Genomic DNA, 122721 nt, shown 5'->3' with positions numbered 1-122721 from the left:
TGTTGTTTTTTTTAAACAGCAGCGGTTTATCTCTTCATATCTGAACAAGCCTTTCCACCAATTCTCTTCATCACAATCTGTTTAGCCAAGAAGAAAGCAAAGAGCAGACAACAAAGGCATACGTTAAAAGAAAATTACAAATTCTTTTTATATAGATAAACTTTTATATATTCTTACATCTACATGTTTCAATCATGGTAAAATGTGCTATGCTCGTGTTAATAAAATAAAGTTTAGTTACCGGTACCGTGTCTATTGCATCATCTACCCAACACCATATCATCTACATTTATATTAACAAAGACAAACATGTCTAAACCCTGTATTTCTTCTTTATTCATTAAAAGAAAAAACACTCACTTAAAAGGCTTTTCTCTGCAGGCCAGCCTACCCTGTAACATTTCTCCAAATGGACATATGTCTTTATAGATATACACATTTAAACTCTAAACTATTTCTCTGACAATGTAATCCCTCTAAAACCCTGCAACAAGTCTTGCCCTGTCCATTTGTTGATAGCACTAACGTAGCGTAACGTAGTGTGGGTGCAACCACGGGGGCGGTGTGTGTGTGTGTGTGGGGGGGCACATGTATCACTGAGGGGCACCAGATTCACATTGTACTGAATGGGTGGGTGAAACATGAAAAATCAAGGCCATGAAGTGAGCCAAGATTCAATAGAAATGTTTTCTTTCATCTATTCATCTATTTATTTGTTGTTCTCTCCCATATTTCTTGTCAACCATTCAATTGTAGAGGGTATTTTCCACCTGTGCCCCATCCATCAGCTACGCCATTGTTTGTATAGTAAACAAAACCACAACGAAAAATGAACTATTGTATTTTAAAAGACAATAATTATGCCTTAACTACTTGGAATGATCTACCAATAGTAATAAAGTGCATATACTCAACCTCACGTGAACTGAACCTATATGTCACATATGCACAAGAAAAATTTTCAAGAGAATTGAACATATATTCAGTCCTGATCTATATTATTCATTATAGTACATACATCTTAATGGTGCATCAAAATCGCATCCATATTTGAAGAAAAAAATTATATGTACGTTATGTGCTTAACAATTCCGTATCATGACACACAAATGCCCGTAAGCGAGTATGCATTGGGACTTTGTTGCATACAGCTACTTTTTTCATCCCTACTCGTCATACTGTTACATGTAAACAAGCCTGGGAAACGCGGTCTCGCCTGCATTACGCAATTCGAAATGATGAAAAATTGAGGTAGGAACATTATTTATAGGCAGGGTGGCCCATTAGCAGGCCCCAAAAAATGAAATCCTCTGAATATAATCAGCATTTTGAAGTGAATATTAACTAAGAATCACCAGAAGAATTATTCACTGTTATTTGTACCACGATCAATAACTTGAATGAAATATGAACAAAGTAATAAAAAAAATTGATTTATTAATTCTCATATTAAGTTGTGAAAACATAATCCAATTCTACTGACCTAAAATGACCTTTGACCTTGTGACCTGAAATATGTGTCATATGACTTGTGATACTTGATAACCCTTGGGTACAAGTTTCATGGAATTTGAACAAACAATTTGAAAATATGCTAAAAATTCAAAATTTTGATGTTGATGCCACAACAAAGTCTAAAATTGTTGACGTTAAATGACCTTTGACCTTAACTTAGTAACCTGAAATTCTACTCACATGATTGGGAATACTTGATAACCCTATAGTTCAAGTTTCATTGACTAAGAACTTATACTTTCAAAATTATATCAAAAATTAAAAAACTTAACCTTAGGTTAAGTTATCGATGATGATGCCACAACATACATGTACAATGTAGTCCAAGTCTGTTGACCTGAAATGACCTTTGACCTTGACTTTGTGACCTGAAATTTTACTCACATAATTGGGGATACTTAATAATTCTATAGTTCAAGTTTCATTCACTAAGAACTTATACTTTCAAAATTATATCAAAAATTAAAAAACTTAACCTTAGGTTAAGTTTTTGATGTTGACGCCGTCGCCGCCGCCGGCGTCACCGGAAAAGCGGCGCCTATGTCTCGCTTTTTGCTACACAGGTGAGACAAAAATGAAATCCACCACAATGTCCTGCATTATATGTGAACAAACCATTATCAAAATTAACAAACATGATCTCAATCTCAAAACCAATGGGATTTGTATGAGGTAGCACTGCAATCAAAGCTTCAACACCAAATATTAATAAAAAAAATTAAACTACAATATTGTAAGCTATTTTATAAACCACTGATGCCACTAAATGATGTATTTGTACAGGGATATATCGAATCTGTCAAAAGACAAAATATGTTTGAAACTCCAAAAAGTAGACATAATTTTCTCATTTGTCACTATTAAAGCGCTTATACATGAATATTACATTATATATTAAAAATTACCCTTTGGCACCGTAAAATAATTCTGTAAATGCCATTAAAATATTTATACAAAGTGCATGTAGCTACTGTCTATACAAAATAACAGTCATATATTACATTACATTACTTGAAATAAAGCAATAATTAGCTTCGTATCAATCAAGGTTTTTTGTACCAATTTTGTCTACAAAAGTGTGAGGGAATTTTTTACTTCTTTGGTACATGCAAGGATTTTTGTTCAGGGGTGGAGCTTTAGCAGGTAGGACAAAATGAATAGGAAAAATGATATAAAATATTTGACATAGATGAACACCAAAAAATCAAAAGATATGTGATGTATACATTATTACAGATTAACATAAGTCAACATGCATTTGCAATTTAGCTACCCTTTAATATGAGTGTCTGATACAGACATATCAATGAAATATTACATACATGTACAATGTATGTATGAACTTGGCATTGTATGCTACTTTGTTCGCTGAGGATTTACCAACTTTGGGTACGCGCTGCGCTCAATTATCCTTCATCTCGTACGTCACAAGGAAAGCGGCACAAAGTGATGCTAGAAAAGACATGATGGCAGCAGACACGACGATGGTGACGTGGGACCCTGCGAGCTGGATCAAGGGACCCATCGCGGCCGACACCGTGATCTGAGAAATAAACACCTGGATGTCGACACAAGCCATGTCTGTACCAAGCCCTCGAGGGAGCCCTCCTTCTGGATGTTTGTACTGGAGGCAAAAGAAAAGCACACAATTGAATTTTAGTTCATTGCATTTTCAAGTTTCATGCTGCCGAATATTTTGACTCCTGATTAACACTACATTATATTTATGCAATTACAAGGAAGTCACATAAAAATGGCTGCCATTAAGAATTTTGCCACTGTTTCCGGTTTGATCGTACCAGGGGAGTGTTTCACAAAGACTAAAATCAACTTTAATTTGGACTAAACTATGACAGGCTGTTCATGCAACTCTTTGCTCTCACCATTATGATCTTTTGATAATATTTTTCCTTCAATAATAAATTGTAAATTCTGTAGATTTGTGACCATGATTTGTATGTCCCTTGAGAGACCAATGCCAGAAAATGGTGGGAGCAAACAGTGGTATGAACGGCCTGCCATAGTTAAGTCCAACTTAAGTCTTTATGAAACACCCCCAAGGATTTTCTATCTCAAATACGCTCTTGGATAAAAAAATGCTTACCTTTTCACATTTGTGGTAGATAGCCAGTACGTTGTAGGGTATCGTCATGACGACCACCGTGTCTATCCCGAGTCCGCAGCACAAGAAGAGGATGGCATAGGGATGGTTGGTGAGCATCGCCATGGCACCGCATGACACAGCAAAGAAGAAGTGACCAGCCACCAAGATGAACTTCTGACTGAAATGGCGTTGTATGACGGTCATGACCACTGGGGACAAAGAGAGAGATGGAAGGAAAGAAAAAGAAAGGGAAAGATGGATAAAAAGACTGTCAAACTCTGGTAAAGGTGAAAAATAATTTGTGTGCTTTGACATTCTTTGTATGGAAGACTATCATATATAGAGTAGAAATGTGTATAATATTAAACAAATAACATTTTTAGCTTTTAAAGTTAAGACCAAACTTTCGAGCCACATGTGCATGTATTCCTCTGTGCAGCCCTGTTTTACTGTATGTGATTTGCAGCAAGATTTGGCCCCATGATCTCTTTAAATTGTCATGATTTAAAAATCTATAAAATAACATTATCTACAATTGTTTCTTTCACATATTGCAAGCACATATGGCTAGAAGTCAACTGTATGAATAGATTTGAACTGTAGTTTGACCTTGGATTTTCAAAAATTTATTTTAGGCATTTCTTCTTCCCCCTCCCCCCCCCCCCCCCCCCCCCCCCCCCCCATGTCCCCCTTTGAAATGTGAGATCATTGCATATCACAACAAATGATGGAATAAATACAACAAATAACAGTCTGTCAAATCAAGACAAGACAACTAGAGTTGTTTTTCAAATTCTGTTTGAAGGGCCTCACCAACTTTTGTCTATTGACCAAAAGTGCCTTTTAATACATACATGTACATCTACATGTACATAATAGACATATTAGCTTATATTATACGGTATGTACTTACAATTACAAAAAGGGTTACTGGTGATATGACCTATAGGGAAGAGGGGTTGCCATTCATTGTCAGCTAAACAATGGTATTTATTTTGTATAATTCAACATGCACAAATACACAAAAAGAGAAAGAGGTGACCTTTTGGGGCAAAGTACATGTATGTTTTATTGTTATTACATGATATGAGTTTGACTGGTTTCTTTATCCCTTTTTCATAAGCTTTTTTTTTCAATTTGGGCATCTATGCATGACAGTATTCTTGTATATGTTCATCATAATGAATTTCAATGAAAATATTTGTGTGTGCGTGCAGCTAGGAGGCTATCCATGGTTTATCATGATAAATGTGGAAGTTACTTGCAAAACTTTTCCATTGTGTTCTCTTAACAGATCTCTTTGCAGTTTTCAAGAGATCTTTGGAGTTTGCTGAGTTGCCCTTTACTCCTGTTTTATAATTTGAAATAATAAATTTCTCCTGTTTTGAATGAAAAAAAAAATAGCTATTATTCTTTTTGTTTAATATATATTTGGGCCATCTTTTCTTGTAACCTAACAATTTCACTTCAAATTATAAACTGGAATTCAATCAAATTCTTCTTTTTTTAATGGCACATCAAAACCCTGATGATCTATCTATTGTGTTTGGAGGGGGGGACTAGGGTGTCACACAGATTTTGTTTTCCTTGACAGATTTGTTTTGTTTATTGGTACACCTAAAAACATGATCACCTACCTTTTTTTTGGCTGTCACATAACTTTCAAACTCTCCCCCTACCCCCCCCCCCCCCCCCACTAACAGAATATTCTTATTCTTCATGTACTCATATTCATGCCAAGTTGAAGCAAAGTTTAAATGCCGACGACCTGAACACTTGACATTTCATGAACTTTTTTTGTTAGACAGGAAGACTTAAACAAAATGCCCTACATTTACCAATGGTTTCAACTCTTTCATGAACCTTGTTTAAAGACAGATAAGGAAACAGACTTTGAGATCAAGTATATTTACCATTGAAATCTATTTGTTCTACTTACAGTAAAGGCTCTCACATAATTGCAGGACACAGTATATGAAACCAGAGCGATTTTTTTCTTTCCCTCTTTTTTAAATACTGTTTTCCTTTAAGTTGAAAAGCAAGTGGCATTGAAAACAAGTACATGTAACTGCACACATAAAGGGTCCTACATGGATGTATACTGAGTCTAAGCCTTATACAAAAATGTAAAGCGCAATAGCTACATGTAGGTTTACTACACCTGGCTGGTTTACTACATGTATGTAATATGTGGATGAGGTGTTTAAAATGTAGTTCAAGTAAAATGATATCACACTGAAAGTGTACCAATCACAAAAACATGTTTTGCTCTTGATGAAAGGGGTTTGATCTACAAAGCTGAATTCAAAATATGAGCTTCATTTCTACAAAGACAAATTGCAATTCAAATACATTCTATATAAAGTGAACAGTAACATGTCTTGTTGAGTAGACAAGCATGTGTACGAGTGCGAGAGGAACCCAAGTCTGATTTGACTTGTCTTGGATCCAGATAGCACTTTGTGTCTTGTGATCTAAATATGTAGATAAAATTAAAGGGTGGTAATTGCCTATTTCCGTAAATGACCTACAAGTAATCCTGCCTTTCCAGTTCTCATGATAAGTTGTTTATTTTCCTGCCCATGGGTCGTTCTGAAATAATAAAACCACTGCTTCTTCAGACTAAATTGAAAAGCAGACATATTTACATGACCGACTGTCAACATCTGACCTATTGTAAACTCTTAATGCCAGACAAACTTTTCTCGGGAATTTTACAGGAATAGTTGAAGTTTATGAATGCAATTTCGATCAATCAGATGGCTGGATTTCTTAAGTAAGGTATATAAATGCTTATAATAACCAAACATTTTGCAGACTATGGAAATTTTGTCCACTGTGCAGGTATACATGATGAATGAAAAACAATGAACAACGAGATCCCATGTTGTCATTTCTTGTGGACTTTCCATCAACGCAACTTCCTTAATTTCATTCAAAACAAGGATTGCTTGAAGAAAGAAAAGGATATTAATGATCACCAATAATCTCCTGCTAATCACCCATTAACCAATTTTCATTTTCTTCAAAGTAATGGCTTTACAAAGGCATTGTGAGGAAATGTGTAAGTGGTGCTATAGGGGTTGGAAAGCATCCTGTTATTAGTTAGGACACAATCGCAGCCATGTGGGAAAGGAATGCTATCGCTAAATAACTTCCTAAACAACTTCCTGCTTCTCCAACTAATTACACAACAGGTTTTCAAAATCAACCTGACTGTTTATGTTGATGCCTATCGTGCTATTATGGAAAGAAAAAAAACTGTTCAACATTTTGACTTGGTCTGTGTAAGCATTCTTAAGGCAAGCAGTTTTATCATTAAAACATATTTCTTGATATCACAAAATCGAATTCGTGATATCACAAATTCAATTCTTGATATCAAGAATTACCATTGCTTTACAGTTTACAACGTAAAATTATTTCTTGATAACAAGAATTGATTTCTTGATATCAAGAAATATGTCACAACTCGCCACAACTCGAGGCTCCAACTCGGCTAAGTGGGAGCCCTACTTTAGGATCAGGTTTACATACATGTACATGTACATGTAGATATCTTGTTTGGTGGAGGAAGGAAGCTAGATGATAGGTTACTGCAGGAAATTGACCGCAGAGCACCTGTTGCACATGTCATACAACCATGCTGACCCATATATCAATATATCCTTCATTTAGTTTGGAGCGATCAGGACTGTTGACTTGCCCCTGACATCTCGTTGCATGTCTGCAGAACACGTTATGGACTTACTGGCAAGCCAATGAACTCCTGAACTACATGTATGACACATCATCAAGCTGCTAACAACAATTGCTTCCAGATTGATAGCCTCAACAAATCAATTTCCTATTAAACCCAAACCCTGGCCAAAAACGTTGTACCTACATGTACCCTTAATCCTAGCCCTAACCATTACCTAAACACTCAATTAGAACCCTCATCCTACCTCTCTGACGAAATGAAGCCCAAGACAATTGACATCGCAACATATTTCTACTCGATACACTTCTTCCTGAAAGGTTTTACTCACAAATAAGCTCCAAATTTGGGGGAAAAAAGAGAAAAAATTCAATTCCTAATATTGAAGTTAATGTTTCTGCTGGATTCTTACATTTACACAACAATGTAGGGTCAAACGCTACATTGGTCAATCAGTAAGCTTCTTTCAGACAAAGCAAACTACCTCAGAAACACAAATTGATGCAGCAAAATAAACTGTGTCTTTTAGCACAGATAATGGTCCTTTGCTGCACGCAGATATATTTTTTAAATTCACTTGATATTTATTGACACAAAAATCTTAATCTTGCCGTGGGGTTTCTTCTTTTTTATTTGGTAGCAGTTCACTGCATAATGAGTGAAATCAGGGGGAAAAATACACAGGGACTCGGGGCGAATTAGCCCCTGAAATGCCCAAAAGAGCCCCCGAAAGTTAAAAAAAGAGCCCTCAAAATTCGCATAGAGTTCAATGCAAAACAAATTAAAGAGTGTTACTTTCATGCAAGCAAGCTTGAAAAGTAGCCCCTGAAATCTTGTTATTAATTTTTTCCCTGTGTGAAGTAGACACATGTCAATCCAATACTTACATCCCATTGCAAAGGAAGAGAAGGAGTAGACACAAAGTCCCCAACTGCCCATCTTGACTCCCTCTTCATACAGAAGATACGCTTCCGTGCCTGGCTCAGCTCCCGGGTCACCTGGTGAATTCAAAGGGTGTGGCACAGTGATAAATACATTACCGGTATGTTTTTATGTGCTTTGCAGATTTATCATTACCCTCTGCAACAGATCCAGGCCTGCCGGTACCCATGTATGCACATACTTCACTCACTGGGGAGCATTCAAGCTAGACACCATTTAATAGGCAATCACACCTCCATATTTCTTTCTTTTTTCTCATACATCTTTTTATTCATATTTTCCAAACCCCCAAAAGTTGCCTCTCAGATTTTTTTTCCTTTTCAATATTGAGCTTCATTTTCAAGTTCTTACCATGATACACAGCTTGGGCCACAAAGTCTGTGAAGAAACACAGCAGCGTGATGATGCCGGCCCATCCCAGGAAGTTGATCAAGCTCAGAAACCTCAGCTCCTTGGGCATGTAGATTGTTGAACGAAGCAACTGCAGTACAGACGGGGGCTGACCCTTATTATCATCATCATCATCACTCTCTCCAACCTCTTCGTCATCACCACAGTTGATCTCAACAGACGGGTTGGAGATGCAGATGGCTAGGGATTGGCTGCTGTTGTTGCACTGGTCCATGGTCGTGTTATGACTGAAAGAGCCTGCTGGCATTTTGGCTGTTGCATTCAAGAGGTCCTTCATATCATCATTGGGGTTGATCTTCAAAATGCAGTTGCTACTAGTTGTTGAGCCCGCTTCTGATTTCTTTGAAGATGCTTTGACTTTCTTTTTAGGAACAAAGAGTTTTCTATCACTATTGCCACCACTGCTTGCATTGTGTCCACTGGACAAACTGTCCTTCCCTTTGGAAATTCTTTGCTTCTTAAATTTCCCACAGGATCTTATATGTTTATGGGGTTGTTCCCCATTGCAATATAAATGACTGCCCTCATCAACATCATCACCTGACAAGGTAGTTCTTTCAACAGATTCTTGTGTCTTGTCCCCAGTTGGCTTTTTCCTGTAGAACCACTTGATGAAACCCCAAAGGCTACACATCTTCCTCTTTCCCACATTTTGGGACTTCCCGTCTGCATCAGCAGAAACCTTTCTGGCAGTTCTTTCATCCCCACTATTGCAGGGGACATACTTTGTGTCCGATGGACTCAAGGACGGGGGCCTCCTCAATGGTATCTCTGGTATGCTTGTTAGAGTGAGGATGAGGGGGATCAGAAAAACGATGACATTAAGAAGGAAGACAACGCGTAACTGACTCCCAAGGGCCTGTCCGAAGATTGTCTTTTCCCAGTTGATGGCGATACAGGTGTAACCAAGAGCCCCACCAATACCTGATAAAAAGGTATTGATATACATGCATTCAATTAGAAAGGTCAGGGTAAATAATACTTGATACTATCTCCAAGAGAATTTAAAAGAGCAAGTAGTGAAATCTAAGTTAATGAACAAATACAGAATGAACATTCACAAGATAAATTACACTTTTTTTCATATTTGTGTCATTATAGATGGCAAACAAAACTTTCAATGACACTTACTCCACAAATCATTTACTCATTTCTGTTCAAAGAAGATAACTTTATAAAGTAACTCTTGGAACGAACACCTTGGAAACCACAAAATGGAAAGAAGCTACATCAAAACTACATATATATGAGGCTAAACATGAACAGCTTTCACAAGGATATTTAACAAATGCAAAGTTTTAAAACTAATTAATCTACTTGCCTAAATCAATCAACCAGTCAATTGCCTGGGTCCAATATAAAGGGGAAAAAGCTTCTGTTTGGGGGATGGATTGGTGATGGGCGAATATAACACACAGTCCTTCATAAAAATGTTTGAAACAAATTAATACCTCCCAGAGTACTCCGCATGCTGAGAGCAAGCTTCAAGTCATCCAGGTTGCAAGTGTCCATTAGATAAGCCTTAAAGGGAGAGGTGCAGCTGTCAGCACCTAAGTCTGTCACCACCACTCCAAGCACCGTGATGGCTATACCCCACATCGTGGCTGTAGTTGCTGCAAGAATCAGAAGAGTAAGGCTTTGTTCTCAGATGGAATCAATGTAAATGCTCAGATTTAGTAAGACAGGACTTAGGCGCGACCTCACGTTCAAGTCGTGTCTAACTAAACAGTTGTTTAACTTTAGTCATGACTTAAGTTAGACAAGACTTCAGAATACGGGCCACAGACTTTGGATTCCATTCCCTTGTTCTATATTATATAATGAAAAGACCCAATATATGCAGGGGAATTTACTTGAAGGCCTGTGTGCATGCACTAATGTAGAGCATGGATGAATGAATTAGTCTGGAAGTATACTTTAGTATTTGGCAATGAGTGATTAAAACATGTGGATGATTTAGAGCTTACCATCATCTTTGCTGATCAGGACACCCAAGTCTGCACTGTTCAAGTACAGTGCTGTCCCTATCATGACAAAGATCCCCAGAATCAGGATGAAAGGTCTTCTCTGGCCCATCGGACTGCGACACCTGTCACTCGCCGACCCAATGAGAGGGGCCAGGATCAGGCCCAGGATGGGTGCAAGAAACCATGCAAGACCATAGAGATGATCAGGTAGGCCCAACTGAAGTAAGATGGGTGTCACCAGCGCACCTTCCGTTGCAAAGCAGAAGTCCAGGCCTAGCTGGACGGACGACTGCTGGAGGAGCTGGTACCACTTCCGCTTTGGATTTGCAGGCAACACGGATTCTTTCGGTGGTGTTCCGAGAGTACACGGTGGTCTTACCAGTTTGTGGCTGGCTAAACTCAACGTGCTACCTAGCCCTGCGTGGTTCCTTGGAATCTGAAGGAAGCGGTTATGCAACGGGAAGTGACTCCCTGCTGAAGGTAAGGCTCCTGTAGAGCTTGCCATGACAGGGCTTGTTCGCAGAAGACTTCCATCACAAAGGGACATTGTCTCGACCGACTCGTCGCATTCAGTACTCACAGAAACGAGAGGGAAGGATGACCTCCGTCTCATTGACCTTGTCAGCTGTGTCTCTGCAAAGACCTCTTCATCAGATTTAGTTCTTGAATTGTCTTTATCTGACTCTATGGATGCTATTTTAGACTCCATTGATGAACCGTCTATACTTTCTAATTCTTCCATTTTGATCTCCTTTACACCCTCAGGCTCAAGTCAATTAGATACTGCTTAGCTAGAAGAAAGAGAGAAAAACAGAACATTATTTTACCTTTCACAACACTGTACATTCATAAAAAATGGAATATTCATTGATCAAGTAATTCCTACAAAAATGAAATTAAACAATGAAAACCAATTTTTAAATAAATCCTATTTTTAAAATGAAAATTTTATGAAAATGAATATGTTTGAGTAAAATTAGCATTTGTATTACACTGGCATGCACTCCAATATATCCACTGCTAAATATAAGCAAATATTAATCGACGAGGGTAATGGTACAAACTTTCATCGCCGAGGTGATCTCGGGGCTACTATCATCCCGAGCCGCAAGGCGAGGGATGATGGTAGCCCCGAAGATCACCGAGGCGATGATAGTTTTAGCGTATAGGGCTGTTCTGTCTCTAAAGAGAGAGCCGACCTTACCCAAATCAGAGGCTAACGAACGAAAGAGACAGAAAAATTTGGTCTAGTATTTGTAGATGCATGTTTATATTCCAGATCTGTGACGTCAAGCGATAAGTGAAACTGAAACTGGGGAAGTCAAGGAGGAATAACACACCAGATCTATAGACCCGAGAATAAATCTGTAGATCCCTCTAGACCTAGTAATTTAGTCTTTCAATTCACCAACATTGTATCTGCCGTTGCCAGTAGACGTACATACATACATACATACATACAGAGCGAGTCTCAGCTCAACGCCTCAACCACTGACCTCTATACACCTAGCGAATGCTTGCCTCACCTTACCGTTCCTAGCCACTGCACTGTAGGCCTATTGTTCTGTCTAGCTATAGCCAGCACCAGACAACTTGTAAACAAAGAAGAAACCTACCATTTATATTGCTTTATTTACGGTTTAAAAATCTTTTCCAAGTGGAAACAACTTACCAAAAGGATCTCTAAACCTGTTAATGACCACCTATTAGCAAAGCATAGATTTGGAATGAAGAGAAAGTTATAAAAATGAGAATTACCTGATGTAAACAAGAAATAATTGCGTCGACCATCTTCAGACTTCACCGTTCAATCTGCGACCGAGGTCGCGACGGCTAAATAATAGAGCACGCACTGTTATGTTAATCGCGATCAGCTGATCAGAATTAGTCTCAGTCAAGGCATTTATCAAAGGACTCTTTTATGGATACAGTTTTCAGCCCATCATGTTTTAAAATGTTAATTTATGTGTATGTTGTATTGTATTACTATAATATCCTTATCTTTTACATTTTAAGATCAGGAAATCACCTCTACTTCAAAAGAGAAATTTAGGAACTATGTCAACCATTTACTTATGTATAATTTTTTATTGTTAGTGCTCATCTATTTATTTATTTACTTTATACATGTATACCAATGTCTACCGGTATCTATAGTATACGTCTATTCATGTATTTGTTTTATTTTTTATTTTTATTTTTACAATTTAAATTTTCAACTCTTCATGATTTGAGAACCCTGTAGTGGAGTTTCCAGAAATGTATTCTAAAAAGTAGGTGCAATCTTCGCTGTCGGTAGAGACAACTTTTTTCAAATTACTCTAGCAATGATATATAATCGATGACGAAAATGATCATTTCATATGAGAAGATAATTATTTAAAATCACATGTTTCTGTATGGCGGGAAGATCCCCTCCCCCTCCTCAAACACCGTATACCCTTAGCTTCTCATTACTGCGTGCAAATCTGCCAAGAATCCACACACCTATGTGCGGAAGAGCTCTCTTTTGACGTTCTTTACAAAGTGCCATAGGCTTGAGCCTAGCCTATACCCACTTTACAAAGGTTGCAACAAGGTTGCCGCAGCAGCATGAAGGTGGAGACAAGGACAGCCATTCAAAAGACAAGCTCGATAATATATTCAAATTTATGGATTGTTATTATTTTCATGAAATTTGACAGGAGCAATTTGTTAGGAGCAATGGCTATAGATGACTTCCCTCTTGATTAAATCTTGATTCACATTCAGAGTGATTCGTAAGAACTTTGGGTTGTACATGCAGTGGCGGATATTAGGTTTCTCATGCCGGGGGGGGGGGGGTGCACTCTGACAAGCAACCAACAGAGAGGGGGAGAGAGTAAAGTGAGTGAGAGAAAGAATGAGAGAGGGGAAGAGAGAGAGCGAGAGAGAAGCGGGAGGAGAGAGGAGTATATATATGAGAGGAATAGAAGAGATGAGAAGGGGTGAGTGGGAGGGACAGATCGAGGAAGGGCCAAGGCTGTTCTTGATTTGTCTTCTTCATAATTAAATATACATACTGTTCCGACCCTTGCTAGACTGGCAGTTGTTCCATTTTATTCAAACTAACTCTACACATTAATCACTTATGTTTTTGTTGTTAATTGACAATTGATTTGTTGATTTCTACATTATCTTTTTAAACATAAATTATATGCATGCATGTGCATAAATGTAACATTCACATTTTATTAATTAACATAATACATAAACCTGAGTTGTCTTATGTAAGAATATAAATTCCCACAGAACCCAACGAAACTTACACTGATTATACAAATAAATGACTGATGTATAGGCCTACTAAACAATTTTGGTAGAAAATTTATAGTGGCCGAGTAATGAGCATAGAAAAATAAGGAAATCCGGGTAAGTAGGCCCGCGACACCATTGTGCTCAGTTACACAGATCACTATGTGCAAATGGGAGTTGTGTTTTTGTTATCAAAGACGATTGATACCCGGAAAGTTTTTGTGCGTTTGTTTTTATTTCACTGGTTCTCTCAAAATACGATGCCCTGTTACCAGAGCTCATGAGCTTTAAAATACTATGTCAATTTTGCAGCCAACATCAAATTCTGTAGAACTTTGCAGGAATTGTTGAAATGTCATGTATGTTCAATCTGTGAAATTTAAACGTTAGCAGTGTCCTAATATAATATTCAAATTATGCAAGGAAATCCGTTTACTTGCGTAAACTTCACTGTCAGACACTATTGAGTGACTGACTGGCTTTTTTGCTTCTTTGGTAATAACATACATAAAATGAGCTGTAAAGGGTACATGAGCATTTGTTTGTTTCAGTTTCAAGTTTTATTTCTGCATTTTCCATAAACAATAAAAAAAAAAAATAACAATGAATACATTTTAGCAATATAATGATAAGTAATACAAGTAGTAATTCACAAATAAATAAATATAAATAATCAATAGTACAATTAATCGTATTTGAAAAGAAAGAAAAGGGGGAGAATGCAGAAGACCGATATCGTAAGCAGAGCTTGAAATGATACCGGCCTTACAAAAGGAGGAGAGGAGACAGGAAGAAAGAGCGGGTGAAGTGAGTGCTGTGCAAAGTGAAGAGTGCACTGCGCGAGCTCCTCAATCTATCAAATAATTTCCTTTTTATATACAAATAAACAATGAATATTTATATTAAAACAAAGTACATGTAGTATATTATGACCAGAATCTAATTTTCATACCTTAACAATAAATATTCTTTCATCTTCACTTTAAAGGAAACAAGTGTCTAACAATAACCCACTTCTTGTATATATGGCCAAAATTAAATCTTTGCGCAGCATAAAACGTACGACCATTCGGTACAATGGTCTGAAAATCATTACATACTGCATGGCTCTATAGCTCTTAAGTCGATTCGACAACTAATAGTCGGTATTTTCCATCTCAAAGACATTTTCAAGCCCCCTTTTTTAAAGAAAAGTTCTAAATTATTATTATCTTTCACATGCCGTTGGAATTTAATCTTTTCTTTTGTTGGGCCTGCAAATGGGACGTATACCTTGAAATGAAATTTTACTCAAAACGACAATGTAATATGAAGCTGCGATATTTTCACAATAATAATTGTACGTGTTTACCTTAATTTTCCCCAAAAAACGCATACAAATTCAATATGTAAATAATTATTTCCAAAACTAATTCCACCAATTACGACTCGTTCAAATATCACGAGGTACACTTCTTCAATGTAAATGAATGACAACAAATTAATCAGAATTAGAATCAGAATTAGAATTAGATTTAGAATTGTAATTTTTTTTAAAGCTTTTAGTGTTCTTTACGTGGGAGGGGGAGGGGGGAGGCGGGGCGACTTATAGATGAATCTGCTTCTCCTTGCCCCTACCCCCTTCACTACTTCACCCTACTTCATTGTAGTTCATCTTTAGTAATGTTCAAGTGTCCTCTGGTCTACACGACCGCTCACATTCATTGGTTGAGTTCAATAAACTGAATAGGTCTTTGCCATGGAACGTCTTTCAACTTCGGATGTAGACCGAACCCGGCAGTTGTCGGCCAGTAAGCACGCCCTCTCGTGTTCAATGTACGTGAAGCATGAACAAAATGGATTTGTGAAACACCACCGGGCACAGCGGATCAGGGACGAAACTGTGAATGACGACAGCACGTGATCATCGACGAGCGTTTTATCTGCTAAAAGTCTGAAGTTGGCAGATTGAGATTGTCCTAAATGAAAGAAATTCCTAAGCAATAATATTCATATTAAAAGAAAGATAAAGGAAAGAAAGAAAGGAAAGAAGGAAGAAAGAAAAAATAGAAAAGAAAGACAATTTTATAATCTACTGGAAATAATGTTTAACAAAAATACCCAAAAAACGTCCACAACAGGCAACTAATACATCGACAATAACTTTAATGGGGCGGGTGTCTAATATCCACCTGACCCACCTCAAACTCAATTCTTTTGTTCTGGTTCTGTCGACGCTTCGGTATAGCTAAATAATTTCTGACGGATTTTGGATATCGGACAAAATCAATTGCTGACAAGTAAGCTGTGTTTTTTTTGTTAGTGTTAAATTTTTGGTAAAACAAGCAAATAAAAATGCATATTAATTTTGATGGTTTCACCTAAGTTTGCCAACGAGATAAAAGAACAAAAGAATGGAGTTTCGCCCCTGTAGTGACACCCCCCCCCCCCCCCCCCCCCCCCCCGCGCTCTATGTTGACTTTTTGACACAGTAGACTAGTGTTTACCTCGATTACGATCAAAAGGGGTTGAAGTCGAAGATAGTGCCCGGGCTTTATGTGCGGCGGATGTTGCAGAAGTTGCCTCGGTTTTTGATACAGGGTTGGTCGTAGTTACCGGTTCTGAAAACACAAACATTTAAAATGTAGAAAATTGTGGTAATATTCCGAACTTTGAATTGATTTTTATTTTCCAAGAGAGGCTATAAAGGCACCTCTAAAACACTAAACAAGCTGCCCTACGGCGCCGCAAGCAGTCAGGAAAGAATTACAACCGTGATCGCACAGACTTTCAAGTAATCATTTTAAGAGCATTTCAATAGGCTAATGTGTTGCATGTAGAAATTTTGTTTTACTATAATATGTCATTGTCATGTTCACAATATTTCAAAAGGCATGAAGTTCGCTACTGCCTGTATTGACCGAGTGTGAACACTGCAAGAACGAAATGGCGGCGAAATGGTTGCGGGTGTTGTTAAAAGTGGTATTTCATTCTGCTATTAACCGTGCTTCGTCGGATAGTCATGTGTCAAACAACTAAACTCACCGCTCTCCTTTTCACAAATGTATCGGTTGCTAATAGAACAGTTCATGTTGATCCATTGGAACGTTTCTGCTGCTCTCATTAAGTAACAGATCCCCCCGTCATCAAAAGCAGAGGAACTCCTATCTCCTAAGTTTTCATAGGGCAGTCCTGAGCCATCTAGCCAGGCCAATCGGGTCAGACCTATCCAATAACTATCCATGTCGTTGTCGTCATCGCCATCGTTGCTGTCGTTTTCATCGTCGTAATCACTATTGTCGCTGCCACCACCACCACCGTCATCGCTATCGTCGCTGTCATCACTATCGTCGCTGTCGTCGCTGCCGCCACCACTATCGTCATCGCTGCCATTACTATCGTCACTGTCGTCGCTGCCACCACCACTATCGTCATCGCTTTCGTCGCTGCCACCACCACTATCGTCATCGCTATTGTCGCTGCCACCACCACTATCGTCATCGCTATCGTCGCTGCCACCACTACTATCGTCATCGCTATCGTCGCTGCCACCACCACTATCGTCGCTACCACCATCACTATCGTCATCGCTATCGTCGCTGTAATCGTTTTCGGCGCCGTCGTCTCTCGGCAGGTTGTCGGCTAAGAAGATTTGTTCTTGCTGAGATCCTATGTAGACCAGGTGCATTCCAAGATTTTCGCATGATGCTTTGGACGAGTAGAAGTCCCTCTTGCTGGTGGAGAAGTGATAGCAGGAGCCGCCGTGTTCAATGTAACCTGAATGATCACAAGCTGTAAGGGAAAGTAGACGAAGAAAACACGGTTTTGATAGGATTGATGGTGGGATGCGAGGAATGAGTGGGTGGAGCAGCTAGGTGGAGAAATAAAAAGGGAGAGAGATCCGCCCGCACACCGCATGTCATCTTTAGTTTATCTCTGTGATGGGCTTCATAGCCCCTCTGAAATGGAAAGGAGGAGGAGAAGAAGAAGAAGAAGAAGAAGAAGAAGAAGAAGATGATGATAGATAGATAGGACTTGATTACCGACCAATTACATCCCATAACGGCAACAATAACAACAACGAAAATAGCCAGGGTTAGCCATCCTTAGACCTCCCCTCCCTGTAATCAATTATTGGAATCAACAAAATTGATTACAATATTATTATTGGAAGAAAAACGGAGTAAAAGTGTAAGCTTCTTAGACATAAATTAGCTCGCCAACTCTATTAACAATTCTTCAAACCCACTTTGTGAAAGATAGTAGCAGGACCCATCGAACTCAATTTGATTGCTGTCACACGCTGCAAGACAGGGAGAAAATAAGAAAGAGAGAGAGAATTTTGGTCTAGTGGTCAGCTTTATAATTCGCATCTTTCGGATAGGTTGGAATTCGCTAGAGGTAGGGGCATCGAATAGTAGTAATACCTTAAGATTCTTTAATTGCCACCAATTGTAATAAAGAACATTTTAATGAATCGGACATTCTCTTCGGGAAATGAGAGAAAATTCAGGGTCAACATAAAACATAATACCGACAATATTAGTACTTAAAAAGGCCCTAATATACACAGTAGCAGCAGAACAAACACTAACAGTAACACTCTCGTCGTATGTGAAATCATCTTTACGAAGGGTCATTTAGGCAGTTGGAACAACACTCTCCCTGATCAGACACTGCCAGAAGCCAAGAGAGAGAGCACTGTTTTTTCCGAAGAGGAATTAGTTTTTCCGAATGTTCGTAATTCCCAAGTTTATGGTTCCGATACCTTACTTCACATTCAAGAGGGCTCATAATTCTGAAGTAAGTTGTTCCGAAAATAAAAATAAGGTACGAAATTAGAAAAGGAAATAGGGTTTATAATACCTAAGGTTCCAATCCCGAAAATGATAGGCCCTATAGAGTTCACGTTCACTACATCTTCGGAATTATGAACCTTCGGATTTAAGAATCTTCGGAAAAAGGAACCTTGCGGATTATAAACCTTCGGGAAAATGACAGTAAAGATTAACTTTTTATCGCGGGAAGGGTTGGATTCTTACCCCTGCAAAATTCCGGTCGGATAATCAGTAAGAAGTGATGACTGATCAGCACCAAGATAACCCAAAGAAAAGATGATTCCATCTGCCGATAAACAAAAGAATAACAACAAAGTAAGAGAGTACAAGCAACCGAAAAGAAAGAAAGAAAGAAACACGTTCAGAAACGGTAACGTTGTTGGAGATTTATTTTTTATTTTAAAAACGTAATTTTTTATTAAATAAGGTAACATATTATATTCCTTTTAGTGTACTAACCCTCTAACATGCAAACAATCCTGAAAAATTCTCAAACCACAAAGATATTTATGGTTTTCTTCGAAGGCGACACTGTGCAACACCCTCGAACAATAAATTCTCCCAATCAATTTTTGAAATGTCCCAACCGTTTTTCCATGAAAATAAGACATAAAAAACAGGCTTTTAAAAATCTTTCAACATTCAAATGTTAGGAATTGTATAGAGCTAATTCATTGCTATGTGACGATTTACATTCACCTGAAATTTAATTTAGTTATAATGATATAGTTAGAATAACTAAGGAATCGATCAGATCAGCTTTTTCCCAATTGTTATCATTAATAATAGTTTGTTTTCACTCAAACTTTCAGATTATGTTTAATTGTACATTTGCATTGATGTCACTACCTTAGCATCATTATCTCTCATCTGAACAATGTTATCAAATCTTTTCAAACGATTAAAGAATATTGTTGCTGATTCTTATTTTGTCTCCAATTACGGTCGAGTACAATGATCAATGTCAAATATGAGCTTTGCCAGCGTAGATTGAACTTTTCTATTTATTTATTTCAATGGTTAGAATTCAGGAAAGAGAAAACAGCCACCCCATAGGAACATTTTTTTTTTTATTCTAGGGGGATGGGGCTGATGCCTTGTTCATCTCTTCAGTTTCTAATAAATTAAACATTTATGACACATTTTTGGTGAACATTACAAACATTTCATATGCTGGCATATTATGTCTGAATGTGAGAATATCTCACTACCTAATATGAGATGGTGGTTGCCCAAATATCGCAACTTTGAAAGTACCTATGGGGGCCGTTGGAGGGGGGGGGCTGCAGCTCGCTAGCACTCGTATTCTTCAGAACCACCAATAAAAGTTCAAAGTTAATTAATTTCTGCAACCTGACCTAATAAAAGATTGTTTTCAGTCTGGGCGGAAAAATTTATAAATGCTATTTCTATATAATTATATATATAAACATATCAAGAGAATAAAACATACCTCTGCGATTTGCAGCCGTCACCGCATTATTAGAATAATAATTTTGCAGTCCCTCACCTGGTTGTTCTTCATCAGTTCAAATGAAATCTCAACCTCTCTTATCCCGAGTCTCATTCACTGTAACGTTGAACATTTTATTGGCTGTTTTGTAGACCAATGTCTGATCCAATGTCCTTTGATGCATGGGTTACAGAATCATTTGTTGAAACGATATATTTTAATTAAATCTATTACTTACGTCACTTCATACTAAAGTATTTTTAGCTGTCACATTTATAATGAATTATTATAATTGATGGGCATCTGATGAATCAGTTTGAAAGGATATTGTCTGCCGTGATCATTATACGCCGTCTGAATGATAAATTCAAGGTCATGTATAACAATGGAGCTAAAACGTCCAACATGATTGAGCTCATTGGGTTCATTCACACCACCTCAGTCTGACATCTCAGTGTTTTCATGGATATTATGGTGGAAGTCGCTAATACCTTAGTCACACCAACAAGACTATAATATTATTGTTGTACATTACAATTCGTAGTAGGCCTACATGCATATTATTCCAATATTGTTTGTTTGAATTTCCCAATTCTCATCCTCTTCCTCTAACTCTCTATATTTTAATAAGTATTTCATGTAGATTATTATGTATAACATGTCTTTTTTTAAATGGCAACCACAGCAAAAGCCCAGCTCTTGCATAAAGTTTCGCCTCCTTCCAACATTGTAAATGATTTCATCGTTATGTTCTTTTTGATCTCTTGTAAAGGAAATATTGATTGAATTTTGATTGAATTGAATTGAATTGGAATGGAGCTAGTTTGGCGGTGTGACAGAGGTACAATTTGCGTCGCTGTTTTGTAATATAAGGACCATGTGTAAATGACCCTCATGACTGTGAGGCGTATACTTCGAATCATCCTCATGCGATGGTTCAATTAATGTTTGAGGGATAGAAAGAGAGGGATAGAGAAACCTATTAGCCATCAATCATGGAAGAAAAGCCCCTTTTGAGCAGACAATCTAACAACGAAAGTGTTGATGTATAATGGTGGCATTATTTTTTCGGCAAACCTTATAGTTGAAATGAGACAATCTATTTATAATGGAATTCACTATGCTATTCTCCACTGACGTATCAAGGGGGTAGAGGGGTTGAGGGGTTGAGGGGTTGAGGGCCGAAATTGTGCCTCTTGTTGCCATGGTTGCACGCACCCAACCCAGTTTAGACACCATTTAATTCCGTCAAACCATGCAGCATGCCTCCTTTTCCAAATGCACATGAATAGGTATTTCTTGGTGATGTCCGTAACCCCACCCCCCCCCCCCCCCCCAAAAAAAAAAAAAAAAAAAAAAAATCCTCACTGCCCCTGCAGAGGATGGTCAGGAGAAAAAGGATGTTACGCAGGTGTTAGGAGTCGTGAAATTAAGACAAACATAGTAAAGTAAAATCTGATATTCTCTTTTCGAATAATTTGTTACAAGGTGCAACGTGACAGGGCATGCATATGGAAATGGGCGATCATGGTTGGGTGGTGAAGGGGGAGGGGGGGGGGGGGTATTCCATGTTAAGGAAATGTGGGTATTCGAAAAGAAGAATTTTGAAATTCAATCCCTTTATTGTGCCATTGTTTGGAATTATGCCCCTTAAAATAATTGAAATCAAGATAGGCCTCTGCTTCTGATCCAAGGATGATTTGATATACGGGTAATTTTCATTTCATAGTGAGTGATGGATGCCAGTGCGAATGTGGGTAGGGCAGTTTTAGAACAATTGGGGAGGGGGGCTTTAGGTCTTTGTGGGCTTTGGGTGGCCAATGTAATGGTCACCGGATTACCATGGAACGCTGTCTGATATAATGATGGCGTATTGATTCCATCCCTATTAAACTTCTCTCTCTCTCACCTCTCTCTCTCTCTTTCTCTCTCTCTCTCTCTCTCTTTCTCTCTCTCTCTCTCTCTCTCTCCCTCTCTCTCTCTCTCTCTCTCTCCCCCCTCTCTCTCTCTTTTCTCTCTTCTTTCTTTTCACTCATGGCGATAGGGGCATAATGGTAAAATTATACAACGCCCTGATAGCTAACTATGCTGTGGACAAATCAAGATTCGATCTGTCAAAAACCAAGCTCTTCCTGCCAGTGTCAACGTTCGAATGCCTCGATGTCATTCAAGTTCTCTAAATTTACATTAAATTCTATGTGACAGGTTTGTCGTCCATTGTTTATGAAGTCGAAAGAATCCCCACTAGCAATTCCTCACTGTTATTCCGATGCATTTTTTAAAAGTCAAAATAATCTCTTACAGGAAAAGTTGGTATAATATCATGAAAAGGCGATTTCCTAACAAATGCAACCGTATATACAGAGTTTAATAATAAAATTACAAATTTCCAAATACAATTATATATTATTTGTTTGTTTTTTGCAATTAAAGGGTGAAACTAGGCAGCAGGTGATCGTCTTTTGTTCAGTGAAACTGATAAGTAAATTAGCGTAAAATTGGGAGTAACGAGAACTTAATTTGACGAGTGAATGTCACAATCAATACTGCTTTCTTCACGGAGTGGCAAGATAAAGCCGGGCAAGTGAAACAAATGATACTCCCTTGCCAGTGGCGTAAGGAGCAAAAACGTTTGGGCCGGGGCTGACCAAAAAATCCGCATCACCCCCACTCTTACAGGCAGGTCCCGGTAAACGTTTTTCAAAGTGGGGTCTAGGGGCAAAGCCCAGGCGAGGGGTCAAGGGACGGAGCCCCCGAAGCTCAAGGGGTATGGGCATCAGTGGCGGATCCAGGAATTTCTTTCGGGGGGGGGCACAAAATGGCATGGGGTGAAATATATGTTAACCGATGAAGCAACAGAGCAAGGCTTTAGTGGCGAGGGAGCGGAGCGACCAAGCGGGGGTGGGTCTGGGATGGGGTTCTGACCTCCTCTCAGAGTAGGAAGCATTTGCAATTTTAGAACCACGTTAGGCGCATTTTCATGCACTCCCTGGAGTGATATGACGTACAATATTGCTTTCTCCTACCCCCTCCAAGAGTAGGGATCTTTTGCAACTTCAGAACCACATTTGGCGCATTAATGTCCACCGGCACCTCCTGGAAAAATGAGGCCTTCTGATTGGTTAGAAGTTAGAGAAAAGTGATCTGTCACGTCGTGAGACGTTGTATATGCTTCGTTGCTGCACAATGCACACAAAGACGGTGGTCTGGTACTTCACCATGCAGTAGTACTTGCAAAAATGATCTCGAGTGTATAAACTCTGTTGTTATCTGGGGCATCGCTAGACCTTTTTCAGTGGGGGGGGGGGGGGGGGGTGTAGAGGCCATCGATTACTGACAAAACTAGCCACCAATTACTGAAAATATATATTAATGCCAATGTCCCAATGTCTACAAATTCAACCCTTTAAACCCGGGGCCAGGAACTAAGTTATTTTTCAGCTTTCCCCCTCTTCATTAAATTATTAGAGAAAGAAGACGATTCATTGTACCGTTCTCGACTCTTAATCCTTGTCTATATTCAGTACCCTCCCCCCCCCCTCCTGCGCGAAGCGCGGAAGCTTTGACGTTTCAATAAATTATTACTCTTACTCCTTGTCTAAGTTCATTTTCACGTTTCATTACATTATTAGAGAAAGAAGACGAAGACGGCAACTCCTTGACGTTTCATTTGGTTAATACTCTTAATCCTTGTCTGAAATCATTTTCGCCCATCCCGCGTGTAGCGCAGAATCTACGGTTTTAATATATTACTACTTTAATCCTTGTCTGAATTCATTTTCGCCCATTCCGCGCGAAGCGCTGAAGCTTTCACGTTTTATTAAATTATTAGAGAAAGAAAACGATTCGTTGAATCGTGTCCTTGTCTGAATTCAGTTCCCCCCTCCCGCGTGAAGCACGGAACCTTCGACGTTTCATTAAAGTGTTACTCTTAATCCTTGTCTGAATTCATTTTCGCTTTGCCGTTTCATTAAAGTATTAGAGAAAGAAGACGATTCGTCGGATGAAGAAAATGATGATCTACATGTATATGCGTCCTTGATGTAGCATTCAACAGGGAAGGAACAAGATGGAGATAAGAGTGAAACATAGAAGACTTAAGGGGAAAGAGACGGATAAAGAGTATGTATAGGCCTATTTATGCCTCGTTTCACCTTGAAATGCTGATTTCTTTTTCCCGGTCTAAATGGTCTCAAGGGGCGCAGTAATATCCCTTCCCGGCTTTATAGTGAATCTGCCCCCTCATATTTTGACCATCTAGTACAGCGCTTTTCAACCGGGGTGCTGCGCGAGTATTTTAGTCATATTCAAAATATATTTTGGATAACGTCACATCTATGAAAACAAAGGTATTGTGATGATGAAGGGTTGTTTAAACATCAGGATACACAGTAGAAAAATTCTCTTTGATGGTCGTTTGAACAAAAACTATGAACAGCCAAGGAAAATTTTCCCTGGTCAACTATTCGGCACCATTAGATCAACCTACAACCGCGAAGAAATTGTTTGAAACAAGCAACTACTTTTAAAAATATGTAATTAAATGCCATTTTTTCGCATTTTCACTGTCTCATTTCAATTTTTTGCAAAATTTAAACAAGTGCATATCCGACATAATGTTCCCAATAAATATTATCAACTATCAGAATTAACTCTTCCAATGGGTCTATGTAAGATCTAAATTGGATGTAACTCGTGTAAGATTTTGGCAAATCAACAAATTTTGACTGTGCAACAAACATGAGGTGCAAAATGGGTCAAAAAATGTCCTCTCCGAAACCAGCGTTATAATTTAAGTAAGACTGCACTCAATGAATTATATTTTCTTCCTTGAAAAGAGTCACTAATATCCTACACAATTATGACATTAACTTTTCCCACACTTACTCATTTTTTGGTAAATGCGCGTTTCAAATTTGTTTGGCGGGGGTGTGTCAAAAAGTGTCCTCCGAGTCTCCGAAAAGTATTTATCAGCACTTCTTCAAGAAGAGCCACATTTTGAAACCAACTTATGTTATTAGTAGACCAATACTGTTTTATCATGTGCAATTATAGATAATGTTTCTTTATAGTTTAATATTCACACTGATTTTGTAGGTGTCAAACCAAAATGTCCTCTCCGATCAATAATCAGCAGAAGAATAAATGACTGTCACAACAGTTTACAAGTACATGGATTTACAAAAACTAGCCTGGTTTTAATTTATCATGAGGTGGGTATTACAATCTAACATCTTCCTGTTATTTAATGGTAGGTTTTTAAATTCCAGCTATTCACAACCTACATTCACCCCCTATCATTCCATCTTGAAGAATTAAAAACTGTCCATCCATTTGATTGCATTTATTGTGTGTGTTTATACCTTTCTACATCATCAGTATTGTTCAGGCGAGGATCCAGGATTTCTTAGGGGGGGGGGGGGCCAAAATTTGAAATTATGCGAGCCAAATATTGGTACGTAATGATGACCAGCAGTGGCGTTATGAGCAAAAACATTGGGGGGGGGGGGGTCAAACAAAAAATCTGCATTACCCAGCCCCAGGAAGCTCACGGGGATATGGGCATTTAATAACGGCCAGATGAGCATATTTTGATATCTTATTCATGACACTGGCAGGTGACTAATTGGCGTGGGGTCCAGGGGGCAGAGTCCCCGAATGCTCAGGGGTTTCAGGCGTTTACGTCAGATGAGCATAATTATGATACCTTTTTTGTGACACTGGCAGGACACTAATTGGTGTGAGGTCCAGGGGCGGAGCAGGGGCATTGCTAAAGGGGGGTGTGGGGTGCGACACCCCCCCCCCCACCTGTCAGGATACTTTCGGTAAAATTGCGCTGCCGTCGGGAAAAATGAGAAGAGGGGATGGAAAAACGAGAGGGAAAGGGAAAAACAGACAGGAAAGAAAGGGGGAAAAGGGAAAGAAATTAAATTACCCACAGATTAGCATCCAGAGGACTGCTTTAGGGCCCTAGATGGGGTCCAGGGGGCAGAGCCACCGGAAGTTCAGGGGTTTTAGGTATTCAATTATGGTCAGATGAGCATATTTTTATACCTATTTTGTCCCACTGCATGGCAGGTCACTAATTGGGTCTTGGGGGCGGAGCCCCCGAAGCCCAAGGGTTTAAGGCATTATATTATCGACAAATCAACATCCAGTCGTCCACTTTAGGGCCCTTAGTTGGGTCCAGGGCAGATCCCCCAGAAGCTCAGGGGTTTTAGGCGTTTAAATACGGTAAAGGTAGGGTGGGGTAGGCATAGGATGGTAGTAGAGGTAGGATAGAAGAAAGGGTAGGGTGGGGTAGGCATAGGATGGTAGTAGAGGTAGGATTGAAGAAATGGTAGGGTGGGGTATGCATAGGATGGTAGTAGAGGTAGGAAAGAAGAAAGGGTAGGGTGGGGGAGGCATAGGATGGTAGTAGAGGTAGGATAGAAGAAAGGGTAAGGTGGGGTAGGCATAGGATGGTAGTAGAGGTAGGATAGAAGAAAAGGTAGGGTGGGGTAGGCATAGGATGGTAGTAGAGGTAGGATAGAAGAAAGGGTAAGGTGGGGTAGGCATAGGATGGTAGTAGAGGTAGGATAGAAGAAAAGGTAGGGTGGGGTAGGCATAGGATGGTAGTAGAGGTAGGATAGAAGAAAGGGTAGGGTGGGGTAGGCATAGGATGGTAGTAGAGGTAGGATTGAAGAAAAGGTATGGTGGGGTAGGCATAGGATGGTAGTAGAGGTAGGATAGAAGAAAGGGTAGGGTGGGGTAGGCATAGGATGGTAGTAGAGGTAGGATAGAAGAAAGGGTAAGGTGGGGTAGGCATAGGATGGTAGTAGAGGTAGGATAGAAGAAAGGGTAAGGTGGGGTAGGCATAGGATGGTAGTAGAGGCAGGAAAGAAGAAAGGGTAGGGTGGGGTAGGCATAGGATGGTAGTAGAGGTAGGATAGAAGAAAGGGTAAGGTGGGGTAGGCATAGGATGGTAGTAGAGGTAGGATAGAAGAAAAGGTAGGGTGGGGTAGGCATAGGATGGTAGTAGAGGTAGGAAAGAAGAAAAGGTAGGGTGGGGTAGGCATAGGATGGTAGTAGAGGTAGGATAGAAGAAAAGGTAGGGTGGGGTAGGCATAGGATGGTAGTAGAGGTAGGATAGAAGAAACGGAAGGGTGGTGGTAGGTGTAGGATGGTAGTAGAGGTAGGATAGAAGAAAAGGTATGGTGGGGTAGGCATAGGATGGTAGTAGAGGTAGGATAGAAGAAAGGGTAGGGTGGGGTAGGCATAGGATGGTAGTAGAGGTAGGATAGAAGAAAAGGTAGGGTGGGGTAGGCATAGGATGGTAGTAGAGGTAGGATAGAAGAAAAGGTAGGGTGGGGTAGGCGTAGGATGGTAGTAGAGGTAGGATTGAAGAAAGGGTAGGGTGGGGTAGACATAGGATGGTAGTAGAGGTAGGATAGAAGAAAGGGTAAGGTGGGGTAGGCATAGGATGGTAGTAGAGGTAGGATAGAAGAAAGGGTAGGGTGGGGTAGGCATAGGATGGTAGTAGAGGTAGGATAGAAGAAAGGGTAAGGTGGGGTAGGCATAGGATGGTAGTAGAGGTAGGATAGAAGAAAAGGTAGGGTGGGGTAGGCATAGGATGGTAGTAGAGGTAGGATAGAAGAAAGGGTAGGGTGGGGTAGGCATAGGATGGTAGTAGAGGTAGGATTGAAGAAAAGGTATGGTGGGGTAGGCATAGGATGGTAGTAGAGGTAGGAAAGAAGAAAGGGTAGGGTGGGGTAGGCATAGGATGGTAGTAGAGGTAGGATAGAAGAAAGGGTAAGGTGGGGTAGGCATAGGATGGTAGTAGAGGTAGGATAGAAGAAAGGGTAAGGTGGGGTAGGCATAGGATGGTAGTAGAGGTAGGATAGAAGAAAAAGTAGGGTGGGGTAGGCATAGGATGGTAGTAGAGGTAGGATAGAAGAAAGGGTAGGGTGGGGTAGGCATAGGATGGTAGTAGAGGTAGGATAGAAGAAAGGGTAAGGTGGGGTAGGCATAGGATGGTAGTAGAGGTAGGAAAGAAGAAAGGGTAGGGTGGGGTAGGCATAGGATGGTAGTAGAGGTAGGATAGAAGAAAGGGTAAGGTGGGGTAGGCATAGGATGGTAGTAGAGGTAGGATAGAAGAAAAGGTAGGGTGGGGTAGGCGTAGGATGGTAGTAGAGGTAGGAAAGAAGAAAAGGTAGGGTGGGGTAGGCATAGGATGGTAGTAGAGGTAGGATAGAAGAAAAGGTAGGATGGGGTAGGCATAGGATGGTAGTAGAGGTAGGATAGAAGAAAGGTAAGGTGGGGTAGGCATAGGATGGTAGTAGAGGTAGGAAAGAAGAAAAGGTAGGGTGGGGTAGGCATAGGATGGTAGTAGAGGTAGGATAGAAGAAAAGGTAGGGTGGGGTAGGCATAGGATGGTAGTAGAGGTAGGATAGAAGAAAGGTAAGGTGGGGTAGGCATAGGATGGTAGTAGAGGTAGGAAAGAAGAAAAGGTAGGGTGGGGTAGGCATAGGATGGTAGTAGAGGTAGGATAGAAGAAAGGGTAAGGTGGGGTAGGCATAGGATGGTAGTAGAGGTAGGATAGAAGAAAGGTAAGGTGGGGTAGGCATAGGATGGTAGTAGAGGTAGGATAGAAGAAAAGGTAGGGTGGGGTAGGCATAGGATGGTAGTAGAGGTAGGATAGAAGAAAGGGTAAGGTGGGGTAGGCATAGGATGGTAGTAGAGGTAGGATAGAAGAAAAGGTATGGTGGGGTAGGCATAGGATGGTAGTAGAGGTAGGATAGAAGAAAAGGTAGGGTGGGGTAGGCATAGGATGGTAGTAGAGGTAGGATAGAAGAAAAGGTAGGGTGGGGTAGGCATAGGATGGTAGTAGAGGTAGGATAGAAGAAAAGGTAGGGTGGGGTAGGCATAGGATGGTAGTAGAGGTAGGATAGAAGAAACGGAAGGGTGGTGGTAGGTGTAGGATGGTAGTAGAGGTAGGATAGAAGAAAGGGTAGGGTGGGGTAGACATAGGATGGTAGTAGAGGTAGGATAGAAGAAAGGGTAAGGTGGGGTAGGCATAGGATGGTAGTAGAGGTAGGATAGAAGAAAGGGTAGGGTGGGGTAGGCATAGGATGGTAGTAGAGGTAGGATAGAAGAAAGGGTAGGGTGGGGTAGGCATAGGATGGTAGTAGAGGTAGGATAGAAGAAAGGGTAGGGTGGGGTAGGCATAGGATGGTAGTAGAGGTAGGATAGAAGAAAGGTATGGTGGGGTAGGCATAGGATGGTAGTAGAGGTAGGATAGAAGAAAAGGTATGGTGGGGTAGGCATAGGATGGTAGTAGAGGTAGGATAGAAGAAAAGGTAGGGTGGGGTAGGCATAGGATGGTAGTAGAGGTAGGATAGAAGAAACGGAAGGGTGGTGGTAGGTGTAGGATGGTAGTAGAGGTAGGATAGAAGAAAGGGTAGGGTGGGGTAGGCATAGGATGGTAGTAGAGGTAGGATAGAAGAAAAGGTAGGGTGGGGTAGGCATAGGATGGTAGTAGAGGTAGGATAGAAGAAACGGAAGGGTGGTGGTAGGTGTAGGATGGTAGTAGAGGTAGGATAGAAGAAAGGGTAGGGTGGGGTAGGCATAGGATGGTAGTAGAGGTAGGATAGAAAAAAGGTAGGGTGGGGTAGGCATAGGATGGTAGTAGAGGTAGGAAAGAAGAAAGGGTAGGGTGGGGTAGGCATAGGATGGTAGTAGAGGTAGGATAGAAGAAAGGGTAGGGTGGGGTAGGCATAGGATGGTAGTAGAGGTAGGATAGAAGAAAGGGTAAGGTGGGGTAGGCATAGGATGGTAGTAGAGGTAGGATAGAAGAAAAGGTAGGGTGGGGTAGGCATAGGATGGTAGTAGAGGTAGGATAGAAGAAAGGGTAGGGTGGGGTAGGCATAGGATGGTAGTAGAGGTAGCATTGAAGAAAAGGTATGGTGGGGTAAGCATAGGATGGTAGTAGAGGTAGGAAAGAAGAAAGGGTAGGGTGGGGTAGGCATAGGATGGTAGTAGAGGTAGGATAGAAGAAAAGGTAGGGTGGGGTAGGCATAGGATGGTAGTAGAGGTAGGATAGAAGAAAAGGTATGGTGGGGTAGGCATAGGATGGTTGTAGAGGTAGGATAGAAGAAAGGGTAAGGTGGGGTAGGCATAGGATGGTAGTAGAGGTAGGATAGAAGAAAGGGTAGGGTGGGGTAGGCATAGGATGGTAGTAGAGGTAGGATAGAAGAAAAGGTATGGTGGGGTAGGCATAGGATGGTAGTAGAGGTAGGAAAGAAGAAAGGGTAGGGTGGGGTAGGCATAGAATGGTAGTAGAGGTAGGATAGAAGAAAGGGAAGGGTGGGGTAGGCATAGGATGGTAGTAGAGGTAGGATAGAAGAAAAGGTAGGGTGGGGTAGGCATAGGATGGTAGTAGAGGTAGGATAGAAGAAAGGGTAAGGTGGGGTAGGCATAGGATGGTAGTAGAGGTAGGATAGAAGAAAGGTAAGGTGGGGTAGGCATAGGATGGTAGTAGAGGTAGGATAGAAGAAAAGGTAGGGTGGGGTAGGCATAGGATGGTAGTAGAGGTAGGAAAGAAGAAAGGGTAAGGTGGGGTAGGCATAGGATGGTAGTAGAGGTAGGATAGAAGAAAAGGTAGGGTGGGGTAGGCATAGGATGGTAGTAGAGGTAGGATAGAAGAAAAGGTAGGGTGGGGTAGGCATAGGATGGTAGTAGAGGTAGGATAGAAGAAAGGGTAGGGTGGGGTAGGCATAGGATGGTAGTAGAGGTAGGATAGAAGAAAGGGTAAGGTGGGGTAGGCATAGGATGGTAGTAGAGGTAGGATAGAAGAAAAGGTAGGGTGGGGTAGGCATAGGATGGTAGTAGAGGTAGGATAGAAGAAAGGGAAGGGTGGTGGTAGGTGTAGGATGGTAGTAGAGGTAGGATAGAAGAAAAGGTAGGGTGGGGTAGGCATAGGATGGTAGTAGAGGTAGGAAAGAAGAAAGGGTAGGGTGGGGTAGGCATAGGATGGTAGTAGAGGTAGGATAGAAGAAAGGGAAGGGTGGTGGTAGGTGTAGGATGGTAGTAGAGGTAGGATAGAAGAAAGGGTAGGGTGGGGTAGGCAGAGGATGGTAGTAGGGGTAGGATACAAGAAAGGGTAGGGTGGTGGTAGGCGCTTGATGGTAGACGTAGAGGTAGGAATATGTAGGGTGGGGTAGACGTAGGGAGGGGTAGGGTGGGGTAGACGTAGGATGGGGGTAGTAGTAGGATTGAAGAATGGTTAGGGTTGTAGTTGACGAAGGATGGTAGTAGAGGTATGATAGAAGAAAGGGTAGGGTAGTAGTAGACATAGGTGTCGATCCCGGGGGGATGGGGGGATATATCCCCCCCCCCCAATATTTCAGGTGGGGGGGGGGGGGATGGCCTGTACAATCATCCCCCCCCCAATAATTCACCATAAAAAAATAAAAAAATGAAGAGAAAAATTAAGGATGAGAGCCCGATGAAAGTAGTTAATGGTTAATACTCGCAAGATGACCATCAATATACACATTTTGCTATCTCATTTTCCTAATGCATACATGACGAAGTAAATAAGACAACCGTATGTGAGACAAGAATAAATTGAATTCTCGCCCATACGGCTTCATCAGGAATTGATGGATTTATTCAATTTGTTCAATCAACAGCATCATAGAAATGCAGTGCGCCAAATGCAAAGACGCAGCGTCAAAAAGCAACGAGCTAAATGTTAAGCGCGAAGCGCAAAAATAGCAATCTGCAATGCACATCAGACAACCCTGGACAGTGTAAACATAGATGAACTCTGTGACGATTTCGTGATGAGATTGGAGACAAGGAGAAAGATTTTCGGACATTAGTATGACTTATAAAATAGTTCTCTAGTTGTTATGTTGTTTCCGTTCACCCTTTTTTAAAATTCACGTCATTGTATCTTTATTTTTTTTTTTTCACTCATTTTATTTCCTGATATTTCCTAAAAGATTTTTCATTTTTGGAGAAAGATTATTATGTCACAACTTATTTGTAACACAAATTATTTTCAGTGAGGAAACTGAATCCAGACAAGGATTAATATAGAGAATAGTACCAAAACATCGTCTTCTTTCTCTAATAATTCAGTGAAAATGGCAAAGTTGTTAGGGGGCAACTGAATTCAGACGTGGATTAAGCGTAATAATCAAATGAAACGTCAAAGTACACGATACAACGAAGCGTCTTCTTTTACGAATAATTTAATGAAACGTGAAAGCTTCCGCGCTAAGGGCGGAATGGGCGAAAATGAATACAGACAAGGATTAAGAGTAATAATTTATTGAAACGTTAAAGCTTCCACGCTTCGCGCGGTAGGGGGGAAACTGAGTTCATGAAGGACACGATACAACAAATCGTCTTCTTTCACTAATGTGAAAGCTTCCGCGCTTCGCGCAGGAATGGGCGAAAATGAATTCAGACAAGGCTTAAGAGTCGAGAATGGTACATAGGATCGTCTTCTTTCTTTAATCATCTAATGAAACATCAGAGCTTCCGCGCTACGCGCGGGGAAGGGGGAATTTGATTCAAACATTAAGGATTAAGAGTCGAGAATGGTACATCGAATCGTCTTCTTTCTTTAATAATCTGATAAAACGTCAGAGCTTCCGCGCTTCGCGCAGGAATGGGCGAAAATGAATTCAGACAAGGCTTAAGAGTCGAGAATGGTACATAGGATCGTCTTCTTTCTTTAATCATCTGATGAAACATCAGAGCTTCCGCGCTACGCGCGGGGAAGGGGGAATTTGATTCAAACATTAAGGATTAAGAGTCGAGAACGGTCCAACGAATCGTCGTCTTTCTCTTATAATTTAGTGAAACGTCAAAGCTTAGGGGAGAAACTGAATTCATGAAGGACACGATACAACAAATCGTCTTCTTTCTCTAATGTGAAAAATTCCGCGCTTCGCGCAGGAATGGGCGAAAATGAATTCAGACAAGGATTAAGAGTCGAGAATGGTAAATCGAATCGTCTTCTTTCTTTAATAATCTGATGTAACGTCAGAGCTTCCGCGCTATGCGCGGAGGAGGGGGAACTTTATTCAAGCAAGGATTAACAGTTGAGAATGGTACATCGAATCGTCTTCTGTCTTTAATAATCTAATGAACTTTTTGCCAAATTAAAAAGAAAATAGTCTTAAGTTCAAGAAGTCTCAAGGGAACAAGAACGCAGGGGATGTCTGACGGGGGATGTGCTTTTTCTCTCTTTTTCTTTTTTTCTCTATCTTTATTTCCCCCCTCTCCCCCGCCCTCCCTAATGTCATATTTTATAGTTATCTTTCTACTGGCCTTTCTCCTTCTCGTCCCGTTCCTTTTCTTTTATTCTCCTTCTTTTCCTTCTCCTTTTCTTCGTTCTCCTTCCCTTCCGCTTCCCCTTTTCAAAATGATAGGGGGCTGCCGCCCCATGCCCCCCCCCCTGTGGCGCGCCCCTGGGGTAGATGTTACTTGGCAAATCGATGTTGGGAAAATGTTGTCCAATGTAGCCCCGGAGCAAATGGTACTTTTGGAGTCACCGAGGCCCATAGTTTTAACCAGTATCGCGAATAGAAGGCATGGTATATTTGTTTTATATCCCGCAAAAATAAAAAAAATACCATTTTGGGGGAAAAAATACAATTTAGAAAAAGAAAAAAATTGTTTTCATTAAATTAAGATTTAACCAAAAAAATCAGTTCGAAAAAGAAAATGCAATTTTGTTTCAACTCCTAAATAGTACACCAACATAGTACTTCTACTCCCAAATAGTACTCTCATATAGTACTTTTTCAGAGCAACCTTAAAATAGTTGAAATATTTCTGGTCACGTGACAAGCTCTCCACCAATCAAAAACCAATAAATTTTTGATGCATGATATAATAGCGCCCCTCAGCAAATAGTACTATTGGAGTCACCTCTTGCGCATAGTTTTAACCAGAACCTCTCAAGACAGTGTATATTCCTATAATATTATCTGCCGCGTAGGCATAACAATAAAAATCGTATACGGCAAAATTAATTTCAAAGGGGCGGGGGATTTACGTAGGATAGTTGTGGTTTCGTCTTAAGAAGGTTTCTTTTTGACAGAGTAATTGACAAATTGATTTGATCCATCCAAGTAAGCTGCGAAAATGAGATATTAAAGTCGGTCAAAGCATACTGAGGAAAGTGATTTGGTTCATCACGTGTATCGTGTCCTTGTCTGAACTCAGTTCCCCCCCCCCCTCTCGCGTGAAGCGCGGAAGCTTTGACGTTTCATTAAATTGTTACTCTTAATCCTTGTCTGAATTCATTTTCGCCCATTCCGCGCGAAGCGCGGGAGCTTTTACTTTCATTAAATCTTTAGAGAAAGAAGACGATTCGTTGTATCGTGTCCTAGTCTGAATTCAGTTGTCCCCTTTGACACTTCATTAAATTATTAGAGATAGAAGACGGTCCGTTGTCCCGTTCCCGACTTTTAATTCTTGTTTCGCCCCTCCCTTTGACGTTTCATCTAACTATTTCTCTTAATCCTTGTCTGAAATCATTTTCGCCCATTAGAGAAAGAAGAAGATTCGTTGTACCGTTCTTGACTTTAATCCTAGTCTGAATTCAGTCCCCCCCCCCCACACACACACACACACTTCCCGCGAAAAGCGCGGAAGCTTTGCCGTTTCATTAAAGGCCCACTGCACTACTTGTAGCTACTTGCGCCCTCTATATAACAAACCATGCCTAATCGGTGACCATTGGTCCCCCATGATCCTCTTTTTCTTATGTTAACTGAGAGCTGAGTTGATGAGATAACCACCTGTCCAGTAACCTTGCAGGGCAATCTAATCCCTCCTGTAAACTATGGCATATACGCTTTAAAGTATTATAGAAAGAAGATGATTCGTTGTACCGTTCTTTACTCTTAATCCTTGTCTGAATTCACTTTCCCCACTTGGCCCCTTAACGGTACACGTGCAGTGTTACATGATTTGTATGTATGTGTATTTTTATTGAGACAGGGCTGTATGGAAGATCAGTTTTTAATCTGAATGAGATACCCTGTATAGGTCCTATGTGAAATAAATAAATAAATAAATAAGTGTACGTATGGAACGTTCGTTCTCAAATATGTGCATGCACAGCCCGATTGGTGGGTAGCATGTTTCTCCCGGCAGTGCTTGTCGCATTAGCTTTTGGAAAGGAATTTTCTACTAGTGTTACTGTTAGTGGCCACTAAGGCCCATTAGTGACTATAAACAAAAACATGCTAGTTGGGAATGTGTCAGTTTGCAACAAAAAATTTAGAAACGCGCATTTTGTTGAAAATCATGTGATATCAAGAAGATTTATAAATCACTTGTATGGGATTGAAAATAAGTCATGGATTAATTCTATTTGGGAGGGGGGAGTACGCCAGTGTCCCTTGCCATCACCACCTAAGGAGGAATATTTCCCCACATAAATTTGTTTAAGAAGTGTACAAATCAAGTAAACTTTGACTAAAACAGATCTAAAGTAAAGGGAAATATAACTGTCGTATACTATCATTGGAAATGTGAAGTTGAGTCAGACACTGATTACCAACAGCCTTGTTAATGATGCCATCTCAAGTAGCCGAAAACTTACAAAAGCTGACATAAGTTTGTTTACGTTTTAAGATGGACACACCCCCTTCCTCTCCTCAGCTCAGAGCTAGACGGGTATTCCCCGAATCTTTGTCTGTTCGTGTGTGTGTCACCAGCGCTAGCGAGCTACATCATACATGACTGTACGTACGAACACACAATGCAGAGTACAGATGCACACGCAGTTTGTTTGTAACTTAACTGCATGCATATCAAGTCACACAGTCTCACAGATGCAGAGGCAGAGAGTGCAGTACCGCTCATCGCTTGATATCAATCCAATTTTCATTCGACACAAATTTGATGTGGTGAATGTTTATGTATCAGCTTACGACTGCATGTTTTCGTGAGGTATGTTATGTATCTGTAAAGTGTAAGAACTTCTGAAATCTGTTTCTGTGTTCTGTGTGATTTCCAAATCCAAGCGTTCTGCGCGTGATCAGTAATTCAGTGCAGTGCAATCATTGCAGTATGTGTAGGCTACGTGTGATCTGACTCTAGTGTTGACTGTCATGTAATCTTTTGAAGCGCGCATGTTTGATGATGTAGCCCTAACGTTTATTTGTGAACATTTTACATGATTACATCAATACCATAGTCATAGATCAATACATGGACGACATACGACATGGTCAGTTGTTTTTAAGTGTGTGTGGGTGGTTGTGGGGAGGGGGCCGGGGGGGGGGGGGGGGGGGGGGGGGGGTATGTATGATGAGTATGAACTATGAGTATGATTGCAGCTTGAGATAACTTGGCTGTACGTTTCATTCCATTGACTAAAATAACAATAGAATATTCAAGTTCAGTATATGTACGCGTGTTACAGTACAAAGTGAAACTAGCTTCATTCGAATCATCAGTCGGTTCCGGTGGTCTTATTGTTACCCAACCTTTTGTGAAAACATGCCCCTTTATTCATGAAATGTTGGGGGTAATGTTTGTGAAATAGATCTTTCTCATCTGTAAAAACAAAGAAAGTTTCTTCTTCGTCAATATAATCTGCCTCCTTCAATACTGAAGATTCTTGCAGATGCCGTATATACTTGTACTCGGCCTGCATGATTGGGGTATGCAGGTGGACCACTACACCAGGGTTTCCCTGAACTCTTATACGAATAGTGCAATGGGTTCTTACCATGCAAGGGTGGTGACTCTCCTCTACATGGGGCCTCCATTTAACGTCCTAACCGAGGGACAGTGTTTTCCACTGAACATAGCCTGCGTCTATGAAACAAGGGGAGGGGCACGTTAACACACAACGCAGGTTTCAGTCGTTCGCCTGGGTGGGATTCAAAGTTTTTCAAACCCGAGATCTTTGGTTCGACAGGAAGACGCTTTACCGACTGAGCCAACTCGCCTCCTAGTTTACATTGTCAGACAGAGCATTAAAGGATCTTGTGAATCTAGGAAATTTGAAGCACTGATAATCTCTTAATTTATACCATGTACCAAGACCTGAAAAGAAAGAAAAAGAAAATAATAAGTTTAATAGCCTGGCCCATCCTGTAATTCCACTTCCTTAATCTGAATTTTTCTATCCCTACCCAACAATGATGAGCTATGAATATGACATAAATTTTTATTTTTTTCAGGATTTGTTTTTGTTTTAATGATAAACAGACTGAATTGATTTTGTTGTAGAAGATCTAAAAAACCATACCATCTGACCCACATTTTCAAGAGATATAAAAGCAGCCAGGAATGTGACAGTTTCCATCTAGAAAACCCAACATCAAAAATTCAGACAAATACCTCAAATATCTTCCTGAATGTACCTGTAATTGCACTATTGTCATACACTGTGTATCCTCGTCTCTCTCTCTCTCCTAGGTATTGATCAGGTTAGATGAGGAACTGAAGAGGGAGGACAATTAAAAGCTTGGTTCTATTTTGCTTTCTAATACTGTCATACTGGAAACATGGAGGGCATGGACGACACCACCAAATCAACAGAGATAAAAACAGACACAGATTCCTGCAAAGAAGTGGATTCTCCGAGCGAGGCTTCGTCCAGCGGAATATCTTCCCAGGAAGAGCCACCCGACACTATTCCCAAACCGTCCCCAGAGGATGACCACGCTGATGACCACGATGATGAAATATACCAAGCACGGCTGCAGCAAGGTCTGATGACATTCTCACAGGGTTCAGAGGAGTCGTCCAGCAACCCTACAGATACAGAATCCCCTGGGAGAAGCGGCGGGGGTCAAGGAGGAAGCAAGGAAGGGGGAAAGATCGGTGATGATGTAGGGGATGGAGCTGGGTCTGGGGGCACTATGAGCAGCTCGGGATCGGAGGATAGCAGTCTAACTAGTCTTGCGGAAGAACAGCTCAAGAAACCCCTCCCTGAGGTACTGAACGATGTAGCCAAGTTTGCCTATTCATCACTCGTTGCTGTATGCCTTCCTAACCTGTTTGAGAACGAGTGGAACAAGTAAGTTGAAATTGTCAGCTGAGAGATGCATGGATATTAGGGCTGTGCACAACAGTGTAATGAGGTACCCAAGTACACTCCCAGGCTTACAAGCGAATACTCGAATATTCAAACGCCATGTTTTTTTTTAATTTGTTTGTTTTTTTGTCGTTCTTGAATTTTTAGATTTTAGATTTTAGATTTTAGATTTCTTTTTGCCACCACCATACCACTGGATGAGTATCCCGGGTCCATCGCCGAAAATGCGTGCAATTTTACTTTGAGTTGCAGTTGAAGGCGCCGATTTAATAATAATAATAACAGTAAACAATGCTGTTTTAAAAACCAAAGATGGCAGAATAATCCATTTTCCATCCAAGTCCAAACAGAAATCCGGACATTTGGTCCCAGTTTCTGAGTGGTGAGCTTGACAGTGCTTGAGTTGGGAAACATTTTGACCAACGGTACCATGCCAGCGGCTGCCGCTCTCCCTGGCACGGCTAAGCGTCGGCCTCGACAGTGCCAGGTGACCGGGATTTTTTTTTTTTTTTAATTTTTTTTTTTTTTGCGACCGAATATACGAGAGTACGAGAAGTTGTCAACAGTGCGGGTACTCGAGCATTCAACTACTCGTCGCAGCCCTAATGGATATTGAGTCTTCCATTTTCACAGAGGTCATGCCCTTTTAGCTCTCAGCAGAGAAAGTGTTACATACAATACATTTATCAGAGTTTGTTTCGGTGTAAAGATTCTATTCATAGGCTTCACCCACCTACATGTAAGGTCTGGGGAGTGTTTCACAAAGATCCTAAGTCAAACTTATCTCTAAGTTAGACTTAAAAATTATGGAGAGCCATTTGTATTTTGTAGCCTTAAAATAAAATACATAAAAAAGCGAAAATTCAAGTATTTTAGACTGTTCATAAATTTCACATCAATAACATTGAAATCTCCTTGATAATAGAAAATATGAATGATTTAAATCAACATGCTATGCTTTTTAAAATAACTTTTACAATATATTTATAAGGATGTTAATGGCTCTCCATAATATTTAAGTCTAACTTAGAGTTAAGTTCGACTAAGGATGTTTGTGAAATGCCCCCCAGGATTGTCAAGGTCCAATCCACATGATGACATCAAGTGTTGATTGGTCAGCAAGACTCTTTAAGAGTACCACTGCATATGTTTTTGAAAAAAGGTTATTAATTTATACAACACCTACGTGGATCCTTGTCATTTGATAGGAGGATTGTTGGCCACATGAAATTCAATAGATGTTCTATTGCACGGGCGTGCATTTTTGGTTTTATATTCGCCATGCATTTTTGGTTATGTGCAGACTGCGTACCTGTCTACCGTGAGCATATCCCTGCGTGTATTTGACGCGAAGGCAATCTGAATGTAATCGAGAAGGCCTGACTCCAACTTAAATTTATCTTTAATATAAGGAGTAAAGCATAATTTAATGATTAACGTTCTATTACATGTAGATCTTCTTCGTTGTTGTATAAAACAAATAATGAATGTTTTTCATTCGTTTAATAGTGCGAATATTTTCATTCGTTGAAAGATTGAACTCATAACCATTCTTTGTATACTATTTCATTTTTCAAAGATACATGTAAATATATGGGTCCTGCATATGGCTCAGGACTCGGGTATAAATATTATTTGAAAACTCCTAAAGGCTGGTTTACATACATGTATGCTACAGTCAACCGCTATGTTTACTAAATGAATACCAAAATGGGGATGAAAAGCTGGCTATAGGCAACAGAGGTATGTTTGTTAGAAGGTTAAAAAAAGAGCAGCACACCCAAATATGCTAAAGACCCTACAGGTGGGAAACCTGTAGGGTTTATGCCATATGTGAACAAACCTTACATATATAATGTAGCATGGATATCTGAAAAAAGCTCCGTCATTTAAAGCCCCGTCATTTAAAGCCCCACTGCACTACCGGTATATAGCTACTTGCACCCTCTATATGCAAACAATGCCCAATCGGTGCCTGTTGGTCTCACCATGATCCTCTTTTTCTAATGTTAATTGAGAGCTGATTTGATGAGATAAACACCTGTCAGTGACCTTGCAGGGAGGTCTAATCCCCCTGGCCAAACTAGTGCAGACAGGCTTTAAAGACTTCGCTTAGTAATTGATATGTACAGTACATGTACAAGCAGAGATGCCAACCAGTACGATTTAATCGTATTTAGTACGATAGTAAGAGTGGAATACAATAATACGATATTAGCTCTTAAAATATGATTTATTTTTTTTGTTTTTTTTATTTTTTATACCCATAAAAACCACGGAATCGCATAGAGACATGTACAAGTAAACCCCCGCAACCCCAACAAAAAATTTGCTTAACAATTTTCTTTTAAAATTTTAATGAAAGAGCAAACATTTTACTTGACCGTACGTACCAGTATCACATTTTTCTGAAATTTTACTGGCCCTGGGCCAACCGGCCATTGGTAGTGTCGAGTTTTTGTGAAAATCTGATTTTTCTCTCCAAAGTCTGATTTTTTAGGATACTCAGTCTGTTTTTTTGTGTCAAGAGGTTGGCATCTCTGTACATGTGTAGATTCCTTTTGTCAAACCTTCCAACTCCATTTTCATTTTGACATTTCTCAGACAGTGGAACTTAAAGACGGTGAAGTCTCTTAGTAAATACCTGAAGCTTCCCAAGCAGTCAGTGGAGACCCTAAGTATCATGGTTGAGGATCCGAACCATCATGACCTCGCCAATGCAGATGTCTTCACAGAAGTGCTTCTAGAGGATCCCTCCCTCATCAAGCCAGAGATTATCCCAAAGGTATACCAACTTTTCTTTAAATTGTAGAGGTATCTGAGTGTCATTCAGGCCTGATAAGTACCCAATTTAAATCAGTTCCCCGATTATAATTTTTTTCCCTGATTGTACATATTTTTTTTCCCCCTAATTTTTTTTTCTCCCAGATTTTCCTGATTTTTCCCTTATTTTTCCCTTATTTTCCCCTATTTTTCCAGATTTTCCCTATTTTTTCCAAATTTTCTTATTCAAAAGGGGGGAATGTTGTTAGATGCCATTTTTTCCCCGTGAATTTTTAAAATATTTTTTACTCAAGGGGGGGGGGGGGGGTGGTTGAGGTGGAGCTCACTATCACCCATGGTCATTGTTAAAGGCTTGTTTGCATGTATGACACTGTTTACTGCAAGGATTTTTTTTAAAGGTAGAACCCACCCTGATATCAAGTTCGTTTTAATAGAAGCAAACAAAATGAGAGAAACAGATCAGTGAAAGTTGGAGCAAAAACCGATTAAAAATAAGAAAGATATAAATATACGATCAATCAAACACAAATTGGCAACTCTGTGAGGTATATTTTATTTCTCTTATGAACATATTCAATCATACATTCACCATAAACATTATAGCAACCCCTGTATTGATAATCATGTTTTAACATTTCTTTTCAGGACATGATCACCCAGGCATTGAGTGATGGAACATATGATGCTAGGATGCGAGTCCTTGTGAGGGAAATATCGAAGCGCCTTGATGTTAGCTGGAAGATAATCAGAGCATTTGAAAAGGGAATCATTGATGTTTATGAACAAGAAGAGCACGAGCTCACTGAGTAAGTCTATTCTTTCTTATTTTTCATTTACAACCAAGAATAAAAATACATGTCTATTCCTATCTTGCGTAACTGGCAGATTATTTAATTGTCTTTATAGCTGATATGGGGACCCTGGGGCAATTTCCACTCAGTAATATTGAAGTGGTATGAAACGACATGTGTGGAGCACAAAGTGCATAACAGTTTCTGAAGTTTGTTGATTAAAAGTTCTCTTTTTACTTATCGGAGTTAAAGTTTAGCTAACATTAAGCCTCATTAAGATATGAATTTTCCAACTCCTACATGTATAACAATGTAGATCTACCTCTGTGTGATGAAATTATGATTTCAAACAAATATGCAGTTTGTGTTCTGGATGTGTCTTTTTGTACCACTACAGTTCGCTAAGCTGCCTTAGTAGCCTACATGTATTTTGTGTTATTTTGTGCCTTATTTTTGGTTTAAATTCAGGATACTGGTTCATTTCTTTTGTATTACCCATGGAAATACAGACCCCTTGGATACCAAGTTTCAAACAAAATCAAGTCAGATTCAGTGGGTGAATGCTTTAAAGTAGGACTGCCCTACATGTGGCTACTTGCGCCCTCTACTCTATATTGCAGACGTTAATACCTAAGCAGCACCCGTTCGTCCCCCAAGATCCCCTTTTTCTTATGTTAAATGAGAGCTGATTTTATGAGAAAATCCCCTGTCAGTGACCACGCAGGGAGGTCTAATCCCCCCTGGCCATACTAGTGCAGATAGGCTTTAAGTTTCGATCATCAGTATTTTTTCTTTCTCTTCAAATTTACCAGAGAAGAGAAGAGAGAACGAGACAAGAAAGCAAAGTTCAGGAAGGCTAGACGTTACGTCATGATAGGAGCAGCTACAATAGGAGGAGGAGCTATCATAGGTGGGTAGAAACAAGATACAGCCAAACCTGCTTTAGTGACCACCTGTCTACAAAGACCACATTTTCTGTTTCCCTTGAAAATGTTTTCTCATTGAAACATGAACTAAAATAACCTGTACATAAAGACCACCCGCCTACAAGGACCACTTTTCTTGTCTCCCTTGGGTGGTGTTTATAGGCAGTGTTTATAGGCAGGTTTCACTGTAGGGGGCAAACATGATTAATCTACTAGGGTCACTATTTCTAGGCCTTTTTGTTTTTATGATGAAGCAATCTCTGTCAACAATTTGACAGAGTTTGATTTATTTTGTGGATGCTGCAAAATGATGTTTATAACCTTAGAGTGCATAAAGAGATATACCTGTGCATCTCTTGTCCACACAGCTACCGGTAACTATTTGTGTCATTTTGCCAGGTAAAGCAGGTGAAAATTTTGATTTACATGCTCACTTGCCTAATATCCATATCTGTTTTGTTTGTAAACCTGTATAAATGGATTCAAAATGATTTTGGATGAAATGTTACTACATGTAGCTGGGTGTAAATGGGGGGAGGGGGGGGGGGGGGGAGAGGATGTAGGGAGATAGATTCCAATCATCTTCTTTTCGTAATCGTTATCTCTCTCTTTCTCCCTTCCTACCTCTCTCCTTTAAACGAAAGAGGGGAGGGGGTATGTACTTCCAATTAGCTATACCAGTGTATATCATTAAAAAGATTCATTCCTTTGTACTTTCATACATTTCATTTCGTCTTTCTTTTATCCAACCATCCTGATTGACAGGCCTAACAGGAGGGCTCGCAGCTCCTCTGATAGCTACAGCAGGGGCAGCATTTCTGGGGACAAGTCTTAGCTTCTTCGGGACAGTAGCTGGGGCAGCGATCATCGGATCGATTCTGGGTGCAGCGGGAGCAGGACTGTCGGGTAACAAGAGTTCAATTTCTGTTTAGTGTTTGTGTATAGGAAAGGGATGGGAGAATGACATGCCTCCAACTAAGTGAAATCAGTCCATTAAGATATGAGAAAGTTATTAATTAATTGATTAATTAATTGATTAATTAATTTTATTTTTTTTCTTAACATTTTATTTATTCATTTATTTTTTCATTTTTTCATTTCATTTATTCATGTTTACTTCTATAATTTCCAGAAACCAAACATATGAATTTTCTTTGACATTGTTGAAACATGAATTACCCGAAACAAAAACCAATGCCCCAAAACAAGCAGTACTCACATAGATACAAGTTTGAACCGACATTGATTGCAGCAACACAACATACAACATATTTTGTTTTTTTCTCTTTCATACACTGTACATACATGCAACTGCATACATTTATTTATTCACTGAATTGTGATTTATATTATTAATTCAAATCAGCTTGCTCTTAGGAAGGTGCTTGTTTAATTCAATGTAAATTTTCTTTATTTATGCATTCTTTATCCTGCTATTTTTTTCCTTTCAGGATACAAAATGAAGAAGCGAGTTGGTGAGGTAGAAGAGTTTGAATTCACTGCTTTGGCAGAAGGAAGGGATCTTCATGTGACCGTTGCAGTCTCTGGTTGGCTGCAGAAAGACTGCCTAGGTTAGTGGGAATGAGAAGTGGTTAAAGACCGCCTAGGTTAGTGGGAATGAGAAGTGTTTAAAGACCGCCTAGGTTAGTGGGATTGAGAAGTGTTGAAAGACCGCCTAGGTTAGTGAGAATGATTATAGTTTAAGGACCGTCTAGGTTAGTGAGAATGATTAGAGTTTAAGGACCACCTTCTAAAGGCACCTAGGGTAGTGAGATTGAGATTGATGGGGCGTTGTGGCATGAGCCTGTAAGGATATCCTTAAGCAGCAGTTGCATAGCAGTAAGTTAAGATGGTGTACAGAAGAATAAGTATTAAAATTAAGAAAAATCTAGGACAATTCCTCTCGACTATCACCCTCCTTCCAAGACAATTTCCTTGCATGTCCAGCCAAGGTGTCTGTTTGTGAGAGATATTTGTTCTGGGCAGTATTTGTCTTCAACTATCTTTGAGTAGAGAAGTAATGGCACATCTTTTCTCCCCTTTTTGCAGATAACTTCACCATTCCTTGGCGTTGTGTAGCGACCTGTAATGAGATCTACTGCTTGAAATGGGAGTCTCAATACTTGATCAAACTGGGTGAATCGTTGGAGTATATTCTTGATACAGTCATGAGTATGGCAGCCAAGGAAGCCCTCAAATACACTGTTCTTGCAGGTAAGGACCTTTAACAATATTCAGTTCTTGTATACCGTATATCACATTATATAACGTCCCTAAGCGCTTCCAAAGAGCTTTGGAAGTTATTACCCTAGCTATATCAGTTATCAGTGCACAGTGCATTTCAAGGAATAATCCTACCAGGTACCCATTTACCATTTCATGGAATAGGCCCTGCTTAAAGATAAGCTTGAATTCTGGTAATGATAGAAAATAAATATTCACAAGATTACCATTACTGAGCATAGAACGATTAGGATAAATAGCCAAACACCATGTGCTTCACACAAGTCACTATGTGCAAAAGCAGATCGAGTTGCATGTGGTTTTTATCTAAGATGATGTCCAGTAAGTTTTTGTGCGTTTGTTTTATTTCACTGGTCCAAACAATCAATCTACTGCAGGATAAACAATCCAGAATAAATCATAGCAATTTTTCTATCAAAATATGATTCCCATACCAGAGCTCATGATTATCTTTAACTTTTTTTTGTTCCATCTGACAGGTTTGCTTGCAGCAATAGCCCTACCAGCAGCAGCCTACGCTGCCATTTCAAATTCCATTGACAATCCATGGAGCGTTGCTACTAGTAGGGCGAGCGCAGCTGGTAAGCAGCTTGCAGAGGTAAGAAAGAAATCAATTCATCTACAGTCAAACCTGTCTACAGCGACCGCCCGCCCAAGGGAAACAAAAAATATGCTTGTGATAGACAGGTTCCTTTTACATGTTTCAATGACAAACCATTTTCAAGGGAAACAAAAAAATACGCTTGTTGTAGACAGGTGGTCTTTGTAGACAGGTGGTTACTAAAGCAGGTTTGACTGTATCTATCTCTGTCCCCATCCCGGCCCCCCACTCCGGGGTCGGAGGGACCGCATACGTGTTCCCAAAATGTCCGGTACTTTTCACGCAACAAAGTCCGGCTCGTAGTACACAAAAATCTGGCCCGTATTGAATTTACACACCCGACTTAGGGGGGTGTTTTCAAAAGGAGGGAACATGCATATGCGTACCCAATATAACACTGAGTGGGGGGGGGGGGGGCGGGGTCCCCATAGCTTGGCGGCAGTTGGCCGGGGCAACAATGTAATTGACCTTGAGACACAGGTTCTCCATAAGTTTCTGTCTTCAGCTGTTCTAGTTAGCTGCTGAAATGACATGCCTGTCCACTGCTTGATGTTATCAGTCCATGTCCTAGTTGGTCTGCCCCTCTTTCTTCTTCCAATCAGTTCCTCCTTGCAAGATATTCTTGCATCTCATTACATACCCAAACCACTGCTGTTGTCTTCTTTCCACAATTGAGATGAGGTGATCATGTTCCTCTATATAACTCTCCATTATCTCTCTCACTTTCTTGATGGATGTATGAAAAGTGTAGTCGATATGCAGAAGCCTTCTCATACAATTCATCTCCAAAGCGTTGATTCGCATCTGAGTGTCCATGTTTCACTGCCATATCGAAAGACTGACATTACCAGTGCTCTCAACAGGCTCAATCTAGTTGTATTGTGATATTTATGTCATTCCAAATAGGTTTGGAAAAGAGGAGGCTGTAAAAATACTGTAAAATGTATTATTTTTGGATGAGTTTTCTTATTGCAAATTTTGAGAATTGTTACTGATTCGCAAATCAAACAACACTCAAAACTAAGGTGGTAATGTAGATGGGAACAGGTATTCTAAATTGCCTTATATATTGCAAAAACAACTTGTAGTAGTGTCTATGTTTCTTTCATTTGTAAATATACATGTATTTGTACACAAAATGTTGGCGTATAGAGTGCTAGTACCCCCTTTTGCCCATATTTTTAAAATGCATGTTAATTCTTCAAAGGTAATGCAAGAACCATGAACCTCCAACACTGGCTCGTACATTTGTTCCAACTATGTAGGCAGGGTAAATTACAACCTTTGACATCGTTATTAAAGATGGCTGCTTTTCTCTCTTGATTTAGGTCCTGTTGTCACGGCAACAAGGCAAACGGCCCGTGACCCTGGTTGGGTTCAGCATGGGGGCAAGGGTCATCTTCTTCTGTCTCAAGGAGCTCTCTCAACGCAAGGGCTGTGAGGGGATCGTACAGGACGTCTACCTCTTGGGGGCGCCGGTCACTTCGTCCGTTGCCCAGTGGAGACCATTTGAGAAAGTTGTGGCTGGGCATATTGTGAATGGCTATTGCAGGTTAGTCTTCAAGAACACCATTTTCTTTAAAACTTTGAAATTGGTACAATTAAAAACTGCAGGAGAATCAAGAAATCAATGATTTTTATACAATATCTGCTGAGATAATGGATCAAGGCAGAGATGTGTAATTTGTCCATCAAGGTCTTAGAGCAATTTCCACGTAGGAAATCTACTGGAGAGCTATTTTAGCTGGAGCAATTGTTGTCTAATTGTAACCACCTAGTATTGACATGTTTGTTTGTTTGTTTGTTTTTGCTGTTGTTTAGGGGTGATTGGCTGTTAGATACGACAGCATCCATGCAGGTCAATGTTATAGGATCAGAACCTGTCCGAACCCATCCGTCTAGGAAATTGACTACAGAGCTTCTTTAGCTAGAGCAATATTTGTACAATCGTAACCACATAGTAATGACATGTTTGTTTGTTTGTTTGTTTTTGCTGCTATTGTTTAGAGGTGATTGGCTGTTACAGTTTGTCTACAGGACAGCATCCATGCAGGTCAATGATATTGCAGGATTGGAGCCTGTCCGATGGGACAATAGACGTATGGTCAATGTGGATATTACAGAAGTGGTGAGTGAGTCATGACATCTGATCCTGTGGATTGTATCTTCTCAAAAAAAATTATTACATGTTTTTCCATTCAGTTATAAATATACTGGTATTTTAAACTTTCTTGTGTCACAACCATGGTACTTGCATAAATTAAGGCTTAATAAAAACCCAATTTAAATTGTTTTTCTGATTATTATTATTCATTTATTTATTTTTTATTTTTTTACCCGATTTTTTAATTGTTTTTTTTCTTCCTGATTTTATCCTATTATTTCCCAATTTTTCTTACTCAAAAGGGGGAAATGTTAGATGCCATTTTTTCCCCCTGAATTCTCTTTTTTAATATTTTTTTAATGTGTTTAAAAACAACTTTAAAAATACACAAACACACAACTATCAATGAACCAGTTTTTCATATCCCTCTGCATGATTGACAGGTCACAGGTCACTTGGACTACTCAAACAAAATATCTACCATCCTGGACTTTGTTGGTCTTGAAACCAAAGACGTCCCAAAATCTGGCAGCCTCTCTGATCTTACCAAGCCCAAAACAAAAGATACGGCAACCAAAGAAGCCGCCGATGATGACCCCCTTGCTGTCAAGATTGATGCGAGTGATCTTCTCATACCAAAAAGCGCATCAGCGATGGACCTTGCCCTTTCTAAATTGAAGGGGTCAAAAGGTCAATCTTCCCAAGAGGTATGTGTACACGTATATCTTTGTTCACCTTTTTGGAACTGGCTTATTTTGCTTTCTTCATGGTCCCATTTCACAAAACGTGTCATCAGTGACAAATGACAGTTTTTGTTATAAGCTACTGAAATCCTTGCTTCTGATTGGGTATCAGCAGATTTGTCACTGATTTTTGTCATTTGTTATTGAAAAAGGCTTTGTGAAACGGGTCCCAGTAAGTAATTTTGTTTTTCTGAAATATGCAGTATCTTTCTATTCAGTGGGCATGGTCTTTGTCATATTAAAGCACATGTCATTGATATTGCCTATGGGTCGGCTGTTAAGCTACATGTGAATGAGTATAGGAAATGAAAAATTAAGTAAATCAATTTCTTATCTGTCCTCAGCTGCAATAAGTATGAGTGCAGCAATTATTTGTAGCAATGACTTGTGTAGTTGTATTAACATACAATTTCCTGAACATTTACTAAAATGTAAATACTAATATTGTTTTGTTAATCATTTTTAGATATGAAGCAAATGAAATGTACATGTACATGTAAATTTCTCGTATACATTTCTTGCTGAATTTTTTAATTTCTTAATTTATCATTATCAAGGACACGGATTCAAGGCCCAAAACTCTCGCTGAGAATGTCTCCCACTCCCGATCCTTGGACAAAATTGCACCAAGCAGTGGGGCTCCCTCTGTTGGACCAGAGACCATCGACAGGAGCCACAAAGACGACGTCAGTCACCCAGAGAAGCCAGTGTCAGCAGATGACTCCACGGAAGGCGCAGAAGGGGGAAGATCAACGGTAGGATCAGAAGGAAGCGGATTGGATGAGAGATTGGAAGATGCGTGCAGTGAAGGTGATGGAAGGAAGGATGCAGAGAAAAGCAAGGGAGGAACTGTGACAATGAGAGAGGGTGTAGAGATGGGACAGGACCCGTTGAGCGCCCTATAGTAGAGATTGAATCACTAATGTACATATAAATTAATGCCTTGCCGAAAGGCTTATATGTAAGCTAGAAACTGAAACCATTTGATCAACAATCTGATGATTTGTTCAAAAGGCCGATCATCTCTTTTACCATGAAGCCGTACCTGTATTAACTTGCCTTACATCTTGCGTCAAAGTTTTGTGTGGCTGTTATTTTATATGATGATGTCCGATTGTAGAAATTCTTCTTTCAAATCATGTCTTTCTAACGTGCATTGTACGTTCACAGGTACATGTATCGTACAAAGAGGAAGGTATTCTTTTTTGGAAATTAGTGATTTTTTTGGTACAACTTCTTGTATGTCCAATTTTTTTTTTTTTTTTTTTTTTTGGGGGGGGCAGGTTTTGAACATTTCTTTTCTATGTTAGAAGCAATCTGCTTTGGAAATTGTTATAGAGACAACTTGTATTTCATGCATGCAAATATAAGTGCTTATTCACTGTGTAACCAGACCAGATGTGCAGCTGTTAAGCATGGTTTGTTAAAAGAGATTGTTTACATCTCATAACTGTAGATATATGTACCGGCCATGTTTAAGTAGTTAGCTGACCACTTGACTTCAAGCCAAAGCCAAACACAACTCTTGATTTCATTGCCAAGATGTAGTCCTGATCTTTGTTACAATACATTATTTTCATTGAATATTAACTTTTGTAAATAATATATATGTACCTACATGTAGTTTGTACATGTATATTACTTTGTATTATATTGAAAAATGCAGAACAACATGTAAAATTAAACAAACAAACAGTTTATGTAGTATGTATTGTGATGAAATTCCTTGTCTGTACATATGGAGCTGATTTACTCGCGAACCAAGATATGTTGTTATCATGCGATCAATTATTGACATTCCATCTTGATCTTCAGTTATTTGATCTTTTTACGATCTGCTTTTGCTATAATATCAGACCAGTACTGCAATTGTCTATGATTTGAAGCCGATTCAGCTTTTATTTTGACAAGAGGGCTTAAATGCACCAAAATTCTGGTTACGAGTGTACATGTTACATACACGTACATGTACGTATATGTGGCACCTCGGTTGTCTTGCAATAACTTAATTTTGTTCACAATCCGTGTGTTGGTGCTGTAATGATTGAGGATTCATAACATTACAAATAGTTTGTTAACATTTTACATGACACATATATATATTTTTAACTTTTTGAATTTCTGAGGCTTCGATTATATATATTTTTTTAAAGTTGTGCAATAAAATTCATGAAATTCCCTGCAATTTACACATTTAACCAACAACAAAAAAACAAAAACAAAATCTAAACTAATTTAAAAAGTATACAAATAATTTCATACTGTGCTGTAAATATGAAATGTTTATTTAAGTGATGAAACATGTAAGTAAGGTGCATTGGATTGTCATAATCCTTTTCTTCCATATATTTCATTGGCTAAAGGTTCAGGTAATATAAATTTATTCTTCATTTTGATTACCGGTATGTAGCGTTTTGTTTGAATAAACATTACGGAATTCATACAAATTTTGATTTGTTAGAATCATAGTTGAATTATTTGAGAATTTTAGAATATGCTTACTTTACTTCCTTGGCTTTAAGACTAGCATATGTCATGCTTTTTTAATTGTTTTTGTGAAATAAACAGTTTTTTTTTTCTATACCCCCAAAAAAATCATAAATCTGATTTACAATTATTTTTGGGTGATTTGTATAAACAAACAGAAATCTATTTTATATTCATGCATACAGGAATATAATTTTATATTTTCCCTGAATACATGTATTATATCTTGATGAAATTAAATTATGGATATCTGTAAAAAAAAAAATTTAATCAAAATTTTGTTGTGTTGTTTCTAATGCCATATTACAGATATATCAGTCATAAAGGTCGTTTATCATATGAGATTGCAAACTAAAAGTATAATGGCAGTTTTGTTCAAGGCAAGTAGGAACTGAAAAAAAGAAGCTGTGTGCCACAAGGGTCCTTCACATACTTGATCATGTGTGTGCTAGTAGATTAATGTGAAGAGCAGTACTCGAGGTCAACCTGGCAGTATACAGCAGGTGGATGACTGAAGCCTGCGTTGTGTGTTAACATGCATCTCCCCTTGTTTCATAGATGCAGACTATGTAAAGTGAAAAACACTCCTTCCCTCGGATAGGACGTTAAATGGAGTCACCATCTTTGCACGTTAAGAACCCACTGCACTATTGGTATAAGGGTAGGGGAAACCCTGGTGTATTGGTCCACCTGCACACCCCAATCAGGCCGAGTATTTACGGCATCTGCAAAAATCTTCAGTATTGAAGGAGGCAGATTATCTTGAAGAAGAAGAAGAGGAGGCTTTCTAATGCCCCAGAGGGAAGTGACCAAACTCAAAGACTTGATATTCTAAATGATTTTACTGTCCAATAATTCTGTTTAAACAAACAGCACAGCAGAAAATAAGATGTCCTTTCCTCACAGTTTGTTCTGAGATGCCTGTAAACCTTTTTTTTCTACTGCTGGATGCTTTGTAATGTTAGAGACTAATAAAATGCACAAATGACATAATCATTGCAATGTTATAAATTTAATACTGAAAATGACAGCATTTGCGTACAATATATTTTGATCTACTTGAATCCTAGATCTGCTATAAATACATGAAGTGACACCATCGTAATAATTTCATTATTTCAGAATAATTCCTTCACCACAACTTTTAAGTATTAGCATGGAATAATAAAGTTAAATATCAATGTCGAGTCTTTCTGTACACAAAGATCTTAAGTAGAACTTAACACTAAGTTGGACTTAAAAAGTATGGACAGCCATTGGAGCCTTAAAATGAAATATATTCAAAAGCAAAAATTGGAGTATTTTAGACTTGTCATCAATTCCACATCAAGAACATGAAATTTCCCATGATAATAGAAAATATGAATGATTTGAATCAACATTTTATGCCTTCTAAAAAAAAAATTACAAAATGTTTTCAAGGATGCTAATGGCTTCCCATAAATTTTAAGTCCAACTTAGAGATAAGTTCAACTTAGGATCTTTGTGAAACATCCCCCCCTCCACATAAAGTTCGAGCAATAAGCAATTAAAAATAAGAAAGTTATGAACTTTTAAAGTTGTCATCAGTGAAACAAAAATTAGCAACACTGTAACTTGTCTTGCGAGCTCCTCTCCAATTTGTTCTGAGCAGATAATGTCTTAATTTCATTTACTTAGTTGATGAAGGAATAGATTTGTTTCATACAGGGATTGTACAAAAACATCTTTGTAATAAATATATTTAGGGTGAATGATAAACAAATTTCTTAAGGCAAAATATAGACTTTCAATTTTTTTTAGTACAGAGCAAATGAAGTTTATAACCCATGACAAATTACACTGTGCAGGGATGTGATTCCACCGCGGAAAAATCTCTCTCATCTGAACAATGTCCCTTTAAGCTAGATGGGGTAACAGTTATTTCTCACATTTAGAATTTAAATGCAAGGAAAACATGTCCTTTTACGTAAATATATTCTAAAGTTTTCTGCAGAAAGGGCTTGCTGCCCCCTTAACCCCCGCCAGGGGCATTGCCCCCAGAACCCTGTTTAATCTTCCTCCTTTTGGGGAATTTCTCTGTCTCATCCCTGACTGTGGAACAGGGAGATTATCCATGTGGCAAACAAAGAGATATGTCTGTTTAGACTAGATAGTCTTCCTACATGAGCTCGGTACGGTGTACAAAAATTAGGAGTTCTTTTATCACATCCAAAAGGAATATTTACCTGTAACAGATTCAATTTCAAGTGTTCAGACATCTTCCTCAGATGCAAATTGGCAGACTCAAGAAAGCCGCCACTTCCTTATCGCCAGTGGTAGTCATTCTGGCGATTACTGCAGTGTATATGTCAAACGGCTGGTTTTATGCGCCCCGGTTCCTGTTCATGTTGTTACAGGTAAATTTTCCTTTTGGATGTTATAAAACTCTAAACTCATTATTACAACCAGCATCCTGATGATACTCTTTCATAATCTAGGAATAGCAAGCTTTGCCAAGAAAATTCACTAAGCACAGAAACGAGTCATTAGTAGAATTAGGTAGTGTAAGAGTTAACGTAAAAGGGAAACATCAATGCTAAAATCCTCAAACAGTTACTGTACTAATTACACAAATAATTATAATGAAATATAGCACAGAGTAAATATATTGCACCTATATAAAATATAATCAGGAAAAAACATAACAAAACTAAACTAAACATATGGTTTAGAAATCATTGTAAGCACAAACACACATTGATTGCAGTAGCTGGTGCAGACTTCACATACAAAATAGAATCACTAAACTTGCTTATATTTCTTGAATATGTTTTGATCTCTGCAATATGCAGTTTTCCATTGGCTATCAGACTACATGCAAACATAAGAAGTACATGTAGGTGTCCGTACAATAAAAATGCTCAGATAAACCAACACCAGTTACAAGCAAAACATTTTAAATACATGTATGTAGTCAACTACAATGTAGGGGCCCAAAGGGTTATAATTGTTCAAAATCAATTGTTAGTTCTATTCATTTGGATTGTGTCTAGGATTGTGACTGGTTCAACCATTTCTTTAAAACACTTTACAAGATAAGATCTAGACATCTCCTAAAATATTTATTTGATAATGGTGATAATGCTTGAAATATGTAAGCACAATGAGGCCCAAATATGATAAGGTTCTTCCACACTTGGGCACATGCCTCTTCATTCTGGGCCCCTGTTTCACAAAACTTGTTATCAATAACAAGTTACAATAACTGTTATAGGCTACTGAAATCGTGCCATTTGATTGGCTAAAAGCAACTTTGTCATAGAAATTTAGCACTTGTTATTGATAACAATTTTTAGGGAACGGGGGCCCTGAAGTCTTCAAAAAAATTCAGGCACGATACTTGATTATCGTGGAGAAGTTAACATGTGAATGTAACAATGGCAATATACATATATATTTTGCTAACTTTTTCAGAGATACTGTCATCTACAAAATATTTGGTTTCACCCCTTGGAAACATCTTTGACATGTATTCATTACATCAAGAGGCAAAATAATAAAATAAAACAAAACAAAACAAAGAATGAGAGAAAGAGAGAGAAAGAGGGAGAGAGAGAGAGAGAGGGAGAATGAGAGAGAGAGAGAGAGAGAAAAATAGAAAGTTAATTTCCTGTGATTATGAACCAGAAATTATATTGCATGTTGAATTTTTATATAGATATATCGGTATCCATTACTTGTGTTTATGAGCATTTAATGCATCGTACAGGTAGGGCACCTCATGCTACGGTCACAAAGATTTGTACAAACGATAATTTTGTATGAGTCTCCCTGTTTTTCCATTGTCTTCCCGAATTTCCATTGTCTGAAAATCGTTTGTACGGCGTTCGTAGCAGTTCGTAATGGCATTTGTGACCGAGGCTTTAGTGTAGTTAAATACATGTAGGTCTTTGATCGATGCAATAAAGGGCCATTAAGGCAACCACTTTATATGAGAATGAAAGGCAACTTGTGGCATCTGGGCCCTTTTTCATCAAACTTTTCATCAATAGCAAGACAATAGTGTAACTGTTATAAGCTACTGAAATCATGCCATTTGATTGGCTGAGAGCAACTTTGTCATAGAAATTCAGCATTTGTTATTGATAACAAGTTTTATGAAACAGGGCCCAGGGGGGGGGGGGGGGGGCGTTTCACAAAACTTGTCATCAGTGACAAATTGCAGTTTTTGTTATAAGCTACTGAAATCCTTGCTTCTGATTGGTTATCAGCAGATTTGTCACTGATTTTTGTCATTTGCCATTGAAAAAAGGCTTTGTGAAACGGGCCCTTGGTCTGGTCCTCCTCATGCTCATCAAGTGAAGGGAGAGACAAAGTTTGCTTCGCTCGCGTTCTGGTCGGCCTGGGTCTTCCTCACTTTCCTTCGCACACACTTGGGGCAGGGTTTCATCTCCGTCTTGCACGCTCTGTGGTACACTGACTTGCATTTGTCACACTGCAATTGAGAGTTTAAAAAATAAAAAATAAATAAATAAAAATTAAAAGACAATCATATACTTAAAAAAGATTAAAGAAAATAATAAGAAAATATTTTTTCAAGAAAAAAATGACCAAAAAAAGGATTAAAAAATTAAGAGATAATAATAAAAAATAAGATGTAATTCTTGTCTTGGTAAGGTAGTTCATAATTCACCTAATAATTGATTGCTTGAATGTAATAATGAAATTATCAACAAATGATTAATTTAGCTCCAAAGGTTTGGAAATGAAAGATTCCTAAGAATAATCACATGTTATCACATGCCAATATCGGATGCCAAGTACTGAGCAGGGTACAAAGTTCCAAAGAAACATTTCCTGTTATACTAAAAGTATACCAATAACCTAAAAACAAATTGTGTACGGGTAGAATGTAGAAAAAAAATTGTTCGAAAGATTCCTAACAGCAATCACATGTTTATATTACGTGCCAATATGAGATGCCAAGTACTGAGGAGGGTACAAAGTTCCAAAGAAACATTTCCTCTCAAACTCAAATCATACCAACAACCTATTACAAAAAATTGTGTTTTGCTAGAATATAGAAAAAACTGTTTGAAAGATTCCTAACAATAATCACATGCTAATATGGGATGCCAAGTACTGAGCAAGGGTCCAAAGTGCCAAAGAAACATTTCCTTTCATACTTAACTCTTTATGCGCCACTTAAAAAACCCCCTGTGCCACATTCTTTTAGGGTCACACATTTCGAGGGAATCTTTATTGACTCTGCTGAATCAAGAGGCTATAACTCTTCACTGGATGATCATGATGAAAAATATTGTGCAGCAAAGTTGTAGACCGGAAAACGTGCTTTTCGATGAACCGTCATTTGTTATATTTTGAATTATCATTTTTATAATAATCATAATTATATAATGTTTAATTTTTCTTATTTACGGCAGTTTTTTATCCCTCTAGAATTTCTTATTTAGCAATGATAAGACATCTTCAAATCGAATCTATTAGAAAGGTGGACTTCTTACCTTTCTTTACATACCTTGCTCAAGTATTCTAACAATTCAGAAGGTTAGTATTTAGGTTGTTGAAGAAAAGAAGTTCAATAGGGAGAGACTTGAAAGTACCCCGCTCAGCCACCCTTGACAATGGGCTAATCTGCCCATTGAAATCCCTATTACCCCAGGTTATTGTCAATGTCCGGTTTAGCGGGGCATGAAAAGGGACGTCGTGGGGATGTTTTTCTTTGTTGTGCCATGATAAGTCAATAAGAAATAAGAGAATGTTATTGATTTTGCCCACTGGTATGAGCATGTAAAAATGGTATAGGCATAATATATTATATGTGATATACATGACATAATCAGCATCTTATTGAAATGTCTCATTATGAATGTTCACCGCATCTGTTCTCTCACCTTCTTTACCCCTCAATAAAATTGATTTCAAGTACATTTATCACAGCCATAGATATACAAAGAAAGAATGAATCAATCTTAAAATATAAACTATATTGCATTGTTTTCCATTTACTTTATTGTGAGAGAGCTTATTATCAGAAATGATTGACGAGTGGAGTATGCAATGAATAAAATATGGAGAACGGACGTGAGAGACATTATGAGAGAGAAATAGTGATATGAAATGAAAGGACTTTACTGTGAATAAAGATTATAAGAGAAAGAGATAAAGATGACGGCAAGACAGGATACATATTGATACGAAAATAACAATAATAATGAGATAGAGATGACGGAAAGAAAGAGAGTAAACACTGATAGCATAAGAATGAATAAAGATAATAAGAGAAAGATATAGAGATGACGGCAAGACATAGGGTACATATAGATAGGAAAATGATAATAATAATAAGATAGAGATGACGGAAAGAAAGAGAGTAAACACTGATAGCATAAGAATGAATAAAGATAATAAGAGAAAGATATAGAGATGACGGCAAGACATAGGGTACATATAGATAGGAAAATGATAATAATAAAAAGATAGAGATGACGGAAAGAAAGAGAGTAAACACTGATAGCACAAGAATGAATAAAGATAATAAGAGAAATATATAGAGATGACGGCAAGACATAGGATACATATTGATAGGAAAATAATAATAATAATAAGATAGAGATGACGGCAAGAAAGAGAGTAAACACTGATAGCATAAGAATGAATAAAGATAATAAGAGAAAGATATACAGATGACGGCAAGACATAGGGTACATATAGATAGGAAAATGATAATAATAATAAGATAGAGATGACGGCAAGAAAGAGAGTAAACACTGATAGCATAAGAATGAATAAAGATAATAAGAGAAAGATATAGAGATGACGGCAAGACATAGGGTACATAATTATAGATAGGAAAATGATAATAATAATAAGATAGAGATGACGGAAAGAAAGAGAGTAAACACTGATAGCATAAGAATGAATAAAGATAATAAGAGAAAGATATAGAGATGACGGCAAGACATAGGGTACATATAGATAGGAAAATGATAATAATAATGAGATAGAGATGACGGCAAGAAAGAGAGTATTACACTCATAGCATAATAATGAATAAAGATAATAAGAAAAAGATATACAGATGACGGCAAGACATAGGGTACATATAGATAGGAAAATGATAATAATAATAAGATAGAGATGACGGAAAGAAAGAGAGTAAACACTGATAGCATAAGAATGAATAAAGATAATAAAAGAAAGATATAAAGATGACGGCAAGACAGGATACATCTTTCTTTCATTAGTTTTATTCATTCTTATTCTATCACTGTCTACTCTCTTTCTTGCTGTCATCTCTAGCTCTTTCATTAATTTTTATTCATTCTTATTCTATCAGTCTACTCTCTTTCTTGCTGTCATCTCTATCTCTTTCTTTCATTATTTTTATTCATTCTTATTCTATCACTGTCTACTCTCTTTCTTGCTGTCATCTCTATCTCCTTCTTTCATTTTTTTTATTCATTCTTATTCTATCAGTCTACTCTCTTTCTTGCTGTCATCTCTAGCTCTTTCATTAATTTTTATTCATTCTTATTCTATCAGTCTACTCTCAGGGAACACTTTTATCACTAGAGTCTTCGTCACTGCTCGATTCGTCGGAATCAGAGTCCATGCTCCATGCTTCCATAGTAACAAGATCTCGAGCCTCCTCTACACTAAACACACGTTGACGTTTTCCAGCAGGTGCCATCGTAACATCAGTAAAAAAAATCCAAAGAAAACCGCTAAATACACGGTAATTTCGAATGTAACACTATGAAGAAAAACAGTTTACCGGAAAGTGTGCGATGTATACAATGTAAACAATAGTAAACGCAACGCGTGGCTACACACTGCGAGCGGTATTATGAATGTCTAATTGACTCGTATACATCTGTGCAAAAATGCGAAGTTGGCACGCCTACGTCCGTGCAAATCGGCGAACAAAGCAAACAAAGAGTTAAAGCATACCAATAACCTATAATGTGTTGTTGTTGAATAAACAGGTTAATGTAACATAGGGACATTGAACCAAAAACATATAGAGCAACGTTTGTTTGGTTGGTACAGTTAAAAACCTCCCATAGAGGTTTACATTGTTTTCAGTCAGTTTTAATGAAATTTCATCTATTGTTAGTCATATACATATTCATGATTATGTAAATATATGCAAATGCCTATTTGTTAGTTGGTAAATGGGAGATTTTAAACAACCCCACCACAGTCATGGGTAAAATTTTACTTAATAATTGTTTTTCTTTCATTTTATGCTGTTTGGGGGACCGGTAACCGTGTGTTGTTTGAGGTGAGAGGGATACTAAGCCAAACATGTAGAACCTTCTCCTTGTAATATCAAACTAAGAAATCTTAAGTTACCCGGCGTACAGTGTCCACATCTGGTGAACAATTAGCTGGACATTACCTTTCAACAAAAACAACAAAAATAAACAAAAAACTGACAGGAGATTGCTTCCTACCTGAACAGTAAGATCCGTATCGAAGGGATAGATGATCTTGCTGTTCTCACAGATCTCACAGATGAATCCTTTCTGACTACAGAGGGCGCACTGTTGAACATGCTTGACTGCAAACACCACCACCTTCCTGAGAATGGGAGAGAGTGTTCCTGCCTGCACCTGGGTGAAGTCCTGTTTGGTGAATAAAACACACACAACATATAATTATCTATACACTTGTGTACTTACATGAATTGTGACATAAATGTAAATGAAGACAAAATAGTGAGGGCCATGGGTGAGCAAACCAGAAAATCATCATTGTAATCAGTATGATCATTGGAAGCAGCAGGAACGCCCCTCATGACCATCATCAATATCATCACCATCATCACAATTGCCCATGTGATCACCAACACCATTGTTGATGTTAATTTCATCATCGTCGTCACCATCATCATCATCACCATCACCATCATCATCATCATTATCATCATCATCATCATCATCAATACCATCAGTATCATCATCATCATCAATATCATCATCATCATCAATATCATCATCATCATCGTTATCATCATCATCAATACCATCAGTATCATCATCATCATCATCACCATCACCATCATCATCATCATTATCATCATCATCATCATCATCATCATCAATACCATCAGTATCATCATCATCATCAATATCATCATCATCATCAATATCATCGTTATCATCATCATCAATACCATCAGTATCATCATCATCATCGTTATCATCATCATCATCATCATCATCATCATCATCAATACCATCAGTATCATCATCATCATCAATATCATCATCATCATCAATATCATCATCATCATCATCGTTATCATCATCATCATCATCAATATCATCCTCATCCTCATCATCATCATCATCATCATTATCATCATCATCATCATCATCATCAATACCATCAGTATCATCATCATCATCAATATCATCATCATCATCATCATCATCATCATCGTTATCATCATCATCATCATCATCATCATCATCATCATCATTATCATCATCATCATCATCATCATCAATACCATCAGTATCATCATCATCATCAATATCATCATCATCATCAATATCATCATCATCATCATCATCATCATCGTTATCATCATCATCATCATCATCATCATCATCATCATCAATATCGTCATCATCATCAATATCATCATCATCATCATCATCATCATCATCATCACCATCATCATCATCATCATCATCATCATCATCAATACCATCAGTATCATCATCATCACCTTCATCATCATCATCATCAATATCATCATCATCATCATCATCATCATCATCATCATCATCACCACCACCACCACCACCACCACCACCACCACCACCACCATCACCACCACCATCATCATCATCATCATCATCATCATCCCCACCACCACCACCACCATCATTATCATCACCATCATCATCATCATCACCATCACTTTCATTACTTACCACCGCCGCCGCTGCCGCCGCCGCCGCCACCACCACCACCACCACCACCACCACCACCACCACCACCACAAACCATCTCCATCTCCTACTCACCAGCATGGAGTATAGATGAACATGGTCCAGCATGTATTCCCTTGGCCACACCCTCTTCTTGAGTTCTTCTGCTACTGACTGCTTGCAGGTGAACAAGTAGGCTTTCAGGTACTTCAGCTGCATACGCACTCCCTACACAAAATAAATAAAACAAATGAAAAACAAACTTGGTAGCTTACCTCTGGGCCCCGTCTTACAAAGAGCTGTGATTGATCCAAATTAATCGCAACTATTTCTTATGTACATAGTTGCAATTTATATCAATTACAAAATAGTTGCAATTGATATCAACTCTTTGTAAGACAGGGTCCTGGTATACTCTAGGATGAATGCCTTTGAAGAAATGTAAACACAAGGTGTTTTTTATTTACCAAAAAAAGTAAAAACTGACTTCAAATTTTCAATTTGCTGATAGATGTTCTAGGAAAATTGCCAGAAAGGGAAGACAAAAAAAAGGGGGAGGGAGGTCAGTCATTTCATCTTCTTTGCAAAAAGGCTAGAAAAACTAGAGGTGTCGTGGTATAGTGATTCACTCCCTTGACTCTCAATCCAAGGGTTAAGGGTTTGAATCCCAGCCCAGCACTAATGTCCTTTGGCAAGACATTTATTTAATTTAGCCTCTCTCCACACCAGATGTTAAATGGACCTCCTAATTTTGAGTGTCTTTAAAACAGTGCGTGGCTGGAAAAACGATTTGAGCTTTGAAAATCGGAAGTTGATGACCTAGAAATGAGCAATCGACTTGATGACACCTTATGTAGAGTATGCATTTTCACAATGACTTTTTAAAATGACTTTAATTAAGCATGGTTCAATGCCTTTGCTCTATATGCAAGCCAATCTGGTCCGCATCTTATCTTATCACCGTAACTGTGGCAAATTTGACCCCTGTTGACCCGTTACTTGGAGGGGTGCAAAAAATGAGGGTTTAATTTGTATTTTTGTAACACTGAAAGTGAAAGGTAAAATATTTTGTTATCCTTTATATTTGTATTCTACGTTCATTCAACTTTCCATTGATATAAAGTCCTATATTCATCGGGTAATACAGTCAAACCTGCTTTAGTGACCACCTGTCTACAAAGACCATCTGTCTACAACAAGCACATGTTTTGTTTCCCTTGAAAATGGTTTCTCATTGAAACATGTACTAAAGGAACCTGTCTACAAAGACCACTTTTTGTGTTTCCCTTGGGCGGTTGCTGTAGACGGGTTAGGCTTTAGCTATCCAAGAACCTACCTTGACTTCTTCTAGCTCCTGAACAGCCTTGTAGAGTGATGAGTTGGTTTGAGCTATGTCAATCAAGGGCATAGCCTCTATCTGCTGCAAGAAACTCTTGGTGTGCTTGGCAACTATCAACAACAAATGGAGCAAATATTAATATTTACATAAGACATGAATTAATCTTTTTCAAATAAGCAGTTCTATTTTTTCTCTAAACTCATATTTTGCGCTCCATGTAAAAGTCATCAAAACAAAATACTTTGTTCACCTGTACATCATACATTTAATTAAAAAATAAAAGTCAATAAATAGTAAATTCATGTTTGTAAATTTTTTGTCAGGATGCGTCGCCCCTAATGAATTAAATGGTTACATTAGGTTCAAAATTCAGATATCACATTTTGTTTAATCAAATTGATTAAAAATGGCAGAAATTTGTGCAGAAACGTGATCAATCTACCTAATTTGCTCATGCATGCTGAATTTGTTAATGCCAATGAATTGATAGATAGTGAGTCAAACCATACAATTTATAGTTTAGAAACATAGGAATGGAGGGGTTCAGGGGCAGAACACCTGCTCTCTAATTCAATTTTAAAGGTAATACAAAGTTTTGGTATGGGGTCATGAATTTGGTTCAAATGAACATATTGGAAGCATATGCGATCCTACAATATTCAGTGATCGTTGTTGTGGTTGAAATCGAGTCTAAAGTTATGAAATTGTGAATAATTAACTCTTTATGATGAATAGCTCCCTCTCAAGGTCAAGATATTAATTAAGCTATAAAACAATGTTTCTTGACTAAGATCGACCGATTAGCTCTTCCCGTTTGGAAATTATATGTCTCAACTAAATATTCTGAGATTTTCATGGTCGCAGCTACCATTGTACGGCTGTAGGCGCTATTTGAAATTGATCAAAATTTACCGGGAGCACCGGTAAATTTTTATATTCAATTTTTCTCGAAAGCAGAAGGGTTTTAGAGTCTAACATTTCTTGTGCTTATAATACATCCACAGGAGCATCCAAATATATCAAAATTGTAAAGAATCACTATCCACCCAATTTTCAAGATTTTCCAAAACTTTGTATTACCTTTAATGTTCAGTTTATATTGGAGTTTGATGCTGAAATAATTTTACAAATAAATTAACAAACATGATATGGGGAAAATGGCTGAGATGAAGATAGACAGAAATAGTCGAATAGTATGAGGAATTCTTAAAAATAAAACTGAAATTTGTCAACATTCCCCATACACACAATGTAACAGTCTAGGGCTACCATTAATGGCAAATGATTATTAATGAACAGATTCATTTAAATATTTCATAAAACCTTTAATGTCAATATAAACTGACCTTTTTGTTTCCTGAAATCCCAGTTGTAAAGAACCCTGGCAGGTATGATAGCCTCCTCATCTATGTGACATTCATAGCAGTAGTAGCATCCATCGTACCCACACACCTTGGCCTTGCCGTAGACTGTACACCAATGACAAAACAATAGACCAGGGGGGTGTTTCACAAAGATTCTAAGTCAAACTTAACTCTGAGTTGGACTTAAAAAGTATTTTAGACATTTCATAAATTCAAAAACAAGAAATCTCCCATGATAATAGAAAATATGAAAGATTTGAATCAACATTTTATGCCTTTTAAAATAACTTTTACAAAATATTTTAGAGATGCTATCAACTGTACATAATTGTTAAGTCAAACTTAGAGATAATTTCAACTTAGGATCTTTGTGAAACGGCACGCCCCAGTTCATGGTTAGCATACGTCCCAAATAACCCCGAATATCCACAAATCTTCAAAACATGAAGAGGTCCCACTTTGTACATTTTGAAATAATCACTCCTACAGTGATGTAGGTGCTACATAAATAACCTTCGTTTCCCCTTTTAAAGAATACTTCCACATGCGTATCATGGAGTGCACTGCTTGTGCATAAATTAATAATGATAACATAACTTTCATGAGCACGTATTTAGTATTTTGTCTCCATGTATTTCACAGTTTGGTCTGCAATGACCTTTTACCTGCTCATGCTCAGACTGCAACTATGAACTGGCTTGCAGTGAGCCAATCCTCCATGTGTTATGACAGTGTCATGTAATTCATTTTAATTATTTGATATACCACGCCTTTCTCTGCTTTTCTTTTCTCAATCAGTTTAACTTAACAAACAACAAGAATGATGGCATTGATGTTGATAATTACAGTAAAAATACTACAGTAACATGTACTACTACTACTACTACTTCTACTACTACAACTATTGTATTAAATACTAATATAGCTACTAATAATAATTATATCAATAAAAACATAAATAATAATGGTAATCAGACATAATAAAACTAAAGTAATTGATTTAAAAAAATGTAAATTTTGAAGAGGTTACTTTATGCGTCATAAAGCAATTATGTAAATGTATTAAGGTACATGTACTCAATAAATCAATCAATAAATCAATCAATCAATCAATCAGTAAACACTGTTCAAAAGATTAAACAGTCAAACCTGCTTTAGTGACCACCTGTCTACAAATACCAAATTTTTGTTTCCCTTGAAAATGGTATCTCATTGAAACATGTACTAAAGGAACTTGTCTACAAAGACCACTTTTTTGTAGACAGGTTTGACTGTATCATAATAAAATGAATCATAAATCATGTAGTGATAATGAGTGATTTACTTACTGATGCCCACTGGTCTCGTGCAGCCTTTACATTGGTAGTTCTGGGAGTCCAGACCCTTCTCATTAGCGATATTCGTCACCCGGGAGAGCAAGTCTTGTGTGCGCTAAAGACGATGGAAGAAAGTTCAGTTCAGATTTCTACACGTCTTTCTTTGTCAAAAGAGATTTTGTTTGTATTTAAAGGGAAATCCAACCCAAATAGACAACTACTCTAAACGAAAGCAGAAAATCAGAGAAGCAATCTGATGAAAGTTTCAATTAAATCAGACTAACTAAGAAAGTTATGAATCTTTAATTAGTTTTGTAATGAAATTATTATAAGTGTTGGATTGCCCTTTAAAAACATGTACGTACAGAAATAAATCATACACATATTATAGTAATTCATGTTTTCATCATATATGATAATACATGTAGGTGCACTGAATATTGTATTACAAATAAAATAGCCACTAAATTCAGAATTATTTTCAGTTCTAGTGTCCATGATCAAGAGATACATGTATGGGATTACACTCAAGGTCATATTTACATCTACATTAATAATTCATACACATATCACAGTAATTATTCATTTCATACACACAGAAAATACAGTGTTAAATCTAAAAATCTATACAAAATAAAAATTACAATACGGTACAAGATTAATAAAAATATATGAAAGATTGCAAGCTCTTTTAGGGTGACAAAACTGTTGAATATTAGGTCATGTGAAAATGCTGTGGGTATCATAAAATGACAATTTCTGAAGCAGTAAAATATGAAAGCTTGTTTTATACCAAAGCGAAAAGTGTTTTCAGGTGGGTATACAAATCATATAATTCATCATCAAAAAAATAGTGGTCAAATAATGATAATACAGTCAAACCTGTCTACAGCGACCGCCCAAGGGATACAGAAAAAAAGTGGTCTTTGTAGACAGGTTCCTTTGGTACATGTTTCAATAAGAGACCATCTTCAAGGGAAACAAAACATGTGCTTGTTGTAGAAAGGTGGTCTTTGTAGACAGGTGGTCACTAAAGCAGGTTTGACTGTATATAGACAACGTTGTTTGAAGTCTGGAGAAGAAAGTGGAATTACCGAGTCGGCATATTTAGAGGCCGGTGAGCTGCTGAAGGGAATGATTTCAAAATCCAGAGGAAAATCTGCAGGTTGAGGAGAAGTAGGTGCAGAACTCTGGTGATGATGAATGAAAGGAGAAGAGAAGAAATGATAAGTTCCGGTGACACAAAGACGTACATGGAAACTCCATTTTGGCCATTTTGAGAAAAAGTGGTTTATGCGTCACTGAGCACTTGGACCTTCAGGAGTTAAGTCTATGTTTCACTAGCCATTGACTTCACTGGAGTGCTGGGTGAAGTTAAGTCTTTGTGTTTCCTGGAAAGCCCACATTTTTCTAAAAATTTTGATATCAAACACTAATTTTGGCAAAATATGGAGTTATGCTTTGTGTCACTGAACCTTCGAGTTGATCTACTCTATTTCGAAAAAAAGATGCAAGCCTTTTAGAAAGGTGTTAATGGCAAAGAATTAAATCATCGGCTGGCCACAAGAAGGCTGCAAGAGAGTATTGTAAATAATAATAATATTCCGCAGTTACATCAATGATGTCTCCAAGTGCTTTACAGATATATTATTACCCCTTTCATCGGGTTATTCCGGCCAGGCGCCATTTTACAGACGCTCACCTTGCTGAGCCTACTACATTAACATTTGAATACTACCGGGTACCCATTTAGCACCTGGGGGGAGAGTGGAATGTGTTGCCAAATGACGTTAGTGTCTGGTTGGCAATTGAATCCTTTACCTTGTGATCTACAGTCCGGAGACTTATCCACCAGACCACAACACCTCTAAATGGCAGAAATGGCCTACTTGTGGGCAGGCCCCCCAAATTATGTGATAGACTGTTAAACCATGTTTGGCACGTGATAAATTAAAAGAAAGATAAATTATATACTGTAAGAGGCAAAGAAAAGTGAAATTAAAATGCATACATTCTAGACGATGTCAGTGTATAATAATAATATTAATAATATTAATAATAATAACAACAATAATAGTGACAATATTCAAAGTGCCTACAAAATAATAATTCAAATTAAAAAGCTCCAAAGTAAATCAATATAAACATATATAGTCAATGAGCATAATGTTGAATTCTAAAAAGGAAAACTTCTAATAGTTCTATATGTGCTACTCACTTTTAACATCCATGCTTTGAAGTTGAAAGTTTTTAAAAAGAGAAATTGCAGACTTTGCATGATAATGACCACAGGTGGATTATTAAAGAATGCTTGTATTTCAAACCTCTCTACATCTATGAATACACAACATTTCCATGTGCATCCATGTGCATGTATGATAATAAAACTCTGTGAAATTTCCCACACCTGGTCAGTCTTCTGAACATAGATCATGCGTGTACAAGGCCATGCACAGCTTGAGAGTTTCAAGGATTTACATTGTTAACTATGAGAGGAGTATCGATTGAAGCATGTGAACAGAAACAAGTGTTGATTACATACTTGGGATCTAGAGCTCAAAGGTCACTGTAAATACAGTAATCATATATCATATCCTTGATTATTAAAATGGGAAAGTACAATGTAAAATGTAATTAATCATATTACATCCTTGATTATTAAAATGGGAAAGTACAATGTAAAATGTAATTAATCATATTACATAATTAAAATGGGAAAGTACAATGTAAAATGTAATTAATCATATTACATCCTTGATTATTAAAATGGGAAAGTACAATGTAAAATGTAATTAATCATATTACATCCTTGATTATTAAAATGGGAAAGTACAATGTAAAATGTAATTAATCATATTACATCCTTGATTATTAAAATGGGAAAGTACAATGTAAAATGTAATTAATCATATTACATCCTTGATTATTAAAATGGGAAAGTACAATGTAAAATGTAATTAATCATATTACATCCTTGATTATTAAAATGGGAAAGTACAATTTCAATGTGAATTAATCATATTACATCCTTGATTATTAAAATGGGAAATTACAATTTCAATGTGAATTAATCATATTACATCCTTGATTATTAAAATGGGAAATTACAATGTCAATGTAATTAATCATATCTCTCATTCTTGATTATTAAAATGGTTAAGTACAATGTGGATGTAAATTAATCATATTACATCTTTGATCATTAAAATTGGGAAGAACAATGTGAATGTAAATTAATCATAATAATCACTCTGGATTATGAAAAGTGAGATTGCAAAATAGAAATGTGTGAACAGTGTGCAGGTTAATTACATGTCTTCATGTGCAGAAGGAAAAACAAATGATGATATTAGTACTGTGTAAAGTGTAAAATGTGTATTTTTATGACGGATAGCTGTAGGTGCATGGTTGCAGTAGAAGGTGGTTAGGTGATGATTTGCAATACTTATCCCAATCTAGAGAAAAACATATTATCAGTGTTTGATCAAAAAGAAGATGCAAAGCATGTATACATATACATACCAGTACATGCATATTGCATATCATTCCACAAAAGCCAACGTTATTGACTACTATATTATCTGTTTAGAGCCGGAACAGAAGGGTAAAACTCAAGTACATGTATCCTCCTGGCTCAAAACAGACGATAGTGCCATGAAATTTGATGCCACCAAAGTTGAAGTAAACATACATGTAAAGTTGTATGAGAGCTAAGCAACTACGATAATGTCTACAAGTGCAGATGTACATGCATAAAAGTTCTGAATGAGTGAATTCCTGATTCTCTTTCTTTTGCAATACATTACCTTCATAGGGGGTGGTGTAGACATCTCTTTGCTGGTCGTGTCACTGGTAGGAGAGGTCAAAGGTGAAAGGTTACTGACAGGAGTGATGGCCTTGTCTGTGGTGTCCATGTAGTTCTTCAGCAATGTTTGATAGCTCTCTGTGAATTAAAAGAGAGAGAGAGGCGGAGAGAGGGGGAGAGAGAGGGGGAGGGGGAGAGAGAGAGAGGGGGGAGGGGGAGGGGGGAGAGAGAGGGGGAGGGGGAGGGGGGAGAGAGAGAGGGGGCGCGAGAGAGGGGGATAGAGAGGGGGAGAAAGAGCCAGGGGAGAGGCAGTGGGATTGATTGAAAGTTAGAGAGAGGAGGAGAGAGAGAGAGAGATTGAAAGAAAAGGAGGAGAGAGAGAGAGAGAGGGGAGATTGATAGAGAGAGAAAGAAAAATCCTTGATCGACCTAGGTCACACTTGAACACCATAATGATTTTAAAAAATGAATGTGGGGTAAGTACATGTATATGTATATCGATTGATCTATTCATGATCGAAACAAGAACAAATCGTACAGTGTACAATGGTGACCTTTTACACTTTCATAGATGCTTATTTTTATAGCGTAATGGGTAGTTATCATTTGATGCGCTAAATACATCAAATGAAATATGATCATGTTTTAAGAACTACGCAAGCTTCAGGGGTTTTCCTCAGTAGTTCAAGTACAAGCAGTAGGCATAAATAAGCTACAAAAGAGATGAAACTACAGGATTGAAAGTATCAGGCACAATAATTATAATTCAGTTCTTAAAAGGTATAAATCAATATTTTGACTTTCACATGTACTGTACATCAATTTCCACAGCATGGTCATCGTTATTATAATGATCGTCATCATCATCATCATCACCTTCAACTTTATCTTAATCATCATTTTCATCATTATCATCATCATCAACATCATCATCATCATCATAAGCATCATATTCTTCATTAAGGCCATTCTTGAAATTGTAATTAATTGATCAATCAAAAACACTTGTTCCCTACCTTGCCTTGTGTATCCATCTGTAGTATCTTCAGACATCGTTGATGTAGGTCTGTGGAACTCTGAGGACCAGCCTCTGTTTCTTCCAAGACTGTTGCCATGGGAACTAGTAAACTCCTCCCTCTCTCCTCCATCATTTTCACCAGCTGAAACTCTTCCCATCCTGTCTTCCTCAAGCAACCCTCTCTCATCCAATCCCTGGTCCCTTGAGTTACATGTTCTCATATCATCAACCTTTCCTGACTGGACTTCTTTCTCCTTTCCTCTCCTCACATCGCCATGGTAATCACCGTCACCCTCCTCGTCCTCATCATCATCCTCTTTGTAATATTCAATGTTGGATCTAGACACGTACATCCCTCCCTCTGCCGCATCAAGCTCCTCCTGCAAGGAGGGTATCCTTGGTTTCTTTATCCCATCATTAGGGTTCTCTGCATCCTTGTTAACATCAGCTTTGAAAAATGGGTTATCATCAAAGTCGTCCCTTTCGATCTTCATTTTGAGATTTGTTTCCTTACTGATGTTGTCTGAATAGAAAGAAGTAGGATCATCTGCTTCTTGATTAGATGGAATCTTTGGTGCATGTCTATTTTCCTCACCAGGATACTTAGTAAGGCCTGACGCGATGGACAGCTCTTCTTTGGTTTGTGCATCACTATCATTGACATGCCCTTGATTAAAGGATTCAGCATCCTCCGCATCCTCATCTTCAAACGGGTTCTTGGAAGGAGACGAATGTACATTCATGTTCTGGAGATGGGAATGCTCGGTATCTGGGGCATCATCAGGAGGTTTATCTTCTTCTTGAATCGATGTGTTCTGAGTAGGAGACATATGGATGACAATACTATCCTCAAAGTCTTCTGATTCCTCTAAGACCACTGATGGTTGTTCTTCAATCTTACGACTCAGCGCTGCAACCGAATCCCTGGTCGTTCCCTTCTCGTCTTCAGCCAGGCTGCGCAGCAAGTTGGTGCTCATCTCACTCTCGTGGAAGCTGCCTACGTGGTATGGCATGTCAAGGGAATTGGTGGGTGTCACGTGCAAGGCACCATCGGGTATGGTGAAGCTCGCTGTTGATGAGGTCAATGGACTGGTTGCAGCTGGCCAGTCTTGAAATGAGGCTGTAAGATCTTTGGAAAAGATAAAATATGAGATTAAAGAGGTAATAGAAGATGGGGAAAACATACAGGGTTCCCAGCATTTTATGAAAACAAACTTCTCCTATTTTCCCTAATGGAGCTTCAAATTCCAGGATCACTATCAAAGAGGTATTTATGAAAACAACAAAGCCAACATTATGAAGTCAATCTTCTAGGAGGTAAGCTGATTGAACAAGAGACAAAATATATGAGGCAGACGACTTTGTTTTGTGGCCTAATGAGATTCTCTGAATTTTCAGTGATTTGTTTGAAACTTCCTGACACACTGTTCACTTGAAATGGATCAGAAGTTAAACTGATCTTACTTCAAACATTCTTAAAAAGAAGGTTGAGTAATGGTTAGTAGACAAATTCTGATGATGAGCATTCTTAAGAATAGATTTAGATATTTAAAAAAGAAAGGAAATTGCAACATGTTAAGCATGCTTGGTTGACCTTAAGCAATCCAGCAATTCCTGTTATAACTAAATAAAATCGCTCATTTAACTGGGACATTTCAAGCGATTTGAAATCATTACTGTGACCAGGAGACCAATACCTGTTGAAGGTCTTGGAGCTGTTGCGTCGTTTGCCTTATTGTCGCCGGGTGGAGACCAGGAACCCTTCAACATAGAGGGCGCTGCGCCCCAGACATTCAGCAGGGTGGAGTTGTGTGAGAGTTGGAAGGAGAAGTTGCATAGACCTGCAATTTTGAAGAAAAAATGAAAGAGAAGGGGAGAGATGGCATTAATGAGTGATTAGAACTGGAGAGATGAGAAAATATGGGGGATTTACATGTAAGACGGAGACGGAAATAGAGACAAAGACAGAGAGAGAGACAGACAGAGACAAAGAGAGAAACAAATATTGTGAAAGTTCGACTTTTAATGAATTTTTCACCTATAAGAAGAGCTACCGGTAAACAAAAAGAATTGAAAAATTACACTATTAATCTTTGAAATTATTGTGAAAGTTTGATTCTACATGTATTTTTTCACCTATTACAAAAAAAGTTAAACCTCCCTTTAAAACAAAAAACAACAATGATTGAAAAGTAATACGAACCCACCTTGCAGGTAATTGTTGATGATAAATGGTTGCTCTGGATCTCGGAAGAATGAGTTACGACCGTAGTACTGCCTAATAGCCTTGCTGTCTCTCAGAATGGCTGATATATAACTCTCCATTAGACAGTCATTAAGAGCCAGTCGAACCCACGCCTGAATGTGCACACATAGAAAATACACACATCAAAATCATAAAAAGCAATTAGTATTCAAAGACTACTTGTAAACAGTTTCCGTTTCTGTTCTGAAAATACACATAAAAATCAATTAGCATTCAAGGATTACTTCTACAAGTGTATATGGTTTTGGTTTCAATTTCGAAATAATAGTTCATAGATTGGGCATTTAAAGCAGGACTGCACTACTTGTAGCTACTTGCGCCCTCTATATAGCCAACAATGCCTAAGCGGTACCCGTTGATCTCACATGGTCCCTTAATCCCCCTGGCCAACTAGTGCAGAGAGGCTTAGAAGACACAAATCTTTCAACTTGAAGAAGAACAGGTTATGTGACTGCATGTGCATTCAAAATCATTCTAACAAATGGCCAAGATTGAAGTTCAGTCTAGTTAGTTTATTCTAAAATAAAATTATCATAGTTGATACTGGAAAAGTTCCCTCATATTTATAGATAGATATATTCAAGATATATTCTGACTTTTTAATATGGCTTCACATTTCATTTCTCAACTACGTGTAGGCCTAAAAGTATATTGCGAGAATGCTTCAAAATTAAGATGCGTAAAGGGTCATTGCTTACATTGGTCCAGATAGTTAGCAAAGTATTAAACATTGGATGCAGAGCTGTAATGAAGATTCACCTCTACCCAATTCTTTGAGCTCTACTCTTCAAACTATATACAATAGATATCCATAAGAGACATTTGCAATCAGAATTTAATTTCAAAATATTAAAACAAAAAAATTGATAAACAGGAACATGTAGGCGCACAAAAGAATACTTACTACATGTATGTATCAGAACTAGACAGAATGCAATGCTGCATGACCTCAAAACACTACACATAAGACTGAAATTCTAAATGTTCAAGCTTTTATCTTCCTTATTATGTATCTCATTTTTCCCATTTGGAGGACAGTCTTCATGCTCAATGTGATGTGACATTCTTATCTGGGAGATGAACCTTGAATTAATGGTTGATTCATCAGACAGCAGCAAGGTCTATCTAGTTTTATGGCAGGTCATCTTTTGGTTACCCAAATCCAGATTTGATTCAAGAAACTTCCTACAATATAATATACTCATAAATACCTAACTCCATGTCAATGCAGATACATACATGTATAATGAAGCAAGATATTGTTGAGTTGGAAATGGCCAAAGTTCAGTTCATTTATAATATTTTTTGAGGCTAAAAGTTACAGTTATGTAACCCCCCTTCCGTGGAAGGGGGGTTAAGAGAAAGATAGAAAGAAAGGAAAGAAAAGAAAGGAAGGAGAAAGGAAAGCAAGAAGAAGAAGAAAAAGACAAAGAAGAAGAAAAAGGAGAAAAAGAAGAAGTAGAAAAAAAGGAAAAAGGAAAAAAAGAAGAAAAAGAAGGAAAAAAAAATAAAAAGAAGAAGAAGAAAAAGAAGGAGAAACTCATCCCGCCCCCATAAAAAAGAACGATGATAGATTAAGAAACTTGTTTTCCAAGTTATAGCTTGTCTCTGTAAGTGTATATTTTACCATCACTGGGAATTAAGACTTTGTAAATAATGGGAGCAATGTATTTTGGATGTTACCTAGTGAGAATACACAACTTCAGCTGCACACATACGTTTTGACTCATAAAATGTACATGTATGTTTGGACAATAAAACTCAGTTACAATTCGATTTCCGTTACAAGTGATTGGAGCAGGGTCATTACAAAGAATTACCTGTATGAGCCTATATCACTTGATGATATTAAGACACTAATCACAGACAAGGATTCCCTTGATCCTATTAAACCTATCACAAGGTTAGTTCAATATTTACAAGTAAATATCTCCAATGTCACCTAAAGCCATGTACAATCTTTTGACCTCATGTACACAAGACAAGAAATAATACCTTAAAGGCAGTGTAGCATGGCAAATAACGGTTAACGCCATCTACGACTCTTTTGGACAACTGCACCTAAACCAGTGGACTTGATTAATGGTCAGCACCCGCTAGCGTTCGTGAAACAGAACGAAGTTCTCCTTACGCTTCGGTTTTGCGTATGTTGCACCCACATGAATACTGAGGTCGCGTCGTCGTATTATACCCGATTTGCCCCAAGTCAGGCCACGGGAAAGAAATGTAGTCTCGTCATACTACACCCCCTTTAACTCATAATGTTCAATCAAATCAACCTATGTGATAAAGTATCATTTTGGCATTTACACAATAAACCCAGCCAGAGTTTTCTCAGGCTTAGTATTACACAGATGAATATGCTTATTTGTATGCAAGTTCTGTGCAACAATATTAGGTTCAAAATTATACTTACCCTACAAAATCCAACCTCAGTTTTGATGAAAGACAATTCCTTGATCTGTTCTATAACATCTCTGTGTGTGAACTTTATCAGAAAAGGCCAAAAAGTCTACAAAAAGAAAAGAAAGAGGAACAAATTTGAACACCGGATATCAAATGCTTTTGTACAGACTTTAAATGCAAATTAGAGATTACTAAAAAATTGGGAAGAATTAGATTTTAGAATTACTTTGTGTACTGTGACTCACACAATATATGTAGATGTATACATGTACATTGCAGCTAATTCTGATGGAAATGTATTATACATGATAAATATGGACAATAAAACTTGAATCTTAAATAATGTTATCCTACATTACTAGAATAATCTGACCCAGCCCAACAGTTGCATTTACCCATCATATGATCATACATATGAAAATGTACACACATATGGAAATGAAAATGAAAATGAAAAATTATATTTGAAAAATGCCAATAGGATGGCAGAGAATGGGTTAAATATGCAGATTGTCTGTTTCCTACCATTTCCCTACGATAAACTCTTATGTCTATTGAAAGAGGATATGACCATTTCCTCCAAACAAATCCTAGGAAAGCTCTGGATTAAGAGATCATTGGATATCATATTTTGAGCATAATTACAAGACACAATCAAATTCACTCTTACGTGTATCGATATCACTCTTAGTTTACATGAACTAGACCAGCATTTTTCAACCTCTAGGGGTGCCGCGGCAGGAATTTAGTTTTATCAAAAAATATTTTGCAATATATTTTTGTGAAAAAAATGGTAGTACCGGTATGTAATTTCATGTAGAAATATAAAGATTGCAAATTGTGTTTCTTCCTCGCTAGCTTAGATTGCTTGCAACGGACAAAATCTTAACTACCTTATGGGAACAAGCCTAAAGAATAAATATCCCTGAGAGTGCTTCACAAAGACTAAGATCGACTTAACTTGGACTAAACTATGGCAGGCCATTCATGCCACTAGTTGCTCTCACCATTGGTCTTTCAATTATGATCTTTATATGATATTTTTTAATTCAATAATGAACTATCAACAAATGTAAATTCTGTAGATTTGTGACCACAATTTATATTTCCCTTGAGAGACCAATGCCAGTACATGGTGAGAGCAAACAGTGGCAATGAATGGCCTGCCATAGCTAAGTCCAACATAAAGTCGATCTTGGTCTTTGTGAAACACTCCCCTGGTATCTCACCTTGGATGAGTATGAATCCTTCAACTCATGTAGCAGGATGGCCTCCATTACATTACAGAACCGATTTGCTGTGTCACCACTGTGAAGAATTAAAAAGAAAAATAAAGAAGGCATAATGCTAACCATTGTTGATCTTAGTTTAGGATTTGGGAGTCTTTTTTTCTTCTTCATTTTCCTTTCTTGAGGGGATGGAACATAAATAAGTGAACAGATTGTTTTTACTATCATCATTATTATCATTTATATACTGCGCTTTTCCCAGAGCGGCCCAAAGCGCTTACAACAAGAAGAATCCTACAAAAATGAAAATTAAAATTACAGATACCTAAAAATCTAGTTTACAAAAAAGAAATGTTTTAAGTCCCTTTTTGAATGAAGAGACAGATGGTGATTGCCTGAGTATTAAAGGTAGCATTTTCCAATACAGATTTAACTTAGACCGATTTTGAAAATATAGGTATAGTGACTAGGACTGTATTTAGGTACAAAAATAAAGAACAGTCTCACCCTCTCATTCGGTTGATATTTCATATTTTTTAAATATTGGCTTGGAAGAAAAGGGGTTCACATCAATCTAGAGTTCATAATCATCTAGCGAACCATCAACTAAAAATCAACAAAAATATGATTTTTTAATTTGAAAAAAAAATTGGGGGGGGGGGGGTGCTCATCAAAACTATACAAGGGTTCTGATATGCTACACAATCTGACATTGTGAACTAAACTCTTCAATAGAATAGTGGTAAAAGAACGAAATATTACCTTCTAATGGCTGAATCAAGACTAATGTGATCTCGCTGGAGCTGCAGACAAGTAAAAATAAAGCAAAAGTGTTGTAAGACTGGTGGTACATGTATGCATACCGTACATGAATTTATGAATGTATGATAAAAAGCAAAGAGAAAGTGATATCCCTACCAAGAACATCTAAATTTTCAACAACAAAAAATCACATGAATAATTTAGCCATCAAAGTTTAACCAGCAATTTACTGCTAATTTGCTCTGTTTTTGTGAAGGGACACAAGGACAAAAGGTTTAGACTAACTCATTTCTGATAGTGTCTCTATATATTATACACTAGGGCAACATACACAATACTAAAATAGTCAAATTATTCCTGACAGCCATATGTTATGAGGCTCATTAATAAAATACTTAGATGAGCAACATTGAACTCAATCTTGTACAATGCATTTCTTTCCAGAAGGAAAGAGAAATATGCTTTAGATACATTCTCATATTAACTTAAAAGGGAAACATTTCAAATTAAGAGGGCATCATGGTAGGGGATCTGATTAATACCAGTTTACAAGCAGTCACTATATTGAGAGCCCACTTATATGTGTCTTTAAATCTCTAAGTGACAAACACTGGACAAACAGCACACTGATGTGGTAATCTTTACCTTTTTGATAGATGATGCCACTTCTTTGCTGAGGGTTAGCTTGATGGCCATATGTCTGGCAGCCTCCACCTCATCCTGACCTGCAACCAAAAGTACACAGGATTAATTAGGATGTAGAAGTGACGTAGAGTCTGGGTGATGCAAATGCATTGTGAATGAAACTTTCTGGGAAGAATTTGTCAAGGTTGATTAGTAGCAGATCAGAATACAAGAATAATGGAGGATTAAAAATCATCAAAATGATAAGAAACTGGCTGACTTGCTAAAAATCATATGCACTGTAGACAGACATGTTTAGTTATTCAGTATGTGGCTTAAAAGTTTGGTTCAAACACTTGTAGGGTGTCTGAACGATTTTTCAATTTTCCCTTCTGGATTGTTTTTCACCATCATGGTTGGATGATTGAAAAGATCAACTACTCAGAAGAACACATTTATATTTTCAAGGCTCACCGATGTTTCTATCAAAAGATACAGCCCCCCAAAATCAAGACAATATTCATCCAATTTTTGTCCAGAATATTTATAATTTTTGCTCAACAGCTGCACAGCACGATATGCAAAGCATGGGGTAAGGTATTTTTAAAATGTAACTGCTTGTGATCCCTTGGGACTAGAGAAAAAATAAGTGCATGGATATATTCCTTACAGCTGGCCCAAATTTTCCGTCGGGTGCTCACTTTATGAAATTGGTAAATCTCTGAGTTACCATGGACCCAATGTTTAAATCGCTGTTTTGATCAAGATATTTGGGGAATATGGAGAAAAGCCGGTTCTTTCTACGACACCTCATTTATTGAGTATCACCTTCAGGATCACAAGCAGTATTGGTTTGAATCTCAATTTGGTAATAAAAACATTGACCAACTTCGCACGAGAGCGCAATACACATGGATTGCATAGGGATGTGTGCAATCTCTATGGGAAAGATTTTAGCACACAAAACCGAGTGCGCGATCAGACACCCTATTGTGAGGTAGACCTATCTCTTGTTATAGTTTGAAAGCAAGGGCATCTGAAGAGCCAGCCTATTCAGTGGTACATTTTTTTAAATGATATTCTCCCACACTAACATCAAAACAACAAAAAGCTCACAAATTATGTTCCTCTTTCCATGTATCATTTACTCAATTTTTTTTCATTGATGTTAAACTTTTTCAAAGTGGCCTTCAATTGAGGGTACATGTAGACCCTATGGGGGGAGGGGGCTATCTATCTCTATTTTCAGAAAATAATCAAATGTAGCATTTTACCAACAATTATCTGCAAGGTGTAACTCCTTCTTTTTTGTCATAAGTTCTCATAGACATGTTTGTGTCAGTCAAAAACTTGCACCCTCAATTCAATCACACTCAGCAGCATTATAGTTTTATACCAACAAATAATCCATTGAGTGGGACTGAGGTGAAGCGAATTCGACAGGTAACTAACACTGAAAGAGGAAATGATCATGAAAATGATACACATTACATTCAAAATATGAAGAACGTTGTGGGAATTATGAATTGCTGATGCCCTGATCTCTCTGATAAGAGATATTGTACTTACGTTTCTTTCCGAACAGACTCATTTTGCCGTCTTGTCTTTATGTTGCGCAGCTCAACTCAGTCGACTTCGATCAGCTGAGTCGAGTTCGCCGGGTAGTCTTTAAACGTGCAGACCCCTAACAATTTGTTTACCTTCACAAAAACAAAAAGAACATAGACTAATCATGAAATATATATTTACAATGTTTTAGGAAGAGGGCAAAATTTCCTTAAAGCATGAGGCTTATGATGGGGTCACTATAACAAAAATAGATATGATACATACAACTACACAATAATCATAATCTACATACCAACACTCTAGGGTGACTAGGAGAAGGGGGGGGGGGGGGGTCAATACGAGGAATGAGACCCGGGAGAGGCGGATGCCCCCCCCCCCCCCCCCTCCCCGGCCCAAAAAGAATATTAAACCGAGTAACGTTAAAGGCCTTTAAAAATTAAAAAAGAAGACGGGCCCCCATTTATTTATGAAATATTGCTTTTAAACTTCTGTTAATTCACTGTTTGATGAACTGTCCGAAAACAAAACGTCTGGGTATATTAAAAAGACGCATCCGGCCCCTCCCTTCGATCCCATGATCTAAGTTGTATAGAATTAACGCTGTCATCCGCTCAAGGCTGACTTAAGTGCATAGAACAAGCATTTTTGCATGAAAATGTGAAGCTTTCTTTAAAAATTGCGTTTCTTTCCAGCATTAACGGTGCCCGGGAGGCTGGCACGAGTCTTTGGGTGATTAACCTTTCAAAAGTATAATATACAAAAATAATATGCACCTTCTCTGTACTTTTGTCGGAAAAAACATAGCCTAAAGCAATCCCGCACAATGTCGTCTCTTTTGCGTTGTTTTTATTCATTTATTTGTTTACCTGCAGTGTATTGATAATATTTCCTAAACATGTACATGCCGCATATTGTATTTGTAACGTTGCGACCAAAATATGTTCAACTTGCACTATTATAGCTGGTTCATCACTTGGCGTCGAGATACCCAGTGAGTGATTTCAAGTTGGGTGTTAGTGTTAGTGTTAGTGTTAAGAGCAGTCAAGAGCTCTTAAACCGAGCGAAACATTTGCTGATGAAATTAAGAGCCCGATACCGATATCAAAATCGATAGCTTAACACCAGCTGTGACGTCACCGCTCACTTGATTTCACGACGATGATTTAAAAATAGTACATCAAAACTAAAGATATCATGAAAAGTACAGAATAAATTTACACCTGTTTCTCTGGTCTTATAAAATAACTCATTTTACACAAAAGAATATATAAATTACCTGCTTCACATATTTTTATTTGATCGTCAAACAATAAATTGGCGTCGTTCGTGCGTTGACTGTTGTGCGGTACAACACTAACACCGAACTGGAAATCAACATTTGCTTAATCCCTAGGGGCTAGTGTTAGTGAATAGGACATTTGTACGTAAAATATTAACACCAGCCACAAAGGTCGGTTCAGCAGACGACAATTTTGCAAAATCGATAACACTAGCTACCGGAAGTTGACGATATTCAGAGGTCAAAGCCTTAACACCAGCTGATTTCCATTTCGGTGTTTAGGCTGGTGTTAGTGTTTATTAAACACTAACACCAGCCTTAAACACCCAACTTGAAATCACTCAGATCACTGATCACTGATCAACGTAGGCCTACATAGAAAAATAACATGTACAAAATGATCTCTGGGAGGGTATCTTGAGTGACGGAAATCTTCGAACTTGTGCACTTCAAACACTTTTAGACGAATGTTGATTATGACATCACAATTGGAATATATTTTGCGTGTGCACTGCTCATAATTATGCGCTTATCTCTTCTTTTTTTTACTACGCGTTACTACGCAACAAATCTCCATAATTTACGCGCTTTGTAAACGTATCAAAAGATGTCAACCGCAGTATTTTGATAAAGAACGGATTGTCTGTTTCTAAAGTAAAAATGGTTGTTTAAGAAAATCAAGTTCGTTTGATAGGAATATTTTTTAAACGATTATTTATAGCAGTTACCGGCAGAAGTAGGTATAGACTGCTTTGAACTTCGTCTACAATCAATTAACAGTAAGAACAAACTTCGCACTTTTGTGGATTATGTTTGCTAATTTTTGTCGAAGTGGCTTTTCTTCTTCTGCTCCTTCATGGCTATAACGCCCCGATGCAGCTATTCAATAGACGACTGGTGGGTGTACTGATTTCCCTCCAAGGTGAGATTTATTTTACTTTACTTTTCAATGAACATCTAGATTGTCATGGGAGACAGACCTCTAAATCGAAATCCATACTAGATTCTAGGCCCTACTGATTTTTTTTGTTTAATCTAGGCTGCCATTAAATCGTGTGTCAGGAAAGATTGGTTATCCGGACAATTGCTTCAAACATTAAGTTGAGGAACTTTACGAGCAAATATGTTCATACACCTTGAAGACTTACATTGGAAATACTATAGGCCTAAATGACAAATACTTATGATGGTAGACTAAGTGTTATTTGGTGGTCAATTTTCTTAAGATAATATACATGTAGTAGGGCTATCGTGACAAAATTTGTCGATTCGCTTGGTCAAATTGAAATTAAAAAAACAACGCCACCGAGTAGATATGGCCTAAGGAGGTGTGCGGGAGGGGAGGGGTCCTATCATCTTCCTTTTCATGTTTTCTCTTTATCTCCTTCTTTCGATAGACTTTAGAGTCGAACTGGCACACTGTGCCCTCAGTAGCTAAATTGATGTATTAATGTGTAGTTTCATTTAAAACAGGAGAATCTTTCCAGAACGATGTTATATTCATTATGTCAATGATTCATATAGATCTAGACTATAGACTGTTTTTATGAACTAGACTCTAGATATGGAGATTTTTTTTTTTTTATATCCCTCCCATGTTTCTCACAGTGATGGTCATCTGCTCCACTGCTTACTATTCCCGATGGAGTGATTGGGGTCCGTGGTCGCCTTGTAACGCATCGTGTGGGAGGGGCGCAACCGAGAGACACCGGACATGCGAAGATGTTTTTGGAGGAGAGGCAGACGGATGTGGAGACGAGGATGATGGGGTGGAGATCGCCGATTGTTTCAACCAAAGATGTCTTCTAGGATGGTTAGAAGGTATTATTTATTATTATTATTATTATTTATTATTATTATTATTATTATTACAAAAATATAGGTATTAATATTGTATTACAATCCTGAAGACGCACGTTGCAGTAAATGACGTAACATGATACCATTTCCCTTTATTGTAATTGTGACATTTGAATTGAATTATGTTTGTGAACTGTATATTTGTCACGAGAAAATGTCTAATTGTGTTATCCTGTGTTAATTGTGTTATTGTGTTATATAAGTTGAGAAGGTCTCTACATGGTTGGATTCTAATCAATAATTTGAATTTGAAATTAAATTTAAATTCTAGGTATAAGCAATGTTATCATAAACTCCAGGGGCGCTGATCTTGGACGGGGGAGAGGGGAGGGACGGAGGACACGTTCCCCATAAATGTTCAGGATCATCTTCGCCACGGAAATCTTGCCCCCAAAATAGTTTCCTCCAAAGAAAGGATGGTAACGTTGCGCTACTGGCAAGATGAATTAAATGAATATTTGGCAGTGTATGGGTTCGTTCGTATGGGTATGGGTAATAATGAATATATAAATAGGAGGAGATGCTTTAAAATACCGATGCGGCTACCCTGCATGAGTTAAGAACATCATCATCAATACCATCATCATCACCACCACTTCATCATCATCATCAGCATCAACAACATCATCATCATCCATCATCGTCATCGTCAACATCATCATCATTATCATCATCATCATCATCATCATCATCCATCATCATCATCATCATCACCATGAACAACATCATCATCATCCATCATCATCATCGTCAACATCATCATCATCATCATCATCATCACCATCAACAACATCATCATCATCATCATCATCACCATCAACAACATCATCATCATCATCCATCATCATCATCGTCAACATCATCATTATCATCATCATCATCATCACCATCACCATCAACAGCATCACCATCATCCATCATCATCATCGTCAACATCATCATCATTATCATCATCATCATCATCATCCATCATCATCATCGTCGTCATCATTACCATCTTGATCATCATGATCATCAAAATCATCCACAACATCATCATTAGCAACAACATCATCATTAGCATCAATATCATCATAATCATTATCATCATATCACCATCATCATCACCATCGTCATCATCTTCATGCATGTTTTTTATATATCTTATGGCATCTCTACACAGAGGGTTCGCCAGAGAGTAAGATAAAGCCTCAATCCTTGTGGAACCAGTGGAGTGGATGGGCCGGTTGTGACGTCGACTGCGGCGGCGTCGGGAAGCATATGCGATCCCGAGGCTGTATGATAACCCCGTGGCAGAAACACTCATTTGAGATGTCTCGTCTTTGCGAGAACGGTGGAAAACCTGTCACAAAAGCATGGGTATTCGCTTACGCGCCATGTGACAGGGGCCCTTGCACTGCTGCAGATACAAGTAAGTTATACTGCCCCAGGCCCACAGGATATATTATTCACTTTTTTGGGCGTTGCATTCTGCATTGGAAGGAAGGGGTGGTGTTGTCGCGTCAAATTTGCCGATTAGTTTGCCGAAAATTGACCTGCAGGCAACAACATCTCACCTCCTAAAGTCGAGATGGAAAGTAAGATTCATGAAACATTGTCTAAAACATCTTTAAGGAGGCGAATCACATTTTCGAAAATTAAAGGGGAAGTCCATCCTGATATTAAGGTGGTTCTCATATAGAAGCAGAAAAATGAAAGGAACAGGTCATTGAAAGTTGAAGGAAAACACTGAAAAATGCCCCGCTTTTGATTTGTATTTTTTTTTTTATAAAAAAAAACAATGGCTGACCTAAAAAAAAGGTGACCGTACCCCCCCCCCCCAACGGAACAAAATGTCAAATTTTCAAATTTCGAGACCCCCCCCCCCCCCCCCCTAAAAAAAAAAAAAGTTGATTTTTTGTTTTTTTGTTTTTTGTTTGTTGCTGTTTTGGCTTCAAAAGGGTCCCGATTGGCCAAAAATGATGGGGTTCAAATTTTCAGACCCCTCCTTCATTTCCTGGGGGTCCATATTGGGCGCCAAAATGGCTTATATAACGCGCAATACCGAAATTTGGTGTCTTCGGGAAAATTGAACCCCATCAATTTCTGATAGCTTGGACCCCAATGAATCCAAAAATGCAACAACAAAAAATCAACTTTGGCACAAAAATCCTACGGGAGCTGTTTCATGACATACCGTACCACACTATTCGCACCCGCAGAAAAAATAGGAGAGTGGACTGAATGGACATGGTCCCCTTGTACCGCTACATGTGGGGTTGGGGTAAAGGTGGGCAACAGGACCTGCATGGATGGCGAGTTGAATGGTAGGAACTGTGTGGGAGAAGATCGTCGCTACATGGATTGCGAGAAGGGCCCCTGCAAAAACAAAGTTCGTAAGTTAACGCGTTTTTCAAATTGTTTTTATTTAAACATTTGTAGAATAAGTAGTAGTAATAGTAGTACATGTAGTAGTATTAGTAGTAGTAGTAGTAGTAGTAGTAGTAGTAGTAGTAGTAGTAGTCGTAGTAGTACATGCAGTAGTAGTAGTAGAAGTAGTAGTAGTAGTAGTAGTAGTAGTAGTAGTAGTAGTAGTAGTAGTAGTAGCTGTAGCAGTAGTTTCATCATCATTTTTATTATTTTTATTATTATCATTATTATCATTATTTCTCATTATCATTGTCATTTTCATTATCATCATTATTATTATCATTATAATATTAATTATTTTGATTGATTGATTGATTGATTGATTTTTATTCGACAAGCTTCCAACATACAACAATATACACTAATAACAGATCAGAAATAAGTCAGCTTGAACAGGATAACCCACGAAAGCTCGAGAGCTTATTTCCAGTGGGGTCCCTTTTCAATTTCAATTTCATCATCAGCATAATAATTGTTATCATCACTATTATTATTATTATCATGATTGATACTATATATTATTATTGTTATCATTGTTTTTCTAACAGCAACTGGTGTGGCCTGGGGCAATTGGCATGGTTGGTCGCCGTGCACTGAAAGCTGTGGCAACCTGTCCACGAAACACCGGTGGCGGTATTGCTTCAAAGGGAAAGAAAAAACAGAAGGTTGTGAAGGCGGGAAAAATGCAAATCAAGTACATTCCTGCCGGGTACCTGCATGCAAATTTATGGGTCAGTATCTCCAAACCAACGGTGAAGCCAAGATTTTTGTTCAAACGTAAGGGATACGGCCACAAAAGAAATACATTTTCGAGGGGGGGGGGGGGTCGTCGGGAAAAAATATTAAAACACGAGGACATTCTGAGGTATTGGAATTTCATATTCTCATAGTGTACATTACATAACGTGTGCAGCGTTACTGATCTATTATGGTTCTAGTACAATTATCCCCTGGGCAATCCCCCCAGGAAAACTACCCCCCAGGACAATTACCCCTGAATAGTTAACTATCCCCTAGGACAATTACCCCCGTGGACCATAACCCCCCCCCCCCAAAAAAAAAAAAAAAAAAAGAAAAAAAAAAAGAAGAAGAAGCTTTTATTTATAAAACCAACTTATATCACTCTGTACTTCCCCTTTAACGAAAAGGGGGAGGCGGGGCTGGTAATTGTCCCAGGGGGTTATTTTCAGGGGTGGGGGTAATTGTCCTCGGGTGGTTATTTTTCCGGGGGGGGGGGGTAATTGTCCTCGTGGGGTCATTTTTCGGCTGCATTTCTTGGTGTGTATTGGCCTTTCAGTATGACTGGTCTGATGCTGCAAAATACTGTATTTCTTGGTTTGTAGAGTGCCCATCCAGTCTCGTGACCTCATGACGTTTCGGTTAACTTTCTTTGTGCCATTTGTTTTCCTTGACATATTCAGACATTGATCCTCCAAAATGGACAGAGTGGACAGAGTGGACAGAATGCACAAAGACATGCGGAGGTATTTTTGGAAACCGATACAGGAAGAGGGAATGCCTGCTGCAGGGATATACTTCCAAAAACTGTTTTACCGAGGGCAGATCAAAAGATTCTCAGAAGGGGATTTGTAGGAGCAAGGATCCTTGCCCACGTAAGTATCTCAAACTCCTTTGATCATCCGAATTTCTGGGCCAGTTTCTCGAAACAGCCATAAGCCAAGGTTAGTGGACATCCCATTTAAAAACAAGTTACAGAATAATCGTCACGTTTCTATTCGACGCCCATGATCTTAGACTTATCAAGGTTTTGGGAAGCTGCTGGCTTATGGTTATATAAAAAATCTCCAAGTTGATTTTAGGACAACTGCCCATGGACAACGTCCCATGACTACTTCCCATTGAATAATGACCACAGGAAAACTAAACCTCTCGGTACCCACTCAGACAATTATTTCGGTTGCATATAGGAGGTAGTTTTCAACGTGGTATAGTAGTGTGGATCAATCGTTGTGTAGATATCCGGAAGGATAGAAGAAAGAAAATACATCAATAATCTGTTTCGGATCCTGTTTATCTTCACTTATTAATCTCTCAAAACGGTTTGTTTAGCGTAAACCTGACAGGCGTACGTCGATTAGTTTAGGTATATTGTAATTATACTAGCTTGAAAAACACACTTTCCCTTCCTGTCTCTGATTTAGTATAGCGAGGAAGAAAACCTAGATTATGTAACGGACGGTGAATTTGCTTCTCTTTCTTATCAGCATCGCTGGCTTCCCAGAATTTGTGTAACGAAACATAATTTTAACTAAAAGATGATTCAAAACATTGCATTCGTGCTTTTACTTGTAAATTATTTGGTGCTGGGGGTGCTGGTGGACCTATACTACCATTAGTTATTTGGTCTGGTCTCTACATAATGGATAGTGGACGGTAAGGATAGGCATACGTGTGTCCAATATTTAAGGATGATACTGGTAATCAATACTATCACATCATTTTAAGTGAATATGCTGTAATAGCACGTCGTTGTAAATCACATATTATTCTCATTCCTGAATTGATAAGGTAGACAATTCTAAAAGTGATTTTTGGACTTCTCCCTTTCCCCTTGTAGCTCCAACAAAACCTCCACCAACGACAAAACCGCCACCAACGACAAAACCGCCACCAACAACAACGAAACCGCCACCAATAAAACCCCCTCAACTACCACAGAAAGTGCATATAAATATACCAAAGAAACCGTTGAATAGTGGTCAGCAATCTGCAAACCAACAGTTGCCAGGAAAATTTACCAGTAGTTTCATGGCGCGATACGCACAAGTGATGAAACAGAAAAGCACCAACTCTCAAACTGCACAAAATACGAAACCGTTCAGTCCTTGGTCAAAGTTAGGTAGTGTTAAATCACCAAGCTCTTCTCAACTGAGTCAATCTAGCTCGCACTCCAAAAGCTCAACCAAGCAGTCGACTAGCGGAGGAGCCGTCTCTTGGACATCGTGGAGCGATTGGGCAAAATGTAGCGCCAGTTGTGACGGTGGTACTCGTACTCGACGGCGAGAATGCAACGATGACAAGAAGAATCTCGCTACGGGCTGTGAGGGTGAATACATGGACACTGGCACATGTGAGTCTACGCCTTGCCAGTCGGAATCCTCTTGGATACCGTGGAGCGAATGGACAAAATGTAGCGCCAGTTGTGACGGTGGTACTCGTACTCGATGGCGAGAATGCAACGATGACAACAGGAATCTTGCTACGGGCTGCGAGGGTGAATACATGGACACTGGCGATTGTGGTTTACAACATTGCCAGTCGACATTAAGTTTGAAGGATGCGCAATATCCAGGCAGCGCCAGTAAGAGCGAATCTAGCGCGCAGTCCAGGAGCTCAACTCATAAATCAAGTAGCGAAGCTTGGTCGCAGTGGAGCGAATGGACAAAATGTAGCGCCAGTTGTGACGGTGGTAGTCGTACCCGATGGCGAGAATGCAACGATGACAATAAGAATCTTGCTATGGGATGTGAAGGAGAGTACATGGACAGTGGCGATTGTGGCTTACAACCTTGTTCACCATCATCACATTTCAGTACGTTCTTTTTCTTCTCTTATCTTCTCTATCTTTGCACACAAAAAAGGAGAAACAAATTTGTTCACCGTAATGCAATGAATTTTAAAGGCCATAGAAAGATAGATAAAGATCGAGATATCAACATGAAGCGATTATATGTAGGACGTTCCAGCAGACCAATAGCTCACAAGACAAAGCCGTCGATCAAGATCGATGTATGTCTGTACGACTACCCCGGACTGCCACGACTACCCCCCGGACGGGCCGGACTACTACCACCCCTCCCGCGGACTATCAACCACACCGACTGTCATGTTGTTGAACTACATTACCTATTGGAACTTTTCGCAATACAACACCCTTCCTAGTCCTAGAAGCATTTTCGAATTGTTATTTAAAATTGATTTGATTTGGCAACACGTACTGCAGTAACATTCAAGTTTCATTTTAGTAATGCTACCTAGCAAAATCCTAATTTATAGCACGCTCCTTTCATCAAAAGTTGATTTGCTGCATGTGATTAGATTGAATTAAACACCGACAGTCTTAACTTACCTGAGACATCTGCAAGTAAATCTTTCAAAAAGTACATTTAAATGATGGTTTCTAGCAACAAGCTGTTATGTTTTGAAACCATTCAAAGCAAAGCAAGACATTTTGCCTAGGATCTGTGTTTTCGGGTATATTATGGCAAATCAGTTTAATCATATAACATTTAATCATTAGGTTAGATAATTGTTTTGTCTGGCATAACATATTTAAAGTTTTACAACATATTGATTAAATAATGGAAATGCTCTCTTTACATTATCTCTTGCCAAAAGCCAAACCAAAACCGGACACACCACCTCCCGACATGACCACGCTTTACAACCCATGGTCAGAGTGGCAAGCATGCTCGTGTGCTAATCGGCACAAGAAGAGAACACGCACCTGTCTCCGTGGAAAGGAAGCCCAGTGTGCCACGTCAAAGATGGTTGTGGAGGAGACGGAGAGGTGTGACCCCGGCAGGTGTCCAGGTTCTGAACAGGCCTCCGCAGACAGTGCATCTCATAAAGAAGGCGACACGTACGGTTAGTTTATCCACACCATTTCACAAATAAAGAGTATCTTAATCTTATTTGCTTGGTGTAAATTTGGGGCTTTTTCCTCCTACAAAATGAAGGTTAAAACCTATAACGGCACACTACATGTTGTTCGCGATCCTGATTCCTGAAGCGATTGTTCCTTTGTTGCAGAAGTGAAGGTTGGTGATCGAGAGCTTTGGAAGGATGTACCCGGCATTCAGCTCATCTTGAGCACCATTGATGCTAATAATCGTATCAGTCACTTCGCAATCACCAAGGGGATTACACATAGCAAAGCGAACAGTTCTACCCTGCTACATATTACCATCAATCGCTTCGAATGCCTTTACAATCTTGTCGTTGAAGATATTAAAGCGAAAATCCAACATGATATTAAGTTGAGTTTAATTAATAGAAGAAGGAAAATGGGAGAAACAGGTAAGTGAAAATTTGAGCAAAAACCGTGAGAAAATAAGAAAGTTATGAATCTTGTAAAAACAATTATTTTTTTTCAATTATACATTTACCCTAACCTCTGTATAAAACAAATCTATCCCGTTATCAATGGCTAAGAAAACGACGGTTTCTTTAAAAAAAAAATGTATACAGATCAAATTGGAGATGAGCTCGCATTATACATGTACGTCACCTGTGTTGCCGATTTGTGTTCTAATGATGACAACTTGAAAACTGCATACCTTTCCTATTTTTAAACGAATCTTGCTCAAACTTTTACTGATTTGTTTCTCTCATTGTTCTGCTTTAATTAAACCAACTTAATATCAGCGTGAACTTCCACTCTAAAGACTTGTTCTTTTGCACATACTTATATACTTGTACATCTAGAAGTTCCTTCCCGATATTGAGCACATAAGCATTAACAGATCGATTCCACTAAATCTTTTCATAGGATCTGCAGGGGGAAGGGCTGGAGGGGGAGAGAGAGGAGGAGGAGGAGGAGGTGGAGGAGGAGGAGGTGGAGGAGAAGAAGAAGAAGATGGGTGGAGCGCATGGGAAGACTGGCAGCCCTGCACGGTCACGTGTGGAATGGGTGTGCGCATGCGCACTCGGCGCTGTGCAGACTCCAACTGTCGTGGTGACGATGTTGAGTCGGAAGATTGTTTTGCTGATCAACTCTGTGAGGGTAGGTTTCTTTACTAACAAGTAAAACAAAACAAAACACAACGAAACAAAAACAGAAAAAATAAATGTATGTAAAAGAGGCAAATCTTGTTCTTTTTAGGCCTAAATCTGTTTCTGAAAATATCTTTCTTCTCTTACTCCCGGAACTATTTTTGGTGTGTTTTCTGCTCCACTTCCTCGGTCTCTTCTTCTTCACATCCCATCTTTCTTCTTTTTCTTTTCGCTTCTGCTTCTTCTCCTTTGTCGATGTCACATAGTATGTCGCAGAGGGCCTATTTAAATACAATGTTTACTCTCTTTAATTTTATCATGATTATTACACTAAGAGGTTTGCACGGGGTTTGCAGAAATATTTTATGGAACGAGTTTCACGTCTTCATCACTTTATGGTCTTTCTCGTAGATGGTACTGCTATCAGCGAATTTCATGCAGAGGTGGGAAAAGGGGCCGTCATCAGTTGCTATGGCAACTATTTTGTTGAAGATCATCCTGGATCCAAAGTTATTTGGTCAAAGAACGAGGAACCGATCAAGTTGTTGGGTCAGTACGCTTTTCTTGACGGTTTTAAAAGTATTTTTCTTAAAACCCCACTGTCCTACTTGTAGCTACTTGCTCCCTCTATATAGAAAACTTCCTCAATCAGTGCCTTTTGGTCCCCATGATCCTCTTTTTCTTCTGTTAGTTGAGAGCTGAGATAATGAGATAGCCACCTGTCAGTGACCTCGCTGTGTGGTCTAATCCCTTGACGGTTGACGGTCTTTAATAGATTTTGGGTTGATTTTTAAGATCAAACAAATTAGTAAATCACCATTATATTTTAAATAAATGTATTTTATTCAAAATTTGGAGTGCAGAAATTGGGTATTGAAGTTAGATCAAAGATAGCTGGCTACTTGGTAATTTTTCGTAGGTTTTTATTCTCTTCTCTCATAAAGAAAATTGTACATCATTTAAAACATTGTATACAAAATTACATATAATTTTCACATAGGTCTAAATTTTGCAAGTGAACTTTTACATTTCCATACAAGGTTACAAGTAAATGTTAATGTAAAACATATTTGTAATTGAAGTTACACATTTACAGATGAAAAATATTCACATAAACAAAATTATATTTTCACGTTGTAAACAAATCGCAATACATTTTTTACTATTTCCTGCTTGAATATATATTTCCAATTAAGTATCGTTTTTAATTATCGTTAATTATCGCCTGAAATGTTGTCTGCTGTGTTCCCCCTTTTATAACGTGTGTTCTCTTAATGCCAAAAACGAAAGAGCCATTATTATTTCTTTTTGAAAAATTAGCTTTACCATATCTATACTAGTATCTCGTTTTCATTGGGGATGACGATTTTCTATTAGAGCGAAATAGTCAATGTCTCTATCAATTATTTCCTATTGCCGACAGATCGTTTTCTGCTCAAGAACCTTGCCGACCTTGAAATCAAAGAAGTACAAGCCGATGATGAAGGCATCTACACATGCGCAGTGGAGTCAGGAGATAAAACATTCACACGCCATGTCATACTTCTAAAGAGTAAGTAGATTTTTTACAACCCCCCCCCCCCCCCTCTGAAAAATAAAAAATGAATAAAAAAAAAAGGTGGAAGTCAACATCTTGTTTGCTCATTATGATGTTTTATTAAATTATTTGTTCATTTCAATGACCCAACCATAAATTACTTTAAAGTGACTCGGTAACATTGTTGAAGGTTTATGAAAAAAATTGCTTAATTTTTGTATAAAATGTTACTTACTATATTCCTTCTACTATACTAACCCTGTGACATGCAAAAAATCCTGAACTAATTCTCAAACCACAAAGATATCTATGGTTTTCTTTGAAGGCGTCGATGTGAGGCACCCTCTAACAATGATTAACAGTAAATTCTCCCAACCATTTTTGAATTTTCCCAACCGTTTTTCCATGAGAAAAATACATAAAACAGGCTATAAAAATCTGTCAACACTTAACTGTCTGGAATTGAATGTAGAGCCATTTTATTGCTTTGTGACCATTTACATTTACCTAAAATGTAATTAAATTGTCCTAGTCTTGATGCTGATAAGGCTTTGAGAAGTAGCAGAATAGAACTAGAATAATATAGGAATCGATCAGATCAGTTTTTCCCAATTTGTACCATGAATAATGATTTGTTTTCACTCAAATTTTCGGATTATCTTTAATTGTACATCTAGCATTGAAGTCACTACCTTAGCACCACTATCTCTCATCTGAACAATGTTACAAAGTCCCTTTAAGGTAGTTTTGGGCATGTAATATACAAACATAGTTATTTAAAGACTGCCGATCCATTGTTGTTAAGCCCCGCCCCCCCCCCCCCACTCAGTGTTATTTAGGGTACGCATATGCTCGTTCCCTCTTTTTGAAAGCACCCCCTATCTGAGGACTGCCAACATTTCCGAACCCCCCTTTCGCGGGCTTTTCGCGGGCTTTTCCTGCCTTGGAGACCCCCCTAAATCAGGAAAAAATGCTCAATGTACCCCCCTAAATTCGGAATAATTTCTCAGGAGTCCAAAGAGATGAGAGAAAAAAAAGAAAAAACACCCCCTTTTTAAAGAAATCTCCGGGTGAAAAGTCAAATACACCCCTTTTTTTACAATTCTCGGGCCGGACTTTGTCGCACGAAAAGTACCCCTTTACCGGACATTTTGGCAACACGCATGCGGTCATTTCGAAACCTGAGTGGGGGGGGGGGGGGGGGGGCCGGGTGTTTAGCACGCTCTTAAAATCATCACGCATGTTATGTTCTGCAATGAAAGACAATCTACTTCATATGCTTACTGCTTGCAAATATCACCATCTTATGTGTTCTCGTTTTAACGAATCATATCTCTTCGCTCCCATTTTTCCTTTTCAGTTAACTCGGCAGATGGTTTCGGTGGCGGTAAGTTCTTTTCCCCCCCCCCTGCTTTTCTACGCCACGAAGGACGTCCTATAACTTTGAGAAGCATAATGTTCCAGAGGTTACCATAGTAACTGCATCTAAAGCTCCTTATTAGACCAACCTATCGAATAGTATTTGATTTATGACTAGTGATATTATAGATGTATTGGCTATTATGAAAGGCATCGCTGTTTCTATAGGCTAAAGGGGACTTGCTACAGGACGTTAGTGATGTGGGTGGGGCTCGAAACTCGGACTTTGGGATTAACATTAAGTGATTAACACCTTTATCTAAGTTCGAGTCTCATTACAATGTAGGCCCACATGAATTTGTCGAAGGGATAACTGTATATCATGATTGTACTTGCGATATTTTGTAGAGAAAATGTGATGTTAAGAGAGAGTTATTCTGATAAACAGATCATATAACGTTTTTAATGTTACGAATCCAAATAATCGAGTATCGATTCTTCAAACGTCGAAATTGCCTACACATAATACAGTAGTTACATCCGTAAACTTCACATTTCAGTCAAACGTAATATAAATATTAAAATCTTTATAACAGATGCCATGATGCAGATGATCATTCCCGCTTCCGTTCCCCTTGCTGCACTCATTTTGATCATTGGAATATGCATATGCCAGAGGTATGTAAAATATTCATTAGCCATTTTCCGTGTGGATGTATGCCCTCAACTATATTCCGCTGAGGTTTCATGATTCGCTGTTTTTATTCACGCCGAGTTACAGTACTGAGAAACGTGCTGTGATTGGAAACCCGGCCTGACGTTGGAGGGCGAAATCTTAAATCAAGATGAAACTTTGTCAAAATCGGGTTTTATTAAAGAATGTTAATCTCTGGTAACAGTTTTTTTTAGACAAGTACCGAATTGTACAGAACACGACGTAATTATTACTACCCCAAACCTCAAACCTCGATGCCATATGTAATATGTGGCTGTATAAGAGCTTTATACAACAGTATCAATATATGTTTAGGGACAAAGTGCCGTAATTTAAAGAGGATGCCGACCTTTCTCCGTATACAGTCATTAACAGATTTTATATGTGAATTCCATGTAAAATGTCTGTCAATGGTAATGCCAACAAATGTCGCTTCCTCCACTTCTCTTAATTCTGCCCCAGATATTTTTAATCTCCCTTTAAGCACAGCCTTTCTTCTACGAATACTGAAGAACATGAAATTGGTTTTTGACGCATTGATAGTAAGCTTATTTGCAGTGCACCAATTCTGTATGGATTTTAAATTTTCATTTACTTCACACTCATCTATTTGATCTACACCTTTGGGAAAAGTATGAAAAATATTAGAATCATCTGCAAATAGTCTGAAATTGAAATAATTTGTCACAGTTGGCAAGTCATTTATATAGATTAAAAACAGAGTTGGTCCTAAGACAGAATAGCCTATAATCTAGGCGGAGTGCCGAGCTTTTTTCTTTGCTGCTAGACTAACCCTAAGAGAACGTCTGATATGGCGAGACTACGAACCGTGAGCCGCGCACCGCCTATAATCACTGGTCTAGCTTTAGTCGTTTTTTTTTTATTATCGACCATGAATCCGTGGCAGTTTTCGTACGAAAAAACCTCATGATTTATGGTCGATAATAAAAAAACAACGACTAAAGCTAGACCAGTGATTATAGGCGGTGAGCCGCTTCGCGACTCACGGTTCGTAGTCTCGTCGTATCAGACGTTCTGCTTAGGGTTAGTCTAGCAGCAAAGAAAAAAGCTCGGCACTCCGCCTAGATTATAGGCTAAAGACAGAACCTTGTGGTACACCGCATTTGATATATCTACTTTCTGATGATGACTCTTTGTATTTCACAAACTGCATTCTGTCACTAAGATAGCTTTCGAGCCATTTCAGTGCATGTCCTCGGATGCCATAATGTGATAGCTTTTTAAATAATATGTTATGGTTTATTGTGTCAAAAGCCTTTTGAAAGTCAAGAAACACACCAAGCGTAACACATCCTTCGTCTATACTTTTCAATACCGTATTCATAAGATTAATTAATGATAATTTAGTACTATACTTTTTCCTAAATCCGTACTGATGGTGATATAAAATGTCATGCGTTTCTAGAAAACTGGTCAATCGAGCATTAACTATTTTTTCTAATACTTTACCCAAAATTGGTAAGACAGAAATGGGTCTATAATTCCCCATTTCATGTTTATTACCTATCTTAAACAGTGGACTGACTTTAGCAATTTTCATTTGATCAGGGAAATTTCCTGTTTCCAATGAAAGATTGAAGATATGTCTTAATGGTTCAGCCAAAATAGATGCACCATCCTTAATCAGGCGTACTGGAATGTTGTCGTAACAAGCTTTCTTCTCGTCTAGAGCCAATAATTAGAGGGAAGAGTATTCATCAATGTTTTTATCTTGCTAGCTTGAATAGGCCTGTCAGAAATTCAATCTTTTTCACTTGATATCTTAAATTCACGACGTAATGGGTGAAAGGGATCCCCTAACTGTGTATTCATAATGGCACCTGTCCCCAATCTTTTTCTGATTTCCTTCAATATTCTGCTACCCCCCCCCCCCCCCCGCCTCCAACTTTCTCTCTCTCTCTCTCTCTCTGTCTCTCTCTCTCTCTCTCTCTCTCCCTCTGTGTGTGTGTGTTGTGTGTGTGTGTGTGTGTGTCTCTCTCTCTGTCTTTAACCCTTGCCCCTGCTCCCGGTTCCTCAAATCTTCTTTAATTGTATATTTCTCATTATATCTCATTATAGCTCTATCTACCTCTCTTTCTCACACGCATGCATACACACACACCCACTCAATCACTCTCACTCTCTCTCTCTCTCTCTCTCTCTCTCTCACTCTATCTATCTGTTTCTATGTCTGTCTCTCTGTCTCTCTCTCTCTCTCTCTCTCTCTCTCTCTCTCTCTCTCTCTCCCTCTCTCTCTCTCTTCGCACGCCTGTGTTCGATGGTGGTTGATGATACGTGTGCTAGGGTCAGCGAACCTTTCAAACAACTGTTGAGAGATTTAAACTATAGTGGCCATAAGAGTAATGTTTTGTTAATGTACTGTATTATGCAAAGTGATCTATATGTATATTTATATGTGAAAATGTAAAAATGTACCATCATTGTAAGTATGACAAATTAAAAGAGGAAAAATAAACTAATTGAATTGAATTGAATTGTATGAGTATTATGCAATTGATTTTCACATTAAATATTCAAAATGTAAAAACAGTACTGTTCTTCCTTTTGCCTTAAAATTAAATATTTAGTCTTAATATTAAGGTGGTTCGGTTTTAATTTTGTTATTCTTCTTTGGAAAAGTAAACTTTGATATTTTTGGTTTCCTTATTTCAGGTGTTGTGGAAAGAAAGAGGATCCAGGGAAAAGAAAGGCAAAGAAAGTCAAAGAAAAGAAGCCAAACCAACTAAAAAGGGTGCCTCAAAGTCAAAGAACAATTCGAATATTAAGAGTTCAAAGGTACCGGAGATTACTGAAGAAGAGGATGATGTTGAATCTCTAGCATCGATGCCTGATAGAAGTCCTCCTCCACCACCACCACCACCACAACCACCACCCTCATCTGGTTCTTCACCAGGTGCGCCACCGGCACCTCCTCCTCCTCCTCTACTATCAGAGGCTCCGCTCCCTCCACCACCACCGCCGCCACCCCAAGCAGCTCTACCTCCTCCCCCACCACCTGGTCCACCACCTGCTCCCGATGCCGCACTACCACCACCACCACCAGGTCCCCCATTACCAGGGGGCCCTCCAACACCTCCCGGACCCCCATCCCATCCAGGACTCCCACCCCCTCCCGGACCCCCACCCCATCCAGGACTCCCACCCCCTCCCGGACCCCCACCCCCTCCTGGACCCCCACCCCCTCCCGAACTCTCACCTCCTCCCGGACCCCCACCCCTCCCGGACTCCCACCCCCTCCCGGACCCCCACCCCCTCCCGGACTCCCACCCCCTCCCGGACCCCCACCCCCTCCAGGACCACCACTGCCCTTCGACGTAGCTGGACCACCGCCACCACCGGCCAGGTCCAATGTTGACCCTAAGCCCCCTCCTCCACCCCGGAAAAGCATCCCGAAGATCCGATGGACGCCCTTATGAACGCAATCGAGTCACGTCGACGTTCGATAAACAACTCTAATTCTGCCAAAGGGGTCGTCTGGACTTATACGTATCCTTCCTGGCCGCCACCCATGCCCCCTTGAATACCAAATATGCCCCCCCCCCTTTTTTTTTTTTTTGCTTAAACGAAGTATTGTCTTTTGATATCCTGTTTCATAAAACTGTTGATAATATCTGCCACAATGCTTCCATCAAATCACATTCAAAGATTTCTGTAGCTAGCTGTAGCCCCCATCAGTTATTTTTGTTTACATGTTTTATGAAATACAGGACCTCCAAAATGTAGATATGAAAACAGTATAATATGTTATAAGAATTATTTACGATTCACTTATTAAACTTAAGTTCGCAGGATTAGCGTAATTATAAGACAGACACTTTTTTAATTATTTTGTATGATATGATCACTGGAAATGTTTACGACTGTAGAGGCAAAACATAGGGGTAGGGGGCAAATGAGGGGTAACGCCACTATATTCCTGGGGCAACCCCAGACGTATTTACTTTACATAAAGTTTTTGCACTCACCCCCAGTTAATATGGGGGGGGGGTACAAATAGTAAAGTTGTGTGGGTGCTGGATCCGCGAATGTGACGCGTATTTTCTATTCGTCATTTTATAAGAGGTATAATTGCTTTAATGTTTATAATATAAGTAAAAGATGACCAACTGGCAGAATTAAAACTTTAGCTCATCGGTTATCTAGTAGAAGAGGTGAGCTTACTGATTCAGTTGAAATAGAAATGTTGTTTAGTTAAAATAAAATAGTAGAATATTTTTTGAAACATATCAATTAATACTTGAATTATTTGTGTGTACGGTGCTGCTTGTACATGTTGTAAGATTAAGATGTAAAGTGTAGTTAAAAATGTAATATGAGTGCCATGTTGTCATGATTGTGTAATATTGTAATAAAATACTTCAATCGAGAAAAACCCGAAGTCCCAGAGTCGTCTACAGACTGTGAATGAAAAGTGTCAAAGAATAAATCACCACAAAATACGTATCCTGCATCAAAGCTCATCTTATATTAATACAAATGTCTCTAAGCGCTTTACAAATATACTATTACCCTGGTCATTAAATATTATCAACACTCGAATAGCTATGAAATCAAAATTTGAGAGCGGGAATAAGGGTATCATTGCCCAAAATATTTTTCATGACATGATCCCCCCCGCCCCCCCCCCCCCCCCTGCAGGTCAATGGTCAGTCTGTTGAATATAATGACCAACATAATAGGCTTATATGCACATTGGACAGAACATAGACCGACTGTGATCCGATTCTGGAAGAATTTATAACAGCATTTTACATTTAAAATTCCAACATGTCAAATCTTAAGATAGAGAATCTTATTAGTCAAGTGATTAATAAAATCTTGATTTAATGGGGATTTCAAGCTTATCTGAAGGAGAAAAAGCTAAATCGGTTCATTCGTAGTGACGTCAGACCAAAGGTATGACTGTCTACAATTTGACGCCGATTCGGCATTTATTCTGACTGGAAGGGTTAAGGGCTCTGAAATTCGGGTATTATTCTTATCATTATTTACAATCTACATCAGTAAAATTGTCTTTGTTTGGAGTTCCATAACTAATATAATTGCCATTTCTTCCAGGATCGGATCGTGTACTGTACTGTGCGCCGGGATTTACATCCATATTATTTTGTGGACAGAACATGCTCGATGAGCCTTCAACATGTCTTGGTTAATATGGGGGGGGGGGGTAACAAATAGTAAAGTTGTGTGGGTGCTGGATCCGCGAATGTGACGCGTATTTTCTATTCGTCATTTTATAAGAGGTATAATTGCTTTAATGTTTATAATATAAGTAAAAAAGATGACCAACTGGCAGAATTAAAACTTTAGCTCATCGGTTATCTAGTAGAAGAGGTGAGCTTACTGATTCAGTTGAAATAGAAATGTTGTTTAGTTAAAATAAAATAGTAGAATATTTTTTGAAACATATCAATTAATACTTGAATTATTTGTGTGTACGGTGCTGCTTGTACATGTTGTAAGATTAAGATGTAAAGTGTAGTTAAAAATGTAATATGAGTGCCATGTTGTCATGATTGTGTAATATTGTAATAAATACTTCAATCGAGAAAAACCCAGAAGTCCCAGAGTCGTCTACAGACTGTGAATGAAAAGTGTCAAAGAATAAATCACCACAAAATACGTATCCTGCATCAAAGCTCATCTTATATTAATACAAATGTCTCTAAGCGCTTTACAAATATACTATTACCCTGGTCATTAAATATTATCAACACTCGAATAGCTATGAAATCAAAATTTGAGAGCGGGAAATAAGGGTATCATTGCCCAAAATATTTTTCATGACATGATCCCCCCGCCCCCCCCCCCCCCATGCAGGTCAATGGTCAGTCTGTTGAATATAATGACCAAACATAATAGGCTTATATGCACATTGGACAGAACATAGACCGACTGTGATCCGATTCTGGAAGAATTTATAACAGCATTTTACATTTAAAATTCCAACATGTCAAATCTTAAAGATAGAGAATCTTATTAGTCAAGTGATTAATAAAATCTTGATTTAATGGGGATTTCAAGCTTATCTGAAGGAGAAAAAGCTAAATCGGTTCATTCGTAGTGACGTCAGACCAAAGGTATGACTGTCTACAATTTGACGCCGATTCGGCATTTATTCTGACTGGAAGGGTTAAGGGCTCTGAAATTCGGGGTATTATTCTTATCATTATTTACAATCTACATCAGTAAAATTGTCTTTGTTTGGAGTTCCATAACTAATATAATTGCCATTTCTTCCAGGATCGGATCGTGTACTGTACTGTGCGCCGGGATTTACATCCATATTATTTTGTGGACAGAACATGCTCGATGAGCCTTCAACATGTCTTGATATCCTTTTCTTGCTTGCAAATAAATAATTGGCGAGGTGTTTCTAGTTTTATAGCTGGTTGGGGACAGGGGATTACCGTTCCATAACCAAAGGTTTTACGAGCTTTACCCCCTTTTAGAACAAGCTAAGTAAACAATTCGTTTTAGCACTCAAAACATTTGAAAAGTCATATTATAGCCATGCTTGTATCAACCCCATGACGAAAGCAAAATTGTTGCTATGTGAAATATGATTTTTGTACAGAAATGACATGAAAGTCTAATAAACTAACTTGTTTAGTATTTCATATTAAAAAAATGATAACATTTTTCATGGGTCTGTGGTTTGAACAAAAGCATTTATTTACCTTGTTATCAAATAGAATAACTGCAGCCAATTTTAGCTCATTTAAACAAACATCTTGTTCAAATGATGCTGAACTTTATGACATAAATGAAATGCAATTATAGGTTCCATGTCATACCATCGACATCTGTTCATCTTTATAACATCTTCTACTTTTTTCTTTTTTTTTTTGAATTTGAATTTGAAACTGTGCGTACAAAAATGAATATTCTCAGAATTCCTATAAACAAAATCTAGGCCGTACACAGGCCATTTATAGTGACAAACCAATTTTTTATTGTGACATCACAATCAAGAGATGATGCGAGCGTTGACTATATTACGTGCGCGTGTTGCCATGCAACGTATGAAAGTTGCGCTGAGGATGTGATGTAGATCTAGATGGCTGAAAAGTCGTGAACTAAACTACTTTTTTTTTGTATGAAAAGAACTGTCGAATCGAGAACTGAACTGTCGAAAAATCCAAGGAAAAGGCAAGCACATGCACGAGAGTTTGTTCATTAATGAGCGCGATTTCTACTATGTTTACATCTCCTTTGGATAAAGAGTGCAAGAAGTGTGCTTCCTGATTTTGGTGGCAGAAGTTGATTACACAGATGCAAATTGATCAGCGACTGGTGGTTTTACTCGTCTACGTGGAAGGTAAGACTCAGTTATTTATAGATTTTAAACATGTGGTCTATCTAGATCTAGAATCTATTTGAATTGACAGGACGGTGGGGGGGGGGGGTTGTGTGTCCGGAAACTTAACAAAAGTAAAGCTGCCACGTTTACCGTTGGATTTTTCGAAAAACGGTGAATCAAATATGAAGGGGCGACTAAAGTTCGCTAAGATTTTGAAAATATTAGTAAATGTGATATTCGATTTAGATCTAGCTTGATTCTACACATATTTATTTATTCAAATTATTACCAAATGGACGGTAAAGTTTATGATGACAAATAGGTGCAACTGGAAAAGTTGTCATCAAAGAATGCCGGAGATATCGCGATCTTAAATATGATGTCAGATCGGTATTTGCTGCAAACGGACGAAAATTCATTTGAAGAAAAAAAATCGAAACCTGCTTAATTCGCGCACGGGAGTTTACAGCTAATTTTTTTTAAGGCGATTAATTAACTGTATAAGATAATTTCATCTAGTCTAACCCAATTTATAGTGGTATCACTTTTTTACTAACAATTTCGATGACTCGATATTAAGATTCTTAGACCCTTGAATCGTAATCATATGGTAACTTTAAACAATTTCAGGAAGGACGCAAAATCAGCAAATTTGCCGATATTTCGTCACTATTGTCATAATTACATTCCCAATTCCGAATAAAATTTCGTCTCCAGGTAATTATAGGTTCCTCTTTCCATTGGGGGTAATAGCGAACTATGGTCACACCAGCCCCCCCCCCCCCCCCCCAAAAAAAAAAAAACACAACAACAACAACAACAACAACATCATCAACAACAAACAAACATAACAAACAAACAAAAAACAAAAAATCCAACCGATCAGAGAATCCTTGAACCAACATTCATTCTGTCATTCTTTTCTTTCATTTATCCAGCGATGTTCCTCACCTCCACGGCTTACTATTCCCGGTGGGGTGAATGGGGGCCGTGGACGCCTTGTAACTCGTTCTGCGGCATCGGCAACACAGAACGACATCGCCCGTGTGAGGATGTTTTGGGAAGAGCGGCCGACGGGTGCGGGGACGAGGAGGATTCGATAGAGATCGCCGAATGTTTTACTCAAAGATGTCCTCTAGGTATAGCGGTCTATGTTTAGGTCCTTTGTGATATGTGGCCTATAAAGCTATGTACATGTATATCATATAATCAGTTGTTATCATATTTTACTTTGAATTCTGATGAAATCTTCTGTTGTTATGAGGATTCCTAGAACCTTAACAAAATCAGAACGGACGCAAAAGACAGTGAATTTGACGATTTTTTTTTTATTTATTTTTTTGTCAATATTTTTTTATAATTTTAACATCCACTTCCAAAGAAAATTTCTTCTCTGGGAAATTGTAAGGTTCCTCTTTCCATTGCTGGTATCAGATTTTCGAATTTTTCCGATTTCTTGAGATGTGAAACTGTCCCCAAATTTAGATCACGTGCAATCTATGGTCACACCACCATATTAGTGTCAATTTGAGGAGGATACAAAGGATGATTCATCAAGACCTGAAGCAAACTCTTAACTGCATCAAGTTGTATGTTTCTTTTGTTGTGGTATAGGTTCAGCCGACCTAAGTGGACCCCCTGGTTAGCCTGGAGTACATGCGACAAGACATGTGGCAGCGGTTTTACAGTTTCAACTCGTAAATGCTTGAAAGGTAAGCTATACATGCAGAACAGAGCAGGACAAAGAAATGAAGCCATCCTTCAAATATGTAGAATAAATACACAATTTTAGCCAGGATTTCATTTTATGGGGGGCGGTATATGAGCACGCGAAGCGTGCGAATCAGTAACAGAGCGCGCGTAGCTAGGGGGGTGGGTGCAGGGAAGGGGGAGTTTTCCCCCTCCCGCGCGAAGCGCGAAAGCTTTGACGTTTCATTGCATTATTAGAGAAAGAAGACGATTCGTTGTACCGTCCTCGACTATTAATCCTTGTTTGAAACAAGTTCCCCTTCCTCCGCGCGTAGCGCGGAAGCTTTGACGTTTCATTAGATTATTAATGAAAGAAGACGATTCGTTGTACCATTCTCAAACGACTCTTAATCCTTTTTCTTCCTACGTCCTCTTCCTTTCTTCTTTTTTTTTCTCCTTTTTTTTTTTTTTGGCCGGCGTTTTTTTTTTTTGGGGGGGGGGGGGGGCGACGCGCTACGCGCCCTGCCCCCCCCCAAAAAAAAAAGACATTTCATTTTTTTCAATATGTTATTTCTTTATGAAAATAAATGGCAGTTTCAAATAGTTTATAATGGATCAAGAAACAGGTCTCTAATTAATCTCTCTCGCGGCAACTCAAGAGATGACTTGCGGCACCCAGGTTGAAAAACGCTACACTAGACCATCACAAAATAAATCAAGAATATTCACAAAACTTCCTTGAATGCTGTGAGCGCCAAAATCGGCTGCCTAGCAGAGCCGGGGTAATAGTTGGAGAGCCATGCAAGGTGGATATGTGCGCTATATGGAATGTTTTATTTATTTATTTAGGCTATGCATGTTCTCAATTTCACAATTCATTGAAATTAACATCAAATGAAAAATTAATATAAGATGACAAATCTTTTTCGATTTTACAATACATTTGAATTAACTTCACGTGAAAAGAATATAACATTGTTTTATCAAAGACAAGTTGCAACTTATATACAGTTTAAAGAATGAACACACAAAGTTGATGAAACATAAGCAAATAGAGCTTGAATCGTTACAACACCTTTCAAATAAATAAATATCCAATATTATTATTATTATATAAAAAGCATTCCTACTTTTACGATTCAAAATATTATATTTCATATAGAATGCAAATCAGCATCCCGTTTGGGATGGAAACACAACGCACCTTTGTTTTCACCAGATCACAAGGATAGGATTCTGAATCTGAAATTGTTTGTGGTTTGCTTCAATTTGAAAATGATTTTCTTTTTCATTCTTTCTCTTAAGAATTCCGAAAGGGCAGTATGTAAATTGAAGGATTATTCTTTTTGTTTAGCCTAAAGTTAAGGATCACCAATGAAGCGTTTCCTCTCTCATGTAGGTCGTTCGCATTACAGGCATCATTTTGTGTCCGCTTTAAGTCCTGGAGGGCGTTTCACAAAACTTGTCATCAGTGACAAATGACAATTTGTGTTATAAGCTACTGAAATCCTTGCTTCTGATTGGTTATCAGCAGATTTGTCACTGATTTTTGTTATTTGTCACTGAAAAAATGCTTTGTGAAATCCCCCCCCCCCCCTTTGTAGGTCTTATTTGTATACAATTACATTCACCGAAATTCATTGACCTCGGCCCTGTCTTCAAAAAACTTGCAAATAATTGCAACTATGTATATATAGGGGACTCCAAACTTGCGATTTGTTACAGGACTTGCGATTGATTCGGATCAATCGCATTTACTTTTTAAGACTCATATAATTTTTCTCCTTTTTTTCTTCTTCTTTTTTCTTCATGAAAATGTCTAGAAACTAATATAGGTCCGATGTTTTCTCCACAATGCCCTGGGAAAAATGAAAGGAGAGAAACGTGCCAGGTGGAGCTATGCCCAACCCAAGGCAGTGAGTTATCATCTAGCTTGCTTTCTTCGCTTGTCGATCTGCACGCTCGCTCATTTGCAACACGTTCAATTTTTGCACTAAAATTGGCACTAAAAATATTGACGGAAGGATTGATTTATGCAGCTCGAATGTCTTTGCAAAAATACCCATTTCCAGCCTTGATTATTTCCATGACACCCCTTTTAACACACGTATATATTGTTATGAAAGAGTTTCATCGGGATGGTTAAAACAATGATTTGAAATTTCTTGTTTCACTTCCAAAGGAAAATTCACCTGTAACTGTTCCGATGTTTACAGTTCAGACATCTAACTGAAACTCGAATTGGCATACATATACAGATTGAACCTGGTCACATGTGTGCTTTCAACCAATCATTTGATTAGGATCCAAGTCATCATCTTATACAATCTATTATCATTATTTCCTTTTGATAGCTCCGCAGGTCAAAGGTTTCATGGATTGGACGGACTGGGATGAGTGGTCATCCTGCATCGGGAAATGCGGCAAGAGGTTTCGATATCGCGAGTGTTACGATTACGGGCAGACCGGCTTCGTGAGGGGTTGCTATGGTAAATCTGACGAGTGGGAGGACTGTGGCATACCGAGCTGTCCCAAGCTGAAGGATAAGCCAAAGACAAAGGACTATCGAATTTTAGGTAAGTTGTTATGATTATGCAAATTGTGCTTTTGAATAATCCTATTGAATTTTCTTGATTTAAAAACAAATATCATATATTCATTTATAACTATTTCTATAACTATTTTATCTTCATATATTTTTTAAATATTGTTATTGTCCTCTAATCTTTAGTCCAGCGAATGAACCACGTCACCCCAATGATTAGGCCTAACAAAAAAGGTGGTGTATCGCCCTTTAGTTGCCAAAACATCGGTCGGTCAGTCGTAAATCTTTCTTTAAAAAAAAACCTCTTCTTCTTTTTTTAAACTTCCTCTTTGGGCTGATATTTCTCAGTTTTGAATGCTTTAATACATTTTTTTCTTCTAAAAAAACGGTTTAAATAAAAACTTTTTAAAAAAAACCGACCGTACATTTCAAGATTTTTCGGTGGGTCGCAAAGGGCAATAACATCTTTTTTTTAATAAAGGCCTTATGGATACCCCTTTGTTTTGCTATACAGACTATGCATCATGGACCGACTGGGAGGAATGGACGCACTGCGGTAGATCATGCGGAGGAGGGAAGAAGTATCGGAAACGTGAGTGTCGCAATGAGCGTGACATCCATAGCGTCCTCTCCTTTACTGCTTGCGGCGGTCCAGACGTAGATGATCTTAATGCAACGTACAGTTATGCCCGGGTCAAAAACGTGAGTACGATCTCGTTGATAGGGGGGAAGTACGACCCCCTGCGTGATGTTGCCTTTAATACACGTAGAAGCGGAATGAGGGGGTATTCAGGGAAATTCCGGATAATTAAAATAGGTTACCTTTCTGGAGTCTCTCCTGTAACAAATACTTTCTTGTTTGTTGATAAGGGATTTATATTTTATTTTAAAAGAGAGTTGTGGAAAAAAATATGTGAGGAGTTTCATTCCAAAAGGATTTAAATCCAAAAATATTGGTTGAATTAATTTAAATATGTTAAATCTATTGAAATCTTGCAGTGATCGTCTAAACTTATAACTGCAATATTATATACCCCAAGAAATCATGAAACCGCGCTATAGGAAAAAAAAGTCGTTCAAAAAAAAAAATCAAATTTGTTATCACCAGAGTAGATTTAACCCCTTTTAAATTGAAACCGGTTTTGATTTAGCTCTTTTTGGAATGAAACAGAATTTGTAATCGAAATTTTCTACCTTTCGATATATATATATCTTTTGTAATGCAATATAGTGCATTTGATTCGCATGTGCAAGTGCATATGATTATTCATCTAACAAAATCAATTTAAATCATAAGTGGAATCAGGCGCGTACACAGTGGGGGGGGGGGGGGGGTAACCCCCCCCCCTTGAGTTTTTTGTATGTGTATGTTTTGTGTATGATTTTTGTGAACCCCCCCCCCCCCCCTCCAATGAGCGACTTTTCGGCTCCCCCAAAAAGTCTGCTTACCCCCCCCCCCCCCCCCCCCCCCCCCCTGAGCGACTTTTCGGCTGGCTGAGTCGTTGCGATTTTTTTTTTGGACTCTTTTTGGCCGGCGCGATTTTCAAATTTTCCTGTCGTTGCGAAATTTTGGGCCCGATTTTAAACCCCCCCCCCCCCCTTGAAATAATCCTGAGTACGCCACTGAGTGGAATGAGCCCCTTTTGGAATTAAGCTCTTCATAATGTTAAATAACAATATTGTGGATGCATGTATAAACAGTATAGAGGAAATGAAAATGAAAATCTATGATTTCTCTCATTCACAGCTAAGCCGAAAAAGGTCATCCGTGGTACCTGGACAGAATGGGCCACGTGGGAAAGATGCAGCATGAGCTGTGTAGGGGGTACGAAGACCCGCTACCGTTCCTGCCGTGACAAAAACGGAAAAAATGTTGGGGACTGCAAGGGTGATACCATGGCGTATGACGATTGTGGATCCGCGCTCTGCACACCAGCTCCATTCTCTAGCTATGGAATACCAAGACCTAGTATTTGGCCCAGTGAGCTCCCTATAATAATAATTTTATTCTATTCATATTTTTATTTTTTTATTTATTTTTTATTTTTTTTTAAATTTATTTATTTATTCATTATTTTTATTACTGTAACCCACTGTCTAGGAACAATGTAGGTGTCGTGGTCTAGTGGACGCCAAGAGTTATATTATTATCATTATGATACGTATCATTATTGTCATTATCATCATAAATATTATTATCATTGTTATAATTCTTCTTCTCCTCCTCCTTCTTCTTCTTCTTCTTCTTCTTCTTCTTCTTCTTCTTCTTCTTCTTCTTATTCTTCTTCTTATTATTATTATTGTTATTATTATTAATATTATTTTGTTGTTGTTGTTGTTGCGTAGCTAGCCCTGCATAAAACATTCTTGGAAACACATAATCGTGTGACTTATTTCCCTAATCGGTTGATGTCGGCCAGCTTGTCAGACGACTGTTCACCTTGAATTATTATTTTGACAGATGATGCTAGAGAACCCATCTTCAAGCAAATAATCAACAAAGAAGAAAAAATATTATGATCATTCGAAGCTAAATTCACATTTCCTGCAGAGGACAATGATACCAGATATCAACAATCGCCGAAAGATGGATTCCTTTTCAAGCCCATCATTACCACCACCTTATTTTCATTTCGTATAAATCTTGCCGGAAATGTTACCCCTTCCCATACCCAAAGAAAAAAAAGAATATTTGAGTTTTAGACTTAAAATTTGATGGGTAACTCCGTTCTGTCGATGTGTCTGAATTATTGATAGACTTAATGTTTTATGCCGGGTTTTGTTTTTTTAATAAAAATACATCGTTTTGCAGAAAACTTTGCTGAGTGGACGGAGTGGGAGACTTGGTGGGATTGCAGTAAGACCTGCGATGGCGGCGAGACAGTACGGTACCGTGACTGTGAGGAGAACGGCAAATGGATGCCTGGATGTCCGGGCAAAGATACAAATAAAAAGGAATGCAATACACAATCCTGCTCCGGCGAAAGCGGTGAGTGAATACTGATGTTGCCTGATCAACTGGATTCCTGCAATTCATCTCTTTATAGCCAAAAGGGAGTTAACTCTGCGTCAAAGTAGGCGCGATGACTCAGTGGTAGAGCAGTGGTCTCGCTACCCGGGTTCGAAACCAAGTCGATGCGCTAGCGCTCTTGTATAAAGTATTTCTCATAACTAGGCTAAGTCCATCGGAGAAAACTTGAAGCCGTCTGTCCCTTTTTGTTTATTACCTCCAAGCATACACATGCTTTCAGTGCAGTCAGGTAGAAACAAAACAATATTATTATTACACAAATCAGAGTTCAGAAATGAACACCCTTCTGGCTCTATAGACAGACGAGTTCATTCGTGAATAGCGTGTAGGAGCATTTCACAGACCATCCTGGAAAATGTTACCCACAATTTAGTCTCTCCACTATGAAAAGTACCACTACTTGTTCCTCAGAAGTAACGCTATTGTTGTGGGCAAGAAAATGTCGTGAGGCTAATGGCTCACGAGATGCCATTTTCATTGCGTTTTACAAGGTAATTCGGGCACTTAAATGGACGGTAATGACGGTCGCAGTGTTTTACTAAAAAAAAAAGACGCAGGAGCGGCGCAGGAGTGGGATGGCGAAGTGCAAGATTCCTGATTCGTCTGAAATATGTGCTGATCGTGAACGTTTTAATCTAAGAAAAGACAATTGGATAAGCTCCTCTTGAGTAACCCATGACTATACTGTTTGTTGTTTACTGCGAGCACTGTTGTTGTGAAGACTAGTCTTTCGAGAAATCAACTCAAAGTTGTCAATGCTTATGTATCGATCACCTATGTAGTAAAAAATCAAGATGAGGTTATATCATTACGTCGTTAAAATTCACACATTTCAATTAAAAAGGCTGCTGAAATACCAAAAGTTGATTTTTCGAAAGTCTTTGAAGGAAATAACGCATTGAATGTTCTTTATTGGGTCTTTCTTCTTATAGCTCCACCAAAACCTGACCAACGATATTCGGGTAGTGCTAAATTACCAAGCTCTTCTCAACTGAGTCAATCTAGCTCGCAGTCCAAAAGCTCAACCAAGCAGTCGACTAGCGGAGGAGCCGTCTCTTGGTCATCGTGGAGCGATTGGGCAAAATGTAGCGCCAGTTGTGACGGCGGCACTCGTACCCGATGGCGAGAATGCAACGATGACAAGAAGAAGCTCGCTTCGGGCTGCGAGGGTGAATACATGGACACTGACACTTGTGAGTCTACGCCTTGCCAGTCGGAATCCTCTTGGATACCGTGGAGCAAATGGACAAAATGTAGCGCCAGTTGTGACGGCGGCACTCGTACCCGGTGGCGGGAATGCAACGATGACAAGAAGAATCTCGCTGCGGGCTGCGAGGGTGAATACATGGACACTGGCACTTGTGGGTCTACGCCTTGCCAGTCGGAATCCTCTTGGACACCGTGGAGCGAATGGACAAAATGTAGCGCCAGTTGTGACGGCGGCACTCGTACCCGATGGCGAGAGTGCAACGATGACAAGAAGAAGCTCGCTACGGGCTGCGAGGGTGAATACATGGACACTGGCACTTGTGAGTCTACGCCTTGCCAGTCGGAATCCTCTTGGACACCGTGGAGCGAATGGACAAAATGTAGCGCCAGTTGTGACGACGGCACTCGTACCCGATGGCGGGAATGCAACGATGACAAGAAGAATCTCGCTACGGGCTGCGAGGGTGAATACATGGACACTGGCACTTGTGAGTCTACGCCTTGCCAGTCGGAATCCTCTTGGACACCGTGGAGCGAATGGACAAAATGTAGCGCCAGTTGTGACGACGGCACTCGTACCCGATGGCGGGAATGCAACGATGACAAGAAGAATCTCGCTACGGGCTGCGAGGGTGAATACATGGACACTGGCACTTGTGAGTCTACGCCTTGCCAGTCGGAATCCTCTTGGACACCGTGGAGCGAATGGACAAAATGTAGCGCCAGTTGTGACGGTGGTAGTCGTACCCGATGGCGAGAGTGCAACGATGCCAAAAGGAATCTCGCTACGGGCTGCGAGGGTGAATACATGGACGAAAGCGATTGTGGTTCTGCGCCTTGTGTGGCAACGTCAAGCTCTCCTAAACAACCAAGCAGTGGATCCGAAGTCAAGAACTGGTCAACTTGGAACGATTGGTCAAGTTGTAGCGCTACCTGCGGTGGCGGTACCCGGTCACGCTTGCGTGAATGCGAAGGACCTAATGAGAGTCTCGCCGTGGACTGCGAGGGCGGCTACATGGAGTCCAGCGATTGTGGATCTCAGCCTTGCCAGTCCAGTTTCCGTGCTGGTTCAATCCAAGGTTCACGTACGTTTCACCTGTTTTTATTATTCCATTCTTCTTATTTTTTCGGGAACGCTGGCATCTTCCTATTGACTTCAAAACTATAGTTGTAGTCTATTTCCCAGAAAAAGGAGGACAGGAAAAAGACATTTAATTCATCATTGTAGTTACGCCCCAAACCACCAAAAAGCGGGGCTTTGACCCCTCAAGACCTAATACAAGGTTAGAAAGTCTGCGAGCCGCCTTCAGGCTGAGCATCAATTGATGTTCTTCTTCTTGGGTTTTAAAGCTGACCAATCTAAAAAGATTATTTCTGCCTAGAACTGCCAAGACACAACAACTCTGATTTAGATTTGATTAAAATATCCAGAATATTACTGACCAAGTTAAATTGCAGAATGTTGATGTTTTGGCATCTGTGCTTGACGTATATCAATCTTTTGCCAGACATGTGCGAGTCGTATTTTCTTCTATTACGCAGAAAATGCTGGAGGATTTGATAGTCTGGACGAAGCAGGGATAGAGGAAGGAGGAGGAGGAGGAGGAGGAGAAGGAGGAGGAGGAGGAGAAGGAGAAGGTGGAGACGATTGGGGCGCTTGGGACAGCTGGCAGTCATGTGCGGTCACGTGTGGCGTTGGTGTGCGCATGCGCTATCGGGAGTGTGTCATCGACAGTTGCCTTGGTGACGATGTCGATTCAGAAGACTGCTCCGCTGATGAACTATGTGAAGGTAGGTGTAATGATACGTTCAAATCTCGACGTGCGTCTTTCTGCACGTGCATGTCCGAAGCGGAGGTTGTGTCTGGGCCAAATTTTGTGACTCGACGTCCTTCTTACAATCCATTAGATTGATGTATACTGTAAGCCTGTAAGGTTTTGGATAGATTAAAATTGATTGAAAATTGACGCATTCTTGCTTACACGTACAAAACGAAAACAAATTGTGGTCTAAAATAAATCAAATTGGCATAATTTAATATGGGGGCATCTGAAAATGCTAAAAAAGCTATACTTTTAGATTGATTTTACCACGTCATTCCTCCAAACTGACATACAAAGAACGAGAAATCTCAAGAATTATTTTTCAAATTTTACCTGAACTCAAAACTCCTCTCTATGGCATTCCGTAGAATCATCATCATAGTGACGCCATTCCTGCATGACAATTATACACGCGAGACTATGGACACTTTGTATCATGTCCAGGCTTAGGCAGGCGCGGATCCAGGATTTCTTAGGGGGGGGGGGGCCCAAATTTGAAATTATGCGAGCCAAATATTGGTACGTTATGGTGACCAACAGTGACGTAATGCGGGGGGGGGGGGGCGGTCGGTGCAAGGGGGGGGGGGGGCGAGTTTCCCCCTCCCAGGCTTTGACGTTTCATTACATTATTAGAGAAAGAAGACGATTGTACCGTTCTCGAAAACAATTCTCGTCTGGATTTAGTTTTTTCCCCTCCCGCGCGAAGCGCGGAAAATTTAACGATTTATTAAATTATTAGAGAAAGAAGACGATTCGTTGTAGAGTTCTCGACTCTCAATCCTTGTCTAAATTCAGCCCCCCTTCCCCTCCTGCGCGAAGCGCTGAAGCTTTGACGTTTTATTAAACTATTAAAGAAAGAAGACGATTCGTTGTACCGTTCTCGACCCCTTATCCTCGTCTGATTTCAGTCCCCCCCCCCCCTCCCGCGCGATGCGCGGAAGCTTTTACGTTCCATTAAATCATTAGAGAAAGAAAACGATTCGTTGTACAGTTTCCGACTCTTAATCCTTGTCTAAATTCAGTCCCCCCCCCCCCCCTCCCCCTCCTGCGCGAAGCGCGGATGCTTTGACGTTTTATTAAACTATTAAAGAAAGAAGACGATTCGTTGTACCGCTCTCGACCCTTTATCCTCGTCTGATTTCAGTTTCCCCCTCCCCCTCCCGCGCGAAGCGCGGAAGCTTTTACGTTTCATTAAACCATTAGAGAAAGAAAGCGATTCGTTGTACAGTTCTCGACTTCTTAATCCTTGTCTAAATTCAATTCCCCCCTCCCCTTCCTGCGCGAAGCGCGGAAGATTTGACGTTTTTATTAAACTATTAAAGAAAGAAGACGATTCGTTGTACAGTTCTCGACTCTTAAGCCTTGTCTAAAATCAGCCCCCCCCCCTCCCCTCCTGCGCGAAGCGTGGAAGCATTTACGTTTCATTAAACTATTAAAGAAAGAAGACGATTCGTTGTACAGTTCTCGACTCTTAATCCTTGTCTGAAATCAGCCCCCCCCTCCCCTCCTGCGCGAAGCGCGGAAGCTTCTACGTTTCATTAAATCATAAGAGGAAGAAAACGATTCGTTGTACAGTTCTCGACTCTTAATCCTTGTCTAAAATCAGCCCCCTCCCATCCCGCGCGAAGCGCAGAAGCTTTTACGTCTTATTAAATCATTAAAGTATTACCGTATTACCGTTCTTGCCTCTGAACCCTCGTCTGAATTCAGTCCCCCCCCCCCCCTCCCCTCCTGCGCGAGGCTTTGACGTTTTATTATTAGAGGAAGAAAACGATGCGTTGTACCGTTCTCTATACTTTTAATCCTTGTCTGAATTTCAAAGACGTTCTTTGTCTGCTCCTTTTTCTTCCTTCGTCCTCTTCCGATTGGGGGGACCGCCCCCCCCCCCCCTGACTACGCGCCTGCGGTAAGATAAACACAATCTTGATACCCTGTCCGACCCCGCAAGCTCAGGGGTTTAAGGCAATAAATTACGGTCAGATAAGCATTCAGGGGCCCGCCTTAGGGCCCCTGGTGGGGCCGAGGCGGCGGAGCCGGCCCCGGAAGCTCAGGGGTTTTAGGCGTTTAATTAAGGTCAGATGAGCATATTTTTATGTATACCTTATTATTTTGTGACACTGGCAAGTCACTATTTGGCGTGGGGTCCAGGGGGCGGAGCCCCAAAAAATCAGGGGTTTTAGGCATTAAATTACCGTCAGATGATCATCTAAGGGCCCGCCGTAGGGCCCTAGATGGAATCCAGGGGGCAAAGCCCCCGGAAGCTTAGGGGGTTTAGGCATTTAATCACGGTCAGATTATTTTGTTAACACTGGCAGTTAACTATTCTTACTTTCTTGCTCTCATTCTATTTTATTTCTCTTTAATATACTTTTTCAAGAAAAGTGGGGGGGGGGGGGGGAGAGAGCTCGAGGCTCTCGATCCCCGCCGTACCTCGGGCCCTGACATGTAGGAATCTCAAGAATCATATTTTTTGCCTGGTTGTAAATTTAGGAATATGTCATTTTTCAACAAACACATACAAACGTATAATTTATTAAAAAGTGAGGACAAATTTCGGAAATTATGTCATGTCAGCATTATTTGTAATCCACCGTTGTGGAATTAGAAATAAACCACGTTTGAATTTGATTTCCCCCAAGCCCCCCCCCCCCTCTATCAGTACGCCAGTATCTCCTCTTTTCCTTTTTTCTTTCCCTTTCCTTCCTTCTCTCTTATTTTTTTTTGATTGGGGTGGGGGGGGGGGGTGGGGTTAACAGCCTGGGAGGCAAGGCCCTTTCGGCCCCCCCGATCTCCTTCTTCCCCCTTTTCTTTTCTTCTTCCTCTTCTTTCTTTCCCTTTTTCTCCTTTTTCCCTTTCTCCCTTCTTTTCCTTTCTTCTCTCTCTTTTTTTTTTTTTTTTTTTTTGCGGGGGGGGGGGGGGCCAAGGCCCGCTCGGCCCCCCCCCTGGATCCGCGCCTGGGCTTAGGACCCAGCATGTTTCCACCATTTATTCCATTTACTACGCTTCATGTGAAAGTCGACAGAACGCATTACGTTATACAAAATCCATTAAAAATGCATGATTAGTTACTTCTTTCAGGAAAAGTTTCACGATTAAAATATGCAAAGGCTATCACTTTGTAATAATATCATCATTTCGAGGAAATATTGAATTTGTTTTCTAGATAGTACAGCTATCAGTGAATTTAAGGCCGAGGAAGGAAAGGGCGTGGTCATCAGTTGCCTAGACAGCCGGTTCGTTGAAGACCATCCTGGGTCGGAGGTTGTTTGGTCTAAGAACGAAGAACCCGTAAAGATGGATGGTGAGTACTTGTTTTGTAAAAATATCTTATCTTGTCACGATTGTTCCCCGCCAAGGTTTCCCCAGCAAAAACCCACCCGAAAATGTAAGCTCTGAATGGACTGAGAACGACTTTATTTTCATCCATGTAACATAAGCGGGTACCTTCATGACGAAGTATTTTCACCATGGCAGATATTCCATGTCCCTTTATAACGATGACATAAATTATAAGAGGTTTACATCAGGTTCTTGGAAGTTCTTGTCAACTTAGCTGACCTTGAAAGCCAAATGACGAGGAGGTATAAGCTTTGGGTTGATTTATCATGTACAGTGGCAAGGACCATGGTGTTATAGCGACAAGATGAACATTTTTTGTCTTCAAAAGATGATTCTCCCTTCTACGCTGCCCCTCATGGACACTATACCACTTGCCACTTGTTATTCCGCAGATTGGGTTGAATTTATAGAGACAAGTTGATCACAAATTGTTTCTAAGATAATTATGAACACTAGTTTACAATGTGTTTCTTCTCCGCTGTTCCCATGAATACATTATCATTTGATATTTGCTATCCTGCAGATCGCTTTGTGCTTGTCGACCTTGCAGACCTTGAAATCAAACGTGTACAACCAGACGATGAGGGCGTTTATGTCTGTTCAGTGCTATCAGGAGACAAAACTTTCAACCGCCATGTTGTTCTTCTAAAAAGTAAGTGATTATCCTTATCATACCCAGGCACTTATTTTGTATTACTTTTACTTTTAATTTAAGAAGTAGATTTATCAGCGTTGGTCATATTTGACCTTATGGTATAATAATATTCCAGTTGTAAGGTCGGGCATACTCGCACTGACTTTATAAGTTTTTTTTTACGCTCGGTTTTATTCTACATAACCGTTCGGAAGTAGGGCTATGAGTCCAACAAATCTTACTCTAGCTCATATGAAATGTAAATCATTCCTGAACATCCATCCTAACTACAAGTAACATGAGTCACATAGATCACATGGAAAACGTTTACGAAATCAATTCTGTCATAATTGTCGAACGAGAATTCGTGACAGAAATTTTAGGTTCTCAAAGATGGATGGGTTATGATATTGCTTATTCTACCCTGCTGGGCGTCTTTGTTCCATTTGCTTGTCATTAGGCCTAACTCTCTATCCTGTTCAATATCTTTCAGTTCACTCCAAGAGTGGTGGCGGTGGCGGCGGTAAGTTTTTATGTCAATATTAATCCTATGATTACTTTTGGGGTTTCCGAAAAAGGATGGGTTCAATTACTGTGGCAATAGATTACTTCATGATGACTTGAATCTCCACACTTTTAGAGCCTATTTTAAGAAAATATGATATACTGCTAGGCACTTTCGTTATACGTTTGTATAAAATTTATTTCAATTTCTTAAATAAAATCTCAATTTTCAAATAGTGTACCGATAGTCCCGATGCACGTACTAGAGACACTTTACATATCGATCTGATGTTTTATTTTTCTGATGTAGAAAAGGAAAACAAAGATATTCATGTAGACGTACGGAGATTGGTCTAATTGAAAGACTTTACCATATTACAATAGGCATCTCCATTTGCACATCAAGTTTTAATCATAATTGTTGTACTGTTAGAGTTTCATTTTACTTTTTCTTTTTCGAAATAATGTAGTCATTTTTGTAATAATTTTTTTTTTTTTCAAATATAATACTGTTTGTACGATTCTGCATAATATTTATGATCATAAAATTTGTATTTTTAGGGAAATGAAAATAAATCAAATAAGGAAATGAAACGAAATAATTTGAACATTTTGTAAGTTATTAGTTTATTTATGTTAGTATTATTAATATTATTTATTAAATCAATATTTAATGTCAACCATTACTGATATTTTATCTATTTGACTCTGCTCTAAATTGCATGTATTTTATCTTCTTAACAGGTTCCGCGATGCAGATGATCATTCCTGCAACTATACCTCTGGTTGCCCTCATTGTGATCATTGTCGTCGTCGTATTCCAGAGGTATCTCTCTAATTTATTCTACTTTCTTACATCCAAACTAACGAAAATTAACACTTGAACGTAATACGACATACGTAGTTAATAGCTTTTATCAATTTCTTGCGATAGACGAAAACCTAAATCAAACAGATCTCGAGATAATTTGTATGTTTTATCATCATTGGCAGGTCCGGGTACCCCCTTCCACCCCCCCCCCCCCCCCCTCCTTGGGAAACTAAAGCAGTCAATAACATCATCGCAACTTCTGTCGAAAATCAAGACTGGGGCAACTTCAATGCAGAAATCATGTAGAAATCATGTTCGTATTACGTAACACGTCATAGTTATATTCGCACATTTGAAAAAATTATAAATAAGGCGAGTGAAATTGCTTTGATTTTTGTTGTTTTAAAGCTTATATTATGCCGCAAATTATTCAAGTTTAAGACCTAGACTATATTTATATTGATTTCAGAAGGAAAAAAAACCAGATTGAGATCTAGAACAGCAAAGTAATGCACAGTAAAAACGCTGCTTAAAAAAGTGATGTTCACTTACAGTTGTACACTATCTTAAACAACAGTTGAACAAATTGTAAACAATGTTGCTCGAAACGAAAGTAATTTTGTTAAACATTCGCTGTTTAAAATTTAATGACTGCTTTATTTACTATACGAGAGCTTTTAGACAGTGTTGTTTACATATGACGTCATGTGTCACGTGCCAGTAAAGTGCGCGTTGGCTAAAAGATTTGTTTCAAATCATGGCCAACCAAGCTGTAGACGTGTCGTGGATGAGTGGAAACGTCGCCGGACTGTCGATCACAAGGTCCACGGTTCGAGTCCCGCCGCGGAACTAATGTCCTATGGCAGCCTAGCATAGCCGGGTAATGTTGGAGCGCCTTGAGGACCTTGCAAGGTCGATACGTGCGCTATATAAGAATCCAATATTATTATTATTATTTAACAACAGCTCCTTTTTAAACAACTTTCTTTAAACAACCCAGTTGGTGTAAACAACCCCCACTGAACAACAGCTCCTTTTTAAACAACTTTCTTTAAACAACCCAGTTGGTGTAAACAACCCCCACTGAACAACAGCTCCTTTTTAAACAACTTTCTTTAAACAACCCAGTTGGTGTAAACAACCCCCACTGAACAACAGCTCCGTTTTAAACAACCGTCTTTAAACAACACCAGTTGTTTAAATTGTGATTTTAAACAAGTTGTTCAAAATGTTGATCAACTAAGTGTTTAAACTTTAAACAACTCGAGTTGCTTAACATTTTAAACAACTCTTAGATCAGGTCACCCGTTAATCAACAGTTGTTTAAACTTTTAAACAACATGTTCACTAAATTTTTAACTGTGTGGGAAACTGAATATGAACGGGTCTACTGAGAAGCTTGCAGTTTGTAAGAATGTAGATCCCATGCGTGACTTCGTTTCGTGAAAGGTCTTTGCGGTCGTATTCAATATATTTCTGTATACAACATCACTTTCGAAATGCATTTCAATACAATCAGACGATCTGGGACCAAAGGCAAAGCAAGTGGAGGGAAAGCTAAAGTCAAGAAGGCCAAAGTGAAGAAGTCTAAAGGAGCAAAGCCAAAGGAGACGGTGGTAGCCGAGGTGATCCAAGAGGAAGATTATGAGTCTGAAGCCGTGTCATCACTACCTGATGCACCACCACCACCACCACCAGCCGATGCACCACCACCACCACCACCCGATGCACCACCACCACCCGGTGCATCACCACCACCACTACCGGCCGGTGTACCACCACCCCCACCACCACCACCACTACCACCTTCGACGAACAATTCGAATGCAGCAGGTGAATGGATATATTTTGATAGCTCATCATCACAGTCTCCACCCCTTCCGCCACCAATAATTGAACCCCCTCTCATACCCTTTTTTGTACCCCCTCCGCCTACAGTTGCACCCCCACCACCACCAACCGATGCACCTCTTCGACGACAACACACCCACTCTCGAAATAATTCAAATGCAGGAAATAGTGGCGTGTGGAGATATTCATTTTCCTCATGGCCTCCTCCTTTTCCTCCCTGAAGGCAACATCCTATTTCTCAACAAGCTCTGATTAAACACTTGCAAATATAGCGACGGAACATTCAACCAATCAGAAACACTTACCGATGACTTGTATTTGAGCACAACATTCTACGTAAGAGGAGCCACGAGTTATGCCTTCCTGAATCTGTAATAATGTATAGAAAAGTAGTTTTGTTATCAATAATTCGTAACCATTATGTTCAATTTCTGTTGATTTTTTCCATTCGTATAGATTATGGTAGTATGCTCATAATTAAAATTCATGTAAAACTAAGCTTACTTACTGATTAGTCCACAAAATCAATTCATTTCTTCTTCTAATTTTGTCTTAAATGTAGTGGGTACATTTTTATTTTTACCCAGTTTCCTTTATTGAAAGCAGACTAGGCCTACCAAGTAATCGTCGGTAAACGGGATGTAGCAACATTCCATGTTTTATAGTTCTTTTCCCTATGTTTATGTACACACTGGCAGGGGAGTGTATTTCATTTCTGCATTTTTATATATATATATATATTTATGATAAATATGCCTGTATACATATTATATCTATAATATAATGTCTATATCATATATTTATACTATCAGTGAATAAATGATAATTGTCTCTTCATTGTGTAATTTCTATCTTCTTTTCAGCGGTTTTAGTGATCTAGTAAATCAAAAGAACGACGCTGTATTTTCCTTAACTTTACCTGATGAATAGGGGTTTTAAAGGTACTATGTCCCATTTGCAGCCGACATCAAATTCTGTAGAACTTTATACAAATGTTGTGATTGCATCCAATGTGATATAAAACATTTACTCTAATTTACTAACCTAGCCTATCCGATATGCGTCGGGCTTCCTGGCAAGTATTTTTTTTTTTTTTAATGATATTTTATTTTCTCCATTGCTTTTCACAAACACTAACAAAATCAATACATAAAATAATCTGCATGTTAATATTATTATACAGAATATGATTTTACATTCACATCTAAATAATACACATGAACTTTTACTACTTACATCAAATAAAGCATGAAACATGCATGCATGAAGAAGGCATGAACATAAAAAGACATTTAAGAGACGAAAACCAAAAAAAAAAAAAAAAAAAAAAAAAAACTTACTTACATATACCACACACACACGTGCACAGACACCCACACAAACACCCACTGAAAACATGCCTACATTTTGTGGGAATCTCGACCATTATATCAGCCATGTCCATTTCATTGCTTCTATTCGCCTTACTTATTTTATTTATTCTGCACGAAGTTATTCTAAATTAGTATACTAATCGCGTTTTGGCGACGGACAATCGGCGAGGGCGTCAGCCTATGTGAACTCATCATTACCTCTAACCTCAATTAGCATGTTGCTATATGTTAGTTCCAGTTAACAGATAATATGTATGATTATTTAAATGACTATACTAAGTAAATGAATGTACACATGTTAATGATTTGGTAATAAAATCGGACCTGACCCAAACTCAAAGCCAAAGAAATTTATCTGAGCCATGTTGTGACCGACTGAGCCCTAGGTAGCCAATAATAGAATTAATGGCTCAGCTGAAAACCGTGGAATGGCGCCATCATGTGTTCTAACATGACCCAGCTAGGGAATGAATTTGATGCAGGGTAACAACTCCCTGATCAGGCTTAATTTAGTTCAAGTTCAAGTTTTATTTATCTTTCTTTCATAACACAATTTACAAATATGACATGAATATAACAACTTAACATTAATATGACGTTACAATAGAAAGATGGGGTGACCTTGGTTGAAAGCAAGGCTTGTGGATTTAAGGTCCTTCACGAGTAGCTTATGAGTATGTTCTAAAAGAACAAATTCGTCAGATAGGAATAATGCATACATTTAAATGCTGACAAACTAAACTAACTAAACAACTGAGAAAATATAAACATAAATAAGTATACTAAAATCTACTAATTACTAAATGATGGCTATAAATAAGAGAAACAGGAAAATACTATGAGCAACAGGACTGAAATACAGACAAAAACGAAACAAGACGGACAGATGAACAGATGAGAGAAACGGGAGTAGAATTATGCTGACCTATATAGTAAATAATTTTCTTAAATATTGATCACAAATATAAATCTAGACGATATCGACTCAAATAAAGTAACTTCAGTTTGCGCTTTAATACATAAGTACTGACCGATTGCGCTATTCTTGTTTCAAGGGAATTCCAAAACCTAGGTCCAGTGGACCCCAAAGTAAAGAGGATGAATGTTTGCATCTGTATGACTAAAATGAAAGCAACTTATTCTTGTTCACTTTCGAATTGGGTTAGGAAAAGTTTTTTTTTTTTATAAATTAAATAGATTACATGGGTATAGCTTTATTCCGACATTCTCCGGCTTGTTGAGATATGGCGAGATAATTAACTGCCGCGAAAAAGCCACTGCGGTTTATTTTAAAACATGTAAATAAAAGGCAGCTCCGCTGAATAAAGGTCGTGCGCGCATTCAGTGAGCTCTGCTTTATAATATACACAAAATAATGACAAGTGCAGTTCAATTTAAGTTTTTAAAAAAATCAACCTCGGTTTTGCCACGTCATAATCTGAACGAGGCTTAACTCTCTCACCCTATGGTCTCACCCATCTCCCTCGCTCTTTTTTTTCTTTCTCTGTCTTTCGTTCTATTTCTCCATCTCACTCTCTTTCCTTATTTATGTACCTATTCTGCACCAATCTCAGTATCGCTCAATGTAACTTTTAAACGTGACATTTTGGCTTTTTGAAAAGGGAGAGGGCAATATGACAGTAAATATAAAGAAAACGTCATCAAAACCAATGAAAACGGTACTTCAAACATTCTATTTAAATTCATAAGTTGAAATTAATAATGATCTCCTATTTAGTGATAACCAAAAATAAATATTAACTGAAATAGATTAATGAATTAGTTCACATGTCACTGACCCCGCTATTACCATACTTAAAATGTATATGGTTGCATTATTTGTAATGTAGAGAGTTGTGATAATAATACTCAATACCATAAGTCCAATCCAAACGACGATCCGGGAATCATAATAGCCCAGTCATTTAAATCCTTGAAAATCCTGGGGGTTTGAGCGCTGTCCTACAGATAGACAAGGCCATTTCCCCAGCCGATGTTTATTTATTTAAACATATATATATGCATATTCACAATTAACATCACATGAAAAAGAATATTATGTATTACAAATCATTTTCAATTTTACAATCCATTTGATTGAATTCACATGAAAAAGAATATGACAATATAACAAGCCAACAAATGAACTTCCTTAAAGGGGTACGAGATTCACAAAATTTTACAAAATTCTCTCTTACCGGAGATAATTACTTGAATTAAAATGACTGCCTTTAACTTTATGAATTTTTAAAGAATATTTATGTGGATGGATATGTGGGCATGAATTATGTTTAAATTACTCATCTTCACCTGGTAATGTCTATACCATTGTGCATTTTCCATACCGTATACAACGCAATGAAATTCGTATTTCAGATCGACTTGACGTTATTTTATATATGACCGTATATATTTTCCATACTATAGCTAGGAAGGATGAAACATCATTCTAATAGTTATAGCTATAGAATATTGAGTTTTTTTTTTTTTTTAAATAGGCAAAAACCCATTTCTTCCATCTTCTAAATAGCTGATGATACCATAAAATGCGAGGGTCAAATCAAATGCAAGTTTTCTGCATTCGGACCAGTGACGGTGGTAAGGGCATTGTTACGTCACGCGCACCTTAAACACTTTCTTAACGCGTAGCAAACTAGCATAGTAACATAATACAGTACACAAATAAGAAACAATTCATATCATATATGGTATTACTTGTTTGACGATACCTTTAGGAACTTTTTATTTCGCTAAACCTCAGGATTTATATTCGGATTAATCACATTTTGCGGAGAGGAATCATACGTTATCTCATATGTAAGCAGGTAGGTGAATGTTTCTTTACTCTCTACCGTTAATAAACCTGTTCTTTTTTTTGGTGTTTGCCTAATATTTTGCTTTTATAAAATGCGCAAGATAGGACTTGATCATTGCATTCAGAGCACCGTTTTCGTATTAGGAAATGTGGGTGATCCGAATCGATCAAACTTTGTATAATCTTACACTAATAGACAAAATGGATCAATTCTCTTATGGAAAATGAGCTAGGAAGTGTTTAAATGGAGGGCGTTTTCGACTTCGCTAACAATCATACGTTACTTTTTATATGAATAGACCACTAAAGTCTTTAAACTAACATA

At 38.7% G+C, this 122721-nt stretch overlaps 9 protein-coding genes across 13 annotated transcripts; 6 read left to right on the top strand and 3 right to left on the bottom strand.

Moving 5' to 3' along the window:
* Positions 1-1794: 1794 nt before the first annotated feature.
* Positions 1795-12522, bottom strand: LOC593620 (membrane-associated transporter protein). 3 transcript variants are annotated; one of them, XM_793091.5, is made up of 7 exons: positions 12398-12507; positions 10640-11430; positions 10124-10285; positions 8613-9596; positions 8207-8317; positions 3620-3828; positions 1795-3139 (listed from the first exon to the last, which is right to left on the bottom strand). In XM_793091.5, the coding sequence occupies exons 2-7, from the start codon at positions 11379-11381 to the stop codon at positions 2918-2920; spliced, it is 2430 nt and encodes an 809-aa protein (XP_798184.1). In that variant the 5' UTR covers positions 11382-11430; positions 12398-12507; the 3' UTR covers positions 1795-2917. The 3 variants fall into 3 exon arrangements, with proteins under 3 accessions (XP_798184.1, XP_030842429.1, XP_030842430.1); XM_030986569.1 differs by lacking the exon at positions 12398-12507 and adding an exon at positions 12312-12329; XM_030986570.1 differs by lacking the exon at positions 10124-10285 and having other exon boundaries at positions 12398-12522.
* Positions 12523-16380: 3858 nt separating this feature from the next.
* Positions 16381-17952, bottom strand: LOC115924815 (clumping factor A-like). Its single transcript, XM_030987668.1, has 3 exons — positions 17946-17952; positions 16937-17683; positions 16381-16512 (listed from the first exon to the last, which is right to left on the bottom strand). The coding sequence occupies exons 1-3, from the start codon at positions 17950-17952 to the stop codon at positions 16388-16390; spliced, it is 879 nt and encodes a 292-aa protein (XP_030843528.1). The 3' UTR covers positions 16381-16387.
* Positions 17953-36011: 18059 nt separating this feature from the next.
* On the top strand, positions 36012-49463 carry LOC577460 (transmembrane and coiled-coil domain-containing protein 4). 2 transcript variants are annotated; one of them, XM_030986568.1, is made up of 13 exons: positions 36012-36145; positions 37636-38228; positions 40851-41031; positions 41676-41836; positions 42634-42731; positions 43513-43653; positions 44199-44318; positions 44797-44961; positions 45471-45589; positions 46921-47144; positions 47600-47720; positions 48140-48403; positions 48997-49463. In XM_030986568.1, the coding sequence occupies exons 2-13, from the start codon at positions 37714-37716 to the stop codon at positions 49342-49344; spliced, it is 2457 nt and encodes an 818-aa protein (XP_030842428.1). In that variant the 5' UTR covers positions 36012-36145; positions 37636-37713; the 3' UTR covers positions 49345-49463. The 2 variants fall into 2 exon arrangements, with proteins under 2 accessions (XP_030842428.1, XP_030842427.1); XM_030986567.1 differs by having other exon boundaries at positions 37625-38228.
* Positions 49464-53888: 4425 nt separating this feature from the next.
* LOC100893654 (pleckstrin homology domain-containing family M member 1) lies at positions 53889-78644 on the bottom strand. 2 transcript variants are annotated; one of them, XM_030986565.1, is made up of 16 exons: positions 78554-78644; positions 77006-77085; positions 76361-76401; positions 75599-75677; positions 74380-74475; positions 71905-72055; positions 71395-71538; positions 69696-70826; positions 68681-68817; positions 65969-66064; positions 64887-64989; positions 63541-63663; positions 62192-62304; positions 60952-61083; positions 59368-59538; positions 53889-55382 (listed from the first exon to the last, which is right to left on the bottom strand). In XM_030986565.1, exons 1-16 carry the CDS (start codon positions 78573-78575, stop codon positions 55242-55244), a joined length of 2760 nt encoding a protein of 919 aa, XP_030842425.1. In that variant the 5' UTR covers positions 78576-78644; the 3' UTR covers positions 53889-55241. The 2 variants fall into 2 exon arrangements, with proteins under 2 accessions (XP_030842425.1, XP_030842426.1); XM_030986566.1 differs by lacking the exon at positions 65969-66064.
* Positions 78645-80705: 2061 nt separating this feature from the next.
* On the top strand, positions 80706-96366 carry LOC105443615 (SCO-spondin-like). Its single transcript, XM_030987667.1, has 15 exons — positions 80706-80754; positions 81441-81653; positions 82855-83103; positions 83894-84067; positions 84650-84832; positions 85523-85714; positions 86680-87654; positions 88461-88709; positions 89614-89646; positions 89680-89847; positions 90249-90386; positions 91261-91389; positions 92735-92761; positions 93330-93411; positions 96122-96366. The coding sequence occupies exons 1-15, from the start codon at positions 80706-80708 to the stop codon at positions 96285-96287; spliced, it is 3027 nt and encodes a 1008-aa protein (XP_030843527.1). The 3' UTR covers positions 96288-96366.
* Positions 96367-100744: 4378 nt separating this feature from the next.
* Positions 100745-106186, top strand: LOC105443614 (A disintegrin and metalloproteinase with thrombospondin motifs adt-1-like). Its single transcript, XM_030987666.1, has 5 exons — positions 100745-100790; positions 101711-101887; positions 104816-105037; positions 105521-105708; positions 106178-106186. The coding sequence occupies exons 1-5, from the start codon at positions 100745-100747 to the stop codon at positions 106184-106186; spliced, it is 642 nt and encodes a 213-aa protein (XP_030843526.1).
* A 573-nt stretch (positions 106187-106759) lies between these two features.
* Positions 106760-110628, top strand: LOC115924814 (A disintegrin and metalloproteinase with thrombospondin motifs adt-1-like). Its single transcript, XM_030987665.1, has 4 exons — positions 106760-106987; positions 107819-107995; positions 108970-110331; positions 110597-110628. The coding sequence occupies exons 1-4, from the start codon at positions 106816-106818 to the stop codon at positions 110626-110628; spliced, it is 1743 nt and encodes a 580-aa protein (XP_030843525.1). The 5' UTR covers positions 106760-106815.
* A 250-nt stretch (positions 110629-110878) lies between these two features.
* Positions 110879-115588, top strand: LOC115924813 (protein sax-3-like). Its single transcript, XM_030987664.1, has 4 exons — positions 110879-111037; positions 114233-114370; positions 114932-115060; positions 115536-115588. The coding sequence occupies exons 1-4, from the start codon at positions 110953-110955 to the stop codon at positions 115586-115588; spliced, it is 405 nt and encodes a 134-aa protein (XP_030843524.1). The 5' UTR covers positions 110879-110952.
* Positions 115589-116296: 708 nt separating this feature from the next.
* On the top strand, positions 116297-118665 carry LOC115924766 (formin-like protein 5). Its single transcript, XM_030987582.1, has 2 exons — positions 116297-116372; positions 117877-118665. The coding sequence occupies exons 1-2, from the start codon at positions 116299-116301 to the stop codon at positions 118427-118429; spliced, it is 627 nt and encodes a 208-aa protein (XP_030843442.1). The 5' UTR covers positions 116297-116298; the 3' UTR covers positions 118430-118665.
* The last annotated feature ends 4056 nt before the right edge of the window (positions 118666-122721 follow it).

The sequence above is a fragment of the Strongylocentrotus purpuratus genome, unplaced genomic scaffold (assembly GCF_000002235.5).
Source record: "Strongylocentrotus purpuratus isolate Spur 01 unplaced genomic scaffold, Spur_5.0 spur5_scaffold_16, whole genome shotgun sequence".
Classification (NCBI taxonomy): Eukaryota; Metazoa; Echinodermata; class Echinoidea; order Camarodonta; family Strongylocentrotidae; genus Strongylocentrotus; species Strongylocentrotus purpuratus.
The sequence above is the reverse complement of the archived record's forward strand: the minus strand, read 5'-3'. Positions and strand labels throughout refer to the sequence as shown.

Excerpts from the sequence above, each read along its gene's own strand:
- LOC115924766 (XM_030987582.1), top strand. The coding sequence starts at position 116,299 with ATGCAGATGATCATTCCTGCAACTATACCTCTGGTTGCCCTCATTGTG. Across the intron at positions 116,373-117,876 it reads GTCGTCGTCGTATTCCAGAG|ACGATCTGGGACCAAAGGCA; the intron begins GTATCTCTCTAA and ends CAATACAATCAG.
- LOC115924815 (XM_030987668.1), bottom strand. Across the intron at positions 16,513-16,936 it reads CATTTGTGAAAAGGAGAGCG|AACCGGTAACTACGACCAAC; the intron begins GTGAGTTTAGTT and ends TTGTGTTTTCAG.
- LOC593620 (XM_793091.5), bottom strand. The coding sequence starts at position 11,381 with ATGGAAGAATTAGAAAGTATAGACGGTTCATCAATGGAGTCTAAAATA. Across the intron at positions 8,318-8,612 it reads GGCCCAAGCTGTGTATCATG|GTGACCCGGGAGCTGAGCCA; the intron begins GTAAGAACTTGA and ends TGAATTCACCAG. Across the intron at positions 3,140-3,619 it reads TCTACCACAAATGTGAAAAG|TACAAACATCCAGAAGGAGG; the intron begins GTAAGCATTTTT and ends TTTTGCCTCCAG.
- LOC577460 (XM_030986568.1), top strand. The coding sequence starts at position 37,714 with ATGGAGGGCATGGACGACACCACCAAATCAACAGAGATAAAAACAGAC. Across the intron at positions 41,032-41,675 it reads AGCCAGAGATTATCCCAAAG|GACATGATCACCCAGGCATT; the intron begins GTATACCAACTT and ends ATTTCTTTTCAG. Across the intron at positions 48,404-48,996 it reads AAGGTCAATCTTCCCAAGAG|GACACGGATTCAAGGCCCAA; the intron begins GTATGTGTACAC and ends ATCATTATCAAG.
- LOC100893654 (XM_030986565.1), bottom strand. The coding sequence starts at position 78,575 with ATGAGTCTGTTCGGAAAGAAAC. Across the intron at positions 76,402-77,005 it reads TGGCATCATCTATCAAAAAG|CTCCAGCGAGATCACATTAG; the intron begins GTAAAGATTACC and ends ACTTGTCTGCAG. Across the intron at positions 64,990-65,968 it reads CCTCTAAATATGCCGACTCG|CGCACACAAGACTTGCTCTC; the intron begins GTAATTCCACTT and ends CATCGTCTTTAG.
- LOC115924813 (XM_030987664.1), top strand. The coding sequence starts at position 110,953 with ATGCGCTATCGGGAGTGTGTCATCGACAGTTGCCTTGGTGACGATGTC. Across the intron at positions 114,371-114,931 it reads AGAACCCGTAAAGATGGATG|ATCGCTTTGTGCTTGTCGAC; the intron begins GTGAGTACTTGT and ends GCTATCCTGCAG. Across the intron at positions 115,061-115,535 it reads CCATGTTGTTCTTCTAAAAA|TTCACTCCAAGAGTGGTGGC; the intron begins GTAAGTGATTAT and ends AATATCTTTCAG.
- LOC105443614 (XM_030987666.1), top strand. The coding sequence starts at position 100,745 with ATGCAAATTGATCAGCGACTGGTGGTTTTACTCGTCTACGTGGAAG. Across the intron at positions 100,791-101,710 it reads TTTACTCGTCTACGTGGAAG|CGATGTTCCTCACCTCCACG; the intron begins GTAAGACTCAGT and ends TCATTTATCCAG. Across the intron at positions 101,888-104,815 it reads TTCGATAGAGATCGCCGAAT|CTCCGCAGGTCAAAGGTTTC; the intron begins GTTTTACTCAAA and ends TCCTTTTGATAG.
- LOC115924814 (XM_030987665.1), top strand. The coding sequence starts at position 106,816 with ATGAGCTGTGTAGGGGGTACGAAGACCCGCTACCGTTCCTGCCGTGAC. Across the intron at positions 106,988-107,818 it reads AAGACCTAGTATTTGGCCCA|AAAACTTTGCTGAGTGGACG; the intron begins GTGAGCTCCCTA and ends ATCGTTTTGCAG. Across the intron at positions 107,996-108,969 it reads ATCCTGCTCCGGCGAAAGCG|CTCCACCAAAACCTGACCAA; the intron begins GTGAGTGAATAC and ends TTCTTCTTATAG.
- LOC105443615 (XM_030987667.1), top strand. The coding sequence starts at position 80,706 with ATGCAGCTATTCAATAGACGACTGGTGGGTGTACTGATTTCCCTCCAA. Across the intron at positions 81,654-82,854 it reads TCTTCTAGGATGGTTAGAAG|AGGGTTCGCCAGAGAGTAAG; the intron begins GTATTATTTATT and ends ATCTCTACACAG. Across the intron at positions 84,068-84,649 it reads CCCCTGCAAAAACAAAGTTC|CAACTGGTGTGGCCTGGGGC; the intron begins GTAAGTTAACGC and ends TTTTTCTAACAG.